The following is a 144,179-nucleotide window of genomic DNA, read 5'->3' as shown; positions in this document are numbered from 1 at the left end:
CTCCTTTAGAAGCTTGCACAGCCCAAATAATGAGCAATAGGAAAACCAAAAATATTTGTTAATGGAATAGCAAAGTAAATATTTCATGGTATATGATTATAAGACTGTGTCTCATATTATAGCAGACCTCTTGGTGCTTTCTCTGCTACTCATTCTGCTAATAGAAAAAGCATCAAATCTTATTCCTGGAAACCCTGAACTCTATACCACTGAGCTATAGCAGCTTTGTGATCTTAATCAGACAACAGGCAGCTTTCCAGATAATTGGTCTGCAGCCCCTCTGATCACTTCCAACTGGCCACGGAGCCTAAGACTAATGAGAATTGCAGTCCAAAAACTTGTATAGGGCTACACATTGCCCACTCCTGCCCTTGATCTTTTAAACTTCCAAACAAATGTATTTGGCTTTTTGTGCATTTCTCAATAGATTATGATTTTGCACATACATTGTACTTAACTGTAAAATGGTTAGATGAATCATGCACCATGCAGTGTCTCACAGATACTTAGTTCCTATTATGAGTAGCCAGAAAAATGTAACTTTCAACTACCCAACCATCGTCAGGCAAGAATTAAGGATATTATCTGAACTCAGAATGCATACCATTCCTGACCACCACCAAATCACAAACCACTGAATCATGGTTTGCTATTTAGGGCTTAATAAACAAGCTAGAAGTAACATTGTCCTGTATTCAGACCATACATCTAACCAACAGACTGACAGTGCGTTTGTAGGCAGAAACTCTATATTGCTAGGCCACAGGGTCTGTGGTGGAAGAAACAGCAAGTCCCCGCCTAGTAGAATTCTTTACTGACTGGTATCAGTTTCAGTGGAGGGATCAAACCTGCATTTTGTTTTGCTATGTGGAAAAACTTGTTCGCTATTACTGACAGAATTCTGCTAGGGGAATAAGATGCAAAGGGTGTAAAGATTTACCATGTCCCCATCCTGGATCTTTCCATCCTCTGACACCCACACAAATAGATGCTGTAATTAGTTGACATATGCAGATGAGACACATGAACCTGAATAATCCAGTAATTCAGTTAACTGAAATCATCTTGTGGGCCCTCTAAAATAAATTTGACCTCGACCTCTAGAGGCACACTATAAGGTACTAATATTATTGGTGGCTTTAGAAAAATATTTCACAATTAATGTAATATACAGTGACTGAGAGAGATATGAGCCACATAGCTGAATGACATTGAAAATTACTTATGTATGAGATAATGCATGAATCATTGTAAAATTCTGCATGGATGTATTTCAGAATATGACTTAATTTCTAATACAGATGATTTAATGAACCTGTAAGAGCAGAGATATCAGAAACACAACTCCATGGCTTGTCTGCTTTTCTTTCTCTGTTTCTTTTTCTGCTTAATGCTAATAAATCCCTTTTCCCCTTCTCTTTCTTGTTCTTTGGTAACTTTCCTATTTTTTTTTTATCATAAGCATTCATTGTAATTCATTTCTCCAACCCTGCCCTATATTCAGCCCATATAAACTGAAATTGTACATTCAGAAAGTGTGGTGCTTCTTTTAAAATTGCCCTGTAATGATAATGAAAGGCAAAATGTAATATTCACTAGGAAGTCCCAGTTAGCTTTATAATAAACACAGGCATTTATTAAACAGCAGACAATTACCTAGAATGTGAACTTAATTCTAGATCTACAGGCAATAGCTATATTAGTCTTCAAATGTAATCATTCACAGCAAATGCACACATGGAATGATGGTATCGTATATTTTACAATTGTTTTATCATCTGTTACATCCTGAAGTCTGTTTTAAGCAGGGAAGATAAAACCTAAGGTATCTAATGAAGGAAAACAATAAATTAATAACACATGCTATGAAATCAAGGACAGAGATTTTTTGTCTCTACTAGCAAGCAAATGATAGGGATTTAAGCGTAACACTCCTTAATTTTGCCAGATTGCTTAGCTATCGTTATTCATGTCTCCCTTTTTTTCTTTTGCAGCCACAGACATCTCTCCCATCATTTTATACTTTTAGATTTAACTAAAGTTAGCAAGTGTGAGAACCAGTTTGGTGTAGTGGTTAAGGCACCAGGGTAGAAACTGGAAGATCGGGAGTTCTAGTCCCACCTTAGGCACAAAGCCAAGTGGGTGATTTTGGGTCAGTCACTCACTGTCTGTCCTAGGAAAGAAGCAATGGGCAAAAATGTTGCCAAGAAAACTGCAGGGGCTCATCCAGGCAGTTGCCAGCAAAAAAAAGATTATGGTATACTGAAGGCACAAAAAAAAAAATTACAGTGTTCTGAAGGTGCTAATCTTTAGCATAAACTAGAATCCCTAACTTGCTTTTGCCTGGTGTTATGTCCACATCCATTTATCTGAAGGGGGGGGGCAGGGTAGAAACACACATGAGAGCATGAGTTTCCCCATATAACAATGCTGCAGTATTCCATGCATGTAAACACTTCTGCACAGTTAACTCATGTTAAGTTTATTCCATTGCATTCCATCCGTTTGCATGTTTCCAACTCAGTAAGCTAGTTCTGCATTTTCTCTTCACAAGCTAAAGTAGTGGGGGGAAAGTTACTGGCATTGCTTTTGGGGAAGCATTGATTGTGCTTTCCACTAAAAGCATTGAAATATATCTCCTGGTAGTTTTCAAGGCATGCCTTCAATATACAAATGGGGTTCAGAATCCATGCTAGAGTACAAAACCCATCTATCTTACTTAAGCTGCGCATGATTCAGAACTACTGAAATCTCTAAGTTTTTAGCCATTCTTTGGTGAATATAAGGTTTATTCTAAACAGCCTATTGTTTATTATCCATTACAACTGTTGTTTATTATGCATTATTCCAATTATTCCTATAACTATTACTGTAATTAGGTGCTGTTCCTGATACTATTACCACTACTATTATTAATAATACCAATAATGCAATTTCCATTTCAATTAGCTGTTAAAAATTGGGTATAAAATTAATATCAAATTTACCAAGACTATTTTCTCTGATTTTTTAAAAACCTATAGGAGAATGTCAAACATGAAATCTTTACCTGGCATGTTTGCCTTCTAAAATAACATTCATGCAGTATTGTTCTCTATCATGGGCAAGAGAGGCACATGAGAAGTAACACCTTTTTAACTGAGGAAAGAATTAATAATTAATTTGAAATCACTCACATCCCAGGAAATATAATAGGTGGAACCCAGAGAATGATTAAATGTATTTATTTCAATTCTGGGAGTTGAAGCCCACACGTCTTCAAGTTGCCAAGGTGGAGAAACATTGCAATAGACTAACATGGCTCTTCTGCAATACTTGCTGCTTAGTATCTGTTTCCTTCAGAAACAGAATTTCAGAAAAGGGAAATCAGATAACGTGGTGGGAGGAGATGGGTGGGGACAAATTTAGTAAATAAATAAATAAAATTTGTTTGTTTGTTTATTATTCGTTACATTTATATCCCACCTTTCTCTGAAAAGTTCATGATGATATCCTTAGGTAACTTTTTTTATATCCTCCCAACAACAATACAATGGGCTAGACTGGGTTAAGAGAATGTGACTGGCCTACCATCACCCAGAGAGATCCATGATGGCTCAAGGACTTGAACAGGCATCTCTCCAATGTCAGTCCCACTGGGGGTGTCCACAGGGTGTGGTCAAAAAAGTGAAGATGGTGCAACAGACATAAAAAATGGATGGAGCTTTGATCACACCATCATGGTCATCATCTTGACTTTTTTTTCCCCATAGCCCTGAGTTCCACATCCTAATCTGCTTCTCCAGTGTGTCACCTTGTACAAATGTCCCTCTTTCTCCTCCAACAGCTGCTCTTATTTATTTAATTGCTTCTTTTTTCTTTCAGTGAATACCCCACCCTTTACCACAGGGCACTCAAGATAGTAACAGTTTTGTATAAAGAATCAACAACAGATAAAAACAGCTGAACTTATGAGCTGTACAACTCAAATCATCTGCCAAATTCAAATGTGAAAATGAGCATCTCTTTCTGATGTCAAAGGACATATCAGCATCAAAATGAATGGTAAAGCCATGTTTTAAAGAACCTCAAATCCTTTTTAACACCGAACATGTTAAAGCAACTTCATTTTGCCCATTACATAAAATTAATAAGGTAGATTGACCCCAATCCTGAAGACACTTTTTTAAGAATAACATATGTAATTTGACAGATCATGTTCATAACTTACTGACTACAGTATCAAGAGACATTTACCTTTGTGAGCAGGTCGTCTGACAGATAACTACCATTTCATACCACATTGTGCTTTTCACTGAAATCAATTTATACACTAAAAGATTGCCCTACACAGTGATCATGTGTAGAGAAATCAAGGGGCATTCAGGGATATACATTTAAACAGGCTTCATATTACATTTCATCAAATGTATTTTGTGTTAGAAAATTAGAGGTCTATTCACCAAGTGCTGCTCCCTTGTATGACTTGCTGAAACAAAAGGGAGTGACTTTACAGGCATCATTTCACACAGTTTCACAAAAGCAGTTCATTCAACAATTTGGGAGATAAGGTAATTGTCTGCAGCCAATGACTATGGCCTAAATGGCATACCCTGAATTTCCCAAACTTTTCCATAATTAAAATATCATATCTACAGAGAACTATGATCAAACTGCACAAATGTAAACAAGAATACATTGGTTGATGGGCCATCTTTACAGGTATAAACAGCAGCCACTTTTCTGTTAAATAAGCAAATAGGTCCATGTGAAATCATTAACAAAATCTGTTCTAAGGCAGACAGACATGTTCCCATCAATAACGATAAAATGCATTTAGTTCCAACTTTTCCCATTCCCTTTATTCAAAGCCTATACATTGATGATTTTTTTTTAGATTTGTCTGGTCCATTTCCCATCACTGTCATTTAGACTCAGTAGTCAATTCAAATTACCTCAAAGCATTAGAAAATATGGCATGCAACTGTCTCAAATATATCAATAGTAGTTGTGTACAGTTAGGCAAGGTTAGGATTACGGACTCCGTTCTATTGAAAACTATGATGTGATGATTTCTGCATTGTTGGCCATTCCATATGCATATCTTATTTAGTGCCAAATCAAGAAAAGGAAGATATATGACTCTGAGTAGAAGTGGATTTAGGAATATGGATCAATATAAATACTAGTGAAACCTAAACATGGATTTAGATGTGGTTATAGCTAACCCAAAGACTAAGGGAATATAATTATGGCACATGTAAATTGTAGATGCAAAAAAGAAAGACAATAAAAAGGAAATGATAAATTCATTTTCTACTTTTAAATAGTGGAGAATAGGGTCTCAAATAATTATGATGTATAAGTCATCTCCAAACATTTAGTCTGGATTATTTGCAGCAGCTAAGGAGAGGAGAGAAAATCCTCTAGTTTGAATTTGAATTTCACAGGTTTTAATTAATACAGAAATTAATTCAATTTCTGTATTAATTTTAATTAACAGAAATTTAAATTATCCTTCTCCAACGTTTGCAATGACATTTGCCATTCAGAAGAAACGTATTGCCAAAAATAAGAAGTTACATGCTCAAGAAAAGTCTATACAACATGTCTATATTCAAAAAAATAATATGCAAAATGCATTTGATTCGGGAAAATTGTTTGCAGAAATGGTGCATTTTCAGCAAAATAAGAAACACTCGGAAAAAGAGCACAAAAATACTTTAACATGTAGTGTAAACCTTAAAAAAACTGAAAGAAGTATTGGCATGAGGTGAATTAAATTTAATAAATTGGGGGGGGGGGATAATGAATGGAAAAAAACAGAAATGAAATAAAATTTGCCCATCTCTAGTACTGGCCATAGGATGCAAACATCAGCCCTATGCCAAAAGTCCAGCTTCCTTAATTTCCAGTTTTTGCAGTTTAACATGAATATTTGAAAGGGGTTTCTAAGCAGTTTTTTCCTTCCTTTATTTAGAAACCTCCACATTTGTTAGAAGACCTTCCAAACTTGGGAAAGCTTTTAAGAGCCTGCATGAGTAGACAACAGGCAGCCTCCAACCCAATTTTTAGAGCTGCTTCTAAATATGATTACTGAAAAATGGTGGCATAGTTCAAGGTGGGAAATACATAGAAATTGCAGTGTATGGCCTAAATAGGCTTAACATCGTTATTTAAAAAAAGAAAAGACCACCCCACCTAAAAAAATTAGTACTATATCCCTGAAATATTCATATAATTTATATAATAGAAAAATTCTAAAGATGTTTTGGGTAGAGAGACAACATATACTTATGTGTGCATACACAGACAGACACACATGCATATACATACAAATAGGTAAACTGCATTTTCTGGATCATGCTATATTGCTACTTATTCACGTATCTTTCCCTATTTTAGCACCATGACACTGTAAGAAAAAAAAAACTACAAATAATTTAGATATAATCCAGGCCATGAATATAAAAAGAGGCAATAATGTAATGATCCTTATGTTCTAGACTGGTACACCAGTTTCTTTATCATATATCAGTGCAATGTTACTAACACATACGTATATATAAAAGAAAGTTAACTTTCTATTTTATAAAAAGGATTTTTTTAGCAATTTACCAACTGCATTTGCACCTTTGCCATAATGAAGAAAAGCAAAAAATGTATGTATAGCTAGATAAAAATGGAAGGAAAATATAAAATCTGGTATTTCAAGTTGGGATCCTTAGCCAACCCTTTGACTAAATACTCAATTCAGTGTTTGAACTTCAAGTATGGCACTTATAGTACTAAGGGCAAAGAGGTTTTTGTTTTGTTTTGTTTCACAGTTAGTGATCCCTTCCACAACTTTGGTATATGTATTCTTAAAATCCAGGTAATTACTTCAACTAGCTGAATTTTAAATCACCACATCTTTCTTATGCACATAGTATGGAACTTTGATTTTTAAAAAATGTATTTATTTATTCATTCATTCATAAATTTGGTGGGCCAAAATTAGCAGTATGACAATTAAGATTATATTTACCTCAGTGTGTTAATTGTTAATTTCTGTACCAAAAATGATGATAGAAAAAAATAGTGAAGCATACACAGTATTTAACTGTATGATGCTGAAAGAGGGTGTAATGTCAGGTACCCATGAGATGAGGATAGGGGTGATCAGTACTGGCAGTTTTGTAGTCCTGTGCTTGGGTAACAGAAATCTCTCCCTTCCCCCTGCCTCACCCCAGATTTTATAGAAATGCTTGCATTTCTATATTGGAACAATGGCTTCCCATCATCCTTCCCTTTTGACAATAACGTTCTGGGCATGTTTTCCATCAGTCAGACAAATGGACTCATACTAATCATGGCCAAAAGACTGTGCTCTTCAACAAATAGCATTGGATCGTGGGGGGAGGAGAGGGGAGAAGTAATGGAGCTGTAAGGCCAGATTGAAGGTGTTGATCAACTATGTCTTTATCCATATTTTACAATTATCATTATTATTGTTATTATGAGCACTCAGGTTTGAATCTGGTCTAGAAAGTGCACAGAGAGTACTTTAACGGCTTTCTTGGTGGTTGTAGGAAACAGCTGTTTAAGCAATGTTCCTTCCCTAACTCAAATGGTTGATGGCCAAGATACCCAGAAAGCATTCTGGTTCTGCCAGTCTCACACATAAGCAGAGTCACTAGACTGAGTCCTGCCAAAGTTAGGCACACTCATGCGTGGCAGGTCCTTGTTCCTGATTTCATATATCGATTTCCGTTTTGCTTGCGCTCCCCTCACAGCCATTTTGATCTTTCTCCAGCCTAAGTGGTTCAGTTCAGCTAAGTTGAGCACCACACAAATGCCACTCACAGCAAACATGAAGACCAAGAAAACTGTCTTCTCAGTGGGCCTGGAGACATAGCACTCCACTTCCTTAATGCAAGGATACCTGTCACATTCATACATGGAAGGGACATTGAATCCATACAGAAAATATTGTCCAACTAGAAACCCAATCTCCAGGGCATTTCTGAAGACCACCTGAATGATATAAAATCTAGAGATGCCTTCTTGGCGCCTCATCTTTGACTTTGAGGTTCTTATGGCTGGATTGGGAATTTCCTTCACTTCCAAGCAATCAGGTTCTGCCTCCTTGGTAGAGTTTTCAGTGTTTTGCAGCACCCCATTGACAATGGTGTTCTTGATTTTCTTACTGTCATCCTGCTTCACGGAGTCCTGATCTCGATCCAGGGTGAGGAAAACAGTGGAATACCTCATTTCCCTCTGCTTGGCAGACTGATGAACTGAGTATGTTATAAAACAGAGGCTAGGAGTGCACACCATGATGATCTGAAATACCCAGTATCTAATGTGAGAAATAGGAAATGCTTGGTCATAACATGCCTGGTTGCAGCCTGGCTGCAAGGTGTTGCACACAAACATAGTCTGCTCATCATCATACACGGTTTCACCTACAATCGCCACAATAAGAATCCTGAAGATCACCACCACGGTCAGCAGAATCCTATAAAACAAAGGTTGGGTGAATGCACATTTATAGGGTTGGAGTGGATTTTTTTAAAAAAACCCACAGAATTCATTGGTCACTTTCTATGTTGTGATATATTAATTGAGGACCAAGGAGACCCTCAGCCATGAAAGCTCAGAAGATGGTTTGGAGCCAGTTACACCCATCCCAGCGTATCTCACAGCAGTTGTTCTTATGTGGAAAAGATGGAGGGGAGGATGCTATGTACACTGCTTTCAGTTTCTGGAGAAAAGGTTGGGTATATATCTAATGAATAAATAAATAACCTTTTAGGACCTAACCTTAATGCTATGATCATTGATGCATTTATTATCATTGTTTCTATTGTTTAGATCTGCTTTTTGTAATGCTTCTTTGGGCACTTTTAAAGTTATTAATATGATATAGACATTTATTCAAAATCATTAGCCCATGGCAGTTCCTACTTTTTTGAGTTGAATGAACTAGGGAATGCTTCTTCCCTGGCTGTATTTATTGCAGTTAAGTGGAGCTGTCCAGTACTGAATGTGTATGGCCCTCAGCCACAGAGAACTTCTAAGCTTTTGTTGAATGGTTTGATTTTATGAAACAATGCACTTCTCCCTAGGGACATTTACAGCAAGTAGGAAAGAAATACTTCCTTAGTGCATAGGAGTACACGAATCTTAGTTCTGCTAGTAAAGGATAAGATCTATAACAACAGTTACTTGAGAAGCACTTTCTCCCACATTCCCCTTTCTGAGTCTTTGCTGCATTACAACAGAAGTTGATAATTTAAAAAGAAGAAATAAAAACCAGCATTGCATCTCCCATTTTCCTATGGTATGTAGTATATTGATCAACCACTGCAAATTGTAATTGAGAAGAGAGGCAAATCAGAGGCAAGGAGGCCGCTTGCCCTTATTTTAACCTTGTTTGTTTTGTTTTGCACACTGCAATCGGCTAGATTAGAGATTACTCTTGGGACTTAAAAATAAATAAAGCTACCTAAAAGCATATCCCATCCATATTTATATATTGTTTCATTAAATATTAATTCAGGAATGTTTGTTTATGAGTGTGTCAATGGGAGTAGGAACTGAGGAGTAGATTGCATAGAACTTAAAAGACTCCCCAAACTCTGCAATAAAGCACAGAAATAAAGGCATGTGAGAAGTGGGAGACACCAATCCTGGGCAGCAGCAAGTTTATTGAAGAAATATTTGAGGACAAAGAAAGGAATGGGCTGGGAGTGGGGGGAGGGTGTCAGTCCAGGTGTCCCGTTCAAGTTGCAGCCCTGCAGCTCCCTTCCTTGTAAGAACGATCCCTTGGAGACTGGCTTCCAGATTCCTGCTTTTGGAATTGGGGAAAGGTTAGCCCATAAGAGCGCAGGCTCTTCCGAGGTTATTTGACAGCCTCCGCCGCAGCTGTGCTGAAAATCAGCGGGTCAAGCGGGCGAACGGGACTCTGGAGACGGGAAGGGAAGGGGAAGGGGAGCCCAGATTGGCGGGCGGGCCGGCGAGCCGCTGGATCGGGCTTACCTCCCTATCATAGTGGAGTGCTGCTGGACAGCGGCTTCGAGGAGTCTCTCTAGGATGGTCCATTCCCCCATCGCGGTTCATCCGGCAGCACCAGAGCGGCCGAGAAGCACCAGCCCGGGCCGGGCCTCCTGTCCTGCGGATCGAGGCCCCGACCCCGGGGGGCGGGCTGCTTGGAAGGCAGGGCGGCGGCTCCGGGGAGCCAGCTTAGGCGGCGGTCGCCTTCCGTGTCTCACTGCCTGCCTCCCCTCCGCGTTTAAGTAAGCTCTGCTTGCGTCACGGCCAGGTTGGAGGGGAGCAGCCGAGCGGCGGCGCCACAAGCTGCAAGGGATCGCCGCCTCCCCCGCCGCCGGGCTGCCAAAGGTTCCGGTGCGAAGGGGGCAGCTGTTCGCCAGCGAGCCTGCCGCGGTGGGTGGGCGCGATCTCGTCCCCCTCTTCCCGGAGATGCTACTTTGCTGAGGGGGCGCCCCGGAATCTAGGCAGGTAATGGCGAGATCGGAGGACCCCCATCCCGTTAGCTCCCCCCCACCCCTCCGCCCGGGTCTGAATCTATTTGCCTCGATTCTTTGAGGCTGGGCCTGCGCCGGGGTCTTAAGAAGGGAAGGGCCTTTCCTTGCCCCGGGCTAGCCGGTCTGGGTGAGAAAGGAGGAGACAAGAGTGCGCGGCGTGCTGGAGACCAGAAGCGGGGAGAATCGGGACGCAGAATCAGATCACTTCTTCCAAACCTACAAATCAGCGAGAGTTTGGTCTGGTTCTGGCGCAGAAGGTCTCAGTGGGGACAAAGGGAGCAGGTCGCCAACGGTGCCTGCTTTGGAGACAATTACGCCTGTCTGAGAAATGCCTTTGTGGGAGCTGGATCCTTACCTAAGAAGGGATCCTTTCCAGGCGCTTTATTTCTCTTCATCCTCACTCTGAGCTGCAAGGTAAGAGGACACCTTAAGAAAGGATTAGTTGGGGGGAAAGGGCCAGTGTAATAGGACTGAGTTGCACATTTTAGCACTCTTGGGCAACTGCTGATCTTTCTGCACCACTGGGAAGGGGAGGGTTGGCCAGAAAAGGTGATCAACCTCTTTCCAAGGTGTGTGTGTGTGGGGGGGGGGGTTTCCTTAGGAGACCCACCTGATCAAACTGTGTTCCTATCAAAGGAGCTTGTTTCATGGTGATGTGTGTTATGTCACATTCTTCCAAATATGGTGAGGCAGCCCTGCTGGGTTTGGGGACTTCACCGCTTATTTTGCTACCAGACTCCTGGAGGAAGCTCCTAAGATACCACTAGGCTCACAGGCATCCACAGAGGGGGTCAAAATATCAGAATGGCAGCTGCATCTCCACACAGTTGGAACCTTGCCCCCTTTTCACATGTGTTCTATACATGGCCAAGGGAGAAAACATTGATGACTACACCAAATGCATGTGGCCAAGCAACTCTCCAAAACTGGGAACCAGCCCAGATCCACTATGAAGTGGCCTGTCCTGTGATGTGCATCTCCTAAAATCAAGATTTCTAAAATATTACAAAATTGGTGGAGCTCTTTTCTAGGGCAGCACATCTCCTCTGGTTGTGCATTTTTAAACATACACTACAAATGTAACACATGGATTCAAAACAGTTTTGTAGATGTGTGGATCAGTCATGGCTGGCTGCAACTCTACTGTGCTGACACTCAGTGGCAAACCTGAGTGTGATGCTGAGAAATGTATGAACTCAACCAATGAGTCATTGCTCAAAGTTCTGTTTCACAGCTCAAGCTGGCACCTTGCTCTGTTGCTCTGTCTTTCCTACTGAATGTACGTGTAATTCTGACAGCAAAAAATGAAGCCATGAATGCAGCTGCAGTAAGCACAAGGGAATCAGGCAAATCTGTCTTGGCTGCATGAAGTGTGGCATTTCAGTCTAATTCTTGACATCAGATATTAAACATGTACCTGGCATTGTAATTTCAAGATTCTGGGTTTTAATGTAAATTAATTATACTGCAAAATGGATAACCATCAAAATGCCATGGGCACCAAGCTGGATAGTATAAATATCCTGGAGAGAGTGATCCTGTAGCTTTGGAGAAAGCACCCAGAAAGTTGCTTAGCAGTTTTCTAGTTGGATGCCCTTTCATTTCAGAGAATGTAGCTGAATGTCTTCTGATGGCAACAAGCTCCCTGAAAGATAAACTGCGGAGGTGAGGAAGTAAATAAGGGCAGATGTGTTTTATGTCAACTGCAGTAACTCTTTTTTTTTCCCTGAGGATGCTATTATATTTTCTGAAACCACTTTTAAGGAGAAAAATGAAACAAAACTATTTCAGCCAACCCAGGAGCTCTCATTTGTAACTGCATACATTTGTTTCAGACAGTGATGATCTTGTGTCTTGTGTAATTAAAGAATATAAAAGATATAACTATCAACATTGAAACAGTATCTTTAAAGGCTGCTTGAAAATAATATTCAACATGTTGAAGTACATTACACCAATATTTCAGGCTGATGAGCTTCAAATAGAAAAGTATGCTAGAGAAAAGAGGTCACATATTCTCCGTTGCCACTGGACAACTGTTGTATACAACACAGACAACAATAATAATAAATTGCAGTAGGACCATTCTTTAGGCAGACCACTTTTCAAAACACAAGATGTGTTGGCAGAGTGCTAGAAAGCCTTTGGCCCAGGAGAGATCAGAAAAGTCACACACCAGGCATTTCTATAAAAATATTTTTTTATTTACAGAAAGCAAACATATTTAAAAGCTTCTGCATTCTTACAGGCTCTCAGTGAGAGCTGCTTAACTCTCTACATGCCTACACAGAAGGGAAACAGAAACTAAAACAAGTCCAGGCAAGTTCTTTCCCCCCAGGTGCAAAAATTAACATCCGAAAAGAGGACAATTAAATTCAACCTCTTCACCCGGACAAAATGATTAGTTACCATAGTAACCTTAATCTGTAGTAGAAAACATATTAACAAGATGGATTCCAAAACACTATATATATCATCTGCAGATGGTCCATAGATCATACACGATGAGAAGTCAGACATGCCTTGGCTTAGAATAGGCACTACTAGCCAATCCACCTTCAATGGTTAAATTTTCTTCCTTGAATCATGGACAATTTTTTTTTCATTCTTTGAGGAGTTCATGGAAATCTGAAGGTATCCGAAATGTACAATAAAACAGAGCTAAAGTGAAATACTTTGCAAACTGGTGGATTTAAAATAACAGCCTGGGAATAAGTGTAAGGCATGGAGCAAAGGAAAGCAACTCTCAGTTCCCTTGGAGGATTTATGAATCGATAGCCTAAAGTTTTTCAAACTGCTGTTCAGAACTTGTGCATTGCTGAATGGAACCTTTTGTCAGTACAACTGGCCTAATATTTATTTACCACGCCATAAAATTAATGAGTGTCATTTCCTGTAGTTTACAAGGAATTAGTACTTAATGAAGCAGCAATGGTTTTGGCAAGGTCAAGCAAGCAATCCTCTGAAAAAAAAAAGAAGGCAAAAACAATTAATTAAAAAACGTAATTCTTTATTTGATATCTACATGAAGCCATTGGGAGATATTATTCAGTGGCTGGGCTATGATATATCAGTGAGCAGATGATGCCCAGTTGTACATCTCTACCCCAAACAAACAAGAGTAATGGTAGAAGTCTTGACTCAGTGTCTGGAGGCTGTAAGGGCCTGGATGTGTAGAAACACAATGAGACTTAACCCCCAAAAGAAGGAATGGTTATTATTTCAGAAGCTGACTGACATTAACTCTAGATGGGGTTTTGTGCCCACAGAATAAACTGATCCATAATCTGAGGGTTCTCTTAGTCTCACAGCTCTTGCTAAAACAGCCCATGGAAGCTGTTTGTGTCAAGGACTGCCTTTGATTACCTTTGACTAGTGTATCATTACAGCTGTTCCCAGTCCATTCGCTCATGCCTTGTTATGTCTTGATTGGAGTATTGTAACTCTACAGGGGACATGCCCTTGAAGACCACCAAGAAACCTCAGCTGGTAAAAAAGGCAACTTTCTGTGGAGTAATGAGAATGCCCTGATATTGTCATGTAACCTCAGTACTACAGGGTCTGCATTGTTTGCCAGTTTGTTTATGGGTGCAATTCAAGGTGCTAATAATAATCTTGCAACGTTCTACATGGCTTGGGACCAGGGAGTCCGTGAGATGGCTTGCTCCAAGAATGTGCCCACCCAAGCAATGCTAGTAGACAGGACATACTGAGAGTCCCACTCTCCATGAACTGCTGTGGGGGGACCATTCTGTGCCAGAGCTCCTCTCCTGTGAAATCAGTTAACCACCATCATTGCCCGCATCCTTGTTAACAGGCAGAAAGCTTATTAACACCTGGATGTCTAAGTGGGCATTTGGGGATTGAAGAGTCTGTGAAGTTTGCATCTGGGATGCAAGTAGGTGCTACTTCTTACTGTTTTATTGCTATTGTTGCTATTGATTTCGTTTGTGATATATATAATTACTCTAAAGCTTTTGTAAGCTGCTTAGGTCCCCTTGATTGAAGTGGCACGAAAGCATTTGTAACACATAGAATATTTAAAAGCTAGATCTTTTTAAAAGTTCCTCTGGGTAGATGGGCAGCTATATAAATTTATTTAATTAAAAAAATATATTTCCACAAGGAGCCGGCCCTGTGTAAAGGAAGTGCATCCCTGAGTATATCAAATCTACCTGTGCAGTCACAATATCCTCACCACAGATAACCTGCAAAAATATGCCCTCTGTTCTAGCTTTAGTATGTACAGTGATATTTATTTCATTATAGTACAAGGAGAACTCAATTTGTCATTCAGGAATAATGGGTCAGCTTGACCAAGGGCCTTTCTCCATGTGTACCTAACCATGGCACAAATCGCTGAATTCTCTAAATCTCATCCCTATCCTGTGGGTGAAACAGACTTAAATCATCCTTAGCTATACAAGTATTAATTTAGAATTTTCCTCCTTATTCTGACACTGTCCAAAGACAGCCTCAGAGTGTATAAACCACCCAGAGTCTCCCTTTTTGGGGGGAGATGGGCGGTGATAGAAATTTGAATAATAAATAAATAATAAACCCTGTTAGGCTTTGTCACCCATTAACTCAAAGGAATGTCAGGTCACTGCAGTGACTTGAAACCAAGGCAATAAAAACAGGACAGGGGTCACAGTGGGGTCAGCCAGTTTTATGCCAGTATAGTTTTTTGCCAACTCAAAGATAAGTGGATAACACCAACTCGGCAGTGGGAAAAGGCCCCAAGAGGTGCAACTCATTTATGCTTCTCTTATAGCACAACTTCAGCCGAAACGTCATAATGTCTCAACTAAAGATTTACAGTAGCATTCGTGGTTTTCCAAAGCTACTGACATATGTTCCTCTCCTAAAATGAACGCATTTGATTCTGGATTTCTTCCAAATTACATAAATTATTATGTCTGCATTTTTGAAATGACAAGGAAGGTTATTATAGGGGTAGGCAACTTATGGCGTGCCAGATGTTGCTAAAGTACAACTCCCAGGAAGCGTGTCCAGTAATGAGGAATGTTGGGAGTTGTATTTCAGCCACCTCTGGCAGGCCATAAGTTGCCTCTTACCAGTTACCTAAGAACCTCAAAATATATGTGTCTATCATAGGGTCCAGACAAGGCAAAGTTATTGTGTGCAATGAGAAAGAATATATGGCTTATCCTACAATAACCAGATAATTCAATTTCCTTGTCCATATCAAAAAAGAAAAGACAACTCTGCAGATCCAGTAGTTAGAAAAATAAACTGAGAACCTCCACATATGCAGGAGTTTGGAGGGGGTTGGGGGTGCTGATCAGGGCACGCATATTTTTCATTTCCAAGTCACAGGGTTGATTTTCTTTTGTCATCAGCTTCCAGTGGTACTGTTTCATTTTAATGTTAACTCCTGTGGCTGACAAGTGAAAGGAGGAGGATGTCCAAATATATGTGTATTTCCTTTAAGTTGAGTAATTGCATTCTGCCAGTGTTGCTTTTCTTTATGTTGGCAAATAACACTTCTAAATGCAAGACATGAAGTGTTTTGATGAGCAAGTGCAATTTTTAAGACTAAGGCTATTAGATTTGCAGTTAGTGTTTGGTTTAATCCACAGCAGCTAAATAATTAGCTGCTGAAATGAAAACACCCATCAAGATCTTAAAGCCATCTGCTCTGCTGTGTTTTCAATTTGTGCCTGTGTGAGCATTAATGAAATGATTTTATCAGATTAGATCTCTTATTCATGAAATAATATGAGGACATCTTTTCTTATCCCTACATGTTTTATGTCCTTGCAGGAGATGCATTTCAAAAATTAGTGGTGTGTTGCCCACTTTGCAGTTACTCCCCTTGCTGAACCTGAGCTGGTAATTCAGAAACAGAATTCTCAACTGTTTTAATCTTTGCAATGCCTTAGCTATTATATATCCAAGCTATTTAACATGACTTCCTGAGAAAAGCTTGAAGACGTTTTGCCCAGAATTTGAACACAGAAATAAAACATATTTTCTGCTTTAGTATTTTTAAATTAGCATAGGCTACTTGGATCCTTAGAAATTGCATGGAGATGGCTTAAGGTGACAGAGATCAGAAAACAGTTTGGCAATGGTAGGCACCTGACATGAACCATCTTTGAATTCAGGTGCTATCCACTACTGGCTTTCTTAAACATATGCCACAATGGAGGAATTATTTCTATTGATCAGATAGCTATTTATACACTTTGCTAAAATGCTATTTAACAGGAAGGAAAAGAAAAAAAAACACTTCTCGGCCTTTTGGCTAAGATCAAGTATAGTAAGAAAAAAAAATGGAGTGGTGAAAGAGTGCAATGGGGTGAGGTTCCACTAATTATATCTTTGATACTTGCCAGAAGGTTGTTGTTAGAGCAGCAACTGTTAATTGTCTAATTTCACCAGTTTAAAAGAAAATAAAGCAATAAGATGAGAAATCAGATTATCAGATCTGAAGTAATCTAATGCCAAATTGGCACTGGAGGATCTGCAACTCTATCTGATACACCTTTCTTTGTAAGCCTCTGTGTGTCTGGTGGCACTTTCTCATGCTATTTGAAGGGCAAACAAAGAGCTGAAATGGAATGAATGTACAAACAGGAAGAGTTCAGGTTAAAAGCACAGGAGCTCAAAGGCCATGAAGAGGTATAAATTCTCATATATGAAACACCAACAGGTATTTTTTTCTGGCACAGTAAAAACTATGGAAATTAAATAAAATAGGGGTATCTGAATATTTAATTCAGAGATGATTCAAAGGCTGTTTGATCACATCTCTGAATCAAATCATATGCCCAAACTGAATCACTTTAGATCATCAATCTGAATCCGATGCTTCTGAATTTACTTAGATTATCCAGATGACTTCTTATCCAGATGATCAGTTTGGAGGGAACTAATCATGGAAAAGTTAGGGGGAAAAAACCACTTTTATTATTCTTACAGAATAACAAAGAAGGTAGCCCCTTTTGTGATTAAGCCTTCAGGATTAAGATACTGTTTGCATGTAGGGAGATATACTGTCATAATGGTGCTGAATTCTGAAATAACCATTTGTTTCCTTTCCCCTGTCTCTAAATCAGCTATTTGAGACAGTGGCAGCAGCTTTACTTTGTCAGATGGAAATGCTTTCCATCTGGGATTAATTGAGAAAGTACAATGGCCAGTGAGAAGAAATTCTGTGATGTTTCAATATAAAATTGCTTTTGAATCAAGTGCAATGCCCATCACTTTTGTCTTTATTCAGATAATGAATCTTGCACGTGTTGCAGGCAATTTTGGCTCCAACAGGCTGATCGAGGGCTATGTATATTTTCAGTTACACTGCCATATGTCTTGGACATTCCTGATGCCCTCTTCTTTCTTTTATCACTACCTTCCAAAAAGTTTTCACATTATATTAAATCATAACTTGTGAAGCAGTCCACTGAAATTACTAGAGCCATACTGTGATTGATTTGAAATGAATCATTGGGAGGAAGAACTAGGGGGGAAAAAACCAAGAACTTGAGATTTTTATATTTTTATTTCTAAATCTGTTGTTCATGGCCCCTAGGAATGGGATTCTGCCATTCAAATATAAAGGAGCAGAAAAATAACAATTAAGTTTAAAAGAAATTTATTACAATACTAAAGCCCACACAACTGATGCATCAGAATGGAAAGTTTTTTTTTTTTTCCTAAAAGACCAATAGCTGATTGTGCTGTATTTGCATCAAGCATTAGAACACACCAATATTTCATCATCTTTCATTATTCCAGTCTAGCTAATAGGTATTTGCTGGAATTAGCAAGATGCACACTCAATTCATGCAAACCCTGATGTATTTTAATCAACTACAGCTTGTGTAGTTATTTATATATCGCTTATACATCACTGATTCTTGATGGTTTACAATGTAGTAGTCATAATTGCATAAAACTGTATAACAAAATTACAATTAAAAGAAAATGCAATAAAAACATACACAAATAAGATCCATAAGACCATATTGGCACTAACTCCATCTAACCAAGGTGACACTAACATTAGAATGTCCTGGGGAATAATTCTATCTTGGAAGCTTTGTACAACAGTGGTAAAAGCTGGACCCTCAGGGGAAGCATTCTGCATGATGGGGGCTGCCATGGATTGGTATGAGCAGTCATTAAAATGAGGGAGATTATATTTTATTATTCTGAGCATGATCACTTTACTTACTTACTTACTTATTTATTTATTTATTTATTTATTTATTTATTACTGATATTTAGCCACCACCCATCTCCCCCAGAAGAGGGACTCTGGGCGGTTTACAATAAAATCCCACATAAAACATAAACATTAAAATCACATAAAACAATTATAATAAAACACAATAAAAAAAATAAAATCCAAGAGAAATGTAAAATCCAGGCTGGTGGGAGGGACTCTAGGGTGTGAGCCATCCCCAAGAATGGCTATTCACTTTCCTGCCCCAGGCGAGATGGCAAAACCAGGTCTTCAGGGCCTTCCGGAAGGTCAGGAGAGAAGGGGCCTGCCTCACCTCCGGGGGCAAGATATTCCAGAGAGTGGGGGCCACCACAGAGAAGGCCCGCTTCCTGGACCCCGCCAGATGGAATTCTCTTACAGATGGGGTCCGTAACATGCCCTTTCTGGATGATCGGGTGGGGTGGGCCGATGTAATGGGGATGAGACGGTCCCTCAGGTAACCTGGCCCCATGCCATGTAGGGCTTTAAAGGTAATAACAACACCTTGAATTAGACCCAGAAGCAAACTGGCACCCAGTGCAGCTCACTCAGCAACGGTGTTATATGTGCCCACCTAGGTGCACCAAAAATAGCACGTGCGGCTGCATTTTGGACCAGCTGAAGCTTCCAGATACTCTTCAGGGGTAGCCCCATGTAGACTGCATTGCAGTAGTCTATATGGGAGATAACCAGGGCATGAGTGACTGTTCAGAGGGCTTCACGATCCAGGAATGGGCGTAACTGGCGCACAACCCGAAGTTGTGCAAAGGCCCTCCTGGCCACAGCTGCCACCTGCTCTTTGAGTGGGAGTCGTGAGTCCAGGAGAACCCCCAGATTACGCACTGAGTCTGTCTGGGGCAGTGCCACCCCATCCAGAACTAAAGATGACAGTTTCCCAGAAGATGAAGCCCCATCAACCCACGAGACGGATGATCTCACCCAGTGGTTTCATGTAGATGTTAAACAAGAGAGGAGAGAGAACCGAACCCTGCGGCACCCCACAATGGAGGGGTTGAGGGTCGAATCTCTCCTTTCCTATCACCACTGACTGGGACCGGCCCTGGAGGAAGGGGGTGAACCAGCACAGAACTACGCCACCCACCCACAACTCCCTGAGCCGTCCCAAAAGGATACCATGGTTGATGGTATCGAAAGCTGCTGAGAGGTCAAGGAGAGCAAGGATGGATGCACCACCAGAGATCATCCATAAGTGCGACCAATGCAGTTTCTGTCCCATATCCTGGCCTGAAACCTGACTGAAAGGGGTCCAGATAATCCGTTTCCTCCAGGACCCTCTGGAGCTGCAGCTCCACCACCTTCTCAACCACCTTCCTTAAAAAGGGGAGGTGGGAGACTGGACGAAAATTTCCAGCACAGTTGGGTCCAAAGATGGCTTCTTGAGGAGGGGGCACACCAGTGCCTCCTTAAAGGTGACCGGGAACACCCCCTCACTCAAGGATGTATTTACCACCGCTTGGACCCAACCACACGTCACCTCCCGAGCTGCCTTAACCAGCCAGGAGGGGCATGGATCTAAATAACAGGTGGTGGCATTCACAATCCGGAGGATCCTGTCCACTTCCTTAGGTCTAACCAGATCAAACTGCTCCCAGATAACAAGGCTAAAACGTTCCCTCGGTATCTCCACAGACACTGCTTCATGCATGGAGTCCAACTTAGACCAGATCCGAGTGATTTTATCCTGCAGATGCTCAGAAAACTCTTCCGCACAGCCCTGTAGGTGGGTCACTGGGCCCACCTTCCCCAAAAGGGTACGTGTGATCTTAAACAGGACCGTCAGACAGCAATCTGCGGATGCAATAAGAGTGGAGAAATACTGCCGTTTCGCCGCTCTTACCACCACAGGGTAGGCCTTAATAGCACCCCTAGCTTGTGTTTGGTCGGATTTGATCTTCGTCTTCCTCCAGCGGCGCTCTAGGCATCTCTTAAGCCTCTTCAAAACTCTCAGCTCCTCCGTGAACCACGGGGAGTGTCGGGTTGGATGAGGCAAGAGAGGCCGCACAGGTGCGATCCTGTCCAAGGCCCCGGCCACTTCCCTGTTCCAGGCAGCAGCCAGGGCCTCCGCTGGACAGTGCAGCAGATCCCTGGGCACCTCCCCCAGCTCCCTCTGAAACCTCACTGGGTCCATCAGTCGCCGGGGGTGGACCAATCGAATGGGTCCTGCCTCCCTGCAGAGGGGAATGGCATAAGAGAATCTCAGGGCCACCAGGGCATGATCTGACCATGACAATGGGGATAGATGCAGCTCTCCCCTCAGATCACGTTGCCACTGCTCCCACAAGAAGACCAAGTCCAGAGTGAGACCACTGTCTTGAGTCAGGTCCCGAATGATCTGGGACAGGCCCATGGCTGCCATGGTAGCCATGAACTCCCGAGCTGCCTCCGAGGCACACCCCAGGGAAGGCAGATTGAAGTCCCCCAGAACCATAAGTTTGGGGAACTCCACCACCAGCCCTGAGATGGCCTCCAGCAGTTCAGGCAGGGAGGTTGCTACGCAGCAGGGAGGCTGGTACAGTAGTAATACTCCCAACTGTTCTCGGGAACCCAACTTGAAGAACAGGGTCTCACACCCGGCAACTTGTGGGGCAGGGCCCCTGAAGGCCACAAGAGACTCTCGGATGAAAACAGCCACCCCTCCTCCCCTACCCTGGTATCTCAGCTGGTGCCACACCGAAACCTGGCTGGGCACATTTCCAAAAGGGCTACCCCCACTTCTGAGCCCAGCCAGGTTTCAGTGATACACGCCAGGTCTGCCCCCTCCTCTGCGATCAAATAGCATATGAGGGGGCCTTTGTTGTTAACTGACCTGGCATTAAGCAGCAGCAGCCGGAGACCAGGGCCCTCAAGGATCTGCTGTCCAGGGCCCAGGTCTGAACTCGGAGGGCCGGAACACGCCACCGGTAACAAACACCGGGGGCATCTTCCCCAAAGATATGAGGAAGTATTAACAGTAAGTTTTCTATTTGAATTAACATAGAACATTACAAGAAATGCTTGTGTGGAAATTTGGGTGTTTTAATCAGCCAATCCATTTTATGGGAGAGGGCTCCTTCTTCCATAAAAGGCTCTATGAGGCTTTAAATAAATACGTGGATTAGAAAATCCATCAGCATGTAGATATATAGACAGTATCATGCAGGTACAAGAAAAACCATAAACAGCAAGAGGCTGTTGAACTCAGTGTGATGAATCTTCTTGTATCATGTAGAGAGGCTTACTCAGAGCAAGTAGTTCATACTCAATAAACTGAGCAGTCTCCTTAAGGGGCAGTATATTTCTAAACCACTCCAGATTTTTCCCCTTCCTTACAAAAATGTTGATAGCAATAGCTGCCTCTACAGAAGCCACCCGTAGCACTTTTCTTCACTTTTTTCTTCATGGCCACTTCTGTTCTGCACTTCTTTCCAACTAACCCATTGGAATCCAATTCACTTCCCTTTTGCCCTTCCAAGTTTCAATCCTGCCCATCGTGAGTAATTTTCCCACCGGGAAATTTAGTCACGGATGCAACCGCCAGCCTATCTCTATCTGCACTGGCCACCCTGGCAGCCAAAACCTTGAATCCTTTGCTCTCCCAGGATGCCCCTCTCTCTGTGTTAGCTGCAGAAAGTAGAATCCCACCTACTATAGGAAAACAAGCGTTGTGCATTTTTCCCTTTTGTCTCCTACTTATTCACAAATAGTCTCTCTCTCTCTCTCTTAACTTAGAGCTGGCTGGGGAATTGTGGGAGTTGGTGCACACATCTTAAAGTGGTGGAGGTGAGAAACACTAACTTAGAGCTATGTCTCATATTCCCTTTATCTCCTTAGGTTGCCCCTTAGTAAATTAAACCTCTTCCCTTTCCTCTTTTCCTAGCCAAGCCTCCCAAGCTCAACAATTTCTGTTCCTCCCCTTTCTCCCCTGTGCATGAGTTTGGGTGCATCTGGCTTTGCACTCCCAGGTCCACAGCCTTTTATATCTTTCCTGGCTCCTCTGAGTATCATTTCTTGCCTCTGTACCATTTGGGACAGACCTCCTCCCTTCTAGAGGTTCCAGCCATGATTTTTGTACTGACTCCAAGCTGTCTCCCAGCAGCCTCTTACTGCTTCCCTTAATCTTTATTTATGTTAGCTTTGCAAGGGTCATATTTCTTCTGCTTCTGACTTCTGCCAATTGCAGACTTGTGAAATCTGATCCTTGACACCCAAATAAGCTTCCTTATTCTCCTGGCAAGCTCCTGCCACTCTGCACCAGACATTAAGTCCTTTACGTATTTCTGCATTGTTACCTTCTATGTTGCCTGAATACAAGCACACAAAGGCACACACATATCTTGGAACTGTTCTCATGGCAATAGAGGCCAGCAGGCAAATATGAACTCCAGTGAGATGAGAATGCCAATCTTTGTGTGGAAAGTGGGAAAAACTAAGTCCAATTAGCTGCCTTCTTCCAAATAAATGATGTCTTCTATCACCAATTATCTGACCTGGAGTTGAGCCACTTACTGCTGTACTGTTTAAGGTAAAGGTAAAGGTTTCCCTTGACGTAAAGTCCAGTCGAATCCGACTCTAGGGGGCGGTGCTCATCTCCGTTTCTAAGCCTTAGAGCCAGCGTTGTCCGTAGACACTTCCGGGTCATGTGGCCAGCATGACGACACGGAACGCCGTTACCTTCCCGCCGAAGCGGTACCTATTGATCTACTCACATTTGCATGTTTTCGAACTGCTAGGTGAGCAGGAGCTGGGACGAGCAACGGGAGCTCACCCCGCCGCGCGGTTTCGAACCGCTGAACTTCCGATCGGCAGCTCAGCGGTTTAACCCGCAGCGCCACCGCGTCCCTCGTACTGTTTAAAGATAGGGGCAAATAAAGCACCTTTGCTTTTTGTGATAGACCTCTTAAGTACTGCTTTTATAAGTCCAGAAGACCACAGTTTGACTACAATTAAAGGGTGTTTCAGATGGGCTTGATAATTTTACTGCAAGTCTTTAAGGTTGGAGCTTGTATCAATAGCCCCTTTTAAATCAGGGCAAATATCTCCTCCAAGTACAATCATTCCTGTACTTTGATATGGCCTAATGGCTAATCAATAATAAACTATACTATACTACAATCATTCCTGTTCCTTGCTTTTTTGAACAGTCTTATACATCACTTCAATGCTTGCTTTTTCAAAATTGCTCATGCATTCCTTAGGGTGGCACTTACGAAAATCAGTGATCAAGTTAAGAGACAAAACTATTTTCAGATCATGTCTGTGAAGCTGACAAAACACTGATTTAAAGAAAGAAAACAACACTGCACACAACATGCTTTTTAGCAGCTCTGAAGCCTTTTCCTTTAAGGCAAGATGAGTTAAGGACAATTTGTCACAGTGCTGAAAGTTACACTGTTTTATAGCAAAACAATCCATATATCTCTTCTATAGATTGCTTAGAGGCTGAATTTATTTACATATTTCCAATGCAAATGTGTCCTCATTTTTTTAGCTGACTGTAGGATTCCATGCTTTCAGTACAGAAACCTCTTTTTAGATGGCTTTGAGCCCTTCTACCTTTCTCTGTAAAAAATCTAGTTATTTACCTATGAGGAAAATAGCTGAACTCTGCAAGAACGAAAATATTGTAGCCTCAGGTTCTTCTACAGTTGAGATAATAAAAACATCTCAATATTTCCTATAGATTATAACCAGGATAGACATGTATGGGGGGCATGAGTATCTGTGTCTTTGTGGTTTGTCAGAGGGAAGCAGAAATGGTCTGGAATATAATAGCTAAACCAGATTTCTCCAGTTTAATATCTTCCAAATTGCTTTATTAGAATTTGCAGAATTCTCCATATTCATAGTCACATAGAGGTCTGGGGGGAAAGGGGGGGGGTCAGGAGGACAAATGATAACCCATGCATCATGACATGAGTGTGTACTGTAATTGATGCAACTTACATACCTGCATCAGATGTTCATTTTGTCATTGTATAACTACAGGTAGTCCTCATTTAACAACTACTTGTTCAGTGACTGTTCAAAATTACCATGGTGCTGAACAAGGAGACATATGACTGTTCCTCATGGTTGTGGCTGTCACAGCATCCTGCTGTCATGTGATCACCATTTTTGACCTTTGCTGCTGGCTTCCAACAAAGTCAGTGGGGAAGTCAACAGGAGGTTGCAAATAGTGATCACATGACATTGCGCTTAATGACCATGTGGGATTCACTTAACAATGGCAACCACAACTACTGCAACTGCTGTTGTAAGTCAGCATGGTCACATGATGTCGTGCTTTATAACCGTGTCACTTCGCGACGGAATTGTCGGCCCCAATTACCATCATTAAGCAAGGACTACTTGTATGTCATTTGCATGATGACATACCATAATATGTCATACCACTGGAAAATTCATCCTCTTTTACATCTGAATGAATTTAAGCAGCTTCTTTTATGGAGGGAGGAAGACACTTGTTGAGTCTCCAAGTAAAGCTGGGTTTTGATGTTGTTTGAGCTTCATTGTTTTCCAGCAGACATTTCTTTAGCAGCCTAGGTAACAACATCAATGCATGGGAGAGTGAAGTTTCATTAATGATGTTACCTAGCCTGGTAATGAAACATCTACAGGAAAACAACCAAGCTCAAACAACACCAAGTACCCAACAGTTCAGTGCTGAGCTACATATATTCTTTACTATTGGAATGCCAAGTGAAATGTTTGTTTACACTGTCCTGCATTACTTTTCAGATAAGCTCAGTGGACAACATGGATTTGGACAATGTAGGCAACCTCCAGGAGATATCTTCCAATTACTTCCTATCATATCTATTTAAAGGAATAAACCTCCAGTTCCCAATCCTTTCTAAGGTTCATTGGTGCTGAAAGACTAGGTTTGCCAAACAGCAAGGGCTGAGTTATGCGATGTATCCCCTGTGAAGAAAATACCTGACTGCTTTGGGTTAGTTAGATTAGCTATTTTTATCTTTACCACATTCTGTAGTTCACCTCTGCATCACAGTAAATTGAATAGCATCACCAGAATGCTGTTCAGACCTATTCAGAGGCCATGATTCCTTAAATGCTGGGAAGTAAGTTTCATTGAGCATAGACTCACTTCCATGTGAACAGGTATAACAAAAAGGTTAAAAGATCTAATTGGGTTCAGCTACTGGTCATGCACTTTTCTTGGCAAAAGTAAGAAATGGTTTGCCATTGCCTTCTTCAGCGGTATTTTTTCAACTTCCCAGTCTAGTCCACAGCCCTGGAATTCCCTGGTACTGTCCCATCTGAGTATAGCCAGGGTTGACCCTGCTCAATTTCTGCAGCAAGACTAGGTTGGTTAGGTGCCGCCACCTGCTGAAACAAGTAGACATAGAACTGCGTTGTAAAGCTGATTAGAAATTGTCTAATCTTCATGTTGTCCATCTACAGTATGAACATCCTCTGCTGCATATGTTGCGCAGGGAAATGGGTGATTTGTGCTTAGCTTCAAGCTGAGAAGCTGCTGGAAGCATTGTTACTAGATGGGAAATATGGTGTGACAGACATTATCAGGCATTCTAAAAAAGACAGCCACCTTCCCACACTTTTGACCTATATGTGCCTTCTGATAACCTCTCCCTTTCTCCTAGCAATGAACCAAATTCCAAAGGATGTGCTGAAGCCTCTGGAACTGAATAAAATTAGTATTTTATAGATGTATCTGAGGAAAGTCTAAAATATTCCATATTTCTCTACCTGTAATAATCAGCAGCACAGGATTGTTCTCTGTAGCTATTCCAGAAGTCAGCTAAATGGAGAACTTGAGTAGTTTGCCACTCTGAAGGCAGGGGTGGGAGGGGGAAGTGGGGGGAAGGAGAGGGAATGATAGTACCATAGGGGTGACCATGTGAATATTAATATTTAAGTAATTGGGTAGCTGTTTCCCTGGCTCTGTCTTTTTATCACACTTTAATGAGTGTGCCTAAAAAAAGTGGTTGAATTTCTACAACATACCAAGCCACAATCTAGCCAACCATATCTGAGCTTAGTGTGCTGTGTAAACCCAGTCTTTGTAATCTGTTTACAGTCCAATATAATTGAGTAAACCATGGTTAAGTTATCATGAGTAAATGTGTCACACAAATGCAATCAGGGTGGGGACAGTTAACTGGGATACAATATTTTACTGTCTTCATTCTAATGAAAAGTGCTTAAACATTCAAGCTTACACACTGATGCCTGAACTTGAACCAACCTAAAAAAAGATGGTGCTTTAAAATAGATATTGGTTTTCTTTGGTTCAACATGCCTACTTTTGCTTATTGTGTGAACTGAAAACCCCTGGATATAACTATGTAACAGTAAGAGGTCACACTGAGCAAAAAGAATTTCTTACCATCTAATCTGGGACAGATTAATCTGAAGTTTAATCTTTCCACTATTTACTACCAAATAGTTTAAAAAATATTATCTATTGGCTTGATATAACCTTAACACAAAAAAGTAAGAAGCCAGAGGAAACAAGAAGGCTAGATAGTATCACTGATGCCACAAATATAAGCTTGCAAGAATTTATAGAACAGTCTGTTTTCATATAAACCTATGTATTTGTTGAGACTGATTTCAAAGGCTCTTAGTCCCACCTTTGTGAGAAATTGTACATGCAATACAAAACGATGCTTTTCAGTGATGTCACTAATAGGGCTACAGACCTAAGCTGCAAAAATCCAGTCTACCACTAGATGGCAGCAGAAGTTAGCTGGCAAAGTTCTTTTAAAATTGTGTGGCTTAAAAGTTCGACAAATATTCACAACTCATAAGTGGAGACAATGTGTATTTTTCAGTATTCACTAAACAAGGGAATAGAGATCTGTGATTTATAAGGGTTGCATTCATGCAACATTCTTAACCTTGTTGCTAATTTAACCTATTTTCTGAATTTGCACAATCTTTTTCAACTCTAGTGATTTAATGAAAAAGTAATTTCATTCCTGTCCTATATATTTTACTTACACTAATACTACTGCTTTTCAAAAATTATCATCAAATATTTCTGGTTATAGTTTAAAAAAGAAGAGCAAAAATGTATGGATTGAATTAATAATATTAAGCTGAGCCTCTTGTTCCACTAAACCAGTCCATTCCAGGGGACAATGATGTAGTTTACACTGTCTGTCATAAACTCTCACTGCTAAGACCTTTTAGATCATCAGAGGGAGGGAGGGAGGGAGGGAGGAATCAGACTAAATAACATATTTAGGTTGCAAATCCCAGATCTTGTTTATTTATAAAGCAATAAATATTCAAAGAAGCATAATAAATTGCACGGGCATGTGTAAACAAACTGTACAATGTAACTGAATCTAGTTCAGGAAGGATTACTGGAAAAAAAAATACTTCAAGAAGCACATCATCCTGAGTGGGTAATTTGTGGCAAAGGGTATGGGAAGATGCTTAGAAACACTTGCGGTGGACAATAGATGGACCAGCCTCATCGTACTCCTGTTTGCTGATCCACATCTGCTGGAAGGTTGAAAGAGAAGCCAAGATGGAGCCCCCAATCCAGACGGAATATTTTCGCTCAGGGGGGGCAATGATCTAAATGGAGAAAAGAAACAAGATTGCAGAATGAGCTTTATCAACCTAGATCTCTAGGCAACATAACTTTGTTTAATTTGTTTCTAATAACAATGGCTTCTTAACAGTGAGACATCGGCACACAAATTGGACTAAAATTGTACAAGTGAACTCTGACTTGGATAGAAGAAACAAGAGAACCTTGGTGAAGAAACAGTATGCCTTGCTTACTTGTGCGGGCAAAGCAAAATACAGAGGGGTACATCTTTCCCTTCCAATAAATAAATTCTGTCAACTTGAGAATCAGCATAGTTTTTCTCCATTCTAGGGCCATGCAGAAGAATATTGCCCAGTATAACAGTTTTAACACTGCAGAAGCACTGCCTATAGATTTTACTGTACCTTTGGTTAGGAGTCTTACAAAGCCACTTCAATCTTTTCTTGACCCATACAGAAGGCTATCTGGAATGCCCTTCCAGGGACCTTAGGGCTCTACCATAATTTTCAGTTTGATGTATGAAACAAGTTCTCACACCTTAATTTTCATTGTGCTGGGAGCCAAAGCAGTGATTTCTTTCTGCATGCGATCAGCAATGCCAGGGTACATGGTAGTACCTCCGGAGAGTACATTGTTGGCATACAGATCTTTCCGGATGTCAATATCGCACTTCATTATGCTGTTGTAGGTAGTTTCATGAATGCCAGCAGATTCCATACCTTGGAAATAAATGAATATTCATAGGCTGACTGATGAAGAATAGAGGAGTCACAGCATTTGAGCATTATTAATAGCAGAAAACTATAAGAAAAATTGTAAAAATAAGAAAGCATTTATCAAAGCAAGAATTTTCTATAAAAATAGAACGCAGAATTAATGCAATAGGCACAGGCAGGCTTCACACATACAGCCATATGAAATTCCTGAATCCATTTTCTGTAGCTTACAGATGCCCCTTTGTTTATAATTGCAGAAAACTGACTGCATATTTTTTGCCATTTGGAGATAGGATGCACACGTAGTGTAAATCATAAGTAGGCATGTCACTATTAAGGGACAAAACTCTCTCCCAAAGTCCCCTTAAAAAGCCCAGCCTTGTCTACATATGTGACATGGCATCATCCACTTTGCAGTCTTCACTCTTCCACAGAATATTATATGCAGCCCTTGAATCCTAATAGGGTTATCCCTATCCCTAACCCATACCTAATCAAGGTGCAAGTGAAATATGGAAAGAAGGGTTGTGTTTTGCTTTTGCTGTGAGAAAAAAGTAGATCAGAGAATTTGACATAGTGCCAGTTGTTGTTTTCCCCTCCTCCTGTAGCAATTTATACAAGAGAATTTCTGTTGACTATCTTGCTATTTCATGTATTGCATTTTTTGATCCAGCTACCTCTGAGATTTAGGGATTGTTGTCATGGACAAAATATGTATATGAACAACTGGTCTTATGGAAGCACATTGAATGAACCTGGACATCCCATACTAACATAAATTTGCAGTGGGATTTGGAGGGACAGCCTATATAAATTCAAATAAAATTAATGGAAATGACATTGGAGCAGTGCCATAACACATAATAGTTTTGATGTGATAGTACATGACATCCATAGCTTACAAACTGGTAGCTTACATGTGAGAACGCTGACATACAATGGGTAATGTTAGCATGTGTGTTGAATGAGGAAAAAAAATGTAAAGGTTGCATTAGAAGGGTAACAAATGATGAAGGTACAAGCAGAAGCTTAGCAGTGAGCATAAGAAAAACTTACATCAGAAATACAAATTCATGGGTTACATTCCAATGTATTAGTTGACAGGTGGCTTCTTAAAGTGAACCGAAATTAGATCCATAACAAGGCAACAGCTGATGAACAACTGCTCCTAAATCCACAAGGCTTGTATTATAAACATTTTAGGCATCATCAGTTGCAAAGGGAGACTACTTTTTCTGTCATGACTAAAGTTGGTCTCAAAGAATATGAATCTACACTTGCTTTTTTGGAACTTTGGGCCATTTAGTGATTACAGGATGCAACTCCTAGGCACTGCTCCAACATCATTTCTTTTCCATTTTACTTGATTTTATATAAATTACCCTTCCAAAATAAGGAAAATATTAAATAACAGGGACATGAAAGGAGACCCCTCGGCCATGCCCCAGTCAATGGTGACATCACCGGCAAATCCTTTCAATACAGAAACGCCTTGGTAGGTACTTCTGACAGGGGGAAAAAAAACCTTCCAAAATGTACTACAGTTAAAGAAAATGACCATGCCTAAATCAAAACAACCCAAACATGCAAAAATACACATAGCCAAGCCACAGTGATATGCAAATCAACACCCATCTTTTATTCAGGATATTCAGCTTCACTTTGACATTAGCAAGATAATGGATCTGACACTGTCAAGAGTGCCATTCTAAATTCAACACCATGGAGGGAATAAAAAGATTTAGCACTTTGGCAGGGCTAGAATTCCTTCTCTTGAATATATTCAGGGTTAAACTGCCAAACCAGAATTTATTTTAAAGGTATTTGTGCTCCCCCCCCCCCCTTTTATACCTTTATACTTAAGGCAGTGTGATCAAGGAAGTCCTTTGTATCTTGAAAGGAAAGACCAATATACTTCCTATCATATCTGGCCAATATATTAATTTATGGCAATAGTCACATGGTATGTAGAATTAGGGAGACAGACAGAGATAAAGATGTGCCTAAGAAATAATCATCTGATATTTTTAAAAAAATTTTGCTGGTGAAGAGAATTATCATATAGTTGAATGAGTAATTTCAATTTAAGTAATTAATTAAGACCAGAAGGATACAGTTATTAGGCTTCTAACATCCATATTTATTGGCATTGCTGCAGTAATTCTACACAGGAGGCAAATGCACTCCAAAAATAGTAACTGAATGCAGGATTTTTAAAAATTGTTTGGCTGTATGGAATGGGAGCTCTCCAGCAACAGCTGTTGGTAGCCAGTTTCAGTGTTGTATTGGTTTATGCTTCTTTGTTTTAAAAATTAGAAATGTCACTTCTATATGTCACATCTGCTAGGTAGTTTCAAAATAATATTACAATGACTATAAAGGCCGTAAAATGTCTCCCCCTCTATCCAGAACAGATGTCTCTACTGCTGCCAACAGAGAGGCAGTTAGCCCTGGAATGAAGAAAAAGCCCTGAATTGATTGTAGTCAACAACAGTACTCAAAACATTCCTTTAATGGTGTCTGTAATGTAGGTGGAAGGGTACTCAAGACAAGACTTCTGTGTAGCTGTACACTAACACATGCACTTCTCTTCTTAGAGAGATTATCCTCCTTTTTCTCATCCTTTCCTAGAGGAATGCGTAACCTGAGGCTCCAGGGCCACTTGTGGTTCTTCCCAATGTCTTGGGTCCAGCACCCATAGTCCCTCCAAAAGTTGCTTCAAAGTATTTTTTTAATGTTGCTGGAGGTGAAAATCATTAAAATACATGTGGAGTGGTTCTATGAGCTGTATTCTGTTTAATTTAATTTCTGCCCTGGCCTCTGATTTGTTGCACTATGACCCCCAGCATGCCATTCAAAGGTTAAGTGTGGTCATCAGCCCAGAAAAGAATCAGCACTTTTGACAGTTAGACTACTGTCCAATATTGCTACTCATTTCTATTAGTTCCAAAATGTTTTGTTTACCTTTTTGCATGTTGTATCCTTTTACTTTAATTTTACACCTCCTTTATAGTTTACTGCATAGAGAAGCCATCCATCCATCCATCCATCCATCCATCCAACACCAAAGTAACTTCAGGCTAAAGCTTCCATGTAAGAGAATTCCTTACCAATAAAAGATGGCTGGAAAAGGGTTTCTGGACAGCGGAAACGCTCATTCCCAATTGTGATGACCTGGCCATCAGGCAACTCATAACTTTTCTCTAGAGAAGAGGAGGAGGCTGCTGTAGCCATTTCATTCTCAAAGTCCAGAGCAACGTAGCATAACTTCTCCTTAATGTCACGGACAATCTCACGTTCAGCTGTAAAGACAAATCCAAAGATGTATAGCAAGAAGGAAAAGACAAAAGCTGAGAAGAAGACAAGTGAAACGGGTTAAAAATCCTTTCCCTGTAGTTCAGTTTGGGCATTACTGTTTCAATATATCCTCAGATAAGATTTCCAGGATACCTACGAGTGGGAACAGGCCCAAGTGTTTCACCAAGTCTGATGATGGGGAAAGAATTATGGTGAAATAGAGATTATGCAGAAGTAAATACAAAAGTACAGGAGCAGAATTTAAGAGGAAAAAAGTACAGCGTGGTGGCTTCAGTTACAGGAAATATTTAATTAATTCTACTGAATGTGTATTTATGTGACTTAACTTAATGATTAATTTTATTGGTCATTGTTAAGCATCAAATAATTAAATGTGTCAATGAAGAATATAGAGGAACTTACATTTTAAAACAATCAAGCAGGATATTTTTGTATGACATATACAAAAATATATTTGTAAGTTATATGTTAGATCCATATTTAATTGGAATAGACACAATTAAATTAATGAGACTAGAACCAGTGTGGAATGATAAAGTTAATGTAGATTTTAAAAACCATTGCAGTAGAAGTGTCATATTAAGAATATGGAATAGGTATAAATGCAGGCTGTACATGAAAATACCTTTATTGGTTTCAGCACAAAAAGCATTTTGTAGAAAAGAAACAGCAGGCAAAGAGAAATGGTTAACATATCAAGATTTGTTAGTACAGGTGCATGGAGAACTTAAAACCAAGAGAACACTTGACTACAGAGGGATTTAGTTTTCAATGGTTTTCATATGCACAGTTAAGAGAAAGATTTAATATAGATAGAAAGGCAACTGGAATTGAACAACATAAGATGGAATTCAAAATTGAACTGTGTACAAATAATGAACACATGATTGCTAGTATGTATAAAGTTTTGTTGAGATTTGAAACAGAACAAGTTAAAGAATGCATGATAAAATGGGCTAAGAATTTTAGTTATAATATACAGATGGATCAGTGGGAGAGAAGTGTTTAAAAGGATCGAAATTCACATCGTGTTATAACTTAAGAGAGAATTTCCATAAAATGATGTACTGTTGGTATATGACTCCAGATAAACAATCTAAGATGTATAAAGGTACTTCTAGTTAATGTTGGGAATGTGAAAAACATGAAGGGATATTTTACCATGCATGGCGGACTTGTGAAAAAAAAAAAAATTGGATACAAATACATATGATGATATAAAGAATATTAACGATCAATATTCAGATGAAACCATTTTTTTTTTAAATTGGGACTTTTAGATAACCAACTAGAAAAGACTCAGGTTGGTTGTGTATATGGTATAATATGCACAACACTGGAGAAATACTGAAATACCCACAACAGAGAAATGGATTGTGAAGATGGCATGATTTACAGAAATGGCAAAATTGACCTGCTTGATCAGGGATAAAATAATAAGTATTTTTATAAAAGACTGAAAACCTTTTATGGACTTTTTGCTGAAAATGGGAAAAAAAATGGTGGTTTCTGGATATGCTGACTAAAAAGGGTTGAATATAGGATAGAGGAGAATTATATAATCTTAGGGAGGAAGGATAACAAGTTTGTTTGTAACTTCTATAAAGAAGATCAGAAGTTGCTTCTTTGATTACCTTTTTTTCTTTCTTTATCTGTATTGTCTCCCACATTTTTCTTTTTCCTAACTTTCCTTTGTATATGTCTTCATGTTTATCTTTTACTCATGTAAAAATCTTCAATAAAAATTATATTTTAAAAAATGAGACTAGAACCAGTCATGATGAGCTAAAGCCCCATTAAGTTTCAATGGTCCTGCTTTAAATATGACTGAATCTAGATGCTACACAAACAATTTAATTTGATACAACACTCAAAATTCTACTGTGGAGCCTATATGCATACTCCACTATATAAATATATATTAACAGAAACTCTGATATGCAGAAATATTGGCCAGAGATAAATTTCAACTATAATTACCAGTTGTTACAAAGGAATAGCCACGTTCTGTCAGAATCTTCATGAGGTAGTCAGTCAGATCCCTGCCAGCCAGATCCAGGCGCATAATGGCATGGGGAAGGGCATAACCTTCATAGATAGGGACATTGTGTGTGACTCCATCCCCTGAATCAAGGACAATACCTGTGAAATAGAAATGTCCAAGTTCTCATAAGTCTGTCCGTATTTTAGAAAAGTGTTCTTGCATATGTCATGCAACATCTCCAGAGATAGGTTAGGAGAACAGAAAAAAATAGTATGTGACACAGGATGTACAATGGAAGTCTGATGTGACAGATGAGTATGAAATATAACCTTCCTCAGTTAATAATTCTCAGTGTCTTACAAGTAGTTGAAATGGAATACTTTTATAACTTCAGCCAACTGTAGACCTTAATGCTTATTTGAATCAATTTTGGGTCAAAATAGCTCCACTGGATTATAGTCTTCCTTTCTTATTTATGTCATCCTACCCCAGTTTTATAATGCTCCATTTTAATAAACAAAGAACTTAGCTGAATAGTGAGTTTGTGGATTCTGTTTCATGCAGCTGTATCTAAACAAGTTGTTTCTAATATGGGGATATACTCTTAAATTTGTCTATTATAGATGACAATTCTCCTTAACTTCCCATGTTTTATGCACACTGGGGTCCATGAGATATTTTCAGCAGTGGTACTTCTTTTCATGGTCTCACCACATAATCCTGCTATACCTTAATGCCTAGTATCATAAAGGTAGAACCAACTACCTGAATCCCTCCTACTAGAGCATCCACTTTGATCTCAGCTGGGTCTATTAGATTATTGGCCTGACCTATATGGTAAGGAAAAGATGGGAAGACACCAGTCACAGGAAATCATCAAGTGCATTTAATTACATTTATTGGCAGCATATATTGATCTTGGCTGATTCTAAAAAACTAAGTAGGATCAGACTGGTTAGTGCATGCCTGGGAGGCTACCATGAAATCCTAACACTATAGACTAGGCTTGGAAGTAAAATCATCATCATCATCGTCATCATCTGAAATAAAGCAATAGCAAATAATTGCCCTGCTACTGTTACCAAGAACACTAAATTAATTGTCCATGTCCATCAAATGCTAAACTTAGTTTGAGGGAGACTTTGCTTTTCACTGAGCTTTATGTGAAAGCACCTAATATGTGCAATAATTTCCAAGTTACATTATGAAGCCACTTAGCATAACTTCACTTTTGATGCAATAAAGTGGACCACATTGCCACTCATTTCATGTATAAATTACAATTTCTCACTTAATGCTGTTCTCAGTGGAAAGCAAGCAGTGTTCATTAAAAGATTATGCCTTTCCTCTTAAGATAACTCTTAAATAAGAATATATTTGGGCTGCCACTCAAATATATCCTTATTTGGTGATTGTCTGTTGCAATATCCAGACTAAGGCATCAATTTCTCAAAATAGAAGGATGGGGTATTCTCTCTAGACCATTATGATATTCACTCACTGTAATTCATTATAATTTCTAAGGGACATATGTTCATCTCTGCATGAAATGGAGAAGTGCTAAGTACTTGATGCAATTAACTTCCAATAGTTGTATTATTTCATTGGTTAGTAATTTTTTTAAAAAATTAAATAGTAGCACCATCCACAATCACATGTGAGAATGCTGAAATCTGAGATTTTACATTTTTATTTTCATTTTATTCTGCAATATACAGGTGTCATCTGTCACCTGTTGTCTACCCACAATATAAGCATTTACTAGGTCAAAGTTCAGGGAAGAGTGTGCTAAGGAAAACAACCAGTTGATTCTTTTACCTGTAGTACGTCCAGAAGCATAGAGAGAGAGAACAGCTTGGATAGCCACATACATGGCAGGCACATTGAAAGTCTCAAACATAATTTGGGTCATCTTCTCACGATTGGCTTTGGGATTCAGAGGAGCTTCTGTGAGCAGGGTGGGATGTTCTTCAGGGGCAACACGCAGTTCATTATAGAAAGTATGGTGCCAGATTTTTTCCATATCATCCCAATTAGTAATTATTCCATGTTCAATGGGATATTTCAAAGTCAGAATACCTCTCTTGCTCTGTGCTTCATCACCCACATAGGAGTCTTTCTGGCCCATACCAACCATAACACCCTAAAGGCAGAAGAAACACAAAAAACAATACCATGGATTCAGAGACCTAATACCAACATCTTTCCCCATCAAACACCCTGCATGTGTGTTATACTTCAGTCCACATAACTCCTTAGCAGCATGGCTGTTAAATTCTAATACATGAGGCATAAGGTTGGGAAAAGCTAGTGTAAATTCACAGCATGAAATCACTGACTTCTGTATGAGCTAGTCTGTAGATCCTTGAATTTAACATTTAATTAATTTAGTATAAGTAAATATTTTATTCTTTTGGTTGGCTATTAAACATATGTAACATGAGGCTAAAGTAAAACTATGAGATATAATATGGTAGGTTTCCTCTTACTCTCTCGAACACAAAAAACAGACCTTTCCATTTCCAAACCAGTGGTGATCAGCATTCCTCCTTTCACCCAAAATTTGATACCTGTAGCACCTACTAGTGATGAATTCATTCAGTCTACAACCTCCAATTTCAGAAAGGCTTTTTTCATACCACACTCTTAACCCATTGATTTTGGAAAGTGGATTTTGTAGACTCAGCAGTGCTGATACACTTCTAAATCCTGAATTTGTATTGCAGTCATCACCAACTCTGAAGCCTATGAGATTTTTTTACTAGCCCTTATTTATTTCATTAATTTTTATCCTGCCTTTAATATTTTTATAAATAACTCAAGGCGGGGAACATACCTAATACTCCTTCCTCCTCCTATTTTTCCCACAACAACCCTGTGAGGTGAGTTGGGCTGAGAGAGAGTGACTGGCCCAGGTCACCTGGCCGGCTTTCATGCCCAAGACGGGACTAGAACTCAGTCTTCTGGTTTCTAGCCCAGCACCTTAACCACTAGACCAAACAGGCTCTATTTATTTATTATGACCAGGATCTGGCATTTCCAGTCCTTGTGTCCGAATCCTTCTCTGCATGGACATTTCAGTAATTTCACTTGATATACCCATATCAAATCCACTTTTTGTATCAGAAAATGCTGAGGTCCTTAAAACTCATAGAATAAGCTTCTTCTTTTGTCTTAATCAACAACTATATTTTTATATCTATCTTATTTATTTTATTTTCTATCCCACCTTTATTATTTTTATAAATAACTCAAGGTAGAGAACATACCTAGTACTCCTTCCTCCTCCTATTTTGCCCACAACAACAACTCTGTGCGGTGAGTTGGGTTGAGAGTGACTGGCTCAAAGTCACCCAACCGGCTTTCATGCCTATAAAGGTATTGCAATAATATAAAATTTTGATTTTCCCTCTTCATGAACTAGTGTAGTTTTTAGTGTGTGTGCTTACATTGTGTACATGTACTGAACAAGAAAAAAAATGTACTGTGTTAAACTACAGCAATATTGCAATTTTTGCTGCAAAAGTGAACTTGCAGCATTGCAAGAGTTCCTAAGGCCTACTTACATGACTGAATAACCTGAAGCTAAACACTCTTCTCCAAGTAAAAGAAAAATACCAAACACAGTACTGTATTAATAAGTAAATAAAGAATTTAGGAAATGTAAGATTTTTTAGAGAGGATTGGGATTGGCTGCAAGTTACTGTGAAGTTCACAAGTTTATGATGTGGAGAAAAGGTGGGAAGGGAAAAACAAATGCAGCAAAAGTGCTATGGAAGAAGGGAGGGCAACCCAGAAGAGGGATGCAGCAGATTCAGAGAAAGAAGGAAGAGGACAGGAGATTGCCCACATGTGCTCTGGACGGCTGTTCCCCACAAGGAGACCACAGAACAGCAGTTTTCTGTGGGCTTGAGTACCGGAAGATGCCAGGATTAGCCATCTTGCTCACCACAGCAGTGGGCGCCTTTTAAAGGACACTAAGTTCACTAACCTCACTTGCTAATCACTTTCGGAAATTGCTCATTAACTACTTCTAAGCTATTAGAGACCTTTGGAATGATAAGTTTGAAAATGCTGGGTGAGTCTGCCTTCAATCCTCAATGAAAGAAAATTTTAATCATAAGCTTAAGAATTTAAAAAATCTTAATAAACAGCTAAAAGCTAAATAAGATTTTGATCTCAGAAAGTTATAAACGGAGTAAGGGCCCAGATAAAATTGGAATATTGAAACTTTTACAATAAGATTATGGAATTAATTATAAAGTACAGTTTCTTGTGGGAAATAGATCCTGTTTTGGTTTTACAAGACATAACACAGGTAAATAATTTCATGATTTCAAAAGCAAGACACTAGAGGGAACTAAAGATTTTAGGTAGAGGAAAGATATACAGGCCTGCAAGGTGGTGCAAAATGTTATAACAGTTAAAATACTGAAAGAGACTTTTGAAGAATGGAATCAGAAAATAGTAGCCACAATATCAACAATATCAGTAATGTTGTCTGCTTCTATGGATAGACTATGGACTTTTTATGGACTTTCTGCTGACACCAGGACTGAAAAGATGATGTTTCATCGATTTGTTTATAGATAAGAGATGGGATATGGGATGAAGAGATAAATGTTTGTAACTTTAGAGTGGGTGAACAATAACTAAATTTGTTTATACTTGTTGTGATGCAGGTTTGAAGTCAATTCTCTATATATTTCTTTTCTTTTTCTTTATTATATTCTTACTTTTCTCCTCTTTCGCTTTTTTTTCCTTTTTCCTTGCACTTTTTACTCCTTCTCTCTATTCTTTTTTCTTTCTTTAACTTTGGTTTGCATTAGATTTTACTATCATAATCAAAATTCTTAATAAAAAATGAGAGAGAGAGAGAGAGAGAGAGAGAGAGAGAAATTGAGGGCACAGTGGAATCTGGTGAGATGAAAATATCTCCTGGAGCCAAATAAGATTTAATGAAGCAAAGTGGGAATGGATGCGGGGGGGGGGGGGGGGGGAGGGAGGCAAAGAATGCTGTGCATTGTACGGTGGTTGGTCAGTGATAAAAAACCTGGGGGATCTATTCCCCCTTTTGCTTTTCCCCCCGAAGCGCCCAGAGAGCGGGAAGGGAGGCGTAGTGGCGTTACCTGGTGCCTAGGGCGGCCTACAATGGAAGGGAAGACGGCTCGGGGGGCATCATCTCCGGCGAAGCCTGCTTTGACCAAACCCGAGCCATTGTCGCATACCAGGGCGGTGGTCTCTTCGTCGTCACACATCTTGGGAAGGAAAGCGGGAGCTGAAAAATACAAGATCGGCAAAGACTCACATCGCTGGTGGCGAGGTGGAAGGGGACTCCGCCTACCGTTCGAATCGCTGGGGATGGGTCAGTTTGACCCCCCCGGATCTCTAGAAGCCCTTCACCTTAAGCCCGGATCAGCAGCAGTCGAACAACTTGCCTCGGCAGGAACGCGCTCAGGCGACGCCGGGTTAGACGCTGCTTTCCCTGCCACGGCGCGCACTTAACAAGGATGGATCATCTTTAGCAGCCGGTCGGTTCCCCTTTGGCTGCGCTCCCTCAATTCATTTGTTCTAGTGGCGGCACACGGCTCTAGTTACCGTGCGGAATCCAGTCGCGCCACCAAATGATTTTCGCTCCGGCTGCTTCAGGTCAAAGAAGTTCGACCCACCGCCTCAGCAGCTGCATTGCCTAACCCGCTCGAAGTCGCTGCCAGCCATTGGGGCGTCGCAGGAATCCCAGGGGTTGTGCTGAATACTGTTGCCCCCCGGACCCCAGCCTGAGTCCGCCCCTCAGACTTTTGTGGAGTCAGAATGCAGGACATACCTTTAGCATTTGGGGGGATGCGTGTTTCTTCGGATTTTTGTTTCCCATAATAAAGGGGGGGGGGGCAAATACAAATGGAAAACTTGGTAAATGTAGCGCCGCTCACGGAAGACTCAGGAAGAAGTCCTCGTAATGCGTAGGCGCTTCTTTCCTCTCATTAGAGGGCAAAGAAATGGCGGGAACTGTGGGAGGAACGGGCAGTTCGTCCTAACCCTACAAAAGTTGGAGTTCCAGGACCTTCTAAAATGCAGCATGACAGCCATCTCCTCCCGCGCCCATAGGATGGGAACCCCAGTCCAACCAGGATGGGCGAAAGGACTGTGGAGAGCTGAGATTTTAGCCCCCCTAGCTGTCGCCCTGGCTGTCCTGAACGCGGCGCTTCTCGCGGTAGAGCAGCCTCCTTGCAACCGCTCCCATTCACGCACCCGATTTGCAACCGTCCCAGCCGTTCCTCACATGCCAGCGAGGCGATGGGCAGAAACGGGACGGTCAGCTGTGCTGTTGTTACTCACCGGCTCAACACTCTGTGCGCTGGGGTTCTGGAGCGCCAGCTGGGTCCTGGCTCCGGGGAAGCGCCACCCATTTATACCCGGCGGAGTGGCGGTGTCGCTCTCGGGCTCCGGAGGGACCAGCCAGACACCTTGTCCTTATTTGGTCGGCTTCACGCCATTGAGTGGCCGTGAGGCCATTAATGGAGTAGGGAAGGGAAAAAGTCACAGCCGGCCGAAACACTCGGGGCTCCACAGCCCTTGTAAGGAAAGCGAAGGGGTTGCATTCAGTCGGCAAAGGGGATGGCCAAATAGGGCACCCAGTAAGACGGTGGGGGATGTGGAAAGGGGGGGTCGAGTCTTGCCATCCCACTTCTGGAGACAAGTTAAAAACGGTGTGTGAGTAAATTAATGGAAGTATGGAACTGGCTTTCTCCATCACGGTAGTTTAAAGAATCTCAAAGCTGTAGAAAGATCATGCATTAAGCTCTAGCTGCCGCCACGTCTGGCATGTGTCGCCCTAGAGTGGGAAAGAAGCAACTGGACCAACGAAATCTAACATTTCAAAGAGCAGGAATGGATCCATTAAACATATGCACATGCTGATGTCTGTTATAAAATCCCCTTACTTTCATTGTCCTTCAGTCCTCCACACCTCAGTGGTTGGTTAATTCTCCATTCTTAACTGTTTTAGGTGAAGAGACTTCATTAAAATTAATAAGGCTTGTTTATGCACACTGTGTGTGGGATGCTGCTGCTACTGATAAGCAAAATCCTTAATGTTACATCTTGTGCATTTAACCCATTAGGTTCCCCCCCCCCCCAGTGTAAATAATCAGGTAATTATTGAGAGAATTGGTTACATTATACTGTTTCACATGTGTAACAGTGGTGGTCCTTTCCTGGTGGTGAAGTGTCTCTCCAGCTGTGGTCTCTTACTAAGGTTCAGTATCAGTGGAAGGAGAAGACTGGAGGCAAATGGCATTTCTGTGGTATTCAATTTATTTGTCTGCATGTACAAGAATATGAGATGATGTGCTGTTCCCAATGGATTTCTCAGAAACCCAAAGCACCATAAGATGCATTGCAGAGAAAGCAAGTCATTTCTCTCCTCATTTTTAATTCAGCTGTGTGATCCGTGAGTTGCAGAAAAATTAGAATTCACTGTCTACCAGTAGCCAATTAGCAAACCTTTTCTTGGGTGACTGAAAGTACAATCCACACTCAGGGCCTAAGAGGTAAGAAAGAGAGGGATAGTGCAGAGTTTTTATGACTAGCTTCCCACTGAGACTATACAAAGGTCTACTTGTAATAGCATACAGTGTGCATCCTTAATCAGCTGAAATTCCACTCTAACAATTTACTGTTGTGATCATGATGGGTGTGCTTAGTTTTAAATGACTTTCAAGAACCTGAAAGGCATAGGTGAGTTGTTTCCATTCCTATCTGTTCTGTTTCTATTAAATATCTGCACATCAGTGCTACTTTTCACTTTATGATGATAGACATTCCTGACATTGTGGCAATGACCCACCCAATGAAGAGATTTTTCTGACAACATGCACTGCCTATTTTAGCCAATCCTAGATACGTATTTAAGAACAGATGTAGAGTCATGGTTTGGCAGCTTCCCCAATCCTCCAGATGTATTGAACTACACCTTTCATCATCAAAGCCATCCTTTGGCTTTCTAGCAGGATTTGATGGATAATATAGTACATCTTCAGAATATTGCCAGGTTGGAAATATTGTCCAAAAGTTGTGTCCAACTTATTTTACTAGGTTCATCATACATTCCAAGACTTCATTATGTTCACTGGAAATTATATTCTAAGTAGAGTTGTATGTAAGAAATGTTCTGGAATCCTTGGAAATGGACAGTAAATAAGCAAAAAGCACCATTCAGATGTTTTCTGCATGAACAATGAATGAATAGAGAAAGGAAGATCAGGTTTTCCCAGTCAATTTTCCCCTGACCTATATGCATATTTTCAAAGCCTGAAAGGGTTATGCATGTACAGTAAATGGTCCTAAATGAACTTTCATATGTATGCTTAAAAGCTGGCTTAGGATCAATGAGACATGTAGTGTGGAAGAGGGAGCCCAGTAGCACAGTCCCATTCTCTCCATGTCTTTACTGTACATATTGGAGAAGGTTTGAAAGGGACTATATAATCCAGGGATGGGCAACCTGCAGCCCATCATTTAATTTCACATCATTGTTAGTCAATTTTCAGAAATGCTTTCTAACTAATCAACTCAAACCACTGGCAAAATCAATCTGTCCTAGCTTATTGTGCAGGGAGGGAGATAACAAAGACGAATTCAAGAAAGATAAAAAAGGGATTCCACAGACAGCCAATTGGTTTTGGTTGTCATTCCACCAAATGCTTGCTTAAGCCACAACCACCACTAATTTATATGTCCTACATATAATTCTACAAGAACACCCATTGACTTTAAAAAAAAAAAAAAAGCCTCGTTGCCATTGCTATAAGTAATATAGTCACTGGGAGACAGGCAGCATATACATTTAATAAATAATAATAATAATTATTATTATTATTATTATAGATTGTGAGACATTTGTGGACAAAAGTTTATCACTTGGTAAACTAGAGTAAGTAGCTTTTAGTTCATGGGCTACAGTTCATGCTGGGTGGAAACTAATTATTAGAACTGAAGTTGAAATCTAATATATCCAACAGATGAATAAAAAAATTGTATTTCTAGATTCAGTATTTGCAAACCATTTGTAATAGATTTGCCAACATGAAGTAAACTTCCATAGAAGAAAAAATCTCTGTGATTAATGTAAATACGTAGATCTGTTTTCATAAATTCCTAACACTTTTTCCCTAGTCAATCCTGAGGCAGCAGGTAAATACAGTGATTACTGATGCCAGGGAAAGCAACATGTGTTTCAAAAGAGTGCACGCAGCAGGAGAAACTTCTGTTTCATTGGATTAACTTTTTTTAAGCTTCTAGTTTTTGTATTTTTAGTACATATTCAATTGGTAGTATAAACTAATTCGCACAGGGAAAAATGGAGCATCTTGGGTAAGAAAACAAGCAAAACCAAAAGGAAGTCAAGCAGCAACGAAAGTGTAGCGATTGTTTCCCTGATAGGATGCTGAAATAACTACATTCAGGATTTGTGCCAGTGATGGAATCTCCAATATTCATCGCAGCAGTTTAGGAATCTCTGTTACTCTTCAGTTAAAAATAGACAAGGCAAAAGAGGCAAACATTGAGTGGGTTTAGCTTGGCATGCAAAACCTCAAATTGTCAGTGCATATCCTGAAGGAATTTCATTGGCGTCCTTTAGAAACACAGCTTTGTAAATAATCAAACATGGGCTTGCGTATGCATAATATTTAGAATGCAGAAGTTCATTTGTTTATTTTTCAAATTTCTATCACCGCCCCTCTCCCCCCAAACAGGGGGACTCTGGGCGGTTTGCAATAAAATCAACAATTTAAAAACATCCATATATAAATAACCTAACAAAGAACCAGGCAATAAAATAATACATATAAATATGTAAATATAAAACCCAAGCGGCAAAAATTGGAAAGGAGAGAACTTTGTTAACGCTATCTCATTAAAAGTATATACCACACTATTTCTGTGGTGTTTTCTACTTTACTAGCATTTCAGATCTGAAAGGGAAATGCCATCATTTCTCTAGCACCCTTCTTGTCTGACAAACCATAACTCATTATTTATATTCATTACTTATTACATTATTTATATTTATTTATAACCTTCCCCCAGAAGTGAGGTTAGCCCCCTCCTTCCTGGACTTCAGAAAACAGTTGAAGACCTGCTTTTGCCACTATGCTTGGAGTGGGGAGGCGAAGAGCCATTCTTGAGGCTGGTTGGTTCCCTAGTCCTGCCGGGACCAGTCTTATCTCTTATGGGCTGAATTAGCTCTGCCGTCACTTGGATTTCGTTGTATTTTACATTTATTGATTACTGGTATTATTTAAGATTTCATTGAATTTTAAATTGTTTTTATTGTGAACTGCCCAGGGTCCCCCGTGTGGGGGAGATGGACAGTGATGAAAATATGATAGATAGATAGATAAATAAATATCCTCCGTTGATCTATCCCTATCAATGAGAATAGTCCAGTCCCAGGGGTGATATATTATTAGTGCATCCTTTCTGTGTACATTCGTTTTAAAATAAAACTTGAGACCTTTGATTTGAATCATTAATGGCTATTTTAAATACCTTATCTGGGTACAATATACAATCTGCCAAATGGGCACCTTACCTTTGCAAAAAGATCCCTCTGTTTCTGGGTTAGGATACACATGCACTAGCAGTGAAACCCATATGCAGGATACACAATAGTGGCTCCCATTAAAACCAAACTGTCTAGAGAAACACTTTCCATACTTGGAAATATTAAAATACTGGACGTTTAATGCCAAACAAACTGCTGGATTTATACGGAAAATGTATCACAGTGTGGGAGAAGAGTGCTGAAATGCATCTTCCTATATTTCTACAAACTTCAGTCAGAATCAGTGAAAGAACTGTATGCTGCTCATAGCCTCCATGCTGGTGTGTACATACATGAATTGTTAGAGATTGTCAGAAAATAATTGCAAGAATGATTGAAACACTATTGCAATCAGAAAAAAAGTGGAGAACAAAAGCTCATTATCAAACCCTTTTACAGTACAGTATAAAGTCTGTCAAAAATGTGACTCCACTGCTTTTTCAGCCACCAACACTAGTTAAACATTTCAAAGTATTTCACATTTGGTCTCTTGCAAAGCTGTTCTTGGAGTCCTTGGTGCTCTCTGAGCCTGGTTGTTTTCTTGCAGACGTTTCACTGCCAGACTAGGCAACATCTTCAGTGCGAACAGGGCGAGGGCCTTGCTCTCTGTTTATATACCGTGGCTTGCCCTGCTTGTGTTGTGTTGGTGGGGGTGCTGTTCTTTCCTTGGGAGTTCTTTGATTGGGCTGTTGCTCGCTGCTTGGTTGATTGACTGAGTTAATAGTCCCTTGATTAGGGTGTATTGTGCTCCTAACTTGCTCCAAGTTTCTGCACTAAGAGACCTAAGAAAATGCTACAAGCCTACAAACAACCCATCCCATCTATGAAGGGAGTCAGGAGTAGAAGGGGCCAAGAACAGGATGTGGTACAAGAAGTGGTCAGTAGAAAAACACTGGAGCCAAACAGATTCTCAGCTGCTTGTGGCAAATTATTATTAGAACTGGCTGTTTCCTATTTTAGGTAACACCCTGGCATTAATGCAGCCATGGAGACCATGATGTCTTCCAGAATCATCCAACCATCATTATGCAAAGTGATGCTTTGGAGCCAGGGCAGCATTTAAATCCAATTAATAAAGAACAGTTATGGGGACAACTTTATTTTGCCTCAATGCTGGCTGTGTGAAGTCAGTGGTGAAGTACAGTAATAGCCAGAGACGGGCAATTGCTAGCCCCAGAATACCATGCAACTATAAATATCCTTTTTGAAGCTCTCTGGGCCCACATGGACTATAATAGCCTAGAATCAACATGATTTTCTGTTACTTTGAGGCAGAAAAAAAACATGAAGTATAGTGTAAGTTGTAAGACCAAAGTTGTAAGAAAGGTAATACACTTTTCATTTTTAAAAACAGTCACCTTAAAAAAAAACCCAGCAACACTGGAAACAGGTAGAAATCCCAGCCCCATCCACAAGTGTGGTTGTACTCTCCTACTCCTCTCTCTTATTAGTAAGTCCACTCTTGCTCTCATGCCCTCCCCAGTGTTCAGTGCAAGTACCAGACTCAAAATTGTACAAGCACAGCATTGTGTTAACAAATCAACTTCTATTTTAAAAAGAAACAAAGAAACTAATATCTTGCCTCAGGTGCCTGGGCATCAATTTGTGCTGGACTATTTCAATTAAGCCAGTTTCAGAAAATCTTTTTTTTAATAGTAAATTTTATTAGGTTTCAAGAAAAGAATAAAAACTACAAAAAGAAAAAAAAAGAAAAAAAACTACAAAGAAAGGGGAAAAAAACTTTAGAAGTGCAGAAAGTGCTGAAGTCCCCACCTCCCAGCTGGCTCTTACCAGTCGAAAGCAAAACACTGTTTGCGATCTTCTGGCTGCCAGCAGCCATCCAGAGGACAGATAGGATGATTCCAGGTATTCGCCTTGATCTGGAAAACATTTCTGGGCTGAGCCAGAAAAAATGTTACTGTGTTGTCAGCTCCACCCACTGAACCAGCAAGCACAGCCATTCGGTCTGCCATTCCCACTGGAATCTGCAGCCGGTTTTAGAAATTCTTAACTAATCTCTCTGTTTTTTTCCCAAGCTGCCCAACTTTGGGATGGGGAGGGAAGTTCTGCCTCTTCCATAACTATTTTTCCACATTCTGAACATTTTTAAATGTTTAGGTGTTTTGAGGACAAAATCTCCACCCTAATCATGAGCTCCTGTTGCTGAATGTTTAGCAGATCATCATGGACCATTAACTGGCAACCTACATAGCCAGAGAAATGTCTTATAGTTAAGAATTTTAATATCAAGAATTTTCAAGAATTTTCAGAAGGTGCAATTGGTAAGATTTTATCTGCCCCTCCATTTGGTTGTCAAACAGTCAACGATTAAACTTTTTACAGTGTCCTTGGGTACCACATTTCTTTGAACTGAAAAAATGGTACACTGGGCATGAATTTGTGAAAAGAGGAAGGAAGGAAAGTGGGGTGGTTTAATCTAACTGAGAGGGATTACTTAATTTGCTGTCTAAAAGACAGCAAAAATTATAATCTTCAAACCCTTGGAAGCTAGTGAAACAAATGTAAAGTTTTATATAAACAGGTGGTTTATTAATGTGTATATATTGAGAACAATACTTGCCTTCGTACAAAATCTTCACTGAAGGTTATATAATATATTGTGGTCAAGGCAACACTTTGGAGCCAGTGAAGCTGAAGCTTTTTACTTGCAAGTGTTTGGTCTTGGACCATTAATAAATTTTGATTGATTGATTTACGTCATGATCAAAGGTCTTGCCACTTCAGTCTACTAGGGAATGTCTTGTTAATAAGCAGATGAATGATTAAGAATCAGAAGTTTTGAGATTAAGAAATTGATAAATATTTGAAGTTAAACTACATGGCTAATTTATACAGTTCTTCTTCTGAGTTCTAAAGTGACAGATATCCACAAAGACAGCTGTTTTATTTATGAAGCCAAAGGGCCTCAGGAGTTACTAAAAGTAGATTTTCTGTTCCATGGCAAGCACAGGAAGTCAAACCAACTGATTTGACATATTTGTATTCTAGAGTATGACATAAGGTGGTGTCTTTAAAGAATGCTTGTGGACCTTTGCAATCCTATGTGAATATGAAAGTACAAAACTAATGTACTAGCCACTGCCACAGAGTTCCACGTTCACACATGCAAGTGGTCATTGAGGTTCTGCTGATGTATTTATTTTTACAGAGAAATGCGTGTACAAACACAAAGGACTAAACCAGATATGATACTAAATGGAGTATTAGTAACCAAAGCAATAAATAAAATAAAATAAATCTCATATACATTAACAGCAAAGATAAGAAGGCTCTAATTTCCAATTTCCATAATTTACTAATGCATGTGCAAGAGATATAATTCTTTTCCTCCTCTCTACACAATGAAAATTCCCAAGATCTCTCTTATTAGCCCTAGGAAATCTTTCAGTGCCACTGTTAGGTTTTCCATGCAGTAGAGAATCTGAGTGTCACCCAACCAACAGTATGGAAACACAAGAATACTCAATTCTAGGTGGTATGTCAAAAGCAGTATTCAAATGGGTAAGACTATTTTTTAAAAAATAAATATATGCATAAATAAAATTGACATTCGGATTGATTCCAGGTCATGCAAAAGAAGTACACAAAGCTTAACAGACCAGTTAGAATAATCTTATATATACTTTTATCAGTATGGTCTAATTCAAGACAAATTGTTCCAAACAATATATTAAAAAAACCCAACCCACCTTTCATTCTGGGATATGGATCATCCCAACCTCAGTTTTGGAACATTATTGGGCAAAACCAAAATGCTACCAATACAGCTCTTTTTAAAGAATTCAGTGTGGATTTATTTGTTTTCCTCTATTATTTAAATAAGAAAGTACTTGCAACCAGTCACTGGCAGCAACTATGTCCTTCTCCATCTTCTTACAAAATGAACTGTCCAACATTTCTGTACAAAAACTATGCAATTTCTCCCTGAACTTACCAAAGCCAGCTTCAACATATCCCTACAGAAGCCTACACATTCCAAGTTTCTACAGCATAACTAGCTGGTTATTTATGGCTGCAAAATCCCATCTGAATTCTTTCCTAAGTGATCTTGGAATCTCTTATAACCTTTACTCTGAGTCAGCATGACCCAATGCAGATACATTGCACTGATTTATTTTGCCTTTTTGTCTTTGGAGCCATATGCTCAGACCACTTCCACAGTGGTCTTCCTCTTCTCCTCAAAGCTCCCACTAATCCTTCAGAGGCACAATTTGAATAAAACCCACCCCTACTTCTTTCTTCACCAGTCTCTCTGGTCACTTTCCCTACATTGGCCAATTAATGACCAACTTTTCTGAAGTGCTAGGGAAATGATGGACAGAGTCAGAGGTTTTGAAGATTAACTATCCATCACTAGACTAGGTCTCATTTCAATTCTCCAAGATGTGAATGTGCCTCTTCTTTTTCATTTTGACCAATTTAGAAACTCTGGAAAAGGAAGTAGTATTCATTCCTGTCTCTATCCTGAGCCCTTCCTATCCTTCACCTCTCCAGTAATACCACCTAACAGACTAATGGAAACCCACCAATAGTACCAGAATAGGATGGGAGTTATACTGCTAACAAGGACAAAAGACAGGAAGAAAAAACAGACATGGATCTATATCATTTAACATTTTACACAGTAAAAATAGAAACTTATGATTTTCAGGTGGAGTGGGTAAATGAAAAAGAAGGGAGAACTAAAAACGAATACAAGTGAAAAATAATTTATTGATTAAATGTTAATATACAATATTATCAGGCCTCTACAAGGTTACTTGTATTTGCCTTGATGACATGCTTGGCATTGCCTTGTAGCCTCAATCTGGCATCTGCACGAGTTCTGTGCCTGCAATGCACATCTACACAACGGTCTTTCAGAAATCCTGGGAGCTCACTAAACATTAGACAAACTGCTGGAAGAAACCTCAGAAGGGAGGTGCCACAAAGCAAGGTGGCCCCTCTGCTTTGCTCTTAATTTATGTGTACACTGAAGACTAAACTGATAAGTCAGGGAAAAATAGCATGAAAACTCTTTTAGACTGAAATAAGGTCCTTTTTAATATCAATGTTGAAATGAAGATGTAGAAACAAATGTTAGTGATGAAAACATGTAAAGCAAGGACACTTGTAAAGGGATGGGATGGGAGTAACTGTGAGATCTCTTCTTCAAACCATGGCCCTGCCAGTTCTGACGTTCTTAGCACACTCTCTTCCCACATGTACTGCTTGCAGCATAGATTCACTGATATCATCCAGTCCTATCAGTGAAATCATGGGTGACACAAATCCATAAAGGGCTGCCATAGCCACACTCAAGGGCCAAGCAAAAGCCACTAATACCATTAACCAGACCATACTCCACAGAAAGCAGCAGCAGTTCACTTGTGAGGTGACACTATAAAGAAACAAAAAACATTTTGGTTAGAAGCATTTTTAAAGTACATTTCTGCAGCAGATTCAAGTGAAGGAGAAGGAGGAGAAAGAGAAGAAGATTGGCTTTCTCTTACATAAACATGATGTAGTCCATATGGGATGGGATAGTGTTTGTCTTGGGAGAAAGGCAGAGCCTCCAGAAGGAGCCTTCAGAGTTTATGAGAATTTAGGACCATAGACTAGATGTTTTCCATGTTTGTGCTAAATGAACATCCCCACCTCTTTCCTTTTAGGAAATGTAATAACAAAGAGATTTTTTACAGAAAAAAAGAACCTATACCTTGCCTTTTTTTCAGGCTCCTGAGGCAGAAGTCCCTCAGAAGCTGATTTTTTTTCAGATTTCTCTACGTCCTCATAAACTTCTCCTCCTCCTTCTTCTCTTTCTTCTTCATCAGCTTCAGACATGGTTTTCCAAACAGACTCCTCTTAAATGCACTATTAGTGATCTCAGAATACAAACAATGTTAGTATTAAACATGTTTGAAAGCTAAGTAATATGCTCGGGCTTTTTAAAACATCAGATTACTAACATTTTGTCTACTTTAACTTTCCCCAGACTTATATTTTCCAGCTGTTCTGGGCCTACAAGGGACAAGCAAGAGGAGACAAAAATTGAGAGTGTTATAAAGAGCTTGCCGTGATATTTCAAAATTGAGACGCTGGAAAATTGGATGACGCTTCTTCAGTACCTCAGAGAAAATGTTTACTCTGATGTGCACAGACTGCTCTGAGATGTGCATTACAGTAAATTTCAGGCTATGGGTTCAAAAAGTTTAGGGCGGTCCAAAAGCAGAACTTAAACATGCAATTTAGTGAAATATTAATATTAATTTCTACAGAGGCAAGAAGGATATTGACTAATGTATAATCTTGGAATCAGATAATAAATAGCGAGGTTCACTACTTATGATGTAAATCACACATATAATTGGAGGTGTAAAAAGGGAGAGTTTTGGTTAAAAGGAGAGTTGTTGCATTCAGTCCAATCTGTCTCCTTGTCATAGGTTTTTGCAAGTATTTTGTCTTCAACCGAATCCATTGTTTGCTTTCCAGTGGTTGATTATTTTACTTTGAAGAGGAAATGAAGCTGAATTTTTATTGCATTGTATAGTCTTATATTATTTTATAATTTATGTAACTGTGCTGGAATTTCAAATAAAATTTGGCTTGTTTTATTTTAAGTGTTTGTTTGGTCATTTCATAAAGATGGCAGAAGGTGAACAAGGATCTGATTTCAATACATTCCAACTTGTTGGATAGCAGTTGAGGAAGATTTTTCTTTTCCTAAATATCTCTCCTATATCATATTATAGTATGAAAAATGAATATGTTTTTTTTATATTCAACAACTTCTGAAACTACTGAGTCCAGTCCCACAATGAGCAATTCTGTTTATTTAAAATAAATTGCAGATAAAGAACATATGATAGAATGCATGTGTGAAAAATGTTTTTTTTTTAATTTTTAAATCAGAAATGTATTAATACACTTTATAAATAATGTTCATACTTTGTACTTTACTTATAAAGTATATAAGTATACTTTATGTTTCAAAGGTTAGGGAACGAGGAAACACAATTTAAATTAATGTAATTAAATCAATTAAATATTGAATCCAGTAGTTTGATTGAAATAGTTGTCTAATTCATTTTAACATTTAATTTAAGTAAGATCAGTTTACTTGATTTTTATTACTTTTAATAGTGAAATACAGAAAACTACAATACCAATAGGGGGGAAAAAATGGTGATACAGTGAAGAAAAGAAGTCCTAGCTATATTAATGGATTAAAATAAATTAAACATGACGGGGTGGGGGGGTGGAAGGATTAATTAAAAGAAAAAAGAGAGAATAGATATATTTATTAGAATCAATAGAAAATGAATACAGTCCTTAATCTTATAATTAAATTTAGACCATAGAGAAACATATTTCTTCATTTTCTCAGTTTTAAAACCCAAACTTTTCAAAAATAGGTAATAATCTTATATGTTAAATCAGTTCTTTAAAGTCAGAAGATTTTTTTCTATTTACATAAAAATTATCCTGTTTGTTATTCCTCAGGTTCAACAGAGCCAAAGCTCTTCATAAGACAAATTCCATATTTTGGAAATATAGTTCAACATCAGATTAAGATTTTTAACTTTAATATTCCTTTCTAAGATTTTATGGTCTCTGTAATTATTTGAAACCCAAAATGAGCTATAGCTTGACAAGACCAGATCATATGGGTCAAGAGCTTTCAAATTTCTTACAATGCCAGCACAAAGAAATCTAATATCCAATCCTTTTAAATATTCTTTGAAGGATCCAATAAACATGAAATAATATTTGCTGATGAATTAATTTCATTTTTAAATCATAAGAAGTATATTTTATTTTCTTAACAACTGGACCTGCTGAGCCTCCAAAATCAGATTTCCCAGTTTTTAGAAATTATTTTAAATTAACTTCAACCTACCAAACTATTTTGTGTGTGTATGATTCCCCCCACATTTTGAAATGAGGTTCCCAACACCATTGAAAAGCCAATGAGGCCCCCAACAGGAAAAAAGGGTGTTTTTACCCTGTTCTAAGGTTTTGTACATAACATGTACGCAATCTTTAACCCAGTGTTTCTCAACCTTGCTGGCTGGGGAATTCTGGGAGTTGAAGTCTACACATCTTCAAGTTCCCAAGGTTGAGAAACACTGCCTAAACATTACAATTTAGGCAGGTAATATAGAAAAGGGAAGATCCATGTAAGAGTTTTTCCTCACTATTGAGTTAAGTGTTGCTTGATTTATACATGTGCCACTTGTTATATGCCAGGTGATTGGCTTTCTCCCTGGCTTTGCTGCTTTTAGCACATCATACACCTGCAGGGAGAACATCCAACAGTCAGGGAACATGAATGGGTGGGACTGACTTCGGAACTCAGCTTGGGCTTCCATAGATTGATTTGTGTACTCCTCTTCACTAACCTCATTTGGGAACTTCTCAAGTATTTTTTTAAGTGGAATAAAGGCATCTATGGGAAAACATCACGACAGAAGTATCTCTGGAGAGTAAGGAGGCAGATCCTTCCAATACTGTGCAGTTATCTAGATCTAAATGGGATAATTAAAACTGGCTGGCTGGCTGCTAAGCAGCTGTATCTTTTGCTTTGTGGTAGGGTGGAGTGACCAAAATCAACAAAAGAACAACAAAAGCCCAGTTCAACATCCCTCATCAGGCTGCTAAATATTAAGATTCCCAGTGATGCCCTTTCAGAATATTGTTCCAATAGAACAGCATAATTATGTTCCTTCTTCCCTAAATAAAATAAGGGAGGCCTACTCTGTTCTCCTCTACCTAGGTGGCAGCTTGGAGAGACAATGATTTCAAAAGCAGCAGGGATGGAAAGTGATGGATCTGAAAGGAACTCCAGAAACAGATATTAATGGGGATGGCAAATGCTGGAAGGGAAATGGCAGTAGCAGAGTCTGGCTAATCATCAGGGCTCTCCTCCTCTGTACCTCTCAAATTCCAAAATACACTTCTGATTACACTCACAACTGGCTGAAAGCTTACAGATTGTATACATCTTAAAGCTGTGGCAGGATTGTATTGTCTTACAAGGGCAAATGGTACTGTTAAAACCACTGCACTTAGCGTCTACTTAAGACTGCTTCACTCATGGACTGGAGATGAGATGAAGGCAGCGTTGCAGGACTAAGGCAAAAAATTGAGGTTGTCAGGATATGATGGATCCATTGTAAACTGCAACTGGGACAGGGCAAAACTCAGATGTGCATATAATGTGATACATTTGGGCCAAGTGGAGACCAGCAGATCTGGGGCAAAAATTGGAACTAGGAACCTTACATAACCCAAATGCAAATTTAAACATAGGATTTCCTTCATCAATTAGAAGGCATAGGCTTGAGTAGCTGGCAGAGAAGACAAAAGTTGTATAGACCCCAGGCCATGTCTCTGAGGAATAAGCACAATAGAAATCAGTAGAAGATGTAGAAAGAATAGCCTTCTTCCTAACCCCACGTGCTTTTGTTAATTCAGTCAAATCCATAAATTAAAGTTTCAAGCTAGTTCATGGTAGTGCTGCTATTACTACTACTACTACTATTATTATTACTGATTATTGTTTATTGTATTTCTGATCTACCCAGTCATCGGTGATGTATGGATGGATTACAAAATTATTAAAATATTTTAAAAACACGCATTATGAAGTAGTACAGGAAGGATATAATAAACCTATAGAAATGGCTATAATCCCAATACAATGAAAGAAGTTAAAATCAAAAGTTAACTGTAAAAGGTCTGGGAAAGAGGGATGTCTTAGCTTGATGCAGAAAGACTTGATCATAGACGCCTGTTTAGCCTCTGGGGATGATAATTTGTAAGATGAAGCCGTAACTCAGAGGGGTCTTCTTCTGAGGACAGCTATCTAACTTCACTTGGCAGAGGCATGCAAAGGAACAGTCCTTGATTGCCTGGGGAAGTACACCCAGGGAGGCAGGGAAATGTTCTTTGAGATCCTTTAACCCCAAACTATTGAGAGTTCCAACAGAATCAACAGAATCACACACCACAGCCTCTTTCTCAGCAAAGATCCTATAAGCTGACCAATGCCCTTTCTGTCCCAAAGTCAGGCTAGGTTAAAATGAATCTAGAAAATCAGTTTCATCTAAAGGTGCCCAGAGCTGGTTAGCGACTACTCATTTGAATATCTGATCCTAGAAGGAGCTGTGAGCAACAGTCCCCTAATGAACTGCTACTTCTGGATCTAAGATACATTTCTTCAAGAAGTCTGATTTCTGCCTCTTTTAAGATTCTGCTTTTGCTCCCTCTCTCAAGGAAAAGTTAATGTTCTCCCAATCAGCACATAATCAACACCAGCACTAGCATCCTCTTCTTTGTGCTTTGTGGCCAAGCACCCTTGCGAACCTTGCCCAGTATAAAAATACAGTGGACATGCAAAGTACTCTGCCCCACTATTCATTTATAATCTTCTCCAAGTACACTTTTCACCTCTAAAATGCTAATCACTGGTGATCCACAAGGAAATGACTTACCTTGTAGATGTATATTCCTGTAATTATCTTTTAAAATAACTAATATAATTTTCAGGTGTTCACTGTGATCTGAAGACATCAGCAGAGAAGACTTTTTTAAAAATCCATGCATCTCCTCATAAAAATGGCGTGATGCTTACAGACTATTGAGAACCCTGTTGTTTCTAAGTAACCAGTATGATGTCATACATGGGGAAATCTTAAAGACTATATAGAATGCTACTCCACTTCTATGTTCAGGCTTACTAGGGCAGCTGCTCAAGAATGGGTAACTATGTTTTACAGAAATTGAAATACCTCTTATTATTTATCTTATTTAAAAGATAAGTCACTGATTTATTATAAGATAGCAACCATCATAATTAGATAACCATGAAAACTGTTCAAAAAAGCTTGAAGCAGAGAGAGCTTATGAAATGCACGTAACTTTCAAATAATATATGGTGTATGGAGCAAATATAGTTAACTAGAAAGACTGCCACTGCCCTATTCTATGATTCAAAAACTGCCTTGGAAATTATTTTCTTCACCTGAGGCGGGCTACTATGACAAGGTTGGGGAACCTCAGGTACACTACAAGTTAGAGTAACCAAAATCTTCTACTATCTTACCTTGTCAAAATATTTTTCAGAGAACCATTAAGAGTTGGAAGGAGCCATGTAGAGCATCTGGTGAATCCCATGCTCAGTGCAGGTATCTAAATTAAAGTGGCCCAGAGAGATGGCTGTCTAGCCTCCACTTAGACAGCCAATGCAGGGGAGCCCACCACTTCTCTGGATAATTGGCTCCATTGTCAAACTGATCTTATCATTCTAACATTCAGTCAGAATCTGTTTTTCTTTCTCTTAAATCCATTATTTTGTGTCCTACTGTCTTAACTTTCTTCTGGGTGACATCCTTTCAGGTATTTGAAGAGTGTTATCATATCACTCCTCAGTCATCTCTCTCAAGGCTAAATATACCTAGCTCCTTCAATCACTCTTCACAGGGCTTCGTTTCTAGTCCACTGATTATCTTCATTGCCCTTTTCTGAACCTAATATTTCTGGATCTTTCTGAAAGTTTGGTGCCTAGAAGTAGACACAGGATTCAAAGTGGGGCTCTGACCACTACAAAATGAAGTAGATGCAATATTTCCTGTGATTTGGAAATTACATATGTTCTGATGCAGCTAAAAAATTGCATTTGGCTGCTTTGCAGCTACAGTATATCATACTGCTGACTCATCTTCAGCTTGCAATTGACTATTTCAAGATCTTTCTTGAAAAACATGATTGCTAAGCCAGATATTCCCTACCCTATACTCAGGCATTTCCGCTTCCTAAATGAAGAATTTTGCCCTTGTTTCTTAATTCTGTTATTCTTAATTTAATTTAATTCTGCTAAATTTAATTCTGCTAGCTTCAGCCCAATATAACTTTGAATTTCACTTCTGTCTTATAGAACATTAGCTATCCCCCCAACTGTGTATCAGATGCAGATTTGATCAGCATTGTTCTACTTCTTCATTTGTATTAATGAATATACAGAAGAAATAAGACTCAGGATTATTCCTTTTGGGAACCCACTTGATAACTGTCTCCAGTTTTATGGAGCGCCATTGATAAGCATTATTTGGTGAAATCACATGCTTTGGTGAAATCAAAGGGGGTAGGAATAAATGATCTCCAAGATCTATTCAAAACACTTCCATTCTGGGTTCTGTATATACAGCATTTCCACAATCTATTAGGGAAGTTGCCTTTTTTAATATATATATATAATTAATCTTACACGATTTCTTCTTGTCAAATCCATGTTGCTGCCTGGCAATTATCGCATAGTTTTCAAGATGCTTACAGTTGAATTCTTCATGATCTGCTCTAGAATCTTCCCAAGCATTTAATGTCAGATCAACTGGTATGCTGATGGATCTTCTTTCTTCTCCTATTTGAAGTTGGGGACAGTTGCTAGTCTCCTGTCATCTGGTACTTCTGGATTTCTCAAACATTTTTTTTAAAAAAGATTTAACCTTCTTAACATAAAATTAATAAAAGAGTCTTTAAACTTAAAGAAAAAAATTAATACAAACTTTAAAAAAGAAACAACCTCAAACTAAGAAAGAAAAGAGAAAGAGAAAAAAAGGAAAAATCTACCTTATATTTTATACTTATCAACAGCTACTGGTTTACCAGTAAAAATATTAATATAATCAGTATAAAATTTTATTGTAAAATATCACTGCTATAGATAGTGGTAGAATTTATTGCCATTTCCAAAACAGATCACACATTTCCAAGAAATATTCCTTAACATCTGGAATACTATCACATTTCCAATTTCTCAATACGATTCTTTATGGTATTTTAATCGTTGTCAAACTTGCTTTGTTTCTCTTCTTTTCTCCTATTTCACAATGTGTACAAAAAAATTAAGTAACAACACAGTGAAGATATTAATATTAAGTAATCAGCTTAAGACTGAAACCAGTTTAGAACAACAAAAACATTGATGCTATCTACAGCAGGTTTTTAATAGTATGTTCAATTCTAGAAAAGCTAAATAATATTATACTCATTAACACTGACATCTTCAATTGTAATCAATACTGATATATATTTTTTTTCTTTTTTATCCTCAGTGGTCTAAGTTATCTAAACATTAGAGTGTTAATAATCTTCAATCAATACTGTACAATATCACTATATTGAAACAATATAATGTATTATGTATGTTTTACAACATAATAAAAAATACTATTAAAATTTAATTCTTTTATTCAACCCCATGCTTGATACAACCATAATTCCTGATAAAGATTCCAAATCTTTGGTATTTGGTTTGGTTTGGTTCAACATCACATTATCTTTAACATTTAAAGATTTCCCCACAAATCTACTTATTGTTGTTGTGAGCTGCCCAGAGTTTTTGGGAGTCAGGTAGCATACAAGTTTAATGATAAATAAATATTAATACACTATCCCCAGAATATATCAAATGATCACATGACCTTATTATCTGGGTCAGGGAACTCTCAATTCTTTTATATCCCCAACATAGAAAATCTGATGTCCATCTTTTCAAATACATTCTTTGGGGAGTCTAGTACATTCTAAATACATTTTTTAAATTTTATTTTATTTATTTATTTATTTTTCAAATTTCTATCACTGCCCATCTCTCCCGAAAACTTGATGGAGCAAGTTTAATTTCAGATTTGTTGATACCATTTTAACATTTTTAAGGACATGAATTCACGATGGAGCATTATCAGAGATTCTAATTCTGGTGGCTTTGATCAGACCATGAGTTAGTTCCTTTAGATGCAGTTCATTCCTTTTCTTCTGAACAGAAAGAGCAGAATCAGCAGATGCTATTTAGTATAAACAGAATCAGATAAGGTTTACATCACTTTAAGAAAAGTTAGTTTTCAGTCTGTGTGAAGTTGAAGCAACGTTTTGACTGTTTTTGCTGGTTATATCATGCTATTGTTCCCTTAAATGGAGTTATATGTGTGTACTTTCTGTCATGGGAAAACTAATCTTTTAACATCATCTCAGATGAATTATGATTTAAACCATGTTTTGTTTATTGCCAACACATTTTTAGAACATCTGAGTATCTGTTAATTTGCTTTTGTCCCCTTTTTTATTTGTACTTATCAGCACTAGATATATTTGAAGAGGGTTGGCTGCATTGATCCTCTTACTCTGTGTTACCCTTGAATTTTTAAAGTGGACTTCTTTATTAGCACTTGAACTATTTATAATGAAATTTTACACATGAATTATTTTGACCTTGGAAGTTTGCTTTACATTATTTATTCTTTTATACCACCCCATAATAAAAATTATCTGGCAACATATAACCAATCTCACAAGAATTTATTCTTTTCACTTTAAATTTCCTTACAAAATCTGCTTCATAATTGTTAATTTCTAAAGAGGTATATATGTATTTATTTTTATATTTTTTTTCAGTTGTGCCACACCTTCAAATAGTTTCAAATAAACTATTCACATCTATACCTAAATACTGAGAGAAAATGAGTGAATTTACATTTCAGTGAAAGGTGGATTGCACTCAGAGTTATGACCTTTTCTAATATTAAGAGATCATGGACTGACATTGCAAACCAATTACCAAAAGAAGTGAACATTCTGCTTACAAATAAACAATGCTTAGAAGAGAAGATTAGGATCTCTAGAATGCCTGGAGTAAGTTTGCTCCTGTAACATCCTCATCTCTTTTGTGAAAAATGATAGCTGTAGGAAGGAGAAAAAATGTTACTTCAAGCTCTTTCCCCTACTGGCCATCCAGTAACCCTTTGCTGATACTGGCAAAACCACTGACATCCAGCTGGAAATAATGACCATGTTTGAAAACAGCTGCATTGATCCTGAAATGTGCATTCAGGATCAGTGCCAGATACCTAGCCAATGCTAGCACTATTTTTAAGTCTGACATCGCATTTAAAGCTGGAACACTGTAAAGAATAAAGGGGGGAAAGAAAAAGCAAGAACAACTTTGTATTTTATAAACCATATAACTGAAAATACTTCACAACTAGGTTAATATATTAATGTACCAACCCATCCTTACAGCACTTGTAATTGAATGGATTTCCACAGGAGTTTTAGAAGTTTTTGAGACTCTCTAGCAAACTCTCTAAAACAAATTGTGGCAAGTTCTTAGCGGTATGGGGATACCAAGTCATCTTGTCTGCCTCCTGAGGAATCTGTATAACGACCAAGTAGCAACGGTAAGAACAGACTACGGAACAACAGACTGGTTTAAGATTGGGAAAGGAGTACAGCAGGGCTGTATACTCTCACCCTACCTATTCAACTTGTATGCAGAACACATCATGCGACATGCTGGGCTTGAGGAATCCAAGGCTGGAATTAAAATTGCTGGAAGAAACATTAACAATCTCAGATATGCAGATGATACCACTTTGATGGCTGAATGTGAAGAGGAACTGAGGAGCCTTATGATCAAGGTGAAAGAAGAAAGTGCAAAAGCTGGCTTGCAGCTAAACCTCAAAAAAACCAAGATCATGGCAACCAGCTTGATTGATAACTGGCAAATAGACGGAGAAAACGTAGAAGCAGTGAAAGACTTTGTATTTCTAGGTGCAAAGATTACTGCAGATGCTGACTGCAGCCAGGAAATCAGAAGACGTTTAATCCTTGGGAGGAGAACAATGACAAATCTCAATAAAACAGTTAAGAGCAGAGACATCACACTGACAACAAAGGTCTGCATAATTAAAGCAATGGTATTCCCCGTAGTAACATATGGCTGCGAGAGCTGGACCATACAGAAGGCTGAGAGAAGGAAGATTGATGCTTTTGAACTGTGGTGTTGGAGGAAAATTCTGAGAGTGCCTTGGACTGCCAGAAGATCAAACCAGTCCATCCTCCAGGAAATAAAGCCAGACTGCTCACTTGAGGGAATGATATTAAAGGCAAAACTGAAATACTTTGGCCACATAATGAGAAGACAGGACACCCTGGAGAAGATGCTGATGCTCGGGAGAGTGGAGGGCAAAAGGAAGAGGGGCCAACCAAGGGCAAGGTGGATGGATGATATTCTAGAGGTGACGGATTTGCCCCTGGGGGAGCTGGGGGTGTTGACAACCGACAGGAAGCTCTGGCGTGGGCTGGTCCATGGAGTCACAAAGAGTCGGAAGCGACTGAATGAATAAACAACAAGACTCTCTAGCAGTCTTAAGTCTTAAATTTTCCCAATAAGATCAGGCTCTGACCTCTTCTAAGACAAAGCATTACCAGATATCTAGTGACATCTTTGTCATGTAAGTCTTGAAGAAACGTATGGAGGGAAAAATAAAACATATAGGATGGTAGCAAGTTCTACTAAATTTAAGAGGTTTATTTTTGCATAGATAGGGTTATCTTATAAATGTGTCCTAACAACCAGGAAACACACTGAGACAATGAACTGGTCTCTAATATTTATTGCTAGTACTTAACAGGAATCCTAACAAACTGAAGAAGCGTGGGAAAAACCCAGACATATAAACCCCAAGGGTTAAGGCAGTCCCGATCTGTGTCTCTTTGAATGGCTGAACAATTCCTCAGTGCTACGCATGCGCTTGACAGTCTGGATGGGAGCCCCCTGCTCGCCATCCTTACTCATGACAAAATGTAACAGTTTGTTAAGTTCGAAATGCTCCTGCCCAGCAAGGATGGAGGGTTCCAGGGAAAAAAAAGATATGCCAAACCTGGGAGGAGCTATTAGACTTACCTATTTTGTTCATAATCCATTCCTCACACTTAAAAGAGAATATGAGAAAAAAACGCAGGTGGCAAATAGGCATACACAAAAATACTGCAGGCCATGACAAATGCTACTCATGTTCAAGAAAACATTATTAATAAATGTATTGACATCACAGCGTATAAAAGGATTTATAAAATCTAAGCTGAATTAATTTTTTCTAATTATACTTATTCAAAAAAGATTCACACAAGTGATTTGATCAGGCAACATTCAGTAAATATCACTGAAGAAAAAATAAAAAGGAAATACTATGCTTGGGCAAAGTGCAACTTAAAAATAATCCTTTTAAAAAGGAAGGAAAGCCAAGTCGAATCATTCATGGTCCAGAAAATGAACAACGTGGACAAGATGTACGGTTAGATCTTCGCCTTGGTAACTCTTTGGGATTCATTATGAGTTGTCTTCCATCTGGATGTATGTCAGCCAAGACAGAGACAGTTGCCCTAGTAAACAATCTGTTTCTGAAACAGAGAGAACATCTCCTGTAATTGGACTCAAGTTGGTGTTGCCTAGTATGGTAACTTTATGTTTTAAAGGGATTTGTTTTCTCACTCTTGCTGTTTGTCCAGAGTCACAGGAAATGATCATTTGGAGATCTGGGGATGCTATCATGAAAACATTGTGTTGTATATTTTGTTAAGGGCCAAACTATATGGTTCTCATTAAGGACCAAGCAATACTCCCTCACCACTGACACCTAGTCACACTCAGCCAAACAGATCTGCAAAAAAATAATTGATAGCCAAACCTTTCAGGAGCAAGCCACAGATAATGATACAACATGGTATTAAATATACATATGTGAAAGAACCAGCATGGATGCATTACTCAGGTTCAGTTTCTGGCATAAATAGTCTAATGGGGGAACCGAGGTTGTTTCTACTCCCAAACTGGACCATTAACAACGATACTTTTCCATTGTTTGGGATTGTGCCAAGGATTACTTACATATTGGAAGACAGAGAACTGAAATCCCTGTTAAAATATGGGATAAGTGACAACACAAATACTTTACCAATATATAAAGTAGGTTATAGTTTTCAGATGACCATAATATGTATAACTGTCATCTTTAAAGCCCTTCATGGCTTGGGGCCAGGTTACCTAAGGGACCGCCTTCTCCCAGTTGTTTCTGCCCATCCAATTCGATCTAGTAGGTTGGGTATGCTGCGGGTCCCATCAGCCAGGGAGTGTCGGCTGGCGGGAACTAGAAGGCGTGCCTTCTCCTCTGTAGTGCCTGCCCTCTGGAACATCCTCCCTCCAGAAAGTAGGATGTCCCCGACCCTGCTGGCCTTTCATAAGGCCATAAAGACCTGGCTTTGTGCCCAGGCCTGGGGCCTCGAGCGTGTGGATGGTCCCGTCTCTTGGCTGTATTAATATCCATGCATTGCTCACTTGGCAGCCATGTATATTTATTTTGTATTTATTTTATATTTTAACTGTTTTAATTATAATTGTTTTAATTGTTTTATGGTTTTATTGTTGTAAGCTGCCCAGAGTCACTTGCTGAGATGGGCGGCTATAGAAATCAAATAAATAAATAAATAAACTGTTTAAGAATAGTAACGGCAGAATTCAGGAATTTCTTATATTAGGAGAGAAGTACATAACAATAAAAAAAAAAAGTGAGGAAACTGCAAGTTCTAGTAGAGTTATGTTTTATTTACCATAAATGATAACATATCTACAGAGTATTAAAAATAACTCACATATATATGACATATTCACATCAAAGTTAAATATAATGAACAGTAAAGATATTAATACAGATTTAAGCATTAGTGATTGCATTTGGCAATGAAGCTAATGAGCAATTAAGCTCCGAACTTTTGACAATTTACAAGGCAAAGCAAGAGGCCAAAAGCCGACTTTCCCCCACAGAGGAATGCAAGGTTCATCACTGTACCGAAGGAAAGGCATTAGCGCATTAGTCTTCAGAGCTGCAAACTTGGTGTTCCGTTCAAACCCAGATCTGACAAAAATTTGAAGTTCTTATTTAGATCTCCCCAGTTTTCATACAGCTTACAAATGAAATGACACTACATTTACTTCTTTACACTATGTCAAATATAAGTACTATATTATCTAAACTCTAAATAACCTTTTAATATAAATAGGAACATGCACAGATAGTTTCAAAATCCATTAAAGATCACAAAATGAATGTTTACTTTTATGATCGAGGTTTATTATTAACAGATGGGCTTTCCTGTTTGTACATTCTTAGCACATTCTCTCCCCACATTTACCCCCTTCAATAAAACCTCACTGAATTCATCCAGACCTATCAAAGTAGCCAAAGGAGCAACGAATCCATACAATCCTCCTAAAAATATGCTTATTGGCCATCCAATAAAAAAGAGTATGATCAGCCAAATGAGTCCCCACATGACACAGGTTGCATTCATCTTGAACCTAGTAAAAGAATTAGATAAGTTAATTGAGAAGCTCTGATAAATCTTTGGCTTTATTTGTGGAATCTATTAATATTAAGGTATTAATTAATTGGCATTCCCCATCCCTTGCTGGTTTGCACTGGTAGGGAAAAGGTAGAAGAGACTGTATTTTTTTCTTTAGTTAGAACACTTTTTCTTATTTTTTAATTGTTTCCACTCCTCTTAAATTAGTTGTTTTTGCTAATAGTAGTTAATGACAATATACATTCTTACAATTTCAGTACCATGTATGAAGAATGCTTAATGGTGTGATGGACTTTCTAATACTGATGTAAGTACAGAGCTAATTGTTTTAATGCCCCATTCAACTGCCCACCCAACAAAGTTCTCTTGGGTAGCAGGACAATATTCCTGTAGTTTACTTTACTTTCTCATCTCTAAACTTCTCTACTGCAATCAGCCACAAGCCTAAATTTCATTTTTTTTCTTGTGCTAATGGAATAGTATATGTTAATCCTGCCAACACAATGGAGTTCAGTTCTGCTCCCAGTACTCTGAATATTGGCTGAGGGCTGACCTTATTCTGTCTGTCTGTCTGTCTGTCTGTCTATCCATCTGTCTTTATTTTCCCACCTTTATTATTTTTATAAATAACTCAAGGCGGGGAACATACATAATACTCCTTCCTCCTCCTATTTTCCCCACAACAACAACCCTGTGAGGTGGGTTGGGCTGAGAGAGACTGACTGGCCAGAAGTCACCCAGCTGGCTTTCATGCCTAAGGCAGGACTAGACCTCACAGTCTCTGGTTTCGAGCCTGGTTCCTTAACCACTAGACCAAACTGGCTTATTCTTACATTCTGCATGATCGAAGCAAGGTTAAATCACTTGACAATGAGTGAATGAGTGCCAGAATGATGCAGTTGTTGGTCTAAACTTTTACTGGCCCAGAGTCTGGGGTAGGATCCACTTTCTTTTGGCTTGCCTAACTCTATGGCATTATTTCATTTCTGATACTTATTTTACTAACACTGTCCTCTTCAAAACTCCAACTTGGCTGATTCACATAGGTCTTGTTAGAGATGGCAGGATATAAAATGAAGAAATACATGAATAAATAAACTCTACCAATTCTAGATATTCCATAAAATGGGGGTGCTGTTTGTCCGGCTGCGAACTTCCCTATAATTTCATAGGGAACACTTAAAGAATTAGAACTTTTTGAAAAATGAGTTCTCTCCTCACCCTTGGAAAGAGAGCTCAGAAGAATGGTATGCTCTTTAACATGTTGCATGTTAAATAAATATTATGGCAGAGTTATTATGCTGTTATTTATACAAGATTGAAGATGGTGCTAGATGCATTAGGGAAAGGAAGAGTGGAACTGGGGGCTTGAAAGATTTTTTGTTTGTTTTATCTGTGTAACAAGTTAATTTTTATGTAATTTGTAGATGTGGAGATTGGGGTGACTAAAGTTAAGGTAGTGAGATAGTGAGAACAACAATTGAGAGCAAAGATAATGGAGAGGTTCGATAGAATAGAGAGGATGGAAAAGGGAGAAGAGTAGAATGTGTTGAGAAAATTGTGGAAAGTGAAAGTAGAAAAGTAAAATTGCAGCAGCTGGAAAGGAAAGCTGAACCTGAAGTTGACCTACCTTGAGCGTGGATGGGGTCTTCAGATTGGCAGAGGTAGTGTAACAACAAAGAAGTTGATCCTTGTGGGCCTGTGTTGCTGAGTCCACAGTGGTTGTGGATTCAATCAGAAGGTCTGGTTTGGATAGTGCGCAGAATTTATTGCTGCAATCCAGGGCCTGTGAGAGAACAGTGAAGAGTCCAACAGTCCATCAGTGACAGGCTCAAGGAGTTCACCTGTGGTGACAGTGGGAAGACAGCCTCAGCATGCTGAGGGACAAACTGGCCTTGAAGGTGAAAGAACTACCACAGGAGGTGAGTTGGGGGTCAGAGCATTTTGCTGAAGCATCCCAGGGCATTACTTATAGAGCCCTGCCTTGAAAGCTACACAACTACTGCTGTAGGAGGTAAAGCTGAAATCTGTGGCCTGAGCCTCTCTGGGTATCTACAAGGTGGTCACCTGAGGATCTGGAGAAATGTGGTGGGAACAGTTTCAGCTTTGGGTTGTTTTTGACAGTTATGGTGTGAATTGGACTTTAAACAACACTCTCCATGTGAAAGATAGAGGGTTGAACAGGGAAAGCTGTAGGGCCCTCTCTCAGAGAAAGTTGGGGTGGGTGGTAATACTCTCATCCAGGAGTCTGGTAAGATCTCTTAGTAGGTGGGGAGAGAATTGGTTGTTTTAAGAGTCTGGAATATTGGAGAAGATATTGAAGTGGTAGTTGGTGTGGATACAGAGGTTATGGAGTTATTACATGTGACCTGCCAGACTAAATGGCTTGTTAAATAGTAGGGCTGATAGTCTTAGTAGGGGAGAGTGAATGTGCTTTCAGACTTGCAAGACTGATGTCAGCCTCCCAGGTAGACCAGACTGGTAACATGACCAGAGGAGCTAATTCTACTTTATTGTCAGGCTACATTAACAGAATCTTCCAAGTCTGAAAGTACAAATCTCCCTCTGTCTCTTTTTATAGCTGATTAGTTAGGGTGGATCCTTTCTAAATTTCTTTCCGTGCCCGTTATGCAGCTGTGGGCTCCTCCCACTTTTATCTATTGTTTCCTATGCAGCATCTCTTCCCCTTGCCTCTCAAGGTCATTCCCACATACCATTACATAAGAGGACCAGTTACAAGGACTCATTTGGACTTTTGCAATTCACTCAATATGTGGCTACTTTTGAAGTCCACCTAGAAGCTGCAGTTGGTTTAAAATGCTGCAGCTGCACTTTGACCAGTACTCTTTACTGTGACCATATTAGCCCTATTTTATTGGCCCTACATTAATCACTGTTAGTTTTTTGACACAATTCAAAATGCTAGTATTGACTTATAAAAGCCATATATGGCTTGGCACCAAGATACCTACAGGACCTCCTTCTCCAACCTGAGATGATCCATCTGAGGATATTCTCCTCTCTTAAACCACTGGTGGTGCCCTAAGTCCACGAGATGAGGGGACTGAGGCCAGAAGCTGATATGGGTGAAGTAAGTGATGCCGTGACTGCCCTCTCCAGGTGCCTGGAGGCTGTGGGGGCCTGGATGGGAAACAACAGGCTTCAGCTGAACCCTGGCAAGACGGAGTAGCTGTGGGTTAATGGCTCTTCCGTATCTGGGACTTTGTCATCTTTGGTTCTGCATGGGGTTGCACTGCCCCAGACAGACCCGGTGTGTAACTTGGGGGTCCTCTTGGACTCACAGCTCCTGCTCAAAGAGCAGGTGGCAGCCATGGCCATGTGCAGCTCCGTGTTGTGCACCAGTTACACACTTTCTTGGATTGGGAAGCCCTTCGAACGGTCACTCATGCTCTTGTTATCTCCCATATTGACTACTGCAACGTGCTCTACGTGGGACTACCCTTGAAGAGTATCCGGAAGCTTCGGCTGGTCCACAATGCAGCCCCGCAGGCTATTTCTAGTGCCCCCAGAAGGGCGCATATAATACCTTTGCTATGTGAGCTGCTGTCATGTTCACCGTTCCAATGTTACCATTACGTCGTAACGTTTCGCATGTCATTTGGCTGATGCATGCTTCGTCTGGGAGGGGAGGAGGATTCCATCTCCTGAGATTGTTGTATGTTAGCAGCTGGATTGGAATGTGTTTGAGTTATCTTGTGTGTTCAAGGTTCCTTTCCCAGGACATCAGCAGAAATGGTTACCAGCACCTGGGGGTGGGGGTGGGGAGTTTGCAACAGCAGGGCGAGGGGAGGGATTATGTTTGAGCCGAGGGTTTTTAGTTTGTATTTGGCGCGCTTTTGCTCATTCTCAGCTTTCTCTGTATTTGCATACTATTCTTTAATAAATCAGATATCATTAAGTTCCTGCTTGTGAGTCTGAGTCTATTAGGGTAGGCAATCCTTACATAAAGCTGAGAATCTCAAAAAAATTTCCGTTAGCCCCTTTCCAGATTTATTTTGTGAGGAAGAAGTGCTAGCGATGAGCAAACCAAATCCCCCAACCACGGAAAGCAAGGAATCAAGCGAGGGGGAACCCAACTCCACGGTGATAAGAACAGAGAGGGTTCCTACTCGGGAGCTCTCAGAAATTTGGGAGGTGTCGAGCTCCAGCCTGGGAGAAGAGGAGGTTGGAGGTAAAAGAGCCCCTGAACCGACCGGCGAGTCGCCAGGCGAGCTGACCACCTGGGATGAAACACAGGGACCCCTACCAGGGATGTCCAAAACGTCTTGGAAGCAGTGATACCCGATGTCCCCAACCATGGTGAGGCAGGAGGGAAAGGAGGATTCCCAAATCCCTGACCGTATAAGACTGGTGGAGGCCAAATTGGAGTCACTAGAATTTATGTTTCAGAAAATGTCAATGGACTGGGGTCCCCAGGAGAGGAGGAGAGAGGAGTCTAGTAATAAGCATTCATCTCCTTCTTCGCCCCCACCTTCTTTGGAGAAAAGGAGTAGGACCCGGCGCAGAGAGGAGGCAAGGGCACTGAGGGTGAGAATTTCAAGGTCCCCTCCTCGAGAGCGGAGATCCCTGGGAGCTAAAAGAAAGTCCGACCGCCCAGCTGTGGTGAAGGGACCGCCCAGAGTGGGGGTTAAAGACTTTACAGTTAAATTTGATGGAGATCCAACTAAGCTATCGTTCTTCCTTACCAATGCAAGGAGTTATATGGATGAATGGGAACCGTATTTTCGTTCAGAAAGAGCCAAGATTAATGCCATTGCCACTAAGCTCAAGGGGTGGGCTGCCGATTGGTATGTGCAGTTATGTCAATCGGATGCCCCTGAGCTGGAGGAGTTCGAAGAATTCCTGTGGGCGTTGAAGCTACATTTTGAAGACCTGTTAGCTAAAGAAAGAGCAAAACGGGCGCTGAGGGAGCTTAGCCAGGGGCCACGATCAGTAGCAGACTATGCTCTGGAATTTAAGGCTCTGGCTGGGAAGGTTGAGGATTGGTCCCAATCTACCTTAATAGAACTTTTTAAGGACGGTCTGAACACGGAGGTCCTGAGGTGGTCGCTCAGTAGGGACAACCCAGATACCCTGTATGAATGGATACAGTTGGCAGGGAAGGCTGAGCATGCCCATAAAACCTTCGCTCACAGGAAGGTGATGAGATATTCCGGGCTCAGCAAGGGTTCCCGCCCTGCGGTGCCTACTGGAAAGTCCGGTCAACGTGCCTGGGAGGAGGAGAGAGAGCGCCGCTATGCAAAAGGGCAGTGCCTCTGATGTGGAAAGGAAGGTCACCGAGTGGCAGCATGCCCGAAGGGCAAGACCGATGATCGTTTGGGAAAGCTGACAGGGAAATCTCCCTCCCTACCCAGGAAAATGAAGGCAGCCATGGCTGAAACTGAAGTGGAGGAGGTTCCTTACTTCGGGGGCGAGGGGGAGCCCGATCTACACCAGCCGGCGGGAAACGCCAGCCACCTGCTCTAAGGAGCGCCTGTGGGCAGGTGGTGGAGGATGGGCGCGAACATGTTTTGGTGAGTGCCAACTATCCCACACTGAACGTGAAAATGAAGTTAGGCTCCCGCACAAGAACCGTTGAAGTTTGGGCATTGATCGATTTGGGGTGTTTGCATTGCTTGATGCACCCTGACATGGTGGCTGCTTTGGAGTTACCCAGCTTTCCACTGCAACGTCCCATGATTTTCACCCAGCTGGATGGTTCTACTGCGGGAGGGAAATCGGTCACCCATTGCACGGGAATTGTGGCATTACAATTGGGCAGCCACCATGAGGGGCTGCAGTTTATGGTGGTGCCTGTGGGGCATCCCCTAGTCATTCTGGGGATTCCTTGGTTGGTCCAACAAAACCCCTATATAAATTGGGTGCACAGGACTTTGACTTTTGGGGATGGTTTCTATCAAGCCCCTGGGGAGGACGACGCTCCGGAGGCTGCAGTGGGGAGGGCGGCGGCAGCAACCCCGCATTTTGCTGTCACACCACTGGAGGGCTTGCCAGAGCAATACCAAGGCTTTGAGGATGTGTTTGGTGAGAAAGAAGCGGACCAACTCCCACCCCATCGAAAAACTGACTGTGCAATAGAGTTGGTCCCCGACGCTCAACTGCCCAAACCAAAAATTTATGCCATGACTCAAAAGGAACTGGCGGTGTTGAGGGAGTTTGTGGACAAAAACTTGGCCAGGAGTTTTATTGAACCAGCAAATTCATCAGTGGGTGCCCCCGTCTTGTTTCGAGCGAAGAAGGATGGGACATTGAGACTTTGTACAGATTACCGCGGATTAAATGTGGTCTTGATATTAAACAAATATCCTCTGCCGTTAATAAAAGACATGTTAGCACATCTGGCTAAGGGGAAAATCTTCTCTAAGCTGGATTTGTGGGAAGCCTATTTCCACATCCGCATATGGGAGGGGGATGAATGGAAGTCTGCTTTCAATTGTCCACTGGGTTCTTTTCAGTATAAAGTTTTGCCTTTTGGGTTGGCGGGGGCACCAGGGGTGTTCATGCAATTGATCAATGAAGTGTTACATGAACATTTGTTCAAGGGTGTACTGGTCTATTTGGATGATGTTTTGATTTATACTGAAACGGAAGAGGAACATGAGCGCTTGGTGAAACAGGTGCTTAGCAAACTGAGAAAGGCTGAGCTCTATGCTAAGCTTTCTAAGTGTGAATTTCATCAGACTCAGCTTGACTACCTGGGGTACAGGATCTCTGTCAAGGGCATTGAGATGGATCCTGCAAAGATTCAAGCTATTTTGGGGTGGGAGCGCCCGCGCACCCGCAGGCAGCTCCAAAGTTTTCTTGGGTTTTCCAACTATTACCACCAATTCATCCAGGGGTTCGCCGAAATTGCGTTGCCTCTCACTGACTTGTTATGTACGAAGGGGTTGGGGGACACACGCAAGGTAAAGAACCTGGGGGCATTGCTAAATTGGACACCTGACTGCCAGTTGGCTTTCGACAAACTCAAAAGCCTGTTCACTGCTGAACCCATTCTTCAACACCCTGATCCCACTAAACCCTTTGTGGTTCAAGTGGATGTTTCCGATTTCTCAATTGGAGCACTCTTGCTGCAAGCGGATGCTGACAACTGCCTGAAACCGTGTGCATATCTGTCCCGGAAATTTTCCGAGACGGAAAGGCGGTGGCATGTTTGGGAGAAAGAAGCTTTTGCAGTCAAGGCTGCTTTGGAGGCATGGCACCACCTATTAGAGGGGGCTAAATGTCCTTTTGAGGTTTGGACTGACCATAAAAATTTGGAAGCGCTCAGCACGCCCTGTAAGTTCAGTCCTAAGCAGATCCACTGGGATCAATTTTTCAGTCACTTTGACTTTAAGTTGAAATTCATTCTGGGCAAGAAAAACTTCCTGGCTGATGCGCTTTCCCGCCTGCCCAGGATTCGGTCCAGGCACCTGACGTTGTGGGTACAGTGTGGACAGAACCCCAATTGGGTTTGCAAGCTGTCACATGCAGTCAAACTCGTGCGCAGCTGCCCCCAGCTTCAGTTTCACCGGCTGGGAGAAGGATGCCAATTCCTTTGCAATTGCAACAACAGTTTCTGCCAGAGGTGAAATCTGATACTTGGTTGCAAGCAAATAGAGACAATGTTACATTTGACAGAGGCTTAGCTTGGAAGCAAAACTGCCTCCTAGTCCCTGACAGTCTGCAAAGGGAAATTTTGATTAGGTCTCATGATGATAAAGTGGCTAGTTATTTTGGGTTTGTCAAAACCTTGCATCTGGTACGCCGCCAATTTTGGTGGCCCACATTGAGACGTGATGTAAAAAGTTATGTTGCTTCTTGTCCTGTCTGTGCCATGTCAAAACAGAAGGGGGGTAAGCCGCACAGGCTGCTGCAGTCAGTGGCCAGCCCCTCCCATCCTTGGGAGGAGGTTTCTATGGACTTCATTGTGGATTTGCCTCCTAGTCAGAGAAAGACTGTGATTTGGGTGGTAAAAGACTACTTTTCCAAGCAAGCCCATTTCATTCCATGTGCTTCTATTCCGTCTGCTCAGCAATTGGCCCGCCTTTTTCTAATCCACATCTACCAGATTCACGGTAGCCCCTCCCGCTTGGTCACGGACTGTGGGACACAGTTCACTTCCCAATTTTGGAAGGCATTTTTGAAGCTGGTGGGCACCAAGCAGGCATTGTCCACTGCGTCGCATCCAGAGACTGACAGATCTATGGAGGTTCTTAATTCCACCCTGGAACAATTTTTGAGGGCATTTGTCAACTATCAGCAGGATAATTGGGTTGATATGCTACCTTTTGCTGAGGTGGCTTATAACAACACCGTCCATCAGAGCACAGGGCACACCCCTTTCCATATTGTTTTTGGACGGGATTTTGTTCCCATTCCTGAGTTGCCTCAACCCCCCGCGCAGCCCTGCTCTGCTTCTGATTGGGTTGCTCAACTGGCAGATTCGTGGCCAGTGATTCAGCAGGCATTGGCTGATGCCCAATCTGCCTATAAACTGCACGCTGATAAGCGACGAGCCCTTCAACCTGCTTTTAAAGTTGGTGATAAGGTCTACCTTTCCACCAAGTTCATTAAGTCCCCTCAGCCCTCGAAGAAGTTGGCTCCTAAGTTTGTTGGTCCTTTTCCCATTATGGGAGTTGTGAACCCGGTCATGTTTAAACTGGATTTGCCACACAATCTGAAACGTTTACATCCTGTTTTTCATTGAAGTTTGCTCAAGCCTGTCAACCACTGCGATCATTGGCATCCGCAACCCCCACCTCCTGCTCCGATCATGATTGACAGACAGCAACATTTTGAGGTGAAGGAGGTCCTTGATTCTCACCAACTTCATGGCACCCTGCAGTACCTCATTCGATGGAAGCACTTTCCCCACCCTGAGTGGGTGTCTGCCCGTGATGTTCACTCTCCTGTTTTAGTTAGATGCTTTCATCTGGCTTATCCTCTGAAACCTGCTCCTTAGTGTTTTTTTGGGGGGGCGGTATGTTATGTTCACTGTTCCAATGTTACCATTACATCGTAACGTTTCGCATGTCATTTGGCTGATGCGTGTTTCATCTGGGAGGGGAGGAGGATTCCATCTCCTGGGATTGTTGTATGTTAGCATCTGGATTGGAATGTGTTTGGGTTATCTTGTGTGTTCAAGGTTCCTTTCCCAGGACATCAGCAGAAACGGTTACCAACACCTGGGTGGGGGGGGGAGTTTGCAACAGCAGGGCGAGGGGAGGGATTATGTTTGAGCCGAGGGTTTTTAGTTTGTATTTGGCGCGCTTTTGCTCATTCTCAGCTTTCTCTGTATTTGCATACTATTCTTTAATAAATCAGATACCATTAAGTTCCTGCTTGTGAGTCTGAGTCTATTAGGGTAGGCAATCCTTACAGCTGCATTGGGTACCAGTTTGATTCTGGGTCGAATTCAAGGTGTTGGTTATCACCTTTAAAGCCCTACATGGCATGGGCCAGGCTACCTGAGGGACCGCCTCTTCCCCGTTACATCCACCCGCCCCACCCGATCTTGCAGAGAGGGCATGCTGAGGACCCTGTCAGTAAGAAAATTCCATCTGGCAGGGTCCAGGAAGTGGGCCTTATCTGCAGTAGCACCCGCCCTTTGGAACATCTTGCCCCCAGAGGTAAGGCTAGCCCCATCGCTCCTGGCCTTTCAGAGAAACTTGAAGACCTGGCTCTGCCACCTGGCCTGGGTCGGGGAGGAGAACAGTCATGCCTGGGGTTGGCTAGTGCCTTGAAGTACCCCTTCCACGCAAAGACTGAATGAGATCACAGCCATCCGGACTTTACTCTTATTTATATTATTAATGATACGTAATTTTATAACGCATTTTATATATTCATTGTTTTAGTGATTGTTTTGTTGTAAACTGCCCAAAGTCCCTCCTGTGGGAGGAGATGGGCGGTGACAAATTTGATAAATAAATTAAAAATAAATAAAATAAATTTAACTCATCTGGAGGACCTTCTGGACTGACTGGCTGCCACTCATAATTCTCATACAGTTCTAATTGCTGTATTTTTTTAAAATGTTATATATATTTTCTACACTACTGTGGACATTTTATTACTTACATTACTTGTACACCAGGAGCGTGAAGGGATTCGAAGAGGTTGTGATAACAGCAATGAGAAAGTGAAATCAAACTTTTTTTTTTCTAAAGTTCACAGTTTACTCTTTTCTAGAACTACATGGTATACAAATTCTTCTTGAAGTAGTTTTGATATTTAGTTACAGAATAAAAATATGTTATTTAGCCAACAAACAAGATAAAAGTTGCATAATATAAGATCCAATTTGATCACAATTTAACTAGATGTAGACTGAATAGCATCAATAGAAATGTTGATTTTGGGGTAATAGAATATAGTTCAGTATGGTCTAGATCTGACTATACTCCTTAAGGAATACATATATATTTTGGAAGGATTTCTGGATCTAACGTTGCTCTTGGATAATGCTTTTGTCCAACATTTTTTTACATGCCAAGAACTATTTTTTACTTTCAAAGCTCCACAAGACTTAAAAAGAATGGCCTCTCCTATGAATCATGGTACATCAGAAGAGAATCTTTTGCATATATCTCAAATTAAGAGGTGTATGGAAAGAATACAGAACACATTCTTGGTAGTGACATACAATCTATAAAATCAACAGCTCTAGCCTCAAGACTAATTTCTTTCACTCCTGTTTCTGATGGCAGGTTAGGGTTGTTGCAGTTAAGAACTACATTTGCTTGACCAACTCTGAAAGCTTCTGGTCTATTTTCTGGTTTTACTTAATAGATTTTTTTAATTACTTGTGCTGGGCTTTTGGTTTTGTTTTAAGTAATTATTAGTCATCTTGAAAGGATGATTGGGAACAAAGGGTCAAGAATAAATACTGTAAAACATTAGAAAATATACAAAATAGCTGTTTTCCAGCTGTTTGCTTACTCTTCCACAAAAGCAATTGGAGTCCTTAAACAGAAAATAGAAACAAACAAACAAAACAGATATTTAACCTCACTGCCATTTATAAAAATTATTATATGTGGAAGATAGGGACAGCTTTAAAAAATTCACTGATTTCTTCAATATCAATCAGGCTGTGAAAAACAGATGAGATAAATGATTTTACAAACATTTCCAATAAGACTTACATATATAATCTAAGAAAGTATGAACTTCAGAGAACATCAATGGTTGGTATGAGACACCATTTTATAATTTACAGTTTTCTGTCTGCTATAAAATGAAACTGAGTACCAGCTAATCTTCTTCCTCTAGACATTTTCTACATATTTACAATAGTTAGTACAGAATTATATTTTACTATCTCAAACAAGGTACCATGACAGCACTGGAATATGTGCTTAAAAAGTAACATATTAAAATATTTTTAAAAAACTTACTTAGATAAATTGTGTCACATAATTTATTATTTGCTAGTAATAAAATTGTAGAATGTGGCTTTCTGGGAGAAATACAAATGTTTGTTTTTTTAGTTTTCAGTTTTTACATTATCTTTAGAATAAAATGGATATATCCAGATATTACAGCTTCTTATGAGTTATGGGATCTGGGGCAAATTGATTCCAAGGACTGTATAGCAGAATTAACTTAAATGGCCCTAATAATAAAAGAAAATATCACCTTTATTGTTAATTCCAAGAAAGGAAGCAGAGCAGCACTGTGCTTACCTTGTGGTGAATAAGCCTTCTGAAGATCTTATTTCTTCCAAGCATTCACTACGGTATAAGGCATAAATTAATATCACACCCACAAACTAAATATCACCACAAGTATCTTACAAACATGGCTTTGTCTTCCTCATGCAAGTCAGCTGATAATGAAAATGTTTGAGAATGGAAACCACATGTTAAATGAGATCATATGCTGAAGCAACAGAAAGAACAATGTCAGTTTTAAAAACAAAAATTCAAGGAAGCATATATTGTATATAAGGGCCAATATGGGGGAAAATGCAGTTAAATAAAAGGTTACGCTCATAAAAACTTTTCCCAGTATTTAGGGCATTATTTGAATGTATATTTTGCAACAAGAACGACAACAATAATAGGCATTTCTTGGCTCCTAGCACATCTTAAGGTCTTTTTTGGCTTTCTGTTAGTTTGCTCTCATGCATTAGAACACTTTGGCTGGCAAGTCTCACTCCATCAATTAATTCTCCCTTAAACCATTTTCACCTAGAGAGCAGTAACTTGGGCTGAACCCAGCACAAAAATAAACGGACATAGAAAATACTCTATTTTCCTAGTGATCACTGTAATAATTCTTGTCTAGAAAAGCCAGTATGGTGTAGTGGGGAAGGTGTCAGACCGGAACAGGGGGATCCAGGTTCCAGTCCACCCTTAGTCATCAAAGTTCAGGGGGTGACTTTGGGCCAGTCACTCTCTCTCAGCCCAACCTACCTTGCAGGGTGGGCCAAAAACAGGAGAGAAAATGGTATGCAAGGAAAGGCAGCCAGAATATCAGTCTTACAAAGGACAAACCAAGAGCCAATTCCTGATAGGAGCTCTGGTGCACAGTAAGACTCAAAACCAGACATAAATTTGTGTTGATCTTGAATATGATACCCAATCCTGGGCAATTCTCTGATGGGAATTCGAGTTGGATTTCATCCTTACTAGCAGAGTTCAAGCCTTGTGGTGGGACAGAAGCTAATGTAGAAGAAATGAGAAGGCCCATCGGGACTTATTAAAAGGAATAACTTTACTTCCTTTACACACATTAATGTTATAGAAGAATTATTATCAGGGGCTGCTTTCTTCCTCTTTTTGGGTAGCCTCTGTCAAGCACAATCTTAGGAAACTCCCTCTTGTTTCTCAACATGATCTCAGGATATACAGAGCCCTTGTACTTCTGTTCTCAAAATAATAAGATTACTCTTGGAAGAACAGTATCTACACCTCCCTGAGGTGATTATGCAGCTTAATAATGTTGTTTGCTTACCTCCACAAAAATACAGCTCTTTGCAAAGGCCCCTCCTCCTGGATTCCTATCTGGGTTATTTCATTTTCCTAAATCCTATTTCCCTAGATCAGCCTCCTATAATCTTGCCCTTCTTTCTCTGTTCCTAATATAAACACATACTCATTTGTGTGGTAAAATGGAGTTCTTTGGGATCTGTATGCAGTGAGGAATGGATGCAATTTCACAGGCACCCAGAAGGAAGTGAATAGCTTGATTCAGATATTTTTATCCTCGCCCACCTCTAAAGCAAAACTAGGATAATGGTTTGCCTGTTTGCCTCTTCTGGATTAATCTTGTGTGCAACTGCACATAAGCCTGAAGAGACACTAGAGGTGCAGGGGCCTATCCTCAGCAATGCCTTTAAAAGCACTAGGAAAGGAAGCTATTAATAAAAAGAGACGCTGCAAGTAACTGGGACTGAGGAATTTTAGGGGACTTAAAATGGTAAGTGGTGCAGAGGGATCCACAGAGTTCGCACAAAGGTAGCAGTAACTCCAGAAAATATTGGACTTTACCAGGCTGGGTGGACCTCCTTTCATCGCAAGTTTTGAGGAGGCCCAACCAGCCTGGTAAAAGTCCAAGATTTGTAACCTCAAGTCTTACAAATCTTACTAATCTTATTCACCTCAGGCAAGTCCTTCCTTCCTTCCTTCCTTCCTTCCTTCCTTCGTAGGAATAGCATGTAAACAAGAGATTTTAGGTTTTGTTTTTTAATCTTCTATTTCTGTCCAAGTCTTGATTGATATCACACTTCTAGGTTCTGCTCCATTCCCTTTTGTAATTATGTTTTTAATCATATTAAGTTTTTAAGAAAAAATTGTCTGTGTGTTTGTGTGTGTGTGCGTGTGAGATTTTTAATCCTCTGGTACCCAATGCAAGGCTCTGATATGAGGGAGTTTTACACAAAGACCCCACTGAAATGCATGAGGCCTACATTTGAATAATCAGTTCCAGGATTTAGGGTGGTTTATGTGTAATGGTGTAAGGGATGCGGTGGTGCTGCGGGTTAAACCGCTGAGCTGCTGAGCTTGCTGATCGGAAGGTCGGCGGTTCGAATCTGTGTGACGGGATGAGCTCCCATTACTAGTCCCAACTCCTGCCAACCTAGCAGTTTGAAAACATGCAAATGTGAGTAGATTAATAGGTACTGCTTCAGCGGGCAGGTAATGGTGTTCCATTTAGTCATGCCGGCCGCATGACCACAGAAACGTCTACAGACTAACTCCGGCTCTTCGGCTTTGAAACGGAGATGAGCACCGCCCCCTAGAGTCAGACACGACTGGACTTAATGTCAAGGGAAACCTTTACCTTTACTTATGTGTAATGGTATGTGGGAATGACCTTGAGGGACAAAGGGAAGAGATGCTGCCTTGGGAACGATCAGATAAAACGGAGGAGTCTGCAGGTCAGAGAAACAAACTTAGGAAGGATCCATCCTAATGGATCAGGTTGTAAAAAGTGATGGCGGGAGTTTCTACTTTCAGACTTGCAAGATTCTGTTAATGTGGCCTTACAATAAAGTAGAATTAGCTCATCTGGTCGTGTTTCCTGACTGGCTTACCTGGGAGGGCTAATAGGCTGACATTATGGAACAGGGGAAAAATGCTTTGTTTGAAGGAGTGCCCCAGCTTGGAATATATATTTTTTGTATGCAGCTACGAGACATTGTTTTCAGATTGCAAATGACATACAGACACAGATGCAGACACAAAATTCTGGGAGGAAGAAATAGCTTATACCCTGCCTTTCTTTCAGGAACTGTGGGCAGCATAAAGAGGGATCCTTCTTTTTTTTTTTTTTTTCCTGCTTGACAATCCTGTGTGGTAGGCTGGGCTGAGAATGAGTGATTGGCTCAAAGTCATCATGTGGTCTTCTCTGGATGGGGTGGGGGGAATGCAGTCCAGCTTTCCCCATCCCTGGTTTAACAACTTAACCGCTACCCCACTTTGGTTGTCTTATTGGCTCTTCTTTCTCATATGCAGAAGGCTTTCTATGAAATATCCCCCTCCCCTCCAAATTCAGAGAAACATCTAAAATGGAATGAATGAAATCTAGTCTAGTAGATGCACGTAGCTCCAGCCGAAGTGAAATAAAAGCCCCCCTGGTTAGTTCTCACCTCAAAAGCTTGCCCTGCAAACTCACTAGGTGTTGAAAACATCACTACGAAACACAGAATGGCTAAATGTGGGAGTGAATAAAACTGAGGTCCTCTGACTTTTGGGGAATGACAAAATGGCCATTCAGTTCTGAAGAGAAGCTATTTATTATCTACCCTTCTAAGTAACTATATGCAATCATTCAGTGCAGCTTTGTTATTTCCCAAAAGAATTCAGCATACTTTTGTGTTGACATGTGGTTTTAAATGTTAAATAAGAAAAAAGAGGAAGGCAATCAGGACTGGCATGTCTTTTTTTTTTTTTACTATTTCCCCTGGAGTTGCTGAACCAATGAAAACATCACCCTGCAGCTGTCTGGCAGTTTCTTAATCTTAACATCTTAATCACTGCACGCTGGTTGATCTCAATATCAATGCCAGCGAAACCATCAGCTTTTGAAAAATCTGTAGACATGGACCATGAAAAAAAAATGAGCTCATTAGAATAGCCTTGCATACTTTGAGTTTTCTTGCTAATAATTCTGTAATGTACTTATCTAAAAATTATAACCCTCTATAATAAAACTAGTTGAAGAGCTGATTCAGAAAAAGCAGCTGTCATCACTGCCTCCTTTTCTTGCATAATTTAAGCTTACAGGATGCCAGTGGGTGAATGTTGTAAGAGTAAGGATTCATTTAGGACACAAAAAGTTCTAATGAAATCTAGTTTGACCTTGCAGTTGTGAAAATGATGAAGGCATAGTATACACTGGAGGTACAGTTCTGTATTTTCCTCCTTTCAGATTAGGATAACTGTTTATGAAACAAATGAAAGCAGCACCAAAACCTTAGTGTTATCTACTTAAATCCCCTTTATATACCAACAGAACCACAGGAAGGTCTGGTAACATTCAATTACAAAGATATACAAGAAATCAGAAACTCTGACTGGGAGTAAATACCTTGTCACAGAACTGTATTAAAAGAAATAAAAGCTAACAAGGTGCACATTTATCACCTATCTGATGTGTCTACAGAATTTAGTCAAGTGCCACCCCTGTGTGTATGTGTATGTGTGTTTTCACATATACACACTAAAAAAAGAGCTTATGCTATTGAACCATGAAGGGCATTCCAGGAATAGCCATTATGAATGATACATATGCAAGTTATATATAGTACACTGATGTACACTCCATTGATTTTCTGTTTACAGTGGGCTAAAACAGAAAAGAACATCAAATAATATAAGAAGAACTGTGAGTACATGCCACTTCTATAGTAAAGACTGTAACTTTTCCATTCTCCTGTAGCCTTTTTGTCTGCCCAAGAGTTGATCTTGAGTACTGCCCCAGCATCAGAATGGACAGCTTGTAGTATGGCTGCTCATTTGAAGTAAGCAAATAAGAACTTTGAATTAAGAGCAGAATTGTACTCACTATTTGTCCAGAACAGAGCAGAATAAGCCAAAAGGAACTTCAGGACTGCCTGTTCAGTCCTAACAGGCCACCTTCTACCTAATGGTATAACCATACAGTAGTTATGCTGATCTTCCTATATATGTGGCCTTTTCTGCTTTCTAGTGCCCACATAACTGAAAAGGCTACTAGATTTAATAAAATATATGACTTAATTATTAATTAATAATTGGCAATAGTCTTCAAACAACCAAAATAATGCCTATATGTATGGATATCACCAAATGGAGTACACATAAATCAAACTGACTATATATTTATTCAATTTATAAGACTGCCCATCCCAAATTCATGACTCTGGGTGGCTAGACCATGCAACATAAAACAACATGCAATGGTTTTCCCTGTGATACTGTATGGAAGTGAAAGCTAGACTTTGAGGAAGCAGGATAGAAAGAGTATTGACTCTTTTGAATAAGGGTAATGAAGAAGACTCCTGAGAATACTGTGGATAGCCAGGAAAACAAACAAATGAATCATCAAACAAATCAACCCAAAGTTCTCACACGACGAAGAAATGATTGGACTTAAATTATCATGCTTTGGACACATTATACAAAGACCTAGCTCTATGGGGAAGTCTACAATGCTGGGAAAGGTGGAAGGAAAGAGAAGACAATGACTGGGAGTTAGGCAGTTGGACTCAATTACAGTGGCAATGTGTGCACCATTGGGAGACCTGAAGGACCAGGTTGGGGACAGTTCATCCTGGAGAATAGCTATGTGGTCACTAAGAGCAAACAACTACTTGATGGCACATAATCAATAAAAAAATGTCTTAGTATGTTTTCTGGATATAAACATTATATAAGGGGTGCAGCTTAAGTCCTGAAGTTTTATAGTAAAATATGCAAGAAAATATTCACTTACCTTGTTCTGTCTGATACAAAATAATCAGAAGGCTAGTTACACATGTCAGCATTGTTGTGAATTAGCAAAAAGTTCATCATTATGTTTGTTTGAGAAACAGTTGGGTGCAATGCATTTCCATAATAAGGGCTAGGTCTCCAAACTTCAATGCAGTATTTTCCTGAGAATGAAACAGCAACCATTTACTTACACAGGATGGTGAAAACATTTTGAGGTCAGTTTGCCTCCTATCCATTGGCTTTATTTGCATAAAACTTTGAACAATCAACTATCAAACCACATTTTAGCTTAGCAGATTACGCAATCTTAGCCCAAGTTATTAGTTCAGGACTGTGTTGTGCAAACTCAGAAGATGGTGAATTTAGTAATCATGGGTTAGCATGTCATGCAACTAACCAAGGATGCACTTATTTTTTAACTCTTTAATTGTTTATAATAGTGAAATAGACACATGGGAACTTTAAACACTGTTGGCACTGAGTTATGTTGTATTTATAGACTTAGCATCACATACCAATATGGAACTCAAACTCAGAGTATTTATTGCTGTTAAGAAGCACCCCTTGAACCAAGGGACTTTCTCTTGCCATTAGAACAGTGCTTGAAAGTAGCACCCCACCCCATCATCCATGCCTTTCCCTTTACAGTACAGTAATTAAACATTCCATTTCCACAGACTATCAATCTAAAAATAGATCTTTTGACAATAGGGAGATGTCAGATTTAAGCAGCAGGATGCTGAAGCGCCTCACGATGCATAACAGGACTACTCTTATTCTGTAGCCTAGGAATTTAGAGCTGATATGGGCAGGCCTTTTTGCCTTATCTTCAGTAAAGAGGGCAGTGTGGCATCATTCATTATTAGATAACACACCTGGAGACTGTACAGTGTGAGTATCATGTAGGCATAAATCTAATTCTGTTTCAATTTTAGATCCAACCTTGGATATTCTTTACAGCAATTGAGAGAAAAACAAATGTCCAAATCAGAGGTGGGGAACTTGGGGGCCTCCAGCATGGCTAATGGTGAGAAATACCAAAGTGGTATCTGGAAGTCAGGAATCATCCATTCCTAGTCTAAATGAATAAAATTCTCACACGTTCTCATTTCCTAGCAGTATGTTTTATATTCCCAACAACTCATGCCAGGCTATTAGCTGGTCAAATTCTAATATACAGTAAATGCTGATCTCCTCAGCATTGACTTCCGATCAGCTTAGACAGGTTCCTCAGTACAGCCTGCTGATATATATGTGTAGTGACAGAGTGAGCACAATTAGAAATTTTTTAAAAGATCTGTAATCTTTCATGCCTTGTTTATTGTACTCATTGACAATCTTATTTGGCCACATATTAAAACCAATTAGGTAAAATATCTCATGTTCCTTATTAAAATACATGTAACAATCAGCAGCTGTTCCTTCCAGTATTTGGATTTATTTTATTAAAAATGACAAATAAGTTAGACACTGGAATATTTTTAGAAAATAGGTTAGAAAGCCGACGTTCTGTAGCTGAGCTGGTCACATGTTGCCAGAAGGTTTTTCTGCCATTCATCGTATTATGAACGTAAATGTATCACCAGGTCTCAAAGCTCTATACAATAAAGCCTCTCTCAGGGACAAGTTAAAAATCTGTGGCTTACTTTATTCATGATTAGCACTTAAGGAACCACATTCCTTTACTTTGGTAATACATTTCTATAACGATTTAGAGGCTGCTAAATAATAACCTTGGTTATTGTGTAACTGAATCAGAAAGAACTGATCCTCATTAATAGATGAGAACTCTATCTAATGCATCAAAATCTTCTGTTCCATCTTTCTCTAGGCACGTATTTCATATACAGTATGTTTTGTTAGTAAAGCTAACAAACCTGAAAAATGTAATATAACTTGAAAAATTATTATTCTTAAAATGAGCTATTACTTTTTGCAGTGTAGTGACAGTCTTGTCAGCAACTTTTATATCACTGTTATTTCTCTACTGGAACAAGAATAACACCATTCCTTCAGGAATGTACTACCTCAGTCAGCAGGTGTGGGGAAACTGAATGTTTTTCCAGATTTAAAAAACATACACACATACCAAACAAAACAAAAAACCAAACACCAAATCTCCTAGTAGAAAATTATAAGCAAGGGACAGGGAAAAGCCAGTCTAACATGCATAACAACAACTTTTTGTTGTTTATTTGTTCAGTCGCTTCCAACTCTTCGTGACTTCATGGACCAGCCCACGCCAGAGCTTCCTGTCGGTCGTCAACACCCCCAGCTCCCCCAGGGGCGAATCCGTCACCTCTAGAATATCATCCATCCACCTTGCTCTTGGTCGGCCCCTCTTCCTTTTGCCTTCCGCTCTCCCGAGCATCAGCATCTTCTCCAGGGTGTCCTGTCTTCTCATTATGTGGCCAAAATAATAACAACTTATATTATTAGCAAAAAAAATCATTTTTAAAGTGGCACAATCAAACCATAGTATTATCTCCTCCAGGTAAGGTGATGTTGAGTCCTGTCTAGATTATCATAACTCAGTATATCTAATAATCCTTATTTCTTTTTTTTAAATAAACACTATCACTCCAGTTTCACAATGCTTTATCTTGCTATTTTCTCACTTATAGTTAGTTGGATTATAATTGCAATACTGTAATCCTAGTAGGGCTACAGCAATTATTAGGTTCACAGGATAGTTTTGAAGTGTTATAATGCCTTACAGTTCTATGTATTTATTATGTATTTATCTACTGTTATCTAGCTTAACTATTTGTAATAATTTTTTTCTTGGTTTTATACTTTCAAATTTGTAATTTCATGTTATTTTTTATTTTATTTTATTAATATATTTTATTCCTGTTTTTATTTTGGAATGATTGCTATGTTTATTTTATGCTATTATACTGCCAAAATAAAACTAATAAGCAAGTATCTCATGATCTGTTCCAGTCTTCTTTCCCAACCAAGTATTTTTTTTTTCAGAATTGCATCACCTAAAGTTCCCAGCCAGCATGAGTCTGAGAGGTAATCCCAACACCTTGGCAGGTACCACTTTAGAGAAGCTTGATCTGTTTGCCTATGTGTGAAAACATGAGCTTATGGTGTTTTTAAATTATTATTACTAACAATTAACTACGCAACATCTTATTTGAAAAAAATAAATGCATGAAAATCTCCCAGAAGTTTTTTCAATACCACAAAAGACTCAGAGCAATAGCTTAAAAATGCTTTACTAAATACACTCTATACACGTAAAAATGTGATGCCATTGCACCTATGGTCCTTGATTACAACTACACAAATGGTTCATTTCATATTTATGGCAGAAAGAAATGAAATCTGAAGTATCATTAATATTTACAACCGCTGGCCCACTAAGGCAATGGATACACATGAAATCTATGGTCATCTTTTCATAACTCCTTTTTTCAGACCTGAAAAGGCAATATTCATTTATCAGCATCAACTTCTGTTTCACTATCTTCACTGTCACTATCTCTTCCAGGATGTTCAGGCATTTTCCGATGCTCCTCTTCTTCCTCTGTTGTCTTTGGTGTCTCATTCAAAACATTCTCTTTTATAGTATCCACTGATATAGCTTTGATTTCAGTTTCTATTTCCATTTCAGATTCCTTATTCTGAATAACTTCACTTTCTTGAGGTCTGGATATTTCACTTTCCTCAACAAGTTTTGGAGGAGGTAATAAGTCCTACAATGGAAAAAAAATAGGAAAATGTGCTTTTTTTATGAATAATTTCAACATAACACAGATTAAACTTAGATGTACACCAGCAAAAAACACCCCCTTCAATATAAACCACACTGGTTGCAAAATCAGATGCTGATTCTGACAAATTATTGCATATAATTTGTTTTAAATTATTTTGAGAGCCTACTGGAGTGGGCATCTACATTAAATTTAATGAAATAAATAAATATTTTTTTATTTATACAATATCCTCAACACAGAATTCTTTTACTTGCAATTTTATAAGTGAGTGATATTGCATAGTTTGCTATAGGTTTAAGATGATTCACAGAATTCTTGAATGCTCTAAGATTAAAGAAAATTCAAGCAAGCAAGCAAGCATTCTGAATATGCTGAAATTGTGAATTATTACATGCTACTTAATGAAACCAGTTTTTGTTATTGCTGCACTTTGAAGAAGGAATAGTTAGTCTGACAATTCACCTAACACACAAACCCCTACTAATCTATTCAGAAGTTCCAGAAATTCTATGGGATTACTTCCAAGAATGAGAACTGCAGCATGAATCATGTTTTTTTTTCCTGTAGTAATGTATCACTATGAGTCTCCTTAGCTTTCTCCCTTCAGATTTAATGTGCTCTCTCTTTCTCTTTATTATATGTTAAGAGTAAGATTGAATTGGAAAGTTCCACATGGATCTCCCTCTTTAGAAGTCACTGTATGTATGTAAAGAAGGAAGCAAAGGAAGAATGGAATAAACATGATTCCTAACTCCCTGTTTGTGGGATAAGCTGTCCTAACTCATTGCTTGTAGGACAACAAAACATAATATTTAAGCAGGCTCTTAAAAGAAAGGAGTAAAGACTCCATTAAAGCTTTAGTGCATCTGTTGAATCAAGATGAAAACAGGCTAATTAAATATTGCTATGTGCCTTTCTCCAATCTTATCTTTCTTTTTGATATCAAGGGATGGGAATGGAAGGCATTCTGTTATCAGATACTGGAAAGATAAAATACGTTGCATCCCCATTTCCCACAATATTCTTTTTCATAGTTCTAAATTGAGTTCTTGTTTACACTAGAATTTAAACATGGAATTAAGCTAACATTGTATCTATTTAACTGATGCTTCTGACAGCCATATATAAATTTGATGTTGCACTGACCAACTGGAAGAATAGCACCCACACTTAGAAATGACTATATCTGGGTAGCATAATATGTCTTCCAAAATGATATTTTTGGTAGACTAATTATAGACATTCAGAAAATCTAAGCCTCTCAAAATAGGGATTCCTTTGTCTTTGGTTAAATATATATTTTTATCTGCCGGATACAAACTGGGACTCCTTCTGTGATGCAGCTGGTACAATTTCTATCCATATACGATTAGTGTCATTCAGTTCTTTTTGTAAGAAAACTAATATGTTAAAAATAACATTTTAACAGTACAATTGAAAATATGCTACAGCATCTCCAAGTCTGCGGGAATGAGCTATGTACAAACAAGTTTAGCTAGTTGCATACTGTATCAAGAGCAAGACTAAAATGAGCTTCCCTTCACAATAATTAGCCACCAGAGTTCCCAATCATATCAACAAATCTACCCTAGTGGGTGCCAAAGTTAATTTTTCACAAGTAATTTCTTCATAAAAAGACATCATACTGTTACTTTTTCCCCCCATAACAGAATTTTGTCTGTTAGTTGCTTGTTTTTAATTAGTTCCTATTTTAGAATGAAGTTTTCTGTTTAGTTGAATGTGAGGACCTTGAAAGGATGGAACATGTAGTACACATTGCCAACTTTTATTTACACATACCTTGAATCAACAGCTAATATATAAGTGTTATACTTCCCATGCAACAGCTGTTTTCAGAGGTTAATTGAACTATGGTTTATCAAGACTTAAATGAACTTAGTTTATATATTTGGCTTCCTATCTCAACTTGTAGTACAGGTATGAGGTGAATTTAGGATGCTTTTTTAACCGGACTGCCATGTTTAAATCCAGTAAATTGATTAATCTTACTGTGAGCTGCTATTCCTTCTTCTGTGCTGATTTAACTGTCTGTCAGTCAGTATCAATAGATTCTACTGCTATGGAAGATGAATAAAATTTCTCTTTGTCAACTTTCTGCATGTTAAATATCATTAGCACCAAGGACTCCACTGTTAATTATCAATTTATAACCTCTAGCAAAGTTCAGTTACAAGTTTTGTCTGATTCACAACAGCACAGTACATGCCATTCCGTCTTTCTCCACTGTCCTCCAAATTAGGTTATGTAAGTTACCCAAAGCAAAAGAGACCTATTAAAAATAAAATCAACTGAGTCAACCAATTTTCAACTCTGTGGAAATTCATTTGTTATCAGAAATAATTAACAATGCTTCCACTCAGAGCATTTAAATTAAACAAATGTTTTTCTCAACTTCTTTACCTGTCGGTGTTGGTGTGTACTTTGGATCATATGCATATACATGTTGTACACAAAATTAGCCATTTGAGGCATATTCTTTATAACGTGAACTTGAAGAGATGGATGTTCTCCATTCTGAGGAAGGAAAGAAAATGACAAAGAAGTCTGAAACTAAAACAATGGAAGAGCACTTCTTAAGTCAGATAAAATAACTAATATAATATTAATGATAAATATGTTTTTAAACAGAGAAATGGTTTAAGTTCTTACAACGTATGCCATATATTTGGTTCAAGATAGCTAGCTGTACCTGACGAGGTGTTGGAAAATACTCTGCAGGGATTATATACAGTTGAAGAGGACGAGCGGTAAGCTGGCTGAAGGCTGGAGTCAGCTCAAAGCAGTTCTGGAATAGTGACACTCTTGCAAATATATACAGACCAAGCCTGGCTCTTGACATAGCAACCACCAAACGCCGGACATCCCTTCAAGAAGAAAAAATTAAACAGCTATACTATTTAAAACCAACAGTGATATTTAGTTTACAACCTGAACACTCTTATGACCACTCACAACAAAAAACCCTGTTGAACAATTAAAGCAGGGAATTTATTTTCTTTGAATGTGAAAATTAATATGAATTAAATTAATGCCTATTTTCCCCTTAAAATTGAAGATAAAACAGTTCTGATCCCTATGTCAGATTATGTTACAAACTTTAAACAGAAATACAGATGTTTAAACGAAAATTTCAATTTCACAATTAATCTGCTCTAAAACTGGGTGCTGTAATCAATGTTGCACTTATGGAATGTTTTAAATATAAGTATGGACAAGTCAGGAAACAGGTCAGATGACCTATTTCAAGGCTTCCTATTTGAAACCAAAAGGGTTGCTCTGAATTTTTTTAAAACTTTAGTAATACAGAAGGTTTCTTTTGAGCTAGTCACAGAAACAATGGCTGTTTTGAACTCAATACATTTTCCACCTCCCTAATTTAAAATAGAATATTAAAAATTCAAGTTTGCTAAATACACAAGTAGCAATATCATTCATAAGTTAGCTGTTAGAATCTGACTTGTACTAAAGAAAACTACCAAAATAGAGCCAATAAACTAAGGAAGCACCTTTTGTGAAAAGACTTAACTTTCACCTTTCACTGACTACAACATCAACTGGGAATCCACCTTATGAAGAGAAAGTCTTCTCCATAAGTGGTGAGTCAGTGAACACATCCTGAAGGTGGCAGAGTAAGATCAAGCATCTAATTAACTATTATTGGACAATAAAAGAAAGTCTATGCAATATTAATGTCTTTCTAAAATAATTTAGAAAGTCCTTCTTGCTCACTGTGGTATCCCAACCACCATCAAATCTGTACAGGTTACTAATGGAAGCCATTCTCAGACTATGCAACCATTGCTGATAACTTTCAAATTCCCCAAGTAGTACGTTTCTTGAAAATGAAATTAGCCCCCTTTTTCCTTAATGGGACTGTTATATGGTATTTCTGCGTCATACAATTTTGATTTTTTTTTTTTTCATAATAAATTCTTCAGAACCATTCCGGGAGCTCAAAAGATACTCCCATATCCTTTTTCTATGCAGAGTCCAGTATCTAACCTATTAAAGCAAGTATTACAGTTAGAGCCTTTAAGTACTGGAATAAGGTAATGTCCCCTTCATATTACTGGTTATCCAAACTTTGATTATTAGAATAAATGACATAAATTCCAATGAAACATTCTCATTGGTTCACAACATTGAGGGGCCTCATTTATGCATGTGTATATGCACCAGTTTTATGTATGTATGTATGTATTGTACCTCCACAGACTTTTAAGAACTGGGTATGTGATATTTCTGCACAAGCTGATTCAAATTCAGGCAGTGACTACTAAGTTGCCCCTTGGCATGCAACAACAATAAAACAAAGCTGAATGTCAGGAATATCTGAAAATTATTACTATCCCTTCCCTCTGATCAGCATTAACCAGAGTATGGATGCAACAACTGGCATCAGCTATACGTGCTGGCCAGTAGCTAAAAATCCCAGCAAGTCTTTCCCTGTCAAGAGGACTGTCCAGAAGCCATCCTTCACTATCTGCTTTACTGCCCAATTTACTCTGCTGCACATACCAAATACTTAGCACGTCTTCTGAAAAGGAACATATACTCGCTAGATTCCCACAAGATTGAATTTTTATTGAAAACACAGAAGATGCCCGCCCTGTGGAGACTGGAAGGTTTTGCTAAGTTGCAGCTGAATAATGTAAACACCTCTTCCATAGCTTCATTTATTGAATATGACTTTGTTATTTTAACTTTTTTTTAATGGCTATAACCTGATTTTATATAACTTTAAATTTTATTGTTTTATTGCATGTTTGATAAATGAACATTGTTATAATCTAAAATTTACAATACAGTTTGAATAATGATCTTGATCTTGACAGTGCTTCAGTAAACCTAGATCACACCTTTATAAATTCAAACACTGTGTTACCTGCATTTATGTCAGAGAATCACAAGCAGCAGAATAGGACTGCTTACTATAATAAACAAAACAGCCGCTTACAATGTATAATTGAATGCTTTTAGGAATTCAGCTGTGTTGTATGAATTCCTAAGAATATTCACTACACATTGTAGTTGTCCCTCCCTCCCAAATCCTGGATACAGTAGGCATGTACTCCAGTGGCTGATTGATAGATAAAACAGGATTCAGTTGAGCTTCTATTCATAAATACTCCGATCTCCTGCTCACCAATACTCCATTTATGGTAGAATTGCACTGTTCCCTGTATGAAGAGACATTGTTGCATACCTCAAGTGTCCAACTGCTTTTGTTCGCACAAGTGAAAGGATGATGTAATCGTTTTGCTGGCCTTGAAACCTGTCCACAGTTGTCACCTGGCAGAAAAATAGAGGTCACTTCACTGCTATCTCAATGACACCCCCCTGCCCCAATTAAACAAATCAGCCTATGGAGGTAATGGTATCAAAAGAAAATGACTGCTCCATTAGGATAACAAGTTTACAGCAGTAAAAATACTATTCTTATAAAAAATATACACTTATTGATCTAAGCACTCCCACCCTCTGTCATGTACTATATGAGCCCATGTTGGGCGAGGGTGAGTGAAACCCAAAGGGATTGCGTGGGCCTGTTTCTTTCTTCCATTTCAGTCCAGTTTCCATCAACCTTGGTATCTCGTATTCTTTATTTTTGTTTCTTATTGTATTTTTTAAAATGGTTTCACTTGTGAGCCACCCAGAGTCATTTGGAATCAGGAGGCATACAAATCAAATCAAATCAAATCAGAACTTTTCAGATGGTCATCTTTTTTCAGAAATAGATGGTCAGTTTCCATCTATTTCTTCTTTTGCAGTGGCCGCATCTGCCGTCATATTTTTCACTAACTGAGCTAACTCTCACATTCTCCTTGGGGATTTATTTACTGTTTTTCAACAAACTGGGAAAATTGTTTTCTTTTGAAATGCAAACCTATGCTTTTTGTAACAAGAGACTGGACAAAGTTTTTGTATACACATCTAATATCTCACAATAGATTTGTTATATTATTTCCTACAATTTGCCAATTAGAAGGCTAAATTAATTAAACTAAATTAGACAAGAAAACCCATGAATGACTTCAATTTTGCAAAGTATCCAATCTGCAAGCAATATTCAGTATCATGAATGCACTCTAGATGCATTTACCCTGCACTTTTGTTGAGACATGCAACTGATTATTATTTGGAATGTTACCTTATTTGGTCTTCCAATCATTGGGTTATTCCCACAACGCTGATTTATGATATCCCGAATCAGGTGTTTCTGCCCATTGTAAGTTGTCAAAATGCTTATCTTTTCTGCAGGGTATCCTAGCAGGCACATGTACATGAACAGTGCAACAACATATTCTGCCTCACCAAGATTCTGGAAAGTTTAAAAAACAAGTACACATCTGTTTCATGTGTTGGATCATAGAATATTCATATAACTAAGGTCAGGGAAAATCACTTCAAGCCTTACTGAAAAGAAGCAACATGCACCAGGCCTATGTTAATCCTACCTGATCTGCCTTGGAAGGGCAAAGAACTCTACTTCCTGTTGAGGAGGAGCCAAACTGATCTGATCCACCAATGGGCGGGGAGAGCTTCTATGCATGCACAGAAGACCATAAACATACAAGAAGCCACTCTGCTGCTTTAAAAGCAGGGTGTCACTTCACTGAATCACTTTAACAAGTTTTAATAAACACAACTTGGGGAAAAAAGCCAGATTCCAGTCTATTTTTTCTAATGGTAAACATAATTATTTATTCTCCTCTAAGGAAGAAAGTAAGTTTAAATTCTAATGTTACTTGTGTATTCTAATTGGTAATTTTATATAAATGCATATACATATTTCAGAAGCAGACTGACAGTCTCCAAAAAGACCAGCTTAGGGTACTTTACCAACTATAGGGTACTTTAAACCCAGAGCTAGCCAAAAGAATTATAGAAGCCTCCAGCAGAAATTCACTTTGTTATTTATTGAATTTATATCCTACCTTTATTCAAGGCAAGTAACACTAACTGCAAACCTCACCATCTCAAATAACATTTTCTGAACACTGGTGTTTGTACATGTGTGTGTGTGTGTGTGTGTGAAGAAGAGATACTGCATTGCTCTTTTCAAATTTAATGTCATAAAATTTACTTATTAATTTATTAAACATATTTTATCACACCATAATCAAGGTACAGTAGATATATTATGTACCTTTCAGTTTAATAATTAACTGTCTGAAAAGTGTGCATGTTAATATAAAAGCTAATGATCTCCATTTCTTACCTGATAGAAATAAGGATTAGGTTCAGATTCTCCTACACCATGGAAATCCTCTACATTTATAAGCTGGAAGTCATACAAAAACCCAGCATTTGCTGTTCTGAATTCAGGCAAGAGTTGTACATGCGGCAAATTACCCAGGGTCTTGTATCGCCAATTATAGAGATTACATAAGCTTTATGAAAAACATAATGGAAGCAGTAATTAACTCAATACAATCCTTATAACAATGTATTCTCAAAGTCTGTAATGGTCTGTAATAGATATAACATTACAGTCTCAACAGATGATAGCTACCTCTTTGGACTGTATCAAGCAGCAAGGTGACAAAGCATGTTTCAGGATCTCAAGAAGGTAGTTCCGCATTCTAAATAGATGTATTTATATATTTTATATATATTAATTAAGAAAAAAATATTTTCAATGTTTGAAAGGAGCCTGAAAGATTAGAAAGAACTAATCCTGTAATGTTATATTCAGGCTGCACAGAGCATCACCTGAATCAGTGGTTTAGCACAATCCACAGAATAGTTCCCTTTTTTCAACATTACAAATCAATGGAATGTAACCTATGAACTTTTGGGCCTTCTTAAATTAGTTAAATAAACTCAACATTATAAACATTCTTAATATACTAAATTGCTTCATATACAACATATGAAAAAAATAGTCTTAGAACAAATTAATTCCTACTATTTGCATATTAAAGGACAGATATTTATTTATTTATTTAGTCTTGTATGTACTCAGTTCCAATAGTTCTGAGTAACTTACAAGAGGCAACAAAAAGCAAAATCACAATAATCACAACAACCATTAATCATCTTTGTCCCCCATATGCTTTCTTGAAGACCCATGAAGTGCTTAATAATGCAGCAGTATAAAAAGGGAGTAACAGCATAGAAAACACCAAGAACACTGCAAAGGATAGATAAAGTATATGCAAAGGATAGATAAAGTATGTGATAAAGTATACCTCAGAATGGAATAACTAATTTCACTAAAATTACAAACCAAACACAATGTAACCTTTAAGACAGAGGTTAATATTAGCATTTTTTCCCATCATTCAAAGCCGTTTCCTTTAAATGTTTCCTATGCCTTACCTTGCTCTTGCTCTCCCTTGGGCATCCAAGTCAATGGTTGGCACTCCCACACGAACAAACCGTGTAAAGAGAGACTGTTCCATGTTTGAATATTTTTGAAAAGCCATGTTTTTAATGACTGGTGGCAACTGATGATGATCCCCAATCATTATCCATCGTTTTAATCGGCTGAACCCATCCTGTGGGTTCTGTTAAATACAAATAAGACTCTAGCATTAATGTTATTACATATGATTGATCGAAAACTATGATTGTACTGTAAATGATTGAACTGATTTAGTATATTAGCTTTGACTTCTACACATCAATTACATTAAACAACTACAAGATCAAGGAAAAAAAGCTGTGTTAATGTAGTCTGTATTTCTAAAGTAAACAGGTTCATCAACACTAAATATTAAAAACAGCCTTTCTTGTAATACAACTCTCCAAACTGCATTTTTCTCTTCTTCTATGACTGTTTAGAGCAGAGTTCTCAAATTCACGGCCCACAGGCCACACGCAGCCCCCCAGCTCACTTTGTCAACTCTGCCTCAAAGTGCCATCACAGCTTGGTCTGGGCTTCGTCAGCCTGCTGCTGGTGCAGCTTGTAGAGGCCACATTAGGAGTGCATTCTGTCCTCTTTTGCATTGGGATGTATGCTCTCCTTGAGGCCCAGTTTGTTGAGAGATACCACACTCCAGACGCTTCCTGCCTCTGCCCTCCTTTCCTGTGGGAAGGGAAGAAGCTGGTGGTGGTGAGCACCTGGAGCAAGGGTGAGGAGAGCAGGCAACCCCACTTGCCTGTGGCCCGCCCCTTTTAAACTCCTTCCCAGCAACAGCCAGGCAGATGAGATGAGGCCAGAGCTGCTTAGGACTTCCTTGACAGCCATCTGTCAGAGTAGATGTAGGAAGCAGGGGCAGTGTAGCACCTCTTAGCAAAACCCCAGCAAATTTGCTTGGGTGGTGAGTTCACCTTTCAAGAAGAGAGAGAGTGGAACACCATCTCTGTCCAAGTGGCAGAAACAAGGATGTGCTCCTGGTGCAGTCTCTGCCAGCCATTTCTGCTGCTGGGTTCAAGTGAAGAAGCTGCTGCATTTTCCACAGGAAAATACTCTCTTCAGGAGTCTTTCTCATCTGTTACCCAGGAGCTGAACTGGATGAAGGGCCTAGCCCAGTACTGGCCTAACCAAGACCACCAACTGCATATATATTCCAAAGACACTAGTCCTGTTTCTGGCCCAAGCTGGCTGCTTTCCACCTGCAACAGCCCTGTGAGATAGGTAAGGTTTGGGCTCCAATGTTAAACATGATTTGAAACCCCAAGCTTCCATTCTTCCCCATTAAATTGTAACTGGAAAATACCAACTTGCAATTGCTTTTTTTTATGTGAGAGAATATCTTCAATCATTTTTTGTCTGCTTCCCATTAGGGATAATCTAAAATTGAGCTGAATTTGCAGGAATTATAACTTTTTATGAATGGATGACACATGCCTAATTGAAAACAAAATACTGTATATTTCACTGTTGTAGCCCTTGGGTTAAGGAACAAGCCCTCGTGTGGCCCTTCAGATGACCTGAGTTTGTGATTCCTGGTCTAGAACATTATCTCCTTTCTTCTGAAAATGACTCGGAAGACAGATTCTTGTCAAGAGAACTTTCTTTAAGATATGAATCATGACATTTCTGATACAGTATTTAAATAAGGCTTTCTACTATTCATAAACATCAATCCACTGGAATAACAGTTTCTTAATAATTTGTAAAGGTCATAAAGTCATGTAATGCTTGAGTTCTCACCTGCAAAAGGAGTGGTATAAAAGTTTCAATTTCCAAGATCTGAGCAGCCTCTTCCATTAAGATATTATCATACTGAGAAATCAGAAATGAAATATATTAGCCAAACTCAGAAGCTGATGCACTTAGTTTAAGACAATGGTTACTTGCTTACCAAAAGGCATACAGGTTCTAATAACATATTAAATAAAATGTTGTCATCATAATTTATTTGCCCTACAGTAAATGTAATTTCTTGGATAATCTCATATGTACTGCCATAAACAAAAGTCTTCAGTTAAAAGTAAATGGTATGAACAGTTCAGACAGAATTAAGTTACACACACATAACTCTACCCATCTGCTGCCCAAAACTATTATTTCAACAGAGTACCTGTATTTTTCTATTCCTTAATGATTGGTATAACAATAAATGCACTTGAATTAGCATGCTTGCAACATGCATAGATCTGTCAGTTCATTCTGGTTGCTTTGCAATTAGAAAAGGGATAGAAAAATTGCCCATAAATAAATGAAATATTCTATTTTGGTTTATGCATACTAAGCATGGTTTCCCTAACCATGATTTTTAAAGAAGTCACAATTGGCTGGGTTCACATAACATTCTAAACCATGGGTAACAAACTATATTGGTTGGATACACATATAGTGCTAAGCTTTATGTGGCTTGTTTGGTTGTGATTCAGTGCACTGTTTGAACTCAGTCTATGTCAAAGCATTTCCATGAAAGTGATCAATAAAGTTGAGACCAATATAACAATTCAAAGTAAGAATCTACCTCTTTATTGCCTTTCTATAATGTACATCTTATCCACCTATAATCTTTATTAGTGTTATGTAACCCTTTCAATCTCAGAATCTTTAAAAAGTGCTTTGGAGTGAGCAGGAACCACCTGTCTGCAGTGGCTTAAAGGCAACACCTCTGCAGCTGCTTTGTGATCCCAGAGAAAAGATTTTAAGATCTTGCAGACAGATGCTGTGTTCATACTTCCACACATTCTGAAGCACCTTTCAGAAATAAAATCTGAAGCACTGTAGAGCACTAATCTTTAAAAATCTCTAAAAAGATAAATTATTGCAATCACCATTTGAGTAGCAAACAAAAACAGGGATAATCTTTAACATCAATGACTTCTGATAAAAGAGTCAAGATAGCAGATTTAAGGAAGTTTTAGTATTTTGTGCACTATGGTATTACCTTAAAACCCAGCTCAACTAAGTCATGGCGTTTCAATGCAGCATGAGTACAAGTCATTGCAATGATCTTCGCTTCCTTCACAAGTAAATACTTTGATCTGTCCAGTCCACTCCGGAGCAGTTCAAATGCTCTAAATTCCTACAGAAAGAAAAGAAAATACCCAAATTCTGTGAAAAAAGATCAGAACACTAATATTTTCAATAAACTATCAAGCTGCCATCAAACAGAACAAATGTAATCTAGAGCACTAAGGTTCTACTTATATATCCCATGCTCTACATGGGGCTGCCTTTGGAGACCATCCAGAAGCTACAATTGAGGCAGAATACAGTGGCACAGGTAGTTACAGGTACATCACAGTATGCCCATGTAACACTACTACTTTGCAAATTGCACAGGCTTCCTATAGACTTCCAGGTGCAATTCAAGGTTCTGGTTACCACCTAAATGGCCTTCATGGCACAGGAGGACTGAATATCTCCAACTGTTTCTGCCCATCCCATGAGTTCCAACAGGTTGGGTATGCTTTGGGTCCTTCGTATGAAACAATGCCACCTAGTAGGACCCAGGAAATATGCTCTTTACTTCAGATGATTTGAAACATGATCTGAATATGGAAGACATTAACATTACTCCTTTATTGTAGTCAGATCACTTCCTCATCAAACTGTGGCTCACAGACGTTGTGGACCTCCACAAGGCTGGAAGACCACTTAGAATGGTCTGCTCCAGGTGCCCAATGGATCCAGAAGGTTTCCAGATAGCACTTAGGGATTTCCCAGACACTTTGGCAGACAGTTCCATGTCAGGCCTGACCAATCTGTGGAATCCAGAAGTGGCCAGAGAACTGGATCAGACTAGTCCACCAAGTCTCTGCCCACTGATCCCAGATGGCTCCCTGGTTTACTGAGCAGCTGAAAGAAATGACACAACTGAAAAGATGCCTAGTGCAATAGCAGCCCAAAAAAAAAAAGTGAATGTGATCACACACTGGTCAGAGCTCACATTCAAGCCTATACAGTAGCCATAAAAGCAGTGAAGCAGATTTTTTTCCCCCTCTGTTTACTGCATCCATGGATTTCTTCTTGGTACCTCTTTTTAGAGTTATCTGAACCAGATAACCAGAATAAAATGCCTGCAGACATGCTGGATGACTTTGTGGCTTTCTTGGTGGATACAGTCACTCATATCCATTCTGGATTGGATACCACTGGGCAGAGTTCATAGTGATGGGTGAGGTGGCATCTTGTGGTGTAATCTGGGATTCTTTTTGAGTTTGTGGGACTGGAGGAAGAAGATAGGGTTTTCTGTAGTTGGAACTCTGCCACCTGTAGGCTAGACCCATGCCCCTCCCAGCTTCTTTAGACAGCCAAGTGGGGTGTGAACAGAGCTCTGTATGGCAGAGCACTAGGATATATTTGGCCAACACCTTGCCAAAATGGAATATGCCTATCTGGTCATCTTGAAAATTCCCCACCTTCATAGGGTTCATGGATGTGGGCTAAATGTCAGGCATTCTCTCTAGCAGCCCCCACTATATGGAACTCTCTCACCCTTTATCTTCTTAGCATTTCACAAGCAGCCAAGGCTGTATTGCCTTAGGCTCCTAGAGGTTTTGAGTGAGGATGTGCATTTGAGTATTTAATGTTTAGCTATTAGGCTATGCATTTTCATTTTGTTGCCATACACTGCTCAGGGCCATTCAGAATTAGAGCAGTTGCATTGCAAATAAATAAATATATTCTAGAAAAATAAAGTATAAGTGATTTGATTATCTATGATGACAATCAAAAGGAATAGAAAGTGGTATGATGTGGAAGCTGTTTGGAAGAGAGTGAAAAGAATGATATTTACTAAGTGCCGTAGAAGTACTATGAAAGTGCATTAATGGTAAGTATTTAAAAAAATGCCTGGCTGAATGATGGATTAAAAAGGACTGCTGATTAGTTACAAACATATAAAGCAATGATTGCTGCAAAAAAAAAAAAAAAAGACCAGACAAGAGGAAGATAATGTATAATGTGTAAGGAAAGAAAAAGAATAGTTATAAAGAAGGTGATCAGTGACAGCAAGAAATAGTTAAGATTAAAAGAGACAGGCAAATTGGAGAATTATTTTGATGGAAATAAAGTAGTTTTGGAACTGGGTGAACTGGACCAAATGACAAGTCTATAGAAAGGCCTTTCCTGGACCGGGAGGCCTTCCTCATGATCAGTCATGCCTTGGTCACTTCCTGTTTGGATTATAGCACCACACTCTACATAAGGCTGCCCTTGAAGACTACCTGGAAGTTACAACTGGTCCAGAATGCGGCAGCAAGTGCTCACAACTAGTGGGCCCCTAGGTTCACCCACATTATACCTCTTCTGTGCGAGCTGTGCCAGCTCCCAGTTTCCTTCTGGGTGTAATTCAAGGTGCTGATTATTACCTTTAAAGCCATATATGGCATAGGATTAAGTTATTTGTGGGACTGCCACTCCCTAAGGACATCTGCTTGACCTACCAGATTGGATAGGGCGGGCACGCTCCTAGTCCCCTCCCTTAAATGTTGCCATCTTATGGGACCTAGGAAGTGTGCCTTCTCTGAGGTAGCCCCTGCCCTTTCACCTGTAGTTTGGCAGGCCCCTACACGTTAACCCTCCAAAAAGCATTTAAGACCCGGCTTTTCCCCCAAGCACTGGGATAGGGTGAGATTGGTGAGATGCACTTGTTGTGGGCAGCATGGAAATTTAGCTAAGGGGCTAGGTCCTTGCATTTTTTTTTTTTTGGTTTTAATATTTTTTATTGTAAATAGATGTTATTTTATCTCTTGGTTGTGAGCCACCCAGAGTTTGGTGCAAAATGGGCAGCTAGATAAATGTTTGAAATAAATAAATAAACAAACAAACAAATAAATAAATATATGGCAGATTGAATGGAATTAGGAATAAACTTGATAAAATGATTTGGTTTGAAAACCAAGTAAGAAAAGGCAGGAAAGAATATTTAAGAGATGTTTACAGGAACAACAGTGATATCATTGTCATGATATTGGAGGAGAATTGAAAGAATTGTCATACATGTTATTTCCAAGCCAAAAACCTAGAGTCATAAATGCTGTGAGAATGATGAAAAATGTTAAGTCTGCAGGTATAGATTGTGCGATTGGAAGAACTGTTAAACTATGGATGTGGCTTGTTTTTACAGATGTGTGTGTGACCTTTTTAACATGTTTGTGAAGACTACATCTAGGCCCCATGATTGGAAAAATGTCCTCTATTATTGTTCCCTTATACAAAGGGAAAGGGAACAAAAGTGAATGAAAAACTATAGGGGGATTTATTTGTTTCTAGAAGGTGTGCAGCTCAGATTTTTGGTCTTCAGTAGGTCACTGAGATGCATAGAAATCAGAAAAAGTTTCTTGTTTAGATTTAGAATTCACCTCTCTCCAATATGCACCAAAAGGAGACAGGAGTGGTGAAGCATCTTCCCTGCAACTACGGTGGGGCAGTGCCTCCTCCATTCCTTCCTGGGTTACTACAATGCCGTTCCCAGGACACAATCATAACAATCTGCCTCTGCAGGTTCACTTGGAGCCCAGTTATTTATTTATTTATTTTTCAATTCTGCCACCGCCCATCTCCCCCCAGAAGAGGGACTCTGGGCAGTCACTCTTCTCTTTTTCTCCCTCATATACAGATTTGGGAAGTGAGTCACACCGAGTGTCTTTTTGCACAGCAACGGTAACATGTGTACCCTGCATTGAAAAACATTTTCTTGGATAAGGTCAAAAATTGCATGCTCCCTAAAAAATTGTCAGTATTAAGCAAGCATGCACATCCACTCCCGAAACAAGAATCTTGGCCCGCTTAATCCCTAAGAACACTCAAATTACTTTAAATTTGGGAGACTGGGGTGGGGGATGTTGGAGGAAGCTTTTTTCTTTTATAAGTTCTGAAAATTTAGAGTTCAGGGCAGTTTACTACCTCCATTGCATTTACCAAAGGGAAAAAAAATATTCACTGCTCAATGAGGTCTAATTTGAAGGACCTTATATAAATCCATTATAGCACTGTGGGATAGTTACATTTTTCTAACTAAAAATGCCAGATTATTATCTCATTTTGTTAATCTTACCTCGAGCTGAGTAAATATTTTCTTAATATGTCTAAAACATCCTTCAGCAATTTCCATATCTTCAGTGTAAGATCTGCCTTTAAAAATTGGCTGAGGGGCATTTGCAAAATATTGGTGAAAAGGAAAAAAGCTGCAGATATCAGCAACTTCAGTAGGCTTGCTGCCTTTAGCTTTCACTTTGCTCATATACTCTTCCCAGCGAGACATTACCTGATTTTAAAAGAAAAAGGAAAATATATTAATACAGCCAGAGTCAAAAGAGGCTTGTACAGAATTATGGAAATACACTATGACTTCTGTGCCTTGCTCCCACTGCAAAACCATCCTTCCGCGCCAAGCACTTTGAAGTATTGTGAAGGAAAGAGCCAGTCTGGTGTAGTGGTGAAGGCATCAGGGTAGAAACTAGGAGGCTGTGAGTTCGAGTCCCACTTTAGGCACAAAGCCAGCTGGGTGACCTTGGGCCAGTCCCTCTCTCTCAGCCCTAGGAAGGAGGCAAGGGAAAACCCCTTCTGAAAAACCTTGCCATGAAAACTGCAGGGACTTGTCCAAGCAGTTGCCAGGAGTCAAAAAACTGACCTGAAGGCACCCCCCCAAAACAAAAACAAAAATCATGAAGGAACACTACCAAAAAGGTAGTTCAAAAATGTGGAAACATTATCCTCTCATATGTGGGGTTTTCTGAATTACACCTTATTTGCATAACATATTCATTCTTCGTTACTACTGATAGCCTGTTTCATAAAACATTTTAGATGCTAAAAGTTTATTCCTTGTAATGGGCCATGAAACCTTTAACTGGAATTTTGTGCAAATACTAAAAGTGCTAAGCACTTTTCTTTTAGAATGCATTTCATAACGATCAAGGTGGATTAATACTTTCAAATATATAATCAAGACAGAGCATAAGCCAGTTAAGACTCCTTGACAAATATCATACTAAGGCAAAACCACTGGCCTTTCTAATTATGATTCCTTATGTACAGAGGTTAAACAACAGCAACAAAAACAAGTAAGAGCATAATTACAGCTTAATTGCCAGTTACATTTTAAAATGAAACACAACTAATATCTCAATCCAAATTCTAAAAGCTTTCTGCCAATTCCCAACTATGTTTGTATTTGTAGTATCTTCATTTAGGGACCCATCTTATTTCTCCTGGAAGGCTGGTCAAAGGATGTTGAATATTGTTTGATACAATAAACCTCCATCTCATCAGGGAAAAGAGACATGGACAATGATGGAAAGTTCTTCTGCTGTTATCATCCTATTAGTGGGACATGATTGGTGGTGGGATTTAAAACATGAGCATGTTATATTCCAATGTGCCTCAGACAGAATCAAAACCATGCCATTTCAAGACTAACGTATTGTTTCACTTGAGGCAATAAATGGGCTATAGGACATGGTTGAGCAGCCACAGGAGTCTGGATACTGTGGGGACAGCACTGTTGATCTCTATCACTTCGAACTATAAGTCTGGTCTGTCAGGTTCTTACTTGATATAAAAAGAAATGACCAGCTGTTTCACAAGTGTAGGAAACATCTCCTGGGACACCCAAACTCTCTTGTAATCGCCCAACCTCTCGCAGAAGTTCCAGTCTCCGAGACAGGACATAGTTTACTCTTCCATACCTGCAGATCAGATTAACATAATGAAGAATAAGATATATGACTGAACCACTTTGAAAGCTCTAAAGGAACTACGTTTCTTCAAAGTTGTTCTATACTTAATTGGGGGTGGGGGGGGAGAGAAGTTGCAAATTTATTTTCTGGTCAATGTTCTCACATATTTTCATTTGTTCTGAGAAAGCTTCAAGAGCAGTCTGTCACTAATAAAAAGCCTACAAGGTACATGTATGAACATGAGGTACCTAAAATAATTCTTTAAAGAAGCACCTGTTTTGTATTTGCATATATTTAGTTTTGAGAGCTACTTGATGCAGGGCTGCAGCCTTCAATAACCCAGTACTTCAAGGTGCCTGTGTCAAGAAACAGACATTGCAGGGATTCCAGGAATGATTGCTGTAGGTGTATTAATAGCATCTTGAAAGCCACTCCCTGTTTCATCTTATTCTAAACAAAATCAAGGTTAGAGTTTTTTTCTCATGCTTCCTTCTATCTCTGGACTGCATAATCTCTTCTTCAAGTCCCTCTGTAACAGCTTGCTCATATCTTCTAAATCCCTTTACATATAAGCGGACAAACTAAAGATTAAACAACTGGAGAGGTGAAGGAAACTGAAAAAAAAATCCTTTAGCACTGCTAGTTTATTTAAAACTTATCATTTATATTTTGCTTTTCTGGATGTAACATTTCAATAATTTCAATAATTCCACTTCCGCATGATTTATTTAATTTCAAGTCATACAGACCCTAATATATATTCCCCTCATTATCACATAATAAACATTCATAGCTCATTGGCTGTAGTATCCAGAAATACTGTAAAATGATCTTTACATGTCCAGAAATAAAATTTGCCTAGAACAGAAAATTGCACCATAAATATAAGCAAGTCTTCCTGATCTATCCCTTGCTTTTGTGCAATGAATACAAGAAAAATAAAAAATACAAAGCATACAACTTTTTTTGGGTGGGTAGATTGTGCGGCTTAGTTTTTTATTTGCTGTTGACTCACCTGCTGAAATCCTTCTCAGTCTCCAGTTCTTCCTCTCCGTGACCAAGACGCAAGAGGTGACGCTCATCAACATCTAAAGCCATGATTTTCTCAAACAGTTGGTTCAAAGCCTAGAGGTTAACAAGAGGAACCAAAAGAGTAGATTTTAGAAAATTGGGTGGTATTAAAGGGAATTTGATATACTAGAATAATTATTTCTATTTTCAGAAGAAGTAAATTGAAAACAAACATGAAGAGAATATTTACATTAGAATCCTAATCACTATATGCAAGGCCTGATCTGTGCTTTGAAACAAACCAAGACTTTAGAGAGGCATTTCTTTATTCATTCAGGACTAAGAGTTATGGAAGACTCTGCTATATAAGGCATAGGATCCATCTAATTTTGTTTCTGATAGCAATCAATCAGATGTTTTAGGGATGTTTACCAGGCATGAGCCAATACTCTCCAATTTCTGAATATTAATGTAGATTTAACCTTTCCTCTAAGAATTCAAACTGCTCTACATAGCACTCCAGTTCTTCCTCTCCATTTTCCATTTCCTCTCCAAATCCACTTCCTCGTTTTTTTCCCCCAAAACTCTATGAAGTAGATTGGCATGAGAACAAATGATTGACCCATGTGAGTTTCCACAGCTAAAGCTGGACCTAAAGCTAGGTCTCCCCAGTTCTGCACTAATACCAAGCCATTACATTGGTTCTTAGTAATAATATCATGGTGTCCTAACAACAGGTATGATGGGTATGGATAATTGCTCTGTGTGTGTGTGTGTGCTAGTTTCAATAGAACAATCTTCCATGAATTTGTCTAATCCCTAAATTAAATCTAAATTAGATTAAATCTAATTAAATTGGCAACTGATTTAAGATAATTATATTTGAATGAATAGCATAAAAACACTCTTCATCTGGTCTGCCAGAACAGTTTTATTACTCTGCATGTAAGTCCTAATCCAACCAGAGGCAAACTTAGATACCAAGAGTCTCTCTGCAAACAATCCATAATGGACAATACCACTGAAAAAGCCTTCTCGTTGGTCTTTAAATACCTCACATTTTAGTTTTACACAACAAGACTTACATAGCTACCACTTTATTTAATGAAGCATCAACATAAATGCCTCAGAAGATGACAGTAGGGTCTGGGCAGGATTATATGGAAGAAATATTCCTTCAGAAATTTGATCTCCAGCCATTTTAAGTTCTAAAGATTAATTCCTGTATTCTGAATGCATTTTTTTTTTCTGTTTATGGTGTATAGAATCACTGATCCCCAGAAATGTCATCACTATAAACATGTGTTCTCCTGACCTTGTGATGAATCTCAAGTGTAGTTCAATTAGTGTCAATAGCTGCTCAGATACATCCAAACGGGAAATTTCCCAGATCAAATTAGTAAATCACAGAAAAAGCCTATTTTCTTTCTAATGGGACCATCTGCAAATGTCGCATTTCTTTTTGAAACTAAAATAAAGATAATTTAAAAGTAATAAAGGAATATTTGATTTATTTACCTGATTGGAATGTGTGACAATAAGAGTCCTCTGCTCAGGAAAGTTGTGATAGAGGTTAGATATTATCTGCACTGCCACATCAGTTTTACCTGTACCAGGTGGCCCTACTACCTGGGGGGGGGGGGAGACATAATATATTTGGCATTTTATTCACTTGAGGAAGAACTGCTCAAAAAGTAGACATTTCAGAACAGTCAGAAGAGTAAAATCCTTTTAAAAAATGAAGCTATCACCATAAAGAACATTACTTAGGAGGGAACAGGATGTAAATACTCATTGGGAAGTGAAAGCACATGGAACAAAAACATCTAGAAGCTCTAGATCTTAGACATCTAGAGGTCTGAGCCAGGTGTTATTGGTTCTCTATGATTTTCAGCTCTCTGGTTACTATTCTGCTTAAACTCTGTACAGATTCTATTACTTTATTCTATTATACTGTACAGAATAAAGGGTAAACTCCAATTAAAGAAAGCCCATCTTAGTAAGCTGGCACAGTAATAACTCTCATTAGAAAAAGTCCTTTCACTCCTTTTTTTAATTTCTAGTGAAAAATATGAAATCATCACTAATGACCATACTGAATATTTGGCACCATTTAGTTTTACATATTTGGTAGAAGAATGTAGAATTTTTATTTACTAGCTATTAGTAAAGAATATTATTGTTATTACCATTGTCAAACCAGGTTGCATTCCTGCACGGATCGCTTCAATCTGGGTATGAGTAAATTGAATGGTATTGCTGAAAATTGAATTAACATAAATTCAGTTAATCCAGGGCATGGTATACTAGTCCCAATTTGAATGGACTTCTTCAAGATGCTTTTATGCTTATTTTTATCATATTTATCCATCCTTTTAGTCAAAGAAGCTTGGTTCCTACATCTGCTTTCTAAAGGAATTGGGAAGAGGAAAGAATCTACATATAACAAGAGAAATAAATTCCTACTTTAAGAACTGATATAACATAATATTACTCCAAGTCATCATGCTACCCTCCTGAAATTAAGTTATAGGTCCCCATATGCAATTAGGGTACTGCAAGCCCACTGACCTAAAGAGCTAATTTAATCTATTTCAGAAGAAATATTTTAATACCAAGCTTAAACAGATTGAGAATTTATTGCTAAATGTCATTTTAGCATTCATGAGTTCACATACCAATAAAATTACCCCACTAAACTATCTAGAGCAGTAAACAATATAACACTATCACAAATATTAAAGTTATACAAAGCATTTGAAGAGATTACCAAGAACAAAAGATCTTTTTTTCAAATCATTAAAGCAGCTGCATCTTTTGCAAGGCTCACACAGCTGCTTTGAAAGCTGACTCCAACTGTTTGCTCATGTATGCACAGACAACACTTTGACTGCCAGCAAAACAAAATGACTGTGTATCAGCAGATTTACTGCAATTAAATAACGTCATCTCAAATCATATTACAAGGGTAACACCAGCCCATGTAAACATGGATCCGTGTTTTTAAATTAAGGACAGCATTACTCTAACAAACATGCCCTCTGCTTGACTCAACCACTTGACTGTCACGTATATTCTTCCACAAAAAGCTACTGCAATATTACCGCTTGGGTTGATTGTATGGGTAAGGTCCTCTGTTAGGGATGACATGTGGCTCAACAATTAGTGTTTTACCACTTTCAATATTTTCTTCATCACTTTCTTTCCGTTTCTTTCCTGTCTCACTTCTGACTGGAAATGTTATCCTATTGGAAAAAAATCACAGTCCTTCAGCTTTAAATGCTGCTTGATTGTTAAAAGACCATTTTAGACACAGAATAGCCCTCCTTGAATACTCAGAACCATATTGCTATTTGTAGGAAAAATGCAGAAGGCAGTATGATACAGGGAAACTGTTCTGGAATGACTGAAGATCAAGAGAGCACATTTTTTTAAAAAAAATAATTGGTTCTAAGGAAAGAGACTTGAATCAAGAAACAGTTCTACATACAAGAAAAGAATTGCTGGAGTCAATAGCAACACAAGATAAACAATTTTTTAGGGGAGACCAAAATAGGGAAAGCAATTAAAAGCTGACACTTCTTACTAATAAAGTGGAAATTAAGGGAAACAAGTGCTTTACAATCATAGAAGAGAGCCTGCATTATTGAGCTCTTTTCAATGGGCACAAAAGCTGCTGCTTGGAATCTCCAGAGGCAGAAATGCTAGGAGACTAGTGGGCTTCCAAGTGCAGTTGGATGGCCATGTGAGAACAGACTTCTGGACTACGTGAGCCAGGGGACTGATCCAACAGGGCACTGCTTATGTTCTGATGAAATTGTTCTGCACTTGCAAATTGTAAGCTGCTGTACTTGCCTACTGCATTACTGAATTGAGCTAAAATCAAGATGGTGCCCCACAAAATGGTCTCAAAGAGATCACAGAGCTACATCTTCCACGAATATAATACTTGCATATTTCACCAACAGATAAAATGCTAACAGTGCCATTATTTTAATGAACGACATGCTTATATAAAGACATCCACATTTGTACAAAGAAGAATGTCTCACCTGAATGGAGGAATCTGCAATGCCTGGTCTTCCACAGTTACTTTAATATTATATCCAGGAAAGCTAGCTTTTAAGTGATCAATGGAAAGGAAGGTATCATTAAAATCCAAGCAGGCAATCTGATTTGGCATTTTTGAGTAGTGAGCACTGCCTGGGTCACCATAACCAAGGATAATGTCATGCAGCCAATCAGGAACAACACAGTCTGTGTTCATCAAATTTCTTATAGTCTCCAAAACAGCCTGTAATAATGTATAGAATGCATAAGTAATAGATTTATTCAGTTTTAGATACAGTCATATTTAACTGTACATGACCTATTCTGGCCACTGATATATGGCTTTAGCCTGGCTGAATAAATTACATTTTCTGATGATATCAGCTCATAAAAAGCTTCTTGCTGATCATTTTGCTACTGAATACATATAAAACTGAGTCTTTTGTGGATTTTATTTTACTTCTGTTTTCATATGTGCTATTAATACTTTTGATCTTATGGATATTTCTGCTCTGAGAACTATATAAAAAAGTATCGAGAAAGCACAAGGTGTGAAATAAAATGAATAGTTTTAGTTTATCATTTTCAGGACGGCTGGCACATACTCTAAGCCAGTGCCTGGACACAATAAAGGACTTGATGAGGGCCGATACAGTAAATCAATATTGAATCCTGACATGATGGAGACTCTGTGCTTTCACAGTTGTCATACTTCTTTACCCTAGCAGTCAACATAAGATTTACACCATTTTTTTCCAGCAGGCTAAGCAAAGGAATCATGCTTCTGCTATCTACCTGATAAATTATTCAACATTTGTCATTAGTGAGAGAAATTCATCTTATTTTCTCTTATGTAAGGAGGCATTCATCGACTAAAGGATAACAATCCTCTAGGATGCAACTATCCTATAACAAAGCTGAATCTAATCAATTGGTTTAATTTTAAACATGAGAAAAATGTGAAACTAGAGGCACTGTCAAGCCATTTCTGCATTAACTTGATGTCTGACTGTAACTAAATTGCAAATAGTCTTTTAGAACTTCAAAGGAAAACCATCTACAATAAAAGTCTGAATAATCTTTTTTTTTGCCTTTGAGGCAGTTTAAAGCCATCTCGCTTAGAAAAAGCAAATACCATTTTAACATATTTATTACAGTGCTAGCAATGGAAACAGATGGTTCTGTGGGATATATTTGATTATCTGTCTGGGAATTCCACCATCACTAAACAACGCTTACTTAGCATTTATTATTCTACCATCGCATTACCAAACAGATTTAACTGGAAGTAGACATTTAGGTCTACGATATGTTTTCTCCACGGTTGGTAGCACAGATTGAACAGAGACAACTGCAGTGCAAGGAAATAATTCGGACAACTTTCTTTTAATGTGTGCTTAAACAAATATTCTGGAGGGTGAAACATAAACTACTTGGGAAAAGAAAGCATATTACAACTTACTTTAAAATTGTTTTCTTTTGGTTTCCTTCTCATTATTATATTAAATGTTTCATACACATCTTCTGTTCCACTTTGGATGGTACTGGCCATGTCTTGTTGATATTGATTAGGATCCAAGAACACTCTAAATGTTCTTGAATCACCTTTAATTCTTGGTTTGGGTTCCGGCCCTGCTTGCATGGAAAGACAAATCAAGTTTAAAATTGGTCATTTTTTAAAAAAAATCATAAAAAGTGCTTGAGAGATCAGTTCAGGCTGTAGCCAGTCCTTTCCAACTTATTCCAGCTTTTGCTGTTTCTTTTCCCCATACCCAGCTCTCTCTAATACTGCATAAGATGATTTCCTTTTCTTTATCACAGCCAATGATCAACCTTCTGAAAGGAATAGCACCTTTAATAGTATTCAGAAACCATGACAGAATTTGAGAGTGCACCCTTTTTTGACGTTGGATCATGCCTTATTGGCATAACTCCTCTCAAAAGACATATTTTGTTGAAATGTATCGAGTTAAAATGCATTGTTCTGACCTCAGAAATGTTATGATGTTGTTCCAACCATTCTAAAAGTGTTCTAAATCTGAACCACTCCCAGTTTGGTTTGAACAGTATTGCATATCCCACATCTCTACATTAGATATATCTCACTATCATTGTTTGCATGAGCCCAGATAATGAATTTGGAATGTTAGTTTCAGAGTCTCAACATCACCAAGAATATAACGGACAATATATCCCCAAATGATAAGGTAATACTTCATTCACAGCCTTATTCCGCTCCTCCGTATACTCCCTTACTTTAGGAAAGTATATTTAGAGAACACAAGTTTTTGTTATGTTTTTCCTCTTCCACTAAGCAGACATTGATCCCAAGTATAAAAGCAACCAATTTAAAACTCAACCAATGGCAACAGCAATACAAAACAAAGTCAAGAAAGCCTGGGCTGACAAAATCAACTCAGCTCTACCCCTTCAGGATGAGTACTTCTTTAGCTTATTTGGAAGTCCTCATTAAGGATTGTGTGACTGCTGCTATTGGAAAGGGAACACATATTAAATGGCATCATTCTGATTCCAGTTTTCCTCACCCATATGATTAAGGATGAAATTTCACAACCATAATAAAGATTTCAACCAAAGGTTTATTATCATACCCTCTTCAATGACACGCCCCTTATCATCCAGCATGCCCTGGATTTCACATCCCCTGACATAAACAAGGCCAGTTTGTTCCACAAATGGCTGCCTTCTATCAAACTTGGTACCATAAGGCTGTGTGGGTCGGACAGTAATTAAAAAGCAGACATCATGTTTGCGCAAACCTGAATGAAAAAAAAAAAAGAATTCATCTTCTACATTTTTAAATATGTGATTTAAAAGAATGTGATTTAAGCCCATGAAAACAAAGTCAAAATAGTTTTGAAATAACATTTATGTAGCTACTCAATAAAATGTTATTTTCATCTTGGCTTTCAGCCATGTGCTTTTATTTATATAAATCTATAGACCCCTTCCCAACCAAAGGTCTCAGCCAGAAATGTGCAGCTTTACAAAGGAATCTATGAATTTTGTTTACTGTTCTCAGCCAATCAATTACTTGGGATAGTTTCCCTTTCTCCTCCCCTCCCCATTAGTCTTCTGCTACAGATGTTCATATCTAGATACTACAACTCTTCCCCAAAGTACGTAATGCTTTGCCCCATAACGATCAAAGACATTTTTCTCAAGGTTTCTAAGGCATGCTGTTATGTGCTAAAAATCAATTGAAATATTTAAATAGCAATGGATGCTGATTTTAACTTGCTACAATTTGTTATCTCTGGCATTGTAATGCTCTTTTCATTTTTAAAAAATTCTTGCTCCCTTGAATTCTTAAGGAAAAGCTGGATAGAAGTACATTAAATATATACCTACTATAGCATGAGATATATCATAATCACACTAAATTTTTTCTGTGGCAGCAAGGTATCTATTTAAATTCACAAAAAGCTGTTCTGGATTTAAATTCATAAAAACATGATTTGGATTTTGGTAGGGGTCTCCTGCCTGAAAAAATGTATATATCTACATCTAGGTTTAATATGGAGCTTGTTAACAAGGGCAACACCTATGTATTACATATATTATGAAGAAGCACACCTTGCAAGTCCTTCTAACAGAGAAGCACAGTTATTTCAATGTTCCTTTGAGTTTTCATATAAAAATGTCACTTCCTTCATTTCTACGATCCATGTTAGCTCAGCAAGATTAGAACAATGCCCATTAATTTATGCATTAATAAATTAGTTGGAAATCACATTTTCTTGGAGAAAAAATAATGTACTACATGCCTTCCTTCCAATTATTTTACAGTTTCCATTGATTTTGGATATGTCTTTAGTTTATGGCCATCTAGCAAATGAATAAATATGTTCACATTATTTTCCTATTTAATTTGCCTTTTAGTAGATGCAAGAAAGTAGAATGGAACATGACACAGAATTAATAGTACATATCACTCCTATTTAGCCATTATAACTGAGCAGGAAATCCCAAATTATATGGAAGGCATCAGTCCTGTCCCCATCATTCTTGAATGTTCCAGTTCTGCCTTCTTTATCCTGAAGGCTTCCTCACCATTCTGTTAAAGCAAGATTCTGGATTATGAGAAACCATGTATTAAGATGATAGTCCCATTCAGTGCAGGAAAGTAGGAACAAGTGTAGCAAGTGGAGATAGGTATAAGCTGTTTTGTGACTTAGAGAAATAACATCTGTTCATCACTACTGTGTCAATAACTCAAACATTTGTCTTGTGAAGGTGGATATTGATCCTTGATCAAGGATTGTAAATCTGGAAATTAGCTATGCTTACAAAATTTTAATTATTCTGTAATGTTTATATGATTTGCGATCTAATATATGTAAACAGAGTTAAAAATCATTAACTATTCATGACTTTGAACACTAGAGTTCCCTATTTGAACAGAAGAATTTAATATGATCAGAGCAGATTAAACATTTGACAATTTGTAACATGCACATATTTTACTGAATCTAGTATAATGATTTTTTACAAGTTGAACATTCATTTGAAATAAATTAATGGCCTCTTCGGGATTTGAAATTACACAGACATACCTTCCCATTCATCTTTGATGTTGTCTCTAATGTTCAAGTTAACTGTAACATCTGCACGGACTCTCATGGGCCAATTTTCTCCTATGTTTGGCTTTGCCACCTCTATGATGGTGAAAGAGACAATGGGCTGTGCCATTCGAGCCCATCCACCAAAGACAACACCACCATATTCTGATTGCCTAATGACCAAGACCAGAAATAAGAGGTTGTAAACTTTGCATTTAGACAAAGAAAAAACCCTCATTACAAACATGTTATCGAAGTTCCTACAGAAACAAAGAATTAGAAAGAATCCATGGCCTTCAAAGCATGTTTCCATACAAACAACCCCATAACTAATCTACCCAGTTGAGTAATATTACCCTTTCCCATAATCTGGTCCAGAAATATTAGCTTTCTATGTGAAGATAAGAATAAAATAGCAAAACTGAACTCCACCGAACATTCTTCTAATTTAGTTAATTTTTCATAGCTCAAAACAAACAAAACAAACAAAAACAAACAAAAAAAGCATCACAGCATGGAATGTCCTTTTTAGTATATATCTTTAATATAACCATTGTGTAAGTTACCATGGTTTCATCCTACTGACACTATCTTCAATGTCTTGTCTGATTTCATAAGTAGACTCCAGACGAAAGAGGTTGAAATTTCTCAGGAGATAATCATGAAGTGTCAGAAACTGTAAATTCAATTTTGGGAGGGCAAGACAGCCTAGTGGAAAAAACAGATGGGGGAAGAAGTTATCTCTTGTTTCTTCTGGGAATTGTATTTCTGTATTAAATACTGAAGCTGCAACTCTATACTATTTACCAGCAAGCAAGCCTCACTGCATTCAAAGGAACAATTTATTTATTTATTAATTTTTTATCACTGCCCATCTCCCCCCAAAGGAGGGACTCTGGGCAGTTTGCAATAAAAACAAAGTTAAAATTTGATACAATTATAAAAACAATAAATATAAATATAAATAAACAATAAAAATATAAAATATGATAAAATCCAGATGGACTGAGAAATTCTGTATCAATCCGTGAGTCTAAAGGGCCATTCTAGGGGGCTAGCCATCACCAGGAATAACTATTCCCCTTCCTGCTCCAGGCATGCTGGCAGAACCAGGTTTTCAGTTTTTTTTCAAAAGTCCAGGAGCAAGGGGGCTTTGTCTCACCTCCAGGGGAAGAATGTTCCAGAGGGCGGGAGCTACTGCAGAGAAGGCCTGCTTCCTGGACCCCACCAGATGGAATTCTTTTACAGACGGGGTCCGTAACAGGCCCTCTCTGCATGACCAGGTGGGATGCGTTGATGTGATGGGGATGAGATGGTCCCTCAGGTAACCTGGCCCCATGCCGTGTAGGGCTTTAAAGGTAATAACCAACACCTTAAATTGGACCCAGAAGCAAACTGGAACCCAGTGCAGTATGTGCAGCAAAGGTGTTACATGTGCCGAACTTTGGGCACCCAAGATTGCCTATGTGGCTGCATTCTAGACCAGCTGTAGCTTCCAGATACTCTTCAAGGGTAGCCCCACGTAGAGTACATTGCAGTAGTCTATATGGGAGATAACAAGGGCATGAGTGACTGTTCGAAGGGCTTCTCGGTCCAGGAAAGGGCGTAACTGGCACGCAACATGAAGTTGAGCAAAGGCCCTTCTGGCCACAACTGCCACCTGCAGAAGGACCCCCAAGTTACGCACCAGGTCTGAATGGGGCAGTGCAGCCCCATCCAGAACTAAAGATGATAACTTCCCGGATACAGAGGAGCCGTCAACCCACAGCCACTCCGTCCTACCAGGGTTCAGCTGAAGCCTGTTGCTCCCCATCCAGACCCCCACAGCCCCCAGGCACTGAGAGAGGGCAGGCACCGCATCACTTACCTCACCTGGGACAGAGATATATAACTGAGTATCATCAGGATATTGATGATATCTCATCCCGTGGTGATGGATGATCTCACCCAGTGGTTTCATGTAGATGTTCAAAAGGAGCGGAGAGAGTACCAAGCCCTGCAGCACCCCACAAAGGAGGGGTCAAGGGTCGGATCTCTCGCTCCCTATCACCACTGATTGGGACCAGCCCTGCAGGAAGGAGGTGAACAAGCGCAGAACTACGCTGCCCACCCCCAACTCCCTGAGCCAACCCAAAAGGATACCATGGTCGATGGTATCGAAAGCCTCTGAGAGGTCAAGAAGAACCAGGATGGATGCACTGCCCCCACCCCACTCCTGCCAGAGATCATCCATAAGTGCAACCAATGCTGTTTCCATCCCATATCCGGGCCTGAAACCTGACCAAAAGGGGACTAGATAAACCGTTTCATCCAGAATCCTCTGGAGCTGCAGCGCTACCACTTTCTCAACCACCTTTTCCAAAAAAGGGAGGTGGGAGACTGGGCAAAAATTGTCCAGTACACTAGGGTCCAGTGATGGTTTCTTGAGGAGGCACACCAGTGCCTCTTTAAAGGCAGCCGGAAACACCCCCCCTCTCAAGGATGTATTTACCATCATCTGGACCCAACCAGATGTCACCTCCCATGCCACCTTCACCATCAGGAGAGACATGGATCTAATTGACAAGTGGTGGCATTACAGTCTGAAGGATCCTGTCCACTTCCTCAGGCCCAACAGGATCAAACTGTTCCCAGATAACTGGGTAAGTTCCCCAGGCATCTCCACAGACCCTGTCTCATGCTTGGAGTCCAACTTGGAATGGATCCAAGCGATTTTATCCTGCAGATGCCCAAAAAACTCAGCACATCCCTGTAGGTGGATTTCTGAACCCCCTTTCCCCAAAAGGGATTGGGTGATCTTAAACAGGGTCTCTGGGCGGCATTCCGCAGATGCAGTAAGAGTGGAGAAATACTGACATTTCGCTGCTCTTACCACAAGGTAGGCCTTAATAGCGGCTCTAACTTGTGTTTGGTCAGATTCAGTCTTCCTTCAGCAGCGCTCTTAATCTTCTTCAGAACTCTCAGCTCCTCCGCAAACCATGGGGAATGTTGGGTTTGGTGGAACAAGAGAGGCTGCACAGGTGCGATCCTGACCAAGGCCCCGGCCACCTCCCTATTCCAGGCAGCAGCCAGGGCCTCCGCTGGACCATGCAGCAGATCGTTGGGTATAACCCCCAGCTCCCTTGAAACCCTACTGGGTCCATCAGTTGCCGGGGGGTTGACCAATCGAATGGGTCCTGCCTCCCTGCGGAGGGGGACAGCATAAGAGAATCTCAAGGTCACCAGAGCATGATCCATTACAAGGTGGATAGGTGTAACTCTCCGCTCAGATCACGTTGCCACTGCTCCAACAAGAAAACTAAATCTGGTGTGAGGCCGCTGTCTCAAGTTGGGTCCCAAATAATCTGAATTAGGCCCATGGCCGCCATGATGGCCATGAACTCCCAAGCTGCCTCTGAGTCACGCCCCAGGGATGGCAGATTGAAGTCCCCCAGAACCATAAGCCTGGGGAACTCCACCACCAACCCAGAGACAGCCTCAAGCAGCTTAGCCAGGGCGGTTGCTACGCAGCAGGGAGGCTGGTAGAATAGCAACACCCCCAACTGTTCTCAGGAACCCAGCTTGAAAAACAGGGTCTCACACCCAGCCAAAATTTATTTTGAGGTGAAATACTGAGGATTACAAATCCAAGGCAGAGATCTAAACTTATTTTGTCATATATGAAAGGATTCATATCATTCATACAAAGGACTCTGGTCACATAAACGCTCTTACTGAAAGAAGTGGAGCAGATTACTACAACTGTTTCAAGCACAAAGTGTCTTTCACTAGAATTAATGTACTTGTAGAATTACATTATTAGTAGTACATTCCAGTTCTATTCCTGCTTTAAATCTTCAAAGGCCTACTTGGTAAGTATCTCAACAAATGAGGGAAGGCAGCTAACCAAAGGAAATAGGATGGAATGCCTTCCATAGACAGAGATTCACCTAATTTTTAAAATCATTTTTATGAAGTACCTTCTTGTATTTAGAAATCTAGATCTATTTCAGCAAGTTTACCTTCCCCAGAATAGTATTCAGTTGGGACAATATTTTCATCCCAAATAATCTTCTCAGTGGGATACAGAGGCATCTGATTAAGCTGCTGAATTTGAGAAATTCTACGTTCGTGCCGAGAGACCTAGAAAACGAAAACATCTTTATGATATATTTGCCAACTGCTAACAGAGCAAATGTTCAGGTGCTGGAATTAGCTTGAAAGCACTAAACAATTTAGCCTCTCTCTCACCTATCACAAACTTATCCCAGTGTTAACTTCTGCAGAAGAGGTCCTTCTGAAGATGTCCCTGCTGTCAGAGGTTCAATTTTCTGGCATGTTGGCTATATTACTCCCAAGCTAAGGAATAATTTGGCACCACTCTTTTTAAAAAATCTATAAAGATGCATCTGTTTGCCAAGCTTTTAGTTGTTAATTTAAATATTAATTTATGCTTTTTTTTTTTTTGAAGATTTGAATGTGTCTGTATTTTCTCATTTGTCAGCTGCCCTGAGTTTTTGTTTGAGTAGACAGGTGGGATACAAATTGTATGAATGACTAGACAGGCGATATATTTTTGATAAACACATCAAATATTGACACACATGCACACAATACACTTTACTGGAGATGAGTATCTCCAAAATTACTAGTAACAGTTTTGGCTACATTTATTATAAGGAAAAGGTAAGAAACTGGGTTCTTTTAAAAAATGTATTTCTCAATAGTTCACTGAAAAAAGCTAAAGAATGACAGCATTGAATAGGGTCTGAGCCAGCTTCAGAGAACATGGCAAACGTCCACTAACACATTAGCAACATTGTAGAGAGATTTGGCTGACACCAAATACAAGAAATTGTTTGTAGTGACAATGTCACACAATACTTAGCATGACCTCCATGCAATACAAAATGTGAATTCAACTATAGCATACTGGCAACTTGTCTACATACCAGCTTGTTTATCTTGAAAATCTAAGAAGAGCATTACCAAACCACTATCTACTGAAACATATTTCGTCTCCAAAATGGTTAATCAGTTGTCCTCTCCCAATGCATACTGCCTTTGAAAATGAAGGTAGCCAATAATTAAAAGCTGTCCAAATTGGTAGCTATATCCTATGAACATGATTTCTGTATTTGAATTGTGCCGGGTGAATTATTTCTTTCATTTGAAGCATACAGATTCCTTTCACTTGAAATATACACTGATGAAATAGAATTCTATTGCTTCTACATTTTTCAAATAATTCTGACAATTCTTTATGCTGCTGAGATTTTAACTTAACTTTTTATATTCTGTTGTAATAAGTGTGTTCATTAAACATAGCAGAAATATTGATAATGATAAGCATATGGTATTTTTGTGGACGCTACAACCTTTTGGACTTTTTCTTCCTACCACAAATTATTTACACTGTCTGCCCATCCCCAAGGTCAGAGTCTCTGAATGACCATCTGAGATAGCCCAAAGAGCTATAGCTAATAGCTAATAGCTATAAATAGATAGATAGATAGATAGATATAGATACCTAGAAAAGAACAACAACCACTATTTGTCAGCCTGTCATCAAGAGACATACTGCCCAAAACCGAGACAAACAAACCTCAAAGAATTCATTTAAGCAAGGTTAACTTTAACTTACCAGTAGTTCGAGCAGAAAATCGTTTTCATAACTTGTCTTTTCTCCTTCAGGTAGAGCTGGCAGTAAGCAGAGATATGATGCCACCTGGTGGAGCATATCTGGACTAAACAACAAAGATTGTGTTAAGAATCATTCAGCTTTTATGAGAAAAAAAATGGGCTGCTTATTTTAATATTTTTATTTTCATTTACTTCTATCAAAAAAAAAAAAAGAGACCAGGAATGATCTGCTTGGTCCAAGATTTTGAGCTAGCAAAGTTATATTTTAGCAAAACTGCCAGTTTTCAGTTACGGAATACTATGACAAAGTAACCTATTATGCATAGTACTAAGCTAAGATTTAGTATTATGTACATGAGCAAACTCATGCAAAGCCAGGGAAGGACTCCCAAATTAAGATTTACCTGTTGCAAAACTGGTTTACCATTATGCTCAAGCAGAAGGTTGTGTGTTTAAACAATTGCTGGTTAATCAAAATAGAAATAATGAATCCAGTGTATACAGCTAGTTTTGAAACTGGCCAGAGTTAAGCCACCATTTTAGTTCAATTGTAAAGACAAGCTAGATCTTGTATAATGTGAAACTAAATGTGGTAGGAGTCCTCCAACCAACTGAAGACATGGGAAGATATACTTGAGCATATTCCAGCCTATGCACATTGTGTGAGATGCTACATTTTGGCTAAGAATAATATGCATACCAGACCATTATCATGCAGATTCTTTTTAAACCAGCAGACAAATTACACTACTTTTTCGGCATATAAAATCTCAAGCATTAGGGCTGTGAATTGCAAATAATAGAAATATTTACACAGGATATGCTTTTTGGAAATTATAGATATACTCTCCACCCTTTCTTTACTGCTGCCCTAAATCGACAAACAAGAACTCAGTTATATTCTGAAGAGTGGGGCTCATAAATATGGGTCACAGAGCATTTCATTTAAGCAACCATTTCAGCCAAAATTCTGTATATAATAAAATCAGGTTTTGCTTCAAAGAGAAGGTCAGTCACTGCTTAAATAATCCTGATCATCATGAAAATCAAAGAATTTACCATTAAATGTCTACAAAAAAAAACAAAAAACCTTAACCAAAGTATGATGAAAATGATGATGTACCTTAGAGGCCCAAAAAGCTTTACCAGAGAATCACGTGTATCTACAGCGGATACATTTGAGAGGGCAAAATTGTAGAGTTCTGGGAAATGTGCAAAGGCAGCTCTCTGAAAACCAACCAAGAACCAGGATTAGAATCAAAAATTCTTATCATCTACATATTTGCAATTCAACAGAAACTGCAAATTTCTGAGAATTAGCTAAATATCAACTAAAACAATGCTTATTATAAGCCTGTTTATTGCTAATTTTACCACTTTCATCTTTATTTACAGTATATATTTATTGGATTTACATATCACCCCAACTAACTATGGCTCTAGGTGATATACAACATCCAAATTAATAAAGTATTATAGTAACAAAATATAATAATATATTAAAATATAATGCAGATTAACATCGTCTTCAAATCTGTGAAGCAGCATGTACATTTTGATATTATATTATTATAATATCATTATTATAATATTATTATAATATAATAATAATATATTATTTTTAAAAAATCATCAAATTACTGAAATTGAAATTAATGAGATGCTATTATCACAATTATTTAATAAGTACTTTATGATATAGAGAAAAAAATCTTATCTTACTGTTTTTCTGTAAGATAAAAAGATTAATATTATGTTCTAGCAGAAGCAGGAGAGAGCCTCGTGTGGCGCAGAGTGGTAGGTGGCAGTATTGCAACCAAAACTCTCCCTATGACCAGAGTTCGATCCCAGCAGATGCTGGGATCTCAGGTAGCCGGCTCAGGTCGACTCAGCCTTCCATGCTTCCAAGGTTGGTAAAATGAGCACCCAGCTTGCTGGGGAAGGTGACGACTGGGGAAGGCAATGGCAAACTACCCTGCTCTATAGTCTGCCAAGAAAACATCGCGAAAGCAGCATCCCCCCAAAGGGTCAGACATGACTCGGTGCTTGCACAGGGGACCTTTCACCTTTCACAGCAGAAGCAGAAATAAAACAAAATGGTAATCCCATCAGAGGTGGACGGAGGAGTGACTATGTGGCTCCATGAGACTCTCAACACTTCCTCACATGAGGACCAGCTCCCAGCTGCCTTGAAGGAGGGCATAATGTAGACTTCGCTGAAAAGGCCATCTCTAAATCCTGTGGTTTTGAATAATTATTGTCCAGTCTCCAACCATCTCTTTTGGAGGAAGATTGTTAAGACAGTAATGATGGATCTGACACTCTAGAGGAACCTGATTATCTGAACCCTTTTCAGTCTGGGTTCAGGCCTGAGTATGGGACTAAGATGGCAACGGTTGCTCTCTTGATGACCTGTGTAAGGACCTGGATGGGGGTAGTGCACCTCTCCACGTTCTTTTAAACCTCCCAGTGGCTTTTGATACCATCAACCATGGTAAATTACTGGACCATCTATAGGGGTGGGGACTGGGGGCATTGTCCTGCTCTTTTCTGTGCAGACAGTTCCAGTCTATTGCAGTGTTCTCTGTGGGCAGCTTCAGTCTGGGGGAGGAGAGGTTGGCCCAGTGATCCCTCACTTATAGGGCACCACAGGGGTCACTCTTTGCCCGCCCCCCCCATTTTAAACATCTATATGAAACCACTGGGGGAAGCCATCAAACAATTTGGGGTACAGTATGCTGATGATACCCAACTATGTATTGCTACTCCAGGCTGGGGGGCAAACACTACTGATATTCTACTCAGGTACCTGGAGGCTGTTAGGGTCTGGATGAGAGAGAATTGGCTCAAATTAAACCCAGACAAACCAAGTTGCTATTAGTACAACAAGGTTCTCCTTTGGTTCCAGGGTGAACCCTAAACAGACAGGCAGGAACTAACTGTGCAGGAGCAGGTTTCTGATCTGGGAGTGCTTCTGGACTTGTGGCTCCTCCTTGAACAGCAGGTGAAAGCTGTGCCTAGAGTGGCCTTTGCGCAGCTTTGGCTGGTACACCAATTGTGTCTTTATCTGGTGCAAGAGGACCTAGTGATAGTAAATCACACTCTCGTCTGCATAGACTTCTGCATGGGGCTGCCTTTAAAGGCCGCCAGGAAATTGCAATTAGTCCAGAATGTGGTGTCTTGGTTCTTAACTGGTTCTCAATATTTATACCTACATTGAAGGCCCTGAACCAGTTACTGGTTCAGTTCCAATTATAATTTTAAGTGCAGGTGTTAACTTATACAGCCCTTAATGGCTTAGCACTTGGGTCTCTACAGGACTGCCTCTTCCAACCAGATTTGACCCATCCTGTTACATTATGCAAGGAGGGCTTTTTCTTGTCCCACATTTATGGGATGTCAGGGGAGCCAACGCTAGAAGTTGCTGCTTCTCCATAACACTGCCAATACTACGGAATGGGTTCCCCACTGAGATCAGACTAGCTGCCTCCCCTCCAGCTTTTAGGTAGTTATTAAAAACTGAACTTTTTCAAAGAGCCTTTCAGGAACAATACCTGTGTCTCCTTATTCTTACTATTTTTATCTCTAACTTTGGTTTTCCTTTTGTGATTTGGACTGTTATTGCTTTTATTATGACACGGGAACTGCTAAGAGTTGTGAGACAGTGGTGGGATAAAAATAGAATAAATAAATCAGAGTGTTTAATTGAGATGTAGTTCAAAACAGCTTGATCAGGCTCTATTTGCATTATGAGTATGCCTGTACCTAGATATGATTCAGATTATACAGAAGCACCAACATACATTTCTTATGAAACGTAATACTACAAAAATGTATTTCCCAAAATGTACCCATACTTTCAATTTCATATCCTTTTATCTGAGCATATGTATCTAAGAATCCATGATATATAAAATAAAATTTAAGTTTGTCCTCAATAGAAAAAGTTTGGTAATTGCTATAAAAAGCTTTAATAAAAAGCAAACTGATAGAAATCTTGGAGAAATCTGAAGGCGTAATTACCTGAAGGGAAGTAATTCTGTCATAGTGAATTGTAGTCATTTCATTTTCAGTCAAAGCATTTCCAGTCTGATCATTGATTTCAAATCCAGTGTAGAATTTGAGCATGTCTAAAAGCTGAAAAAAATCACATAATATGTGAAGCCAAATAAAACACGGTAAGATCAAGATAGTTACATTCTGATATCTGTGCAGTTTATTGCCTGTTCAGATATTCACTAAGGGTACAGTTTGTAATGTTTAAGTAATGTTTCAAAAGTAATGTGGCAATGCAAAATATTTAGAAAACTTTCTGACATTAAATTTTAAATTTTTAGGGCATGGAAGTAGTTTTAAAATGGATGTATAACTTAAAATTTGGTAATCATAGGAAAAATCCAAAAACAATTAGCCTTAAACAAATTATTACAATGCAAGGAAACCTTACTCCCTCTCTCTATAATCATCATAAGAACAATCAGAGGCAGGAAAGCTTGGCACTAACTGCTGCACATGCTGAATTCCCATCAAATCCAGTTCTCACTTTTTAGTTGCAATACTGCAATCCTTCATGATGTTCAAAGAAATTCAGTAAAATAAAAGCAAGCCTCACCTGGCAGAACAGATGTCCCTCTTTGTCCCTTTTTGCTAGGCTGGATAAATAACAATGTACAACTAGGTGGGAATCGTCTAGTACGGTGTTAAACCATCGCCGTGTTGGAAGTAGAGCCTAAAATAGATAATATCACACTGTAGTAAGCTATGCAGGTCAATGTTTGACCACATTTATTTCTAGAAGACTAGTTAGGATTGAGTTTTTATTAAAAAGGGTGATTAGTTCTCACAAGTCTTAGCAATATCTACGGACCCCCATCAACAAAGGAATTACATCTGGCGGGGTCCAGGAGGTGGGCCTTCTCTGCAGCGGCGCCCGCCCTTTGGAATATCATGTCCCCGGAGTTGAGACGTGTTTCCTCGCTCCCGGCCTTCCAGAAGAAACTGAAGACCTGGTTCTGCCACCTTGCATGGGATGGGGGGGGGGGTAACAGCTCCACCTGGGGGTGGTTGGTGCCATAGCACCCCCTATTGATTGGGATTCCACTGTAAACCGCCCAGAGTATCCCATTGGGGGAGATGGGGGGTAATATAAATTTAATAAATAAATAAATATCTACTCTGATGATATAAAAAACAATGTCCTGCTCAATCATTTCTAATGGGCTAATTTATACAGATAAAAGGTAAGAAACTGACTAAGTATTCAGACTTTCTAAAAGTGTAATAGAAGCTGAATTAATATTATTTGACAAAGATTGTAACTAAAATGAATACCATTTAAACTAAGAGGTATCTTAAGCCCTGTTTTCTTGGCTAAGAGTCATACTAGGTCTTTGAGTGAAGTATAAGGTTACCAGTCTCCAAAAAATGGACTATATAAAAAAAAAGACAAGAGGATAAATCCAGAAGGGAGGGAATTAAACTACAACACAGCACTGGGAACCATACAGGCCTAGTTTCAAATTGTTTCTATAATGGCTGTTCTTATAATTTTTATTATTATTCTCATGTTGAAAGTATTTCAAGTTTTTAAAAATAAAAGAAGGCAATTACAGTTCCTTATAATCTCTGGTAATTATTAGTGCATGAACCATTTCAGCATTTAAAACAATAGTAAAGAAATCCAAGAAAAATGTAGCAGATGTTATCATTTATATCAATCATAATTTAAGACTAATGTTAAGACTCTTTTTCATGAAATTTTGTTGTTTATTCATTTAGTCGCTTCCGACTCTTCGTGACTTCATGGACCAGCCCACGCCAGAGCTTCCTGTCGGTTGTCAACACCCCCAGCTCCCCCAGGGACGAGTCCGTCACCTCTAGAATATCATCCATCCATCTTGCCCTTGGTCGGCCCCTCTTCCTTTTGCCCTCCACTCTCCCGAGCATCAGCATCTTCTCCAGGGTGTCCTGTCTTCTCATTATGTGGCCAAAGTATTTCAGTTTTGCCTTTAATATCATTCCCTCAAGTGAGCAGTCTGGCTTTATTTCCTGGAGGATGGACTGGTTTGATCTTCTTGCAGTCCAAGGCACTCTCAGAATTTTCCTCCAACACCACAGTTCAAAAGCATCGATCTTCCTTCGCTCAGCCTTCCTTATGGTCCAGCTCTCACAGCCATATGTTACTATGGGGAACACCATTGCTTTAACTATGCGGGCCTTTGTTGTCAGTGTGATGTCTCTGCTCTTAACTATTTTATCGAGATTTGTCATTGCTCTTCTCCCAAGGATTAAGCGTCTTCTGATTTCCTGGCTGCAGTCAGCATCTGCAGTAATCTTTGCACCTAGGAATACAAAGTCTTTCACTGCTTCTGCATTTTCTCCCTCTATTTGCCAGTTATCAATCAAGCTGGTTGCCATAATCTTGGGGTTTTTTTGAGGTTTAACTGCAAGCCAGCTTTTGCACTTTCTTCTTTCACCTTCATCATAAGGCTCCTCAGTTCCTCTTCACTTTCAGCCATCAAATTGGTATCATCTGCATATCTGAGATTGTTAATGTTTCTTCCAGCGATTTTAACTCCAGCCTTGGATTCCTCAAGGCCAGCTTGTTGCATGATGTGTTCTGCATACAAGTTGAATAGGTAGGGTGAGAGTATACAGCCCTGCCGTACTCCTTTCCCAATCTTAAACCAGTCCGTTGTTGCGTGGTCTGTTCTTACTGTTGCTACTTGGTTGTTATACAGATTCTTCAGGAGGCAGACAAGATGACTTGGTATCCCCATACCACTAAGAACTTGCCACAATTTGTTATGGTCCACACAGTCAAAGGCTTTAGAATAGTCAATAAAACAGAAATAGATATTTTTCTGAAACTCCCTGGCTTTTTCCATTATCCAGCGGATATTGGCAATTTGGTCTCTAGTTCCTCTGCCTTTTCTAAACCCAGCTTGTACATCGGGCAATTCTTGCTCCATGAACTGCTGAAGTCTACCTTGCAGGATCTTGAGCATTACCTTACTGGCATGTGAAATGAGTGCCACTGTTCGATAGTTTGAACATTCTTTAGTGTTCCCCTCTTTTGGTATGGGGATATAAGTTGATATTTTCCAATCTGATGGCCATTCTTGTGTTTTCCAAATTTGCTGGCATATAGCATGCATTACCTTGACAGCATCATCTTGCAAGATTTTGAACAGTTCAGCTGGGATGCTGTCGTCTCCTGCTGCCTTGTTATTAGCAATGCTTCTTAAGGCCCATTCAACCTCACTCTTCAGGATGTCTGGCTCTAGCTCACTGACCACACCGTCAAAGCTATCCCCGATATTGTTATCCTTCCTATACAGGTCTTCCGTATATTCTTGCCACCTTTTCTTGATCTCTTCTTCTTCTGTTAGGTCCTTGCCATCTTTGTTTTTGATCATACCCATTTTGGCCTGGAATTTACCTCCAACGTTTCTAATTTTCTGGAAGAGGTCTCTTGTCCTTCCTATTCTATTGTCTTCTTCCACTTCCACGCATTGCTTGTTTAAAAATAATTCCTTATCTCTTCTGGCTAACCTCTGGAATTTTGCATTTAATTGGGCATATCTCCCCCTATCACTGTTGCCTTTTGCTTTCCTTCTTTCTTGGGCTACTTCTAGTGTCTCAGCAGACAGCCATTTTGCCTTAGTTTTCTCTTTCTTTTCATGAAATAGATGCAATGAAATTATGTGCTACATGGGGGGGGGTAGTTTGTCTGGGCGTGTCTGTCTCTCTTATCCCTAACTTATCTTTAAAAGCAGCATGCACACTTCTGGCTACTGAATTTCAAAAAGAATATATCTGAATTAGAAAAGAAAACAACAAAATGATAAAATATGCTCATGATGCTGTAATTTACAAAAAAAAAGCTATAATTTTATGAAACTACACATATTGTATAATAAGTTGAGATTTTTTTTTCTCCTTCTCACAATATTAGAATGAGCATTGCACAAAGTCTATTCAAAATATACTCTAGTTCTGGGGGGCAGAAAGAACTTTGCCTAAAATTCACAAAGCTACTGCCAGTGAATGAATAGGTAATGCTGAGCTAGATAAATCAGTGCCCTTACAAAAGGCAGCTTTCCCTCTTCAACTATTTATTTGTTAGAATTCTATCCCATCTTTCTTTCAGGAATTCAAGGTGGCATTTATAGTACTCTCTCCTCTTATTTTTCTCCACGTTAAAAATCCAGAGAAAGTATAACTGGCCCAAAATCACCCAGTGAGATTCCATGATTAAGAGTGGACCCAAATAAGACCGTAAGTAAGTTGGCACTTAATAAAATCTAGATGACATTGTAAAAGAGTTGGCATTTGTCCTATAATTGATTTACCTCTAAATCTATCATGAATTCAATGAATCTTTCACAATAGTGCACTTTATCCATACAGAGAACATCTAGAAGAAAACACAGACAATTATACACTATCTCCTAACTTAATATAGATAGTAATCTTACATTTAAATGTTATTTTCTACCATTAAAAAACTTTATTTCCTAAATTGCTACATTTGGAAATACTTACGAAGTTAGTTTGTGGACAAAGTAATATCAAACCTTTACCAACTTCTTTCCCCCCCTCCCCATAAATGCTGGTCTATGGCCACACTTGCTAAGGATGAGGGGAGCTGTAGTCCAACATACCTTAGTTGGGTATTGTTGGACTACAGTTGAAAAAAAAACTTAGCTGAATTTTATCATGGGATTATGTTATGTATAAGGACACTGATGAATGGGAAAGACCATAAAGAAGAGTAACAAAGATGGGAAGGGGTTGGAGGCTAAATCCTACAAAGAAGAATTAATGGAATTTGGTATGTTTAGCCTGAAGAAAAGAATGCTAAGGGAAGGCATGATAGCAGTCTAGCAATACATGAAAGGAGGTCACAGGGGCAGAAGGTGTTGATTTATTCTCCACAGCACCCAAGGGTAAGACAAGAACCAATGGGTGGAAATTTAACAGAGATCCAAACTTGAAATACAGAAGAATTTTCTGACTGTGATTGCTATTAAGCAGTAGAACAGCCTGGCTCCTAAAGTTGTAGGTGCTCCATACCTCCAGGCTTTCAAGAAAAAAATGGAGATCCGTTTGTCCAGGATGGTATGAGGATTCCTGCACTGGGCAGGCAGTTAAATTATAAAATCTCCAAGGTCCCTTCCAACCCTATGATTCTATAGGATTGGGAGATCATTAGAAAGCCCATGTAATTTTATATTTGTGATTATATATTGCTATAGTAAACATGAAGAAAACTACCCTAGAGTAACAAGGTTGGCAAAGAGCGTAAGGCCAAAATGAAAAATGGGAAGAAGCAGATCTTAGATGGCTCATACTAATCTCCAAGTACATTATCATACTTTAACAGAATATTTTATCCTCACAAAACAAACTTTTAAAAGGAAATTGAACATCCTGGACAGACTGTTTAATAGCTTCTTGATGTCACTGAGAATGCTCACTCTTCATTTGCTTTCTGCAAAGTGTTGCCTTGTTTAATATTTTGTATTATTATATTCCTCAAGGCCCCCTGACCATGAAGCCATCCTTCTTCTTCTCCTAGCAACTCTGGGCAGTTTTAAATTAACCCCGTTTTCTGCATTCACAGCCTTACCACATGAGTTGGATTTTCTCAACAAGAAAGTTAAAATGTCACAGATTAGTTTCTGGTTCAGTGTGCAAAAGAACACAGCTCTTGTCTTCTCGTTCTGCCAATGAAGTGAGGATTGGCAGGATAAATCTGGAGAAGTCATTTCCCAGGATACACCAACCTTTCCTGGGACCCACCAGAGGCTTTCAGCCATGTTGGCTAAAAATTATTAAAGCTGTAGTCCCAAGAGATGTGGAGAGTGGAAAACTACTCTGAAGAGCTAAAATTGTATCCAGAAAACTCTGGGATTGTAGCAATCCTCTATTCCATGGTTTACCCCACTGGCTTGGTCCAAACTGGATGAGAGAGCAGCTACAAGAGATTAGGGAAAGAGGGGCTCAGGAGCCCCTCAGCATTTTTTCTTATTGCTTGGGATTCTTTCTCCACCGCTGAAGAATGTATGGGCACAAACTGATCTTAGAAAAATATTTCTTTAAATCTTACCCTTTTGCCCATTAAGCCACACATTAAAGAAGAAAAGAGGGTGTCTCACACATATCAATTACATACCAGAAACGGGTATCGACTTTAATACACAGATAAATTTCTGGATAAGTTGTGAAAGGAATCTCCTTTCCTGATATGTCCTGCAATATAAAGTTGAAAGAAAAGCCAGTGGAACTCTGCATAAACAGCCATTTGAACTAGACATAGTCCTATCTCATCAATGGCTTTGCCCTAAATGCAGTTTATGGCAAGACAAGTAACGATCGTTCTCCACTCTGTGCCTACACTCCAGGAACAGCATGACCCCAGAACTTGAATGTTTACCTTTCTAAATATTCTAAAATATTTTTATTTTGCAAAACTAATCAGATTAAATGCAGCAAGGAACTTCTTTCATAGGTAAACTCCTGTAAGTTTATAAACTGTCCAGTGTAATACGTTCAACATTAATCAAAACCACTGAGTTATACACAGTATATGGGCAGCTGTATCTTATCTTTCAGCATAAAAAAGAGGATGTAAAAATTAGGTTCATCTCAAGGACAAAGCTTTCTCAAAATTTTGTTCTGTTTTGATTTTGATGGGAAATGGCAAATGAGAGAAAAATCTCACTGTTCATCCTTCTCACTTTCTCAAGAGAAGTTCCAAATCATTACATATTTCTATGTACATCCTGAATAACTATTTAGGCAAAAATATTTTGCTGAATGGATACACTATCTATTATACAAGAACAGATAATTACAATTGACTCAGAGCCATTTGGCTGAAAATGAAGACTGAAGCTAAATCAAATGTTCTTTAGACTGGCTTTGCTGTAAGATGCTAGGCCTTGCTAGCTGGGCAATTCTGAGAGTTGAAGTCCACACATCTTAAAGTGGCCCATGTTGAGAAAGCCTGCGCCAGGCCATGGAGCACCTGCTTTCACCTTGTAATCCTAGCCAGATGTGGAGTTATAACCTGCCCAGCTCCTGATTTCTCTCTGCAGCATGGTTTAAAAATGAGCTTCTATCCAAGCTCAAGAGCTGCTTGAGAACAGTGGTGGGGTTACTGTTAAACTTACAGTATTCGTGTATTTTCATCCATTTTCTCATCATTCTTCTTGATCAAATTCCAAAATTTTCTAAGCTTTAGTGTCTTTTTCAATTCAAGTTCTAGACGAGCCTAGAATTGAGAGATGTATTTAATTTTTCAGAATATCAGTACTGCAACATTCACATTTACCTAACTTCTATATTCCTATTTTCATTTAAAAATAAGTAAAAGGACTTGTTTGCCCACCCTAATACAAGGTAATCCAAGACAATGTGAAATGTAAGCATGGCTTTGGTTTAGCAGAGTGTGAACAAACCAACTATAGCTTATTTAACAAACCATGGTTACATACAGTGTGTTGACACAGCCAATGAAATTTACAGTTTTGTATGCCTTCCTCAGCATACATGAGAAGCGAGGGGGATAAACTACAAAGGAGCAACGAGAACCATATCGTATGCAATAACCATTGCTGTCCTTTGTATATAAAAGGTTGATTGATAGCATACTTGCCATAAAAATTAAGACATCACCATTTAGGACAATGTAAACTGAAAGCAGAAAGTTTATCTATCTGTATCTGTATTGTAATCATAGATATGAACATTTCTATCTATACCACAAGGTTCTGGGATCTTTGAATCCTTTATCTTAGACAACTTACAGGCTGCAACCCCATCCACATTGGGAGGGAGATGAGTTGCTGGATCTGCCCTCTGATCAAGTCCACTTCCTGTCACAAGAAATTAGAAAGGAATTTGGGAGTTTATACAGGTTTAGATACATTATATAGGCTAGGATACCACAGTATTACTGAAGTTTGGCTATTCCCTTTCTTGCTGCACCTATTACCTGATACATTTCTGACTCACAAGAATAGCTTTTAGTGGGAAAGTAGGAAAGCACAATTTTATGAATAGAAGTCCCAAAAATGTATTATGGTTAAAAGTCAATATTCTGAACAGATATTCAAGAATTTCAGTCTATTTTCTGTTATGTTCCTCTGGAACATCCTTCATCCTGAGATTAGGATAATCCTGACCCTTTTGGCTTTTTGGAAAGCCTTGAAGACCTCGCTTTGTGCCCGGCTTGGGGCCCCGAGTGTTTGAAGTGCCCCATTTCATGGCTGTGCTGCCACTGACGGATTTTAGTATCTCTTGGCTGTATTTATATTTAATTTTTTGTATTGTTTTAACTGTCTGTTTTTTATTACTATTCGCCTCCCAGAGTCACTGGTCTGAGATGGGTGGCTATATAAATTGAATAAATAAAATAAATAAATTCCTGACCTGCTTCCAAGCTGTAGATTCTATATTATTTCCACAACCACTCTTTGACCACTCTACTAACATCTTTACTTTCAGTGCCTTAAAATATTCCTTTAAGCTTCCCTGTAGTGCAAGAGTTTGGAGGGAGAGGTTGATTTTTGTTGTTTTTATTTAGCCTTGCTGCCTTCTGATGTTAAAATGAGAAGTTAACAAGAGCTTAGAAATATTGGCATAATAGAGTGCAAAGAAGCAACAAAGCAGACTAGCAATGCTAACTAGGAATGAGGCTGTGGTGAATTAGGCACTATTTCATTGTATAGTCATCATTAGGCACTATTTCACTGTATGCTAAAAGTATCATTAATTACAACAATCTTTGAAAAATAATCTTACCAAACTGTTGAAGCAGTGATCAAGGAAGAGCAAAAGTATTGTCTGCTCTTGCAGAGTGATTTCACTACCATTCTTTGCCAAGGAAGCAGCCAGCACACGTTTGAAAAAGAATGGAAAATGCTCTGGCTTCTTCTTGAATGTCTAACCAAAAAACAGAAGTAGAAGCAGATTGTCAGGAAGTTCAGATGGAACATCTTTTGGGGAAAAGGAAAACCTTGAGAGAGATACAAGCTCTCTTCTCACCTTCAAATTCACATACTATATGAATACAAAGAACCTTATGTTAATGTTTTCTACTACAGATTAAAGTTACTATGGTAACTAAACATTTTGGCCGGGTGCAGAGGTTGAATTCAACTGTCCCCTTTTCGAATGTTAATTTTTGCACCTGGGGGGAAAGAACAACTTGCTTGGACTTGTTTTAGTTTTCTGTTTCCTTTCTGTGTAGGCATGTAGCTGCTCTAAGAGCCTGCAAGAATGCAGAAGCCTTTTAAATATGTTTTGCTTTCTGTAAATAAATTATTTTTATAGAAATGCCTGGTGTGTGATTTTTCTGATCTCTCCTGGGCCAAAGGCTTTCCCAGCAATCTGCCAACACCTTATTCCTAACTTCTATTATTTCACTGAAAGATGAGAACATGCTTCTCATATGCTGAAGTAAAGGTCTGCATAGCCGGCTGGGAATCTGTTACAAGGAGAGCTCCCAACTGCACCTAAATGGACATTCTTAACTTGGGCTGAACATGTAGATCAAGGGAAGGGCAATGCACAGAGAACGGGCCCAGCAAAAGGGACCAATCCCTTAACCTCTGCACTTAACAATGAGTCTGCAGATTAAGAGAGGAGGGCCACAATCAACTCAGCTAAGACATTTACCTCACTGAGTTGGCCCCGCCCTCAAGTTACCTGGCCACAAGCATCTTCTCAGGCTGCAGCAAATAAAAAGGGAAAGTACAGCTAGCAGGATTTCCCCTGAAAGGCCAGTCTCCCTATGTTTTTCCTTTCCCTCCCCTGCCACATTTCAACAGCCATTCCATGAGGCTGCAGGGGAAGGAAAGCTGGGAAGCAACCTGCTGGGAACAAGAAATGTTTTGCTCGTTTTCCTCATACGCAGCTTTATTTGAACAGTTATCTCTTTGTTTTCTTTTTGTGTCCTGTGCAGATCTTTCAAAGGAGGGCTTCACTTAGGACAATGCCACATGAGGTACTCCTCCTCAAAAGCTCAAGGTGGCTGTGTCCTTCTAAAGTGAGGCCAATTTGAGGACTTTCCCAGATCACCTGCAGGTACTCAAAAGAACTTCCCTGTGAGCAAAATGGAAGCACACATCCGTTCAATTACATAAAGCTGAACAAGGGTGAATCTTTTAATTTGCCATACAGTAACCCTAGACAAATGAAAAATTCTATTACTATTTTTGACAGGATAAAATCTTCATTAAATTCTAGCTTTTGTTGAGCAGCAATACTGAGAAAACGCCTTCAGCTACCAAAACAGTTCTTTTGACATTGTTTGACATTGCAAACCTTTTCAACTATCCACTGATATTGTATAATAGGAGCGCATAGCAAAGTAAAATATAGTGGCAAGTGGCTATAGATAAGGAATGATCGCTGTCACATTTGATAACTCTCTAAGTGGTTAATGAGAAACATGGAAATTAAGAATCAATGTTTCTGCTTGTTATAACAGTGTTTATTACCTCCCAAGCTGGAACATTTTCTCTGAACTTTTCATTCACCATACAACAGATGGACATCAAATAAGCCTTGCTGGACAATTCAGGAGCATAATTCACCCATAAGTAATTTTCAAGGTACTGACTGCAATGAAGGAAAAAACACAAGAGTGACCATCAGTCTTGTATGTCACTGATCAGGGGATCAGCAGTGTAGTTTTTTATGAAGAACCCATCTATAAGCTTTGTAAGTAGCTTTCCGTGTTACCTTCCAACACAGCTCATTGCAGTAAACCTATTACTGCCAACTGGAGTAGTTGAAGAATGCAAGGCAGAGGCATTTGTCGTCTTGAAATCTCCATTCATTAAATGAATAGAGACATTTTACATATACTGGTACAAACAATATATGAGTTTGACCATTACTTCAAGTTGACTGTATAGCAAGAAGAAAACATGCGCACCTCCAACTTGTTAGAGCTAAAAGAAATGCCCGCTGTCTCAATAACAGACAAAAAAGCTTTATGAAAGTCATATTATGAAAATTTAATCATAAACAAACAAAACAGCACATATATCAAAAACACTCCTTGACTCCATAATGCAGATCCAAAAAAGGGACCATATTGAGAAGTTATGGACACTTCAACTTAAGGTGGTCCCATAATTATATTCAGAAGCACATCTGTCTTTAAAACAATAGGTAAATGCAAAGTAACAGATATGATAGGTATTTTTAACAACTAATGCTGATATCAGAACAGAAATGTATTATACACATTACAACTGTGCAGCACTTCAGATCCAGTTCTTCCACAGTTGCTTCGTGAGACCAGGAAAAGATGCGGCTGCTTTAAAGAGTTACTGGGAAGTGTTAAGTTTGCAAACTCTGAAGCATCATTTTGGAATCAAATCTGTATCACTTTCATTCCCCTAATGCAAACCTCCTTGCTGTGCTGAAGAGTAAATAGCTTAAGAAAGTTTTGACTCAGGAATTCGTAACAAACTATTGTGCTATATCAGATCACCTGTAATCAGATTTGGAGCTAGTATCAACTCATTCTATAATCAGTTCATACTTTAAATGCATTTTCTGTAAAAACAAATTACTTACCTAAATTCTAGAAGCATTATTTTTCTAATAGCAAATCTGAAATCAATGAAAAGAAAAAAAAAAATTAAATAAGCTATGCTGTCTGGAACTGTAGTATCAGCAACATTGGGTGGGAAGGAAAATTTATTTATTGAATTTATATTGCCACCCATCTCGCTTGCATGAGACTCTGGGTGGTGTACACAATTTTTGCTCAGAAGGCTGACACCTCTATCCTGAACCTGAAAAACTCCTTACAACATAGCTGTTACACTATCTTGAACACTATGATAGCTTTTAAGGACAGACCCTGGACAGATAGATATCTTGCATATAGGTTATATGCCTAAACTTTCCACTGTTTCTGCTTGCAGTTTATTAACATTAATACTAGGAAGTAAACTTTTAACTCTCTTCCTATTTCTGGTGGCTAAATGACTTTTAACAGATTTCCTAGACAAACATGCTGCATAAAGGCCTGATTTGGATTGTAACTTTCATTTATTCCAGTGAATAAAACTGTCTGTGCAATACAATTTATAGAAGAAACAAGCTCACATCGTAATTATTTTATTATGCCTTCATTACTTAAAATGCATAAAATATATATCTGTGATATAACTCATATTAAGCAGTTTGACAACATAAAGCACCAGGGCTACTGTCTCAATTATTCTTTAATTTAGGAGAAAAACTTAAAAACAAATCTGGATGTGTCTTCACTCAGTTATACAGAAGATGCAGTATTCAGTACATACTTTGACCTAACAATTTCTTTTTCATAAACATCTTCAATAACCTACAAAACAAGAAAAAAAAGATATACAGTAAAATGATTATTTCATGTAATTCAGTTCCCTTTCCTCAGTAATATGTATTTGCCAGTAACTAAGTGAGCAATAGGCCTAACACTGTAATTACAATTAAAGTTAATATTGTAGTAGTTTTACAAATGTCTTGCTAAGAGTAAGGATGTATTTAGAATATAAAAGAGTGATTAAAAAAGACTTTCAGAAATCAAAGCTAGTTATATTTAATATAACATAATTTTAAGAGTGAAATGAGTGTTGCTTAAAACTAAAGATATAAACTATATTAAATTGATACTGTTATTGCTCTGTATCCAATTAAGTAAGAAAAACCATTTCTTTTATTTCTAGTATCTATTATCGAGTGAAAATAGAATTATTGAATAGTATTTTATTTATTTATCCAATTTGTCCCCACCCATCTCCTCTCATTGGGGGACTCTGGGCGGTTTACAACAATCAATTAAAACAACAATAATAAAATATACATTATAAAATCACAATAATAAATAATATAAATAAGAGTAAAGATAAAAAGTCCAAGTGGCGAAAGAATCTAAAAACAGTCCAAGTGTGGGAGGAGTGGTCTATAGCAGCCATCCCCATGTAGATCTATTCCCTCTCCACCCCAAGCGAGGCGGCAGAACCAGGTCTTCAGACTCCTCCAAAAGGCCAGGAGTGATGGGGCCAATCTCACCTCGGGGGGCAGCATGTTCCACAGGGCAGGAGCTACTGCAGAGAAGGCCTGCTTCCTGGACCCCGCCAAATGGAGTTGTCTTAAAGATGGGGTCCGCAGCATGTCCTCTCTGCACGATTGGGAGGGACGGGTTGATGTAATGGGGAAGAGGCGGTCCCTCAGGTAACCTGGCCCCATGCCATGTAGGGCTTTAAAGGTAATAACTGGCACCTTGAATTGGACCCGGAAGCAAACTGGTACCCAATGCAGCTCGCACAGCAGCGGTGTTACATGTGCCCTTCTGGGGGCACCAAAAACAGCTCGCACAGCTGCATTCTGGACCAGCTGAAGCTTCCGGATACTTTTCAAGGGTAGCCCCATGTAGAGTGCATTGCAATAGTCTATATGAGAGATAAGAAGGGTATGAGTGACTGTTCGAAGGGCCTCCCGATCCAGGAAGGGGCGTAACTGGTGCACAGCGCGTAGCTGCACAAAGGCTCTCCTGGCCACGGCTGCCACCGGCTCTTCAAGGAGCCTTGAGTCCAGAAGGACCCACAAGTTATGCACCGGGTCTGTCTGGGGCAGTGCAACCCCATCCAGAACCAGAGATGTTAATGTCCCAGATACAGAAGAACCATTAACCCACAGCCACTCGGTCTTACCTGGGTTCAGTTGAAGCCTGTTGTTCCCCATCCAGGCCCCCACAGCCCCCAGACACTCGGAGAGGGTAGTCACGGCATCCAGTGGTTTCATGGAGATGTTAAAAAGGAGAGGGGAGAGTACTAATCCCTGCGGCACCCCACAAAGAAGGGGCTGTGGGGCCAATCTCTCCTCCCCTATCAACACCAATTGGGACTGGCCCTGGAGGAAGGAGGTGAACCAGCATAAAAATATGCCACCCACCCCCAACTCCCTGAGCCGCCCAAAAGGATACCATGGTTGATGGTATTGAAAGCCGCTGAGAGATCAAGGAGAGCGAGGATGGATGCACTGCCACCAACCTGCTCCAGCCAGAGATCATCCATAAGTGCGACCAATGCCGTTTCTGTCCCATAACTGGGCCTGAAACCTGACTGAAAGGGGTCTAGATAATCCGTTTCCTCCAGGACCCTCTGGAGCTGCAAAGCCACCACTTTCTCAACCACCTTCCCCAAAAAGGGAAGGTGAGAGACTGGACGAAAGTTGTCCAGAACAGTAGGGTCCAGCAATGGCTTCTTGAGGAGGGGGTGCACCAACGCCTCTTTAAAGGTAGCCGGGAACACCCCCTCTCCCAAAGATGTATTAACCATCGCATGGACCCAACCACATGTCACCTCCCGGGCTGCTTTTACTAGCCAGGAGGGGCACGGGTCTAGATGGCATGTGGTGGCATTTACTGTCTGTAGGATCCTGTCCACTTCCTCAGGTTCAACAGGATCAAACCGCTCTCAGATAACTGGGTAAGCCCATTCCCCTGGTATCTCTCCAGACCAAGCCTCATGCCTGGAGTCTAACTTGGAGCAGATCTGAGCGATTTTGTCCTGCAGGTGCTCAGCAAATTCCTCTGCATGGCCCTGTAGGTGGGTCACTGAGCCCACCTTCCCCAATAGGGATCAAGTGACCTTAAACAGGGCCGTCGGGCGGCATTCTGCGGACGCAATAAGAGCAGAGAAATATTGACGTTTCGCCACTTTTATCGCCACAAGGTAGGCCTTAATAGCGGCTCTTACCTGTGTTCGGTCGAATTCAGTCTTTGTCTTTCTCCAGTGGAGCTCTAGGCATCTCTTAATCCTCTTCAGAACCCTCAACTCCTCTGTAAACCACGGGGAGTGACGGATTCACTGGGACAAGAGAGGCCACACAGGCGCGATCCTGTCCAAGGCCCCAGCCGCCTCCCTATCCCAGGCGTGCAGCATATCACCGGGCATAACCCCCAGTTCCCTCTGAAACCCTGCCGGGTCCATCAGTCACCGGGGGCAGACCAATCAAATGGGTCCTGCCTCCCTGCGGAGGGGGGTGGCATAAAAGAATCTCAGGGCCACCAGGGCATGATCTGACCATGACAAAGGGGACAGCTGTAACTCTCCCCTCAGAAAACCAAGTCTGGGGTGAGGCCACTGTCTCAAGTCGGGTCCTGAATCATCTGGGACAGGCCCATGGCCATGGTAGCCATGAACTCCCGAGCCACCTCCGAGGCACACCCCAGGGATGGCAGGTTGAAGTCCCCCAGAACCATGAGCCTGGGGAACTCCACCGCCAGCCCTGAGACAGCCTGGAGCAGCTCAGGCAGGGAGGTTGCCACGCAGCAGGGAGGTTGGTACAGTAGTGATACTCCCAACTGTTCTCCGGAACCCAACTTGAAAAACAGGGTCTCACAACCAGTCACTCACGGAGCAGCGCCCCTGAAAGCACAAGAGACTCTCGGATGACAACAGCCACCCCTCCTCCCCTGCCCTGGGATCTCAGCTGGTGCCATACCGTAAACCCAGCTGGGCACATTTCCAAAAGGGGCACCCCCCCTTCAGGGCCAAGCCAGGTCTCAGTAATACATGCCAGGTCTGCCCCCTCCTCAGTGATCAAGTCACATATGAGGGGGGCCTTGTTATATTGTTATGTTATATTTAAACGGTTACCTTTCTCTCAAAAGGCAGCTTTTTCTTAACATGCGGTGCCCAGTATTTATTTGCCAGCTGCAAAATAAAAGGACACATCATTCAATTATACCATTCAGATACACTGTAAATACTGTATTTTACAACGTCAATTGTATACTGTATTGTGGCTAAAAGTGTATTAGCAAAATGAAGACATACTGGATAGTTTAATCTAGTAATTCCTTCTTCGGTTAGTTTGCGTTTAGCCTTTGGGGGCACAGAGGTCTCTCATTAGGTAGTTTGGCATGACAGCTGGAGGAGAGATATGAAAGCTCTTCTCAGGTATTCAAAGGGCTGTCATGCCAAGATAGGGCAGAATTGTCTTATTTGTTCCAAAAGATGTAAGAAACAATGGGTTTAAATTAGAACCAGAAATAATTTCCTAACAGTGAGAGCTTCAAACAGTGAAGCAGACTGTGGAGTCCTGAGCTTGGTTGTTTGCTTGCAGAGATTTCATTATCCAGCTAGGTAATATCAACAGTGCTAGCGAGTGTGGGATTTACTCCCTGTTTATATACAGTAGCTTGCCCTGCTAGTATTGGTGGGGGTGTTTTCTCCTCCTTGGTAGTTCTTTGATTAGGGTCTTGTTTTCTGCTTGATTGTTTGTCTCCTCGGTAGTTCCTTGATTAGGGTATTGTTTTCTGCTTGAAACAGATTAAGAGGTCGTGGACTCTCTTTCACCCGTGAGGCCACCTCTCAGGAATGGGGAATTCCAGTATTGGGCAGGGAGTTGGAGTATATAATCTATGAATGTCTATTTCTCAATAGAAGCAAAAATAGCTGTAAGAGCAAGTTTTTGCTCCTTTATTATTCAAGAATGTCAGGAAAAACATAAAAGTTGAATGCAATTGGAATGGGAGTGACCAGTATGAAAGAAGTAGGTTAAGGCTGTTGATCAGATGGAGGAAACTGAATCACAAAACAAATATATGAAGGCAGAATGAATGGATTGAAAGGAACATTGAGAGAGATATCGTTGGATGGAATTGATGAGGTCCTCAGAAAGATGGAAATCAATATTTAAACAACAAATGACAATGTATGAAGTATTATATGAATATGGTAGAATTTGCAAACGTGGTTTGCAAAGGTAGAAAAATAGTGTTGGTATAAACTACATTGAGCTATGTTTGTATTGCATCTCATGGCTTTATTTTCATTGGCTGTTTTTTATTCCTCCTCTTGGTTTGCATAATGTTGCTTACCTAGAAATGGAATAGTATGGTAGGTATTAAGACCAGAAAGAATCAGGTTCAAGTCACCACTGAGCCATGAAATTTATGCCAATTTCTGGCTGAATTCACACACTATGTTAAGCTATAACACAGATTTTCTGTTTATGGTGTGGTGCTATATATGAACGTAGTTATTCTGTTTCATACAGCATGGGTTAGCTCAGTCTATACTTGAGCAAACGCACTGCACTAAACAATAATTACTAGGTTAAAGTTTGTTGAAAAAGCTACAATTTGCTGGATTTGTAAAATTGTTGTAAGGATAAATTATGAAGAGAAGGGAAAGCTCTATGGGAAAACTTAAGCCAAGAAATATTAATGTAGTAATTGTTTTTTGTATTGTATTCAACCAATTAGGAATAATTCACACAACCAGTTAGGAATAATTCAAGATTAGTTAGCTGATAGTTTTGTTTTCATAAAGCACACTAAGCCATAAACTAATCACACTGGTTATGCTCAGATGTTACAGTGAGCCCTTAAGTACCCAACATCATTTCAGCCTTTGTTGTGTAAACCAGATAAAGCTTATTACATGGAACACACACACAAACATCATATCTTCTCAAGGTAAGCAATAATATACATTGTGCAGAAGTGAACCCTTAGAATATCTTTAAAAAAAATTATAATGAAGCAATGTTTTGGTTTGCTGTAAGCTTATTAGAAATATGGATGCAGCTGAAAAACATGAGAAGGGGAAAAAACCTATGAATTGCATGCTTTTCAAACAAAATAATACAGGACTATCTAAAACAGTGTTTCTCAACCTTGGCAACTTTAAGATGTGTGGACTTCAACTCCCACAATTTCCCAGCCAGAAATTGTGGGAGTTGAAGTCCACACATCTTAAAGTTGCCAAGGCTGAGAAACACTGATCTAAAGACATCCCCACGAGACATCAGAAGTCTGGTTTTAAAACAGCCATCTCCGATTTCATGCCTTGGAAGTGTCCAAATACATCTCCCATAACCTGGGCTGTAGAAGTTGGCTTTGGTCGGACAACCAACCTGGAGGGCCCCGCGTGGAGGAAAGCTGGTCGACGAGACCTCCGTAGACCACTGGCTCAGCACCAGGGCCCGCGACAGCCAGCTTAACCTCCTTCCACAGACATGAGAGAAGCCAGGAGGAAGAGCTTTCCAGGAAGCCCCGACCGAAGCGAAACTACACCCCTCCTTCCCAATCCCCCGCCCCCTCCGGGGCTCCAGTACAGCCTCCTCCCCGGCCGCTCCGCTTCACCTGCGTCACGAACTCGGCGTTAATCTGAGACACGGTGGGAGCGACAATCTTCTTGGGCGGAGGGAGAGACTCCGGTTGCTGCAGAGTAGACGCTACCAGGGCAGCCATGTTGCTCCCGCATGAAAACCCCCGCTCAAGTCAGTCACCCAGCCCCTTCCGGGATCACGATAGGTTTTCCCCACCCCATCCTCTCGGGCCTTCACTTAGGCCCGCCCCCTCTCCCCTTATCAAGTGGCATTGCCCGTCATTCCCCCACGCGGCAGTATTACTTCCTGTCTTTTACTAGCCCCTCCTCGCAGAGCCTTATAGGGCACTTCCCACCAGTAAAAAACGGAAGGAGAGGGAAAGAAAGAGTAGTATTTTTCTATTGATTCCTGGCTCTCCACTAACGTAACGCGACTTTGTTCAAGTAAAAGGAGGAGAGCGATATGAGGGGATGTAACTAGATTTTCCTTTACTACATCCCAGTTAGATGGCATCTCCTAGGCCAGTGTTTCGCAACCTTAGCCACTTTAAGATGTGTGGACTTCAACTCCCAGAATTCCCTATCCAGCCTGCTTCAGGGGATGCTGGCTGAGGAATTCTGGGAATTGAAGTCCACACATCTTAAATTGGCTGAGGTTGAGAAACACCGGCCTAGTAGACCTTGGCTGATCTCACAAAACTAAACAGGGTGGGAGCTGGATAGTACGTGGATGGGAAACCACCAAGAAATCTCAGGGTTACAAATTAGACTGGGGAATTAAAAAAAAAAAAATTAAGACAATGGCAAACTGCTTCCATATAATGCTAATGAGTGTGTGTGTATTTAATCTGTTCTCGGAGACTGCCTGGACAAGTCCCTTTAGTTTTTTTGGCAAGGTTTTTCAGAAGTGATTTGCCATTGCTTTTTTCTTCCTAGGACTGAGAGAGAGTGACTGGCCCATGGTCACCTGGCTGGCTTTGTGCCTAAGGCAGAACTAGAGCTCACAGTCTCCTGGTCTCTAGCCTGATGCCTTAACCACTACACCAAACTGGTTCTCTTATGTCCATATACCAAGAGCAAATCTTGCATTTATTTGTATACAATTAATGAACCAAAGGTTAGATAATCCTATGCTTTAAAAGGAAGGTTTGAGAATCCAGATTAATTTGGATAGTAAACGAATATACTCCAGATAGGTTAGAATAGATCATAGTCTCAGGCAAACTGACAATACTGTGAAAAAACAGTCCAACCAGAGAGTATCTGTTTGAGGAAGGCTGTTATACATTAAAAAATAATATAGCTTCAGTCCCTATTTACCTTAGTTTAAAAGGATATGCAGATATTAATTTGATAGTGTTGCAGTAATATGAAGAAACATGACTTCTTTCATACAGAGTTTGAGATGAAGGATTAGTGTTTCAAAATCATTGTGTGTTTAGACTGCTACAGAAAACAATTTTGAGTTTCCCGGTTGATACTTATAATCAAAGCTAGAATCCAAAAGAATAAAAGGTTTTCAAGGGCAAATTGCAAAGCATGACAAAGCAAGGGAAAGTTGCAAAGCAAAAAAGCATTGTAAACCGCCCAGAGTCCCTCCTTTTGGGGGGAGATGGGCGGTGATAAAATTTGATAAATAAAATAAATAAATAAATAAAACATAGGACAGGTTTCTCCTTATCTTCCAGATATGCCTAAGCGGCAACACTAGAGGAACCTTGGCTGCTGTTGAAAAAGGTAAACAAGATCACAGCTGATCAGTACTTGCAATTCTTTGTAGCATCAGAAAATCCTATGGCTGTAACTTAAAATGAGAAGTCAGACAAAATCTGAAAGAAGGCAGAGCGTACCACTTCCAGGTTGCTGCCAAAACAACTACATAGCTGTGCAGTCACCAAGAATCGAGCTCATATAGAGGGAGATGTGGCTATATTATTATATTATTGTAGTTAGAACTCCTAGAATTGTCAGTCAGCACAAGCTTAAAGGAGGTCAATAAATGCAATAGAATGCAGTGGCTCTAACATCTGAATAAACATATACAGAGTTGTACTCTTAAGAGTATTTTGACCAAAACAGTTGTTCAATCTGTACTGGAAATGTAGGGTTTGTTACAGCTGTTATTTTCTTTAACTACATCTGATCAACCTTCAAATGTTTATGGTGAAATGATAAACTGAGATGATAGCTGCTCCCCTCTGCTGGACATTGGATGTAAAAGCAAGCATTGCATTATTTTGTTAAAATTTCTTCTGAGTTTATTGCACATTCAATGTTTTTCAGCCACCCACATTACTCCAAATGCAACACTGAAGTTGTTAGTAGTGTAATAAAGTTATTATCCCATTTTGTTTACATTTCCACAAATTGCATATATGCACAGTCTTCCTCCAGGATTAATCCAGGTGCTGCTTCTGTAATCAATGAAACGGAGATATGTGGATGACAGGAGGAAGGCACCTTTTAATTTAGTTGAAGTATATTTCTGTCAGGCTGGGTTATTCCTTCACTCCACCAATGTATCTATAGCCCAGAATAGGAACAGAAATGGATAAGGATCAAAAATTAGTTCATCAAACTATGCTCATTCTACAGCATTCATTTTGGGGGCCCAACCCAGAGGAAATGGTCTGACCATCTCACGTTGTTCAGTCTGGTGCAAACGTCATGACATGGAACTCTGACTCATCATCTACCATGAAAGAAGCATAGGTAGTTGCACTTTTTACTACAGAACAACATCCTAGCTGCCAATCTGAACTTGATGGAAATATAAAATAGGCTGCATATGGAAATCAGAGCAAGATCTTTTGAGCTACATTTATTAAAAGCTTTTTTTTTTTTCAAAAAATGCCAGTAATAGCTGGTTTGGATAAAATTTGTTGAATTTTTCAGCAGTAGGAGACCATCACTGCCAAATAGGAAGGGAAGTATTTAATCCAGCTAAACCTTTGTTATACATTCTTACCTGTGAAGAGCCAGTCTAACTATTGTTATCTCGCTTTTGCACTGGGGACAGAGGAGACAGGGGCAAAGACCTGAGGGTAGCTTTGTGATTGGACCATGCCACCCCTCAGGGGACATGCGTCATGTCTCAGGCACGTATAAAAGCTCCCAATACCTCCACCGTGTGTGTGTCATGCGGTTTCCCAAATGAAGCCTGTATTGAACACCCAGCCGTTTTTTTAATCAAATAAACTGTTGTTGAAGTTAAATACATGTTGTCTGAAGTGTCTACATTGGGAAGTAAAGGTACTTCAGACGTTGGGACTCTACACCTGGGCCAAAACATGGAGATGAGACAAGGGCTTTGGGGATTTTTGAGATCCTTAGGATTCTTATCTTCACAAACTCCACCCTCTTTATGGCTTTCAAAGGTCACAATATCCCAGTGTTGGAAAATGCAATCTCTTGTTCTACTGCTGAACTGTGACAGAACAATATTTTAGTCTAAGAGTAACTAAGAGTGATGGTCTAAATACAAACAAGCAAATCAGCAAAATGTCAGGAAGACGGAAGCTTCTTAAACCACACCAAGCAAAATATTGCTTTTTTCTTCATTTTCCAACTCCACAGCTTTCTTCACCCCTACATGCCTGAGCACTAAAGGTAACTCTTTCCTGGTTGCCCTGCCCTCTTGTTTGTGGATGTAATTATTCCCCTATTTAATCAGTGAGAGCCAGTTTGGTGTAGTGGTTAAGGCATCAGGCTAGAAACCAGGAGATTGTGAGTTCTAGTCCCACTATAGGCACAAAGCCAGCTGGGTGACCTTGAGCCAGTCACTTTCTCTCAGCCCTAGGAAGAAGGCAAGGGCAAACCACTTCTGAAAAATCTTGCCAAGAAAACTGCAGGGACTAGTCCAGGCAGTTGCCAGGAGTCAACACTGACTCCGGGGCACACACACACACACAAATTTCATCACTGCCAGGATGTTTTCAGATCAAGCCCTGCCTCATAGAAGCAATTCATTTTTTCAAATGAGAGATTTATGTAAGTCCTGACTGATGAGCAGTCTGCCATTTTGAATCTTATCTATAACAATAGTTGCTGAATTTTGTCTACTGTAATAATTTCACCTTTGTGGTTTTTTTATTTTTGTACTATAAAATGTTTGGAGTCTATTTATTTAAATTATATTCTGACACACTCTTGTGACTCTCAGTGCTATACAAGATGAGAAGAAAAAAATTAAAGTATCTACAGGAAAATCAAAATGCAAACAACATTACAGAGAGAATAAAAATAAGAAATAACTTGACAACCACATATACCATAAAAATAAAAATAAAAGATGACATAGTAGGTGAGAATCACTGAAACACTGTCCAGAAAAGCTCAGTTTATAATAACCTTATGATAGCCTACAAGGCTTCAGCAAAGGATCGTTACCTTGTCGTGGTGCTGGAGCTTGAGCACCTCAATGATGCCATGAGCTAAACCGTGAAGG

At 39.4% G+C, this 144,179-nt stretch overlaps 3 protein-coding genes across 3 annotated transcripts; all 3 read right to left on the bottom strand.

Annotated features, from left to right (window-relative positions):
* Positions 1-7,506: 7,506 nt before the first annotated feature.
* GJD2 (gap junction protein delta 2) lies at positions 7,507-10,159 on the bottom strand. The gene is made up of 2 exons (XM_063293490.1): positions 10,003-10,159; positions 7,507-8,479 (listed from the first exon to the last, which is right to left on the bottom strand). The coding sequence occupies exons 1-2, from the start codon at positions 10,071-10,073 to the stop codon at positions 7,636-7,638; spliced, it is 915 nt and encodes a 304-aa protein (XP_063149560.1). The 5' UTR covers positions 10,074-10,159; the 3' UTR covers positions 7,507-7,635.
* A 17,819-nt stretch (positions 10,160-27,978) lies between these two features.
* On the bottom strand, positions 27,979-39,579 carry ACTC1 (actin alpha cardiac muscle 1). Its single transcript, XM_063289998.1, has 6 exons — positions 39,436-39,579; positions 36,125-36,449; positions 34,303-34,464; positions 32,115-32,306; positions 28,826-29,007; positions 27,979-28,311 (listed from the first exon to the last, which is right to left on the bottom strand). Exons 1-6 carry the CDS (start codon positions 39,562-39,564, stop codon positions 28,168-28,170), a joined length of 1,134 nt encoding a protein of 377 aa, XP_063146068.1. The 5' UTR covers positions 39,565-39,579; the 3' UTR covers positions 27,979-28,167.
* A 45,170-nt stretch (positions 39,580-84,749) lies between these two features.
* Positions 84,750-139,892, bottom strand: AQR (aquarius intron-binding spliceosomal factor). Its single transcript, XM_063290001.1, has 35 exons — positions 139,768-139,892; positions 137,273-137,329; positions 133,934-133,974; positions 133,197-133,232; positions 132,107-132,227; positions 130,407-130,547; positions 129,410-129,478; positions 128,774-128,874; positions 127,774-127,850; positions 125,948-126,012; positions 122,206-122,322; positions 121,617-121,730; positions 118,717-118,820; positions 117,595-117,697; positions 115,973-116,093; positions 112,538-112,679; positions 111,966-112,144; positions 110,001-110,168; positions 108,851-109,020; positions 107,391-107,632; positions 106,443-106,583; positions 105,528-105,597; positions 104,857-104,967; positions 103,343-103,452; positions 102,201-102,336; positions 100,704-100,913; positions 96,588-96,725; positions 95,393-95,464; positions 93,613-93,800; positions 92,510-92,681; positions 91,439-91,609; positions 90,494-90,579; positions 87,977-88,151; positions 87,688-87,801; positions 84,750-85,245 (listed from the first exon to the last, which is right to left on the bottom strand). The coding sequence occupies exons 1-35, from the start codon at positions 139,873-139,875 to the stop codon at positions 84,985-84,987; spliced, it is 4,431 nt and encodes a 1,476-aa protein (XP_063146071.1). The 5' UTR covers positions 139,876-139,892; the 3' UTR covers positions 84,750-84,984.
* Positions 139,893-144,179: the final 4,287 nt, after the last annotated feature.

The sequence above is a fragment of the Candoia aspera genome, chromosome 1 (assembly GCF_035149785.1).
Source record: "Candoia aspera isolate rCanAsp1 chromosome 1, rCanAsp1.hap2, whole genome shotgun sequence".
Lineage (NCBI taxonomy): Eukaryota > Metazoa > Chordata > Lepidosauria > Squamata > Boidae > Candoia > Candoia aspera.
The sequence above is the reverse complement of the archived record's forward strand: the minus strand, read 5'-3'. Positions and strand labels throughout refer to the sequence as shown.

Bases quoted from the DNA above. Each gene is read 5' to 3' on its own strand.
- AQR (XM_063290001.1), bottom strand. From the start codon at position 139,875: ATGGCTGCCCTGGTAGCGTCTACTCTGCAGCAACCGGAGTCTCTCCCT. The intron at 133,975-137,272 runs GTAACCGTTTAA...CTTGTTTTGTAG, and splicing joins AGCTGCCTTTTGAGAGAAAG to GTTATTGAAGATGTTTATGA. The intron at 85,246-87,687 runs GTAAAGAAGTTG...TTTCCATTGTAG, and splicing joins GTACACACCAACACCGACAG to GACTTATTACCTCCTCCAAA.
- ACTC1 (XM_063289998.1), bottom strand. From the start codon at position 39,564: ATGTGTGACGACGAAGAGACCACCGCCCTGGTATGCGACAATGGCTCG. The intron at 34,465-36,124 runs GTAAAAGAATCA...TCTATTTCACAG, and splicing joins TGCTTCTGGACGTACTACAG to GTATTGTCCTTGATTCAGGG. The intron at 28,312-28,825 runs GTGTGAGAACTT...TTCTCCATTTAG, and splicing joins CCAGCACAATGAAAATTAAG to ATCATTGCCCCCCCTGAGCG.
- GJD2 (XM_063293490.1), bottom strand. From the start codon at position 10,073: ATGGGGGAATGGACCATCCTAGAGAGACTCCTCGAAGCCGCTGTCCAG. The intron at 8,480-10,002 runs GTAAGCCCGATC...TTTGTTTTATAG, and splicing joins CACTCCACTATGATAGGGAG to GATTCTGCTGACCGTGGTGG.